Raw genomic sequence first — 130,975 nt, 5'->3', positions numbered from 1 at the left:
TGCCTCCTCCTCCTCCTCCTCTTTTCCTCCTCCTCTTCTTTTCCTCCTCCTCCTCTCCTCCTCCTCCTCCTCTTCTTCTTCTTCTCCTCCTCCTGTTCTTCTTCCTCTTCCTGCTCCTTCTTTTCTTCTTTCTCCTTTTCCTCATCGCCCTCCTCCTCCTCTTCTCTCTCTCTCTCTCTCTCTCTCTCACACACACACACACACACACACACACACTAAAATAAGGCAATCCAAATCTCCATAGATGCAATAGAAGTTGTATTATTAAATTGCCATGAGCTGTTTGCACTTACTGAGAACCGATTCTGAGACTAAGTCCTCTGTCTCAGACTCAAGTATGTTTATCTCAAGCGCCTTCCAAGACTCCCTCCCTGTGGCAGCCTGGACTACTTAACAGGGAGGAAGGAGAAGAGCAAACTGTTAATGTATTTAAAACATTGTGCCCTTGGGGATAGCCACAAAGTAAATCATTTCCAACCGAGGTTACTACTATTTATCCCATGGTATAAATACCTGTAGTGGAAATAGGAAGCCAGAAGCTCCTCTGGGAAAAGAAAGCTCTTTCTTTAGAACTCCCAATTAGAAAGTCCAGCTGGACTGTTAGCAGGGGAAACCCAGTTTCTGCTGGATGTTATAAGAGCCTCATTTCCTGGGTTAGCTAGCTATATGCTGTTTGTCATTGGTTCTTTTCCTTGAGAGCCTCCCCCAGGGGAAATGCTCTGTTTTGCCTGGGGCTGTCAATCAGGAGTTCCAGCTTGTTGATTTACTAGGGCTTCCCCAGTCATTTCTGCCTGATGTGGAAAGTTCATGAGTTGATGTTTATCCATCCGCTACTTTCTATTTGTTATTTTATGTGGCTTGCTAAATGTTCAATAAACTTACTCATTTGAATACCAAAATACGACTCTTATACTTTCTCTGAATCCTTTTCCGGACAGAACACTAGTTGGGCCTAGAGTCTCAAGTCTGTAATCCCAGTTCTTGGACAAAAGGTAGATCATCACAAATTAAAGACCTGCCTGGGTTATAGAGTGAATTTAAGGTTAACTCGAGCAACTTAGTAGGCCCTATCTCAAAAATAAAAAGTAAAAAGAAGGGTTGGGGTATAGCTCAGTGTTAGCACATAGCATGTGCAAGACCCTAGGTCCAACCTGGGGTACAGAGAAGAAAAAGAAGCAAAAAAAAACCAAACAAACAAACCTATAATTTCCCTTTCTGTATCATTTTGTATTATTTATATCATAATTTATATCTTTTATATATCTTGTATCCATCAATAAATTATAGTTTTGGTTTAGTTCTTATTTCTTTTTGAGATAAGATATCACTGTGTAGTCTGAGCTACCTTGGCAATTATGGTCCTTCTCCCTCAACTTCTCCAGAACTGAGATATGCACCGCCATATACACGCTCCTGATAATAGTTATTTTGACTTCTAAAATGTTTATATTTTGATTCCTTTTGAGACAAAGTCTCACTATGATGTCCAGGATGGTCTTGAACTTGTCAGTTCAAATGATCCCTTTGCCTCAGGCTTCAGAATAGCTGGGCTTACAGTAATGAATGCTCATTTTTAGGTTCTGTTCTGGAGTTTAAAATATTCATGCACACAATAATAGTCTTGGTGCCATGAATCTTACTTTTTTAGAAACCAGGACCAGAACTGGTGCCTTATGAATGACAGGCAAGCACTGTAGCACTAAACTAGATCTCCAACATACGCATTGTACACAGCCTTGTTTTTGCGGTAATTTCATCTTTTTAAATGTTTTTGTGTTATTTTTGTCCTTTTGTTTCAACTTGAAGAGCTTCCTCTCTGGTTCACCTAAGGCAGGGCTAGTGGTGAGGAACTTCCTCAGCTTTTGTTGAGGAGAAAGTCCTTATCTCTTCATTTCTGAAAGGCGGCTTTTTGAGGCACTGTATTAATTGGCTGATTTTTTCTTATTTCAGTATTTTGACGACATCATCCACCATTACCCAGCCTGCACCTCTCCTAAGTTATCCACTGGCCAGCTTTTTGGGCTCCATGATACATAACAAATCTTTTTCTTGTTTTAAAAACCATCTAGTTGACTTCTTAGAATTGGACTCCAAGGCATTTTGTTGAGGGCATTTCTGCATTTTACTTAGGGATCTTTGGACTTTATTGACTTGGGTGTTCTTTTACAGACTTGGAGATTTTTTGGTCATTTGTTACTGGCATTCTTCACTCTTTACATTTTGACTTTCCTTTGAGTAATTTCATGTGACTGGCCTTCAACCTCAACGATCACTTGTACTGCTTATCAAGTGTGCTATTGAAGCTATTTATGGATTTTTTGTATGTGTGTTCAGCTACAGGGGGGGGGAAATGGTTTCTATCATTGAACTAATTTTGTTCATGTACTGCTTTTCTGTTTTTAGTTTTCTGTGTTCTCTTTTAGCTCATTGATCTCAAAGAAGGTTTGTTTGTTTTTGTTGTTGTTGTTCTTTTGTTCTGTTCGCTTTTAGAGACAGGGCTTCTCTGTGAAACAGTCCTGGTCCTGGCTGTACCGGAGCTTGCTTTGTAGACCAGGCTGGCCTCAAACTCATAGAGATTCACCCGCCTCTGCCTCCTGAGTGCTGGGATTGGTTTGGATTTTTTTTTTTATCAGCAAGTTTATTGGTATCCATTTTTTTTATATTGTTTGTTACTTATTTCCTTGGTTCTTTTGATGAAGTCATGTTTCCCTGATTATTAAAGTTCTTTGTGACCTTGTGTTAGTATCTACCCCTGTTTAACAGACTGACTCTGGGAAGGCAAATCTCTTAGTTAGACTGTCCAGAGATTCTTATCCTGAAGTCATCTAGAAAAATCTGCTGGCAATTATGGTTTTGGAATCCTCAGGGGGATTGGCCCAAGAGACTAGGTCTACTTGGATGGGTCTGGCATGAAACCATGGGGGCAGGCATCACAGCCTGGTGCAGAAGTCCACTGGCATGGGCTGGTGATAGAGACTACATTAGGATGCCTTGGGATTGTATCTGTAGGGACCAGTTTGAAGCCTCTGTCTACTAAGACAAATCCAGAACGGTGGAAGAACTATTGTTTAGCATTTTAGTTAGGGTTACTATTGCTGTGATGGAACATCATGGCCAAACTTAACTTGGGGAGGAAAGGCTTTATTTCCCTCACAATTCCATGTAACAGTTATCATCAAAAGCAGTGAGGACAGGAACTCAAGCATGGCAGGAGTCTGGAGGCAGGAACTGATACAGAGATCATGCAGGAGTGTTGCTAATTGGCTTGTTCAGACTGTTTTCTTACAGAATCCAGGACCACCAGCCCAGGATGGCATCACCCACAGAGGACTGGGCCCTCCCCCATCAGTACTTAAAAATGCCCTACAGCTGGATCTTAAGGAGGCGTTTTTCTCAATTGGGGCTTCCTCTTTCTCATGCCTTTAGCTTGTGTCAAGCTGACATAAAACTAGCCAGCACATTTAGGTTCATGGGATGAAGATGGTCATAATTCCATGGAAGCAGAGCTGTCTGAAGCCTGAATGTGTGTGAACTGGTTCAGTACTAGATCTACTGGGGCAAGTACGTAGTCTAGGTTGTGGAATTCTAAATTAGCAGGATCCAGTGTGTATTAGGGCAGGCCTGAAACTTGGAAAGGAAAACAGAATGTCTGAGACTGAGTATTTTATAACAAACATTTATTTTCTCACACTTCCTAGTGGTTGACAAGCAGAAGATTATGGCAGAATCGAGCTCAGTTGTCTGGTAATGTTTAGTGCTGTCCTTCACTTCTAAGGTAACATGCATTACTGAACTCTCTGGAAACAAGCAAAGGTATTGATCACATGGAAGAAAGCAGAAAGGCAAACAAGACGAGCATTGATGAAACCTCTAAGAACCTTACTATCAGTCATAAAGAGTGTGTGTGACACAATCACTTCATAAATGCCCCCTTTTTTTGTTTGTTTATATTCTTGTGTATGAATCTGTTTGTGGGTGCACATGCATATGAATGCACGGGAAAAGCTAGAGGATAACATTCAATGCCATTCCTCGGGTACCACTCACCTTTTGTGAGATAGAGTCTCTCACTGGCTTGGAACTCACCAGGCAATTTAGGCTGGCTGGTCAATGATCCCTAGGCTCCTAGCTATGTCTGCCTTCCTAGTGATGGGATTACAAGTGTACACCACCACACTTGGTATTTTTCACACAGATTATGAGACTCAAATTTGGGTCCTCATGCTTGTAAGAAAAGCACTTTGCCAACTAAGCTATCTTCTTATTCCAGACTCTACTTCTTAATACTATTACATAAGCAATTAAATTCCAACACTCAACTTTTGTGTGTACACATCCAAATCATAGACCACGAGTAATGTAAAGTGTCCTTCCAGTCCTTTTCAGTCCATCTCTTGCTCTGTGCTGCATCCATTCTTGAACTCTCATACCTAGATTTTACTTTGCCCTTGTGAAAGCAGTTTGGAATATGAATAGTTGATTAAATTGATATTTCTGCGAGGAGACAAGAGCTGTAAACTCTTATTGTACCAACCTGCTGATGTCATTCTCCCATAATATAAATATTCCAATATCTCTCAACATAATTTTTACTTCATTTGTCAAATATTTGATGATTTTATTTACCAGTAGGTGGCACTCCAAAGTAAAGATGAGAATAATATTACTACCTGCCTCCAACCTCCTCCCACCAGGTTATAGGTTGGTTAGTAAGAAATGGTTCATCTTGCTGTTTTTTTCAGAGAACCTGCATTTGATTCCCAGCACCCACACGATGCTCACAACCATCTGAAACTACTAAAAGTGTGAGAAAATGAATGTTTGATTGTTAAAGAATACTCAGACTCAGATATTTTTGTTACAGGGCGTCCAACGCCTTCTTATGGCCTCATATATACGAGCCTTTATATAAAACATATTCATAGCTTTATTTCCTATTTGATCTTGACACTAACCATGTCAGGCATGTCAAGTATTTTCATCGCTATATTAAGTTGATTCAGAAAGCTTAGGGTAATTTAAATGAAGCTTACAGGCGTGCAGATTTTGAGACAGTAAACTTCAATGCTCATTTTTCTCTATCATATGGATCACTTAAAAACCAGATTTCAGATTTACTCTGTAGTATCTTTAATTACATTATAGATACAATGTTTATAACACACAATTATTGCTTAGGTCTGAATGTTGTGTTTACTCCAAAATTCATGATGAAATTCAATTCCTAATGCCACAGCTTCAAGAGGAGAATAAGAGAGGTGATTCAGTCCTGAGGGATCTGCCCTTATGAATGAATGGGATTAGCACTTGTGAAAGTTCTGTCACTTTGGTTGGATTAAGTAACACCTCAGGTTAGAAAAGCACACCTATGAATGTGTTTGTGACATTTCAAGAGACAATTGGATCATGAGGTCTCTGACCCGAGGAATGGATTAATCCCCTAATGGATGTCTGGTGTGATATAAACAAAAGGCAGGACAGGCAGGGAAATGTAGCTAGTTAGAAGTGTGTCACTGGTGGCATGCAATACACCTTGACCTAGCACAAAGTAAAACTACAGATGAAAAGGGGGATGTGTGGTCAGGTGTGGTGGCGTTCCCTTTAATTCAGCATTGAAGATGGGGGTGGGGACACTGAGTTCAAGGCTAGCTTGGTCTACCGAGGGCGTTCTAGCACAGCAAGGACTACACAGAGTAACGCTGTCTCCAACCCACTCCCCTGAAAAGTGTGTGTGTGTATTCCATTAGATTCCAAAGAAATCCAAAATATCACTAGAAAATACTTTTTATATTAAAAACGGTTGAGAGAATTAAGCTAGTTTGTAGATCAATAAAACAAGAAAAAGGCACAAATAGGAAAGGAAGAAGTTTATTTAAAGCATACTTATTTTCAGATGACATAATCCTGTATTTAAAAGACCTTAAAGTGCTAAAGAGATGGTTCATTTACTGCTCTTCAAGAAGACTTGGGTTCAATTCCTAGTCCCCAGTGGTGATCACAGTTGTCTGTAACTTCAGTTGTAGGCGATTGATACCCTCTTCTGGTCTCCATGAGCCCCAGGTACACACATGGTACACAGACATACATGCAGGCAAAAATGCCTATACAGATGACAAAATATAAATACATAGTGTAGGACCCAGTCATAACAAGCTCAATAGAGGCCCAAGTCTCAGTAGTTTACTGTAAGACAACACCTGGTTCCAAGAAAGACCACAAAATGAGACTACCTAGGCACCACCCAGGAACAGACCATCCAAAGGAAATTCCTAAAGTTCCAACCACTGTAGAAAGAATCACCTACCAGGACACCCCTAGACAAATGTCAGCCGAACAGGGGTACTGAACCTTAGAAATCCCTCACCCCTACCATTGCTAGTATAAAAATCCAACCCCAACTGAGCTCAGGGCTCTCTGATCACACCAATACACTGGACACACAGCAGTCCGAGTTCGCAAACTTGTATAAGAATATAGGCTCTTTGTGTTTACATAAAGGACTCCTAGTTGGTTTTGTGGGGACTCTGTGATCTGAGCATAGCAACAGAAGACCTCAGTTTTCACTAGAAAACTTCTTAGGTCTGACAAACACTTTCAGCAAAGTAGCAAGACTCAAAGCGACATTTAATGTACACAGTGGCCTTTTTATATAACAATAATAAACTTGCTGAGAAGGAAATTAGGAAAAAATCCCACTCTGAATAGCTTTAAAAAATACAGATTACCCAGGAATAACCACACTGGAGAGTGAAATACCTTTACAATGAAAACCTGAAGCCACCGATGAAATCATGACACTAAAAGATGGAAAGACACCTCACACTCATGCATGAGCAGAATTAATAGAATGGTTGGTTACACCATTAGAAAAAAAAAAACTCACTTCATGATAGAGACATACAGAAGGGCTTTCTACAAAGAACTTTAATGGTATATGGACGGTCACTTAGCTAACAGTACATTGTCCTAACGAGCATTGCAGCTCCCACCCGTAGTCCCAGCTCTAGGGAGGCTGAGACAGGAGGATGAGGATTTGGAGACCAGCCTCAACTTTCAAGTGAAAGTGTCTTAAGATGAGAAAAAAAAAAAACATAGGTTCTTGAATCTAAGTTGTCTAAATCTGAATATATGTCACTAGGCATGCGACGCTGCCCAATTTCTTTAATATTTAATATTTACTTCATCTTAAGTTTTGAAAAGGCTTGGAGAAAGAGGAAATATTGTGACTTCAGAACTAGTGTGTTACTTTTCTATCTCTGTGATAAAACACTATGACCAAGGCATCTTACAGAAGAGAAAATTCCTTTTGGCTCACTGTTTCAGAGGGTCAGAGTCTTCAATGGCAGGGTGAAGGCAGCAGGCAAGCGTGTCAACTGGAGCGGATGCTGAGACCTCACCTCTTTTTACATTTATTTATTTATTTATTTATTAATTTTTGAGACTGTATAGCTCTGGATGGCCTGGAACTGACAGAAATTTTGCCTCCTAAGTGCTGAGATCAAAGGCTTGGGCCATAATGTTCACCAACAGTTCACATCTTGAAACAGAGAGCAAATTGAAAGTCGCAGGAAAACTTTACTCTCAAAGCCCACCCCAGTGACATACTTCCTCTAGCAAGACTGCAACTCCTAAACATCCCCAAACAGCACCAACAACCAGGGGACCAAATGTTCAAATGTCCAAGAGTATGGGAGACATTTCTTATTCAAATAACCACAACAATTTGTTAAATATTTGTCTATTCACCAATGAGCTGAAATACCACCAATGAGTTTGCTCTCTGGTGAGATTTGCATCTTAGATAAGTTATTGTTATTATTTATGTCTTGATTTTAAAGTCATCTACTAGGGCCAGTGACGGAGCTCAGTGAGAGTGAGCTTGCTTAGCCCCTAATCAGAGCTCTGGGTTACCTCCCGGCACTATCTAAACAAGTAAGTGAATAGGCGAACAAACGGATAATCAGGGGCTGGATGGAGCTAAATAGGAAGGGTGCCCGTTGAGCATGCGCAATGCTCTGCTTTTGTTCACCAGCACCAACCACACTAACCAGACCGGGAGTGGTGGTACATGCTGGTAATTTCAGCACTAGGGAGGGGGTGGCAGATTAGTCATGGCTGCAGAAAGAATTCATGGGTATCCTGAAATACATGAGGTTCTGCCTCAAACAAACAACCCAAAGCATCACCTTGGAGAGAGAGGCCTTCGTGACAAGTTAACACACCAGTGGTGGTTTAAACCAAATACTCTCTCTCAGGTGTGTAGGCCACAACTCAAACCCAAGGTATTAGCAGAGCCACACTGCCTCCAAAAGCTCTAGGGAAGAATGCTCTCTTGCCTCTTCTGGCTTCGGGTGGCTGCTGGCAATCTTTGCTGATCCATGGCTTAGGGATCATCCTCCTAGTTCTGCCTCCGTTTCCACAGTTTCTCCACTGCGGAACTATGTCTCTCCACTTTCATAATGGTACCAGTTCCCTTATTAGGACTGCCTAGCCAATGACCTTGTTTTGATTTCTTACATCTACAAAGAACTCATTTCCACTATGGCCCCAATGCAAGGTTCTAGAAGACATGATTTAGGAATCGGGAGGCAGAGGCGGGTGGAGCTCTGTGAGTGTGAGGTCAGTTCCAGGAAAGCTGACGCTGTTAAATAGAGAAACCCTGTCTCAAAAAGCGGGGGTGGGGGGCACTTTTGCCAACGTGTTTAGAGTATTCCCTAAACATGTAATCTTATAATCATTCTAATCAAATATTAAGAAAATAAGTTTTCTTGGTAACACATGGATAGTTTTCATTTGCTTGTCTGTCTCTATCAACTAGATTCAAGAGTTCTTGAAGGTACAAAGCTGCAGCATCTGCTATTTACCTAAGATGTAAAATATATGGGAGACCCAATTCATTACTTTCAGATGGAAGAAACATGAATAGATAATTCAATATAAACTGACAAAGGGGCACGGCTCCAAAACTTTTTCCTCCATTTTAGACCAATTTTTATTATGACCAAAGATGAGCAAAACAGATCAATTATAATATTTGATCTAAATATAAGTATCAACCAAGTATTCCAGCTATAATATAGGCTCTTACAATCACGTTTTAGGTCCTCTGATTTGTAAGTATTCCTTCAAAGATTAAACGGACAATTGGGTATGGAATTGGGGCAAGAAGCAAAGGAGGTACCATTCCCTGTCTACCCCACGCCTCTCACACCAAACATCCTCATTTGTTTTATGTAGTTGTCTGGGGAAAAGTAAACCGTAAAACCAAGCAAACTTTTTTTCTTAAAATTTCATACAGGTATGCAACAAAACATGGTCCTGTTTATCCCCACGTCATTTCCTGCTCCGACTCCAGGTCCCTCGTCTGTTTTCTGAGAACCTACTCAGCCCATTTGATGCTGCAGGTAAGTACACGGGTGAGGAGCTGTCCACTGCAGAATGGCAATCTTCTGGCTTTTGAAAATTTAAATTTCTACAAACCATGTCATTCACTATTACAAATCTATCAATTTGCCCTCGTGTTTGGATTCCAGCTTCTTAAGTGGAATGATAGTGTTAAAACAGCATGGACTTCAAGTGATACTGGCTATTGTGTATATGAGGTACTGGGAAGTGATTTTTTTTATTATCTCTTAGAAAAGGATGGTATATATTTTATACTATTGTGAGAATTACATGTACAAATCATGTAAAAGCATTTCATTCTCAGTGGGTGTCAAATACTACTTTCTCCCCCTCAAATAACGTATTATTTTAAAGAATGTTTTATATATAGTACCTTTTCCCTAAATTTAACTGCTTGTTGAACAAATTAAATCTTAGTAAACTTAAGGAGTTTGCTGGCATTTTGCTTTCTATACACACATAACAGAAGTTACTTTAACAAAGGTCTTTCTACAAATATAATTCAAAGAAATTATAAAATATATTTNGAAAACATTTTCTGCCTAACCATACTGAACAATGCAAGCTAGTATCAGAATGGATGTTTCCCCTCACTTGTGGTTCTGAATATTTATATAAATATATAAAAAAGAATATATATTGCCCATTTTGATTTACATATGATCTTTTAGAATTGGCATAGATTAAACAATGGGCAAGATGCCTGATAAACAGATGGGTATGAACACTCAGGTGCCAGAAGCCCATGACCACGGGCAACAAAGAATGTGAAAATAGCAAGATTTTTCTACTGGTCATCTGTTCCTACTAAAAGTCTATTAAAAATAGAAAACAAATTCTGAAATACATGATTATTTCATCTTCACCCAGGGTTTATAGATGATCTATGTTCAGAGAGTCTGGGTCTCCTTTAAAGTCAACCACTACACACTGGGTGCAGAGCATCTCTTTCCATCGGCTCCGCTAAGGGGTGTGGATGGAGCTCAGCGACAGAACACTTGCCCAGCATGCACAAGCCATGAGCTTTATCCCTTTATCCCCAGCACTGAAAAAGAAAAAAAAAAAAAAAAGCTACAGCTGAAAAGTAACTCTAAGATGTTGGACTACAGTGATTGTTTTGTCTTCTAGTTTATTCTCTCTAGTTCAAATTCAGAACTAAAACAGGAAGGGGTTTCCAAATAATGTCCTTGTGCCAGGTCCCATGCATATAGGGCTAGTTCTTGCTTCCTGGAATGTTCTTCAACAGATACGCAACAACTCATATTCTTTTTTCCTTCAGAGTAATCACCCTATCACAGAGGACTTTCCTCTCATTGTCTTTAGTTCGACAACATACCACATTCTCATTTCTACCTAGACTCTGCATATGCTCTCTGTCTTACCATTTTCCTGGTAAGCAGGCACATCTAAAGCATCCAAACTGTACTTACCATTCTGTTTCTGTTGCCTTAGCGTCTCCAGAATCTTTTCTGCTGCGATAGCTGCATGTGTTTGTTACACAGAAGACTGTTAGAATGAGGAGCATGGGATTTCATTCAGTGATCTCATTTCTCAAGGTCAACAGTACATTTCTAAGTACAAGAGAAGAACTTAGGTACATTAAAAACTGTCTTAGTCACTGCTCTGTTGTGGCTTTGAAGAGACATCAATACCAAGGCAACTCGTAGAAAAGCAAAGCGTTTAATGGGAGCTTGTTTACACTTTCATAGATTCAGTTCATTTCATAATGTCGAGAAGCAGTGCAACAGGCATGGCACTGGAGCAGGAGCTGTGCTGCACCAAGAGACAGAGAGAAAGAGAGAGGGAGAAAGAGGGAAGGAGGGAGCGAGAAACTGGGTCTGGCCTGGGCTTTGGAAAATCTCAAAGCCCACCCCCAGTGACACAGTTCCTTCAACAAGGTCACATCTAATCCTTTGTAATCTTTTGGAACAGTTCTCTCATTGATGACTAAGCATTCAAATAGATGAGTCTATGGGGGCCATTTTTATTCAAACCACCAAAAATACAAGTTCTATATTTATAATGTAGAGATATTTGTACTAACTATTTATTGTTATCCGTTAATTAGATAGCTAGACTAAAAATTCAAACCATTAGCTTAGTCTAAAAACTTAAGTCTAAAAGTTAACTCAGCTTTCTTCCTCCCCCAAGTTTTTAAAGTTTATCTGTGCTTCATAATATAAGCCCTACCACTGACTTCTCAGGAATCCACTGTGAGAGACGCTTCTCGAGGCTCAGTACCCACTTCTCCTTTGCCTTCTAACAGACGATATCTGGATCTTGTAACTATGGTCAGCTTTCTGAACTGTTGCAAGGTTTTTTGAAGAGGGAAGGGCTATAATTTGTCACAAGAGATTGGATTGAAAGGTTTCTACTCAAATTGCACTTTTCGTATTATAAAAATATGTTAATTATACAAGCTTGGTTAAGCACATTGCAATTTAACTGCTGAACTTATTAGTTCTAAAGTCATAAGCTTGTATGACAAATGTAAATTGTGTTTTTTTAGTTATCTAATGATTTCTAACGCTAATAAAGCAATTCTTTGATATAACACTAGAATTCCTTCATTAAAACATAATTTCTTGTTAATGAGGCCAAAAGACTGTTCTTTGGAAACCATGACAAGTTCAAGCCCTTAGACCAGCTATTAAAATTTTATTCCTTAAATAGAACTGATTAGTTCACAGAGCTATGAGTTTTAAGGATATCACATCATAACTGTAGCTGAGTTCTACATGATTAGTGTGTAGTTTATGGGTTGGGTAGAACCAGGGAAAATTATGGCATTCAAAATTTTAATCTATCAAATAGTGCAGTCACGGCTGATTTTAAAGTATTATTCTAAAGTTTCTATTGTGTAGATTATAGGCAAAAACTAAAAGGAAGCTCATAAGCTTTTCTTTTGGATCATTAAACTTAGTAGGTGTAAAAGCAAAAATAATTTTGCTGTTAGCGTAAAAACAAAACAATTTGGCCTTGAACCTTATTCCTGTCTGATCAACTTTGTATCTAAAAACAGGTGGCTGCTACTTTGGCTACAGGGTTTTCCAAGTAATCAACTCCTAACCATCACAGGCAAAGAAAGAATAGTAGAAGGACACATATTTTCTTCATCAAGAAGCCCTACTAAATACACTTCAAACACAAAAATACTTCAGTTTAAGGAGAACATACTTTTGTATGCTATACTGTATATACACATACACACACACACACACACCAGATGTGGTTTTGTGAGCAGAGTGCAGCAAATACTTTGTGGAAAAAAATCATTGGGCTAATTGATAAGGCCTGTTTCTTTGTCTTAGAAAATATGTGGTCAAATATGAAGACTAAAACAGACACAAGGTACTTGGAACTCTCAAATAATACAGAAAATACATTTCAGACAGTGTTTGATTGGATTTGAAAGGACTTCAAGGGGAATAACAAGCCATTCTTTTTTTTCATTTTTAAAAAGGAAATCAAACACATTAATTTTGTATTAGCAAAGGAAATACGCAAAAATACTTAAGCAACTAAAACAGTTAGGTCTTTGCAGTAAAGGATGTTGTACCTACAGCTGGTGAGATGGATTAGCGGGTGGAGGCTCTTGCTGCCAGGCCTGAGGAACAGACTTTGATCCCTGGGACCCATATGATGGAGAGAATCAACCTCAGAAAGCTGTTCTCTGACCTTCACAGATAGGCAGAGCCTGTGCTTGCATGGTGCGTGCACACATGCGCGCGTGCACACATACACAGACACACACAGAGATACAGTAAATGTAAAAAAATTATACTTTACTTACAAAAATTTATTTATTATTCAACATGGATTCAAAACTTAGAAAGTTAATTAGAAATGAAAAGGAAATATAGCTGTAATTTCTACATATATAGTTGTAATTTTATGTGTGGCTATTTCAAAAAGTCATTCTTTTCAAAGATTAGTATTTGGGGACTGGGGAGATGGCTCAGTGGTTGAGATCACTGGCTGTTGAACAGTTCCCAGCTCCCAAATGGTTGCTCACAACCATAACTCCAGTTCCTGGGAATCCAGTGCCTTCTTCTGGCCGCCATGGTACCCAAACTGGTGCACATACACACATAAATAAAGATGAACATTTTAAAAAAATTAAAAATTAGAACACTTTTAGCTAACTCTGCAGAACAAATATGATATGCATATTAATAAGGGTTGTGTGCATACAAATTTTGATAAAGTTACCAATATCTGGAAGACATGAAATGAAGCCAAAAAATAAAGAGAGTAAGTCTAATTTTATCAAACTTATAAAAGTTTGTTTGAATTGATAAACCACTTTTGTTAGCCTTACAATTTATAGCATGAAATAATGCGCCCCCAACTAATCTCAATTTACTATTTAACTTTAAGAACAGCTTTACTGTCTTGTATGGTGTCTCATGGCCATAACGGAGCTCTTAGGAAGCTTAGGTGGAAGACTGTTGTTTGAGACAGCAGGGACATGTAGTGGGCTCCAAGCTAGCCTGTGCAAGAGGAGAGATTTTGTCTCAAGCAACAATAACAGTGACAATGACCATCACTTAAAAAACTATTTCTGTGTGCCTGTAGTTTGTGTTCACTGCCTGCACGCAGGAACCTGGAGAGGTTACAAGAGAGTAGTAGATCCCTTGAAACAGGTATTGGACACTTCTGAGCTGCCATGTGGGAGCTGGGAACAGAACTGGGTTCTCTACATAAGCAGCAAGCTCACTTAACCACTGAGGCGTCCCTCCTACTCCCATTTCTTTATTTTTAATAAGCGTACAGTGTATTTGCTGTGCCTTAAACAGTCAAGTATATTGCTAACAATGTTATTTATAAATGTTATAAATATTGCTAACAATGTTAATTCCAGATGCAGTTCTTTATGGTCTCGTGATAAACACAAACATTTTAAAAGCATACGCCACCCACATATCCACGATGCCCGTTTCTTTATGGGAAGCACTGTCTAACTTCCTTACTGTTCATGTAGCTCTTGGTAGTTATAATCTCTTTGTGTCTGTGTGCTGGCTAGTTTTATGTCAACTTACATAAACTAGAAGAGGAAACTCAATAGAGAAAACACCTCCATCACCTTGGACTGCAGGCTAGTCTGTAGGGCATTTCTTAGTTGATGATTGATGTGTGTGGGGTGGTAAGCCCCCTGCGGATGATGCCACCCCTGGGCAGAAGATCCTGGATCACAAGAGATGTAAGAAAAGCAGGTTGAGCAGGCCATGAGGAACAAACCAGTAAAAAAAGCATTTTGTGGTCTCCCCTTCAGTTCCTGCCTCCAGGTTCCTGCCCTGACATTTCTTCATGATGGGCCTCAAATTTTAGTTGAAATAAATCCTCTCTGTCCAAGTAGCCTTTGGCTATGGTATTTATTACAGTAATAGAAACCCAAGTAGGATAGTTTTGTGGTCCACTTTTACCTCTATAAAACAAGTCACCGCATAATACAGTATATACAGGAAAATAAACTCTACTTTCCTGCTAGAGTGTAATCGCATGGTCAAGGATCTGTGTGTTTTATTCAGTGTTATATGGCAAGAGCCTAAAATAAAGCTTGTAATATAGGAATCTGTTGAATGAACGAGACTACAACCAACCAACCTCTATGGAGCTATTAATGTTACACTATAATGTGCTATTTTTTTTTGTAAAGCCAAATTTAACTGTATTAATGTTCTTTAAGAGATACCAAATGACTCACCTGCCATCTAAGCGTCATGCATATCAACATGCACTTGATTCTCTTAGACATTTAGCTCAAATGCTACCTCCTCAAGAGTTCTCATTATCATTGTAAGATCTACAAAATACAAAATCCTGGCCACTCCCTGGCTCATTTCTTGCTTCTTTTGGTGAATACTATGTTAAAAATTTGTTTACTGTTTATATTCTTCACAAAACAGGGCTTTTACTGGCCTTCCTTATTGCCCCACTTTCTGTGCTTGAGTAAGTGCCTGGCACACAGTACAGATGTGTCAGCAGGCATGCACTGGGAATTTGGACACACTCATGTTGTTCATCATACAACAGAATGGTCCAATTGTCTGTGTTCAGATCTGAAGCTGGGAAGCAATCACTTGCTTTATTCATTAACCATAATACAAACAGGGTAGTTCTTTATGCTCCACTTCATGTTAATGTAAGGTTGGTTTGACTTCATATTAGCTAGATATTATTGTACCAAATAAAAAAGATTAAATCTTAAATATTTCTCAAGTTTATTTGTTGTGCCAGCTCTTGCATGTTAGAGGAGGACCTTGGGAAAGTAGATTCTCCTTCCATGTGTTCAGGGGATCATGTTCAGGTCACTGGGCCTGGTGGCAAGCCCCTTTACCAGCTGGGACATCTCACTAGCCCTTACATTATACTCTGGCATACAATTTTGGGCCAACAAGAGGGTAAGGCACTTCCTGCCACTGCCAAGTCTGGGGATTGGACTTTTATCCCTAGGAGCCACATGATAAAAAGAGAGAATCAATTCTTGCACGCACATCATGGCACACACCCTTCTACACACACAATAAATCAGTACAATGTAACAGAACACAAGTTTTATATTTACTCATTATTCTTTTCTGAGTGAAAACGTATTACTTTTATTTAACCAAAGTAAACTGATATAAATTCTGTTAAAACTTTAGCCAATGCTAAAACTACAAATGGAGGATATTTTCAAATTTCACAACTGTGTGTACATGAACCAAAAAAATTAGTTTTGAAAGCATATTCCACATGAAATACATAACTACAGTATACATATATTTAAGTACTTGCCCGTTTTACTCAAAATTTTTGACCTGTTGAGAATTTAAACAAAAACTTTCCTTCCACTTTCCATAATTGAAATTGAGGTCCTGGCAATGCTGAAGCTTGCATGGGAAGGCCATAGATGGCGGTTCTGTTGAACTTGTCCGTATTGGGTTTCATGGTCTAAGTTGATGAGGACTGACCAGGTCTCTTCCTCACTTTCCACAATACTAGGATATTATTATACCAAATATCAATCAAATTGAATATTCACTTTTTTCCTTGATGGCTCTTTAACTGATTTTTATGTTTATGAAAATCCTAAGATTTTCAGTAAGTTAAGTTCTTAGAAAAGACACAAAGCCTCAGTCTTGCTTGCTTTAAAGCTTCACTCTCAGCTGAAATGCAAGCTCCTGACCCTCTACTTCCGCCTGCTCAGTACAGGGAGCATTTGAGTGACTTGGCAGCTGTGTGTGGGAGAAATCTGGCTTTCAGATACCCAATTCTCTAAGCCTAGTGCCCTTGGTGTTTGTGGTAGAAAGGAGAGAAAACAGGTAAACATTTGCCCTTAACTAGGTGAGCATGCTATATCTCCCAACTCTATATACTGCCTGATACTCTGAGTGTCAGCAGCTCTGTCTCTGAGGAGGTTTCGTTGATGGAGGCAGCATGGGCTTTGATTACGTAGTCTCATCCCATCGCTGCGACAATACATTCTGCCGAAAAGCAAACTGGGGAGGAAGTCTTATGTGGCTTACGTTTCCAGATCTTACTCAGTTCACCACTGAAGGAAGTCAGGGCAGGATCTGAAGCAAAAACTATGAGAAAATGCTGCTTACTGGTTCATGCTCTTTTCTTAGGCAGCCCAGGACCACCTGTCTAGGAATGGTACTGCCCAGACTCCTGGAAAATTAGTAAGACAAGACAACTCTCCAGAGATATACCCACAGATAAAACTCACGGGCCAATTGGGTTTAGACAATATTTCAACCAAAGCTTTCCTCTCAGGTGATTCTAGGTGACATCAAGTTGACAAAGTTACGTAGCACAACTTCTTTCCTAATGGTGTGATTCTGGAAGTTTATCTTTTGCATCATCTTGTCGTACCAGCCTTCATACTGACTAAGCTCAGCTTACACACCTTACCTGGAGTTCACACCACCCATGGCATGGTATGACAATCTCCAGATGGAGAGCCTACTTTCCTGTTGTCCTGGCTTCTTTGAAATTACTTTTCTTCTACTCACCTCCAGTTGTTCAACAAGTCCCTTCCCAAGGCAGTATCTAGCAGAGAAATGCGTCTGTCTTCCTCCTTTTAGGAAGGATCCTTACATGCCTTTCAAACACCCTCTCCCACTTCGGCTGCACACTGAGAGAGACTGGCCACCAAACAGCACTGCTTCTCTCTTTTCTCTCTGGTCTGTCACTTTTGACTAGAGGTGGAGAGAGGTACATGCTTGGAGGTGGTGCTGGGGCTGGCTAACGTTATTAGGATGTAACATGTTCGATACACTTTATACTCAGCTTAATGGTGCAATCGCAACTCTAGGGAAATGGGGAAACTTCCAGTCAGTATTACAGCATCCATTATAAACAAATATTCAGCTCTAACTAAACCACGGTGCTAATGCTAGCTTATTATCTTTCTTGAGGTTGAAAACAAAACAAAACAAAAAACTCACCCCCTAAAGGATTAGAGAAATTTATTGTGATACAATTCATATCCCATATTATCATTAATCAGAAAATCCTTAATCTCCATGTACAGGAACCCAGAATTAAACCTTTCAAGTATAGTGTTTTCATCAAATACAGATAGCTTATAGTTTTAAATAAAAATTAATACACTAAGGAATACATATATATTAAAAATAAGAAACAGTTTTGCAACAAGACTAAACTAGTAGCTTACGAACCAGTGTGCTGAGGGAGGGACTGAGGAACAGTTGAAGTCCTTCTTTTCCCTTCTCCATTGTACCCCGTTTCTACAGGGAACCAGACACTCACAAGTTCTTCAGGATAGAGTGGAATACGTACGCTATTTGTTCACTGTAGAACAGAACCAACTCTCCCCTCTGTAGCACACTACAGTTAAGGAAGCACTTCTGTTCTTCAAGTTTTTGCTTTTAGCAGGGAGAAGGGAGATTCCACCATGTGGCTGCCCATTAGCTCCTCCAGTTGGTAGTCCTGTTTTATGATCTCTTCTTGTTTATTGACTATCAGGGCAGCTGCCAAGCTTGTGATTGATTAACCACCACCTCTCCGGGTTTTCCACCCTCCTCTTCCATAGGCTCTTTTGGTAGGTGCGACTGGACATGGTCTGAGTATCCCCCTCAAAGGTTCCTGTGCTGGAAAATCCATTCTCCACATGGTGATGCTGGGAGGCTGAGGTCACTGGAACGCTGCCCTCTATAGTGCGTTATTCTACCACGATGCTATCTGCCATAAAGCTCAGCCTAGAGCCAGGCAAAGGCCTGTGCAATGCTCTTGGACATCCAGAACTGTGAGCTGAATAAACTGAAGTATTACCCCAATTCAGGGACCTCTTGTCACAACAACAGAAAATAGACCAGCACATGGATGCTTACAGAGAACCACTTCCCTGTTTGCTTTATTAAAGAGAAAAGGTTTGAGGATGTTTAAGGATCATCTTTGCTAGTCAACTGTGGTAGCTACAGAAACATTTGTAATACAGACATTAACAGAAACTAATCCTTTACTAATCTAGCGTTTTGTGAAATCCACTGGTTAATTCTATTTTAAGCAGTGCTTTTAAAATCACCTTAATTGTGGCCACAGGCTTTACTTCATATGAGCAGAGCCACCATAGTGAAAATATAGTTATTTGGGTATTACTGCAAATATCCTAACTGTGTTGTCTTGGGGCTGGGAACTGGGTGCAGTGAATAAGCGTGCTTGCTGTGAAGGCTCGAGGACCTGAATTCAGATCCCCACTGCCTACCCTACCCCCACAAAAAGCCGGGTGTGGCCAGACATGAGAGCCTGTTGTCCCAGGGCTGGGCTTACTGACCAGACAACCTAGGTCAAAGACGGTGGGTTCCAGGTTCAGGCAGAGACTGTCTCCAGAGAATAGGGCAGAAGGTGGTAGAACAGGAAATCTGACATCCTTCTCTGGCCTCTGCGCACACACACACACACACACACACACACACACACACACACACACACACAGAAACATGAGCTCACAGATGAAAATGCACACGCACCATTCACCACCAGCCCACTTTCCCCACAGTGACGGGTCTTTTACAACCGTTAGGAGCTGTGGATGAGATGTCAGCTCACAATCTGACACGTATTAGGATATTACAGGAACAAAATCACAAGACCACGAGCTGACACTGGAAGATCTGATCATTCAAGAATACACTTCACTTTCCTACTTGATATCTTATGTGCCAGCAGGAAATATGAAGCTAGCACACTTACATTTCTGTTGCTCACTTCATGACTATTTTTAGGGGTATTAACTTCACTCACTGTACTTACCAAAATTTCCTGATGTCTCATTAGTTACTGTTGTTTCTCGATTTATAGTTAAGATTATATGTGATCTTTTACATAAAAACATTATACTGCCATTTGAACTATTATTTGTTGAATATTAGGTTATTTACAAATCTATATATCCACGGAACATTTTCACAACTCAGATTCAGTCGTATTTTTATGTTCCATTTTCACACAGCACAATGGCATCTATGGAGGTTGACAATTTGCCCAAGAGTTATCACTGTGCATGCTTCAGCTCAGGTTTTTAATATCTGCTTCCTGAATCTCTGGTGATATGCTAATGTATTCTTTAATATCTATAACTTCACAAAACTTTAATTTTTTATATTTATTTAAAGCCATTAAGAGGCCAAAAAAGGATCACAAGGGAACCAATCATGTAAGTTAATAATTTCTCTTGACTTTAATGCTCATGGTTCTATGTTTCAGGTTGGACAAAGCTATATGACAAAGCTGAAGTTGAATGATGGGTAATGGGTAAGCATTGTCACTCCTGTGTCTGGATCACAGGCAAAACTGGTGGGAAATTGAGCAGTCACAGTAATAAGAATATTCCAAATTTAAATGACCCTTGCTGACTTAGGCCCCCTCACTTTTGTTTTTTGAGATGGGGTCTCTACATAGCCCTGGCTGTCCTGGAGATCTCTGGGGAGATCAGGTTGTCCTGGAACTCACAGATCCATGTGACTCTGCCATCTGCATGCTGAGATCAAAGGTGTGCACCACCATGTCTGGCTGCTGTCTTAATTTTAATGATTAGGGTTCAGAAAATCATAAAAATTATTATGAACATAAAACACCCTTCCTCTTACTTTGCCCAATTCTGACTTAACATAAAATTAGCATGCACAGGAAAGGGCTGCATTATGGCATTTTACACCTCTTCATTGCTTTCTTTTCTGTGCAGCTTTTAATTTCCTGCAATTCAATTTCTCAATTCTTGCTGGCTTCTTCCTGTGCCTCTATGTTCAAGTGTTTCCTCTAGGGGTTAAGGTCTGTGATCCACTTCGACTTTTGTATAGGGTGAGAAATAGGACTCTAGTTTCCTTCTTTAACATATGAATATCCAGTTTTCAGCACCATTTTTCGAAGGAGCTACATCTTTTGTAATGTGTATTTTTGTTATCTCTGTTGAAGATCATGTGGCAGTTGCATTAATAGCAGCTCAGAAAACACATCTATCTTATAAACCACACAATGTCGTTTATACATCTATATGCAGCAGATGTAATGTGCACATGTATGTTGTTGGTCTGGGTCTCGTGTCCATGGCACAGAGATCCTCAATTCCTTACAATTTCTGGGAGATAGGGCAATGTTTTGATCTAAGGAGGCAACTCTTGGTGGGTTTGTCAATAGCTTCAGAAGAGATGCTGCTGCTTCTTGGGAGGAGATGGACTAAAAAGGTCGTGTTGGTTAATTATCAATAATGTTATCAATCATGTTTATACTTTGAAACTTCCATAAAAATTCCTAAGGATTGGGTTCAGAGAGCTTCCAGATAGCTGACCATATGCAGGTCCCTAGAGTGTGGCACACCTGGAGAGGGTGTAAATCTCCAGGTCTTTCCCTGCCTCTCACCGTATGTATCTTTCATTTGATTATTTTAGGATCTTCCTTAATAAATTCATGAGTACAGGCAAAGTGCTTCCCTCCAGTCTGTGATCAACAGAGGAAATTAACTGAAGCTGAAGAAGGGGTTATGGAATCTTGTCTTACAGCATATCAGTCAGGAAGGGAGGTGACAACTCCTCATCTGCAACTGGCATCTCAAGTGAAGAGCAGACTGTGGAACAGGTCCTGACCCATGGGATATGATGCCCTCTTCAGGAACGTAATGTCAAAACTGAACTGAGTTCATCAAAATGGAACGTCCTCACCACCCTTTTGGTGCTAACTAAACCATGGGAGAGCAGTGATTATTTAAAGCATTTGTATCGACTCTTGTCTGGCATTTACAGCAGCCCAGACTTTCACGGGCTCAGTCTGATTCTGGTCGCTAAGGGCCATTTCTGCCCTCCTGTGTGTTATGGGCTGAACTGTACTACTCCTGGCCACTCTAATCTCCCGTACCTCAGAATATGGCTGTGTTGGAAATCAGTTTGTCAAGACGCAATTAAGGCCAAGTGAGGTCACATGGGTGAACATAATCCCCAGCAGCTGGAGTCTTTGTAAGCGTTAGTACACAGCTAAGCAGAGGGAAACCCGTGTGCAGACACTGGAAGCATACAGGTACAAACAGCTGAGGACAGGTCCTCAGCAGAAACCAACACTGTCAGCATCATCTTTAACGGCCGACTACTGTTCATTCCTTGGCGGTTGCTCAGTCTACAACGCAATACGTACTCTAGCAGCTGTACTGTTTCCTTATGATGCTCTTTTAGAAGAGGACCTGAGTGAGGGCTCTGGGCTTTAGTAGTCCTCTCTAGAAACGTGCTGCCAGTTTATACTCTCAGCAGGATAAGGAGCTGCTTCTCCGAACTGTCCTCTGCACTACCATAAGGAATCTTGTAACAGCTAGAGTAATGAGCTGTACATGGTCATGGAGCGGGGCTTACTACTCTTCACCTTTTGTAACGTGGCCACTGTGAGCTCATGATACTTTCATGTATTTGAGATGAAGAAACTAAGTTGGGTAAAATATAAAAATCAAGCAGACGGCTCGTTACAATCTCTGCTTTAGACACACTATGCAGTGTTCTGATTTGATGGGCAGTGTGCTGCAGCATACATCCCGCCCCCTTCCTTTCTGTAACGCAGGTTTGCTGGAGATGGAGGGTGGGTGATCTATCTTCATTACCAAGCTCTGGAAATTCTGGCTATCTCATTAGCACTACATTTTCCTAGCTTGGATTTTTACAAATTTTGCAATTATTCCTGTAGAAGGTAGTATTAGAGAATAAACATAGGGGGAACTACTTTAGGGAGGGTTGCCAGGGGAAGTCTGCCAGAGACAGTGTAAAAAGGTTGGTATTTTCTTCCATAGTCTAGGTTACCCTAAAACCTGTGGTAGTCATTCTCACTCAATGTCTAGCTCCATATAGTGCTTTTAATAAGAAAAAAATAAATCGTTCCCCACATAAAAAATGGAAAGGAATGTAGTGCAGATTCCATGTTCCGACCCACAAAGTTCCGAGGGATCTTAGTTTCTACCAGTTTAAAGTTTTGCCAATTCTTAAAATGACGGAACCTATGTATGTCCTACCTTGGCAAGGAGAGTTCCAGGCTATCACCATTTCAGAGCACAAAGCAGACAGGAGTACAGGCATGAAGAGTGTGCTTGTTCGGGGACCGAGCACGTGCGAGGACTACAGAGGGGATGGAGCACACCAACTGGTCAGTGAGTGCAGTCATGTGACTACAAAGCAGGCTAGGAAAGTGCAGTCTCTACACCAGGTGACCACATGTGCACAGTTATTACTCTGAAAGAGAGAAATTTGGGAGTGGCAACTAACAGTCTGTGCTACAAGCTGGAAAGATTGCAGCATTTGACAGAAAGGAGGCAAAACAAGTGAACACAAAATGTAGGAAAGGCAGGAGCTAGAGTGCGCCAGCTTGAAAGGCCTTTTAGCCTTTATTCCAGACACATCCATACATATGAAAGCTATGGGGGGTTTTAAAAACTGAGAAACACACCTGAACAAAAAAATTCAAACGTGGTTCTGCTGGTATCCAAGGACGGCTGACAGAGATGTGGGGAGCAGAGAGAGTAGGTACTACTGCACTCCAGAAAGACCAGGCAGCTGACAGGGGCAGGAGTGAGCTGATGGGGAGTGAATTCAGAATGTATCTGTAGCGAGTTCGCAGCGCATGCCGCTAAGGTGGTTAGAGTGAGGAGAATTTCCCATGCTCGGCCTAAGTAGGTACCAGTGGCAGGAACTTATGAACTTAGGAACCCAAGAGAGGAGCAAGCTGGAGGTGAGAGGGGAGCCAACCATTCTTTCTCAGACGGTTACATCTGAGATGTCCTCTTTATGCCTCGCACTGGCAAACACGCCAGCATCATAGCGACTGCTTTTTTAAAAGGAAGGCCTTTCCCTTCTACAAATATAAACAAACTTACTCTTTCCTTAATAAAGCATTTCCCCCAAATCCAAGGGAAAACTTCTGTGAAAAAAATTTAACATATATTTTAAAAACACACAAACATATGCATTGTGAACTGTTTTTCAAGTAAAAGTAACAATATTATTAAACACCTTCACTACCAAGACTTAAAAAACATCAGTAAATTATCAGCAATTACTACGAACCCTTTTTGTTGTTTTTGAGACAGGTCTTACAAGTATGTTGTCCAGGCTAGCTTCAAAATGAGGTTGACTCTCCTGCCTCAGTCGGCACAGTAACAGGATCACAGAAACATGTCATCAGGTCTGGTTTTGGAGATGAAGCAGTTTGTTTGGCAAGGTCTCATTTTATATAGCCCTGGCTGGCCTGCAACTAGTTATATAGATCAGGTTGGCCTGGAACTCAGAGGTCAGCCATTCTCTGTTTCCAAAGTGCTAGGCATAAAGACCTGTAAAAATTATGCCCAGGGAAGAAGGTTTTGAAGCAACAGGACGATTTAAAGTTTTTAATGCGTGCTTACATCATTATGTTGAGCCACCAACACAAGCCTTTAGTAAAATGTTAGGTCAATACCTATTAAATAGATCTTACCACATAGTATAGAAGTTAAAAACGTGGGCATTAGTCCTAAGCAAGTCGTGCTCTGAGGAGTAATAGGATCACAGAATTTCTTTATAGCATCCTTATTCCGTGTACTTATTAAGAAAATGTTTTTATCTTGTCCAGTGCAAAACTAAGCATAATAAAACTCTCAGACCTTCCCCACTGGGAGCAATTCTTCCAGTTTTGACAAAACTGTGGTTTTAAAGTTAGTAAAGGTAAGAAATGTGATGAATGAAAACGTTTAACATTACTTTATGTGACGATGCTATACTATGTACTATATAGCCAGGTTAAGGTACTCTATATCGTATGCCATCTCACACACTACATATGCCTAGAGGTGCAGCCAGGCAGTCTGAGAACACACTACCTTATGGCAGTAGAAGTTAACTTGAGAGGAAGAGAAAGCAGAAAGGCAGGAAGGAACTGTTGGGGGAGGGGCCATACAGGACTGTGTCCTTCCTTGTTGAATTTTCCTGAAGTAACAAAACAAAACACGAAATGGTGGAGTATTTAGTGAAATGAACAACCCAGCAAAATAACTCCTTTTTCCCTGATTACATCAGTACCTGTTGGCATTAAAAAAATTTACATATCTGCAGGTACATCAAAATACCTTACCTTCAAAACCATGACAAAGTTAAATTTTATTTCACAGTAGGCTTTTATTTCTTCTTGTTCCTTGCCTCTAGCTTTCTAGGATAAATCGAAGCTGTAGTGATTGATTGGGGGCAGGAAGAAGGAAATGTTATAAAACAAACAGCAGATATTTTATTTACTTCAAACAGTAATCCACATTCATAAAATCAATAACTCAAACAATAATAGGAATAACAATACATTATGAAACTAAGAACTTCAAATCCACAGAGGCATTTACCAAATTTTAGTAATTATAAAACACGAAGTTTACGGACGTTCACAGCAATAAAGGAAGAGTACTATACGGCAAAGAAAACGAATTTCAGTTTCAGGGACAGTCCTGTTTTGGAGAGCAAAACGTTCTTTCCCCCGAAGTTTTCACTACAGCCATAGTATTTCCAAGCCAGCTGGTCACTACGGTTGACCAAGGGCGCGCCGGGCGGGAACTAAATTAAGGACCATAAACATTGCTCGGTTAGATTAAGTACACCCGGTAGCGCTTTAAAAACAGGCTCCCCTAACTTCCTCTCACCAGGTTTAGACCGGAACACGTCAAAAACAAAACAAAACAAAAACCAAGCAGCAGAAAAAGGAGGGGGTCGGGGAAGGGGGGGGGGCGAGGAGACGACCGGGTTTCGGCGCCGGGGAACTCACTTCTCAGGAGGTGACGGCGACGTGCGGCGGGGTCACCGCAGGCTGCGGGACGGCGGGGGGAGCCGAGCCCCGCGATCACCGCGCCGGCAAGGTAGTAACGGCCCCGGGGACGGACCGCAGGAGGTGCTCGGGGGCGGGGTGTCCGACAAAAACACAAACACAAACACGCTGCGCGTCCCCGGGTGGGCGGACCCACGCCGCCTCACCATTCCCCGCCCCTGCACCCGAGGCCGCGCTCGGACCCCAGGCCCCGGCTCCCGGCCGGCGTGGCGGCGGTGTGGCTCGGGGAGACGGTCGAGGCCGTAGAGCGCCGCCCTCCTTTCGCTCTCCGGAACCGGCGCCGGAGAGCGCCGCACCTCGGCCGGAGCCGGCGGAACCCCGGGGAAGGCTCCTGGGGAGCGCCGAGCTTCTCACCGTCGCCCGGCGTGCCGAGAAGCACCCGCTCCATCCGGCGAGCATTGCTCGCCACCTTCTGCCGCCGCCTAGAGTGAAGTCGGAGCGACGGGGGTCACGGCAGGGGTCAGAGGGTAAAGGTCTTGCTCCCAGCAGCCTCCGCGGTGGATACGTCGCCATCTTGGATCCGCGGGACAAGAAAATTCATGCGGTGAGTTTTTGGCAAATTTTCGGAAGTCTGGCAGCGGGGCGCGCGGCGGGGGAGGCGGATTGAGGGCCCCCGCAAGGCGGGGGAAGGCCTCGGGGCTAGTCCGGTCTCGCCCGGGGTCCGCGGGTAGCGTCCCGGCTCGCCGCTTCCCGTTGCTTTTGTCTCGGCTCCAATCGAAGGAGGGAGAGCGGAGCGGGCGGGGAGGGGGGTGGCGGCGCTGGAGGAGGGAGGGGGTGTGTGGCGGGGTGGACAGGACGTAAAGCGTCGCCGTGCTCGGGCCGCCGCCGCCGCCGCAGCTCCGGAGCCTCTAGGCCCGGTCCCGGCCGCCCGCCCGCCCGCCTGCCCGGCCGCGGCGGGGCTTTCTCCGCACTCGGCTCCCCCGGCTCCCGCCGGCGCAGAGCGGTCCCTGCCGCCCTGCTGCTTCCTGGGGTGGACGTGAAGGCGGCAGCGCCGGGCAGCATCCGAGGAGCCCCGGCCGCCTTCGACGGCTCTGCCACGTTCCCAGCAGCTGCCGGTCCTTGACTCTTCCCCCCCGTTCTCGCAGTACACGCGCAGCATCCGCCACTTGTGTGTTTTTGTTTGCGAACGATGGGGACATCGGACCGGCTAACGGGCCTCAGGAGCCTCCAGGCCCTGAGACACCGAAGGCCCCAGCAAGGTGGAGGGAGGAGGAGGAGGAGAGCAACTCCGGTGCTGCTTCTGCCACCGTTCGCGGAGAGGGAAGCTTCCCTGGTGGTGTAGAGACTTGAGTTCGGATGGTCCTGGGGTGGCGGAGGAACCCCGAGACACTTCTGTCTGTGAAGTTGCAAGCCCTGGTTTCTACTTCCGCCGGGGCCTCTCCTCTCTACCTTTTGCTGTCTTAGGTCTTAACATCAAAGTTTCATCAAAGAAATAAGTCGGGTTAAAAGAAACCTGGTAGTTCTTAATTGAGGTACTGTTTGTCCAGGAGAGTTCAGAACTCTTGTTATCTGTAGGCCGGTAGAAAAAGTTACTTGTAATTTTCTTTTGTAAAATGATTTCCAAGTTTTTGTCATTTGCATTTACTTTGAGCCCTTGTTAGTACGTTATTACCGCCGAAGAATTTCTCTGTACGGGTACCACTTTCTTGGAAATCCTAGGGGACGTCGCCACTTTTCAACATCTGGAAAACCAAGTGCCTAGAGTGTTTTTGCTTCCTTTTCATAAAATTCTTGATCCAAGAATTCTCTTTAATCATCTGGACAGCTCCTAATAAAATACAGCAATATGATCCTTAGATTCTTGGCAAATGGTAATAAGTATGATACTGACTTAACCAAATCTGTTCACAAGGGAAGGCAGGCATATTTAGTGTTCAAAACTGAATACATTTTCTATTCTCCATAGTGAGAAATTTTAGAGCTAGGGAATTGTGTCCCTAATGATTTCTCTTCCCAAAAATAAGTGGGGGTGATCTATGTGGAGAGAGTGGGATAGACATTTAAAAGTGTATACTTTCATAAGAAGTTTGTATTTGGGAATGCTTGGTATATTTGACAACAATCTCTTTCCAAACATCACTGGATTTATCTTTTGCAATTTTGTAAGATAATTTTACGCCATGTTGGAAGTGTTGTTAAAAATCCAATACACTGAAATGGCTGTCTACACCAAAATATTTGCCTGTGTTCAGGTCTTACGTCGTTGATAGGTATCTTAATGGTTCAAGATCATTGATAAGGATTGTGTGCTGCACTTTCTTACTTAGTTTTTGTTGTTATCTTAAATCCAAAGGAAAACTTTGAAATGCACAGAAGAGACAGTTTCTTCCACTTTTTACTTTGGCTGACTTTGCAAGATCCTTAATTAAAGTGGAACCTTTTCATATTTTTAAAGTGATGTTTTTTGTAAGTAGACCAGAAATAAAAAAAAGTATTTCACAATTTTTTTTGCATTCCTGTTAATGCTTTATTAATACAGACGTTAAGGCGGTGAGTGTGTTGGCAGAGCACTGTGGTTCTAATGATACAGTCTAGAGATATCTGTAACCTTATCAGATCCTAGAGACTGAGAGTCATGTGAACATTAATGTAACAGTAAATACAGCCTTTAAAATCGGTTCTCAAATGCTTGTATGATGAAAAGTGAAGGAAATTGTGCCTGTGAGGGGTTTGTTTCCCATTCATTTGAGAACTGTCCGATCTGGAAAACGAAATAAACTCAAAATGTTATGCTCCCTAAAAGAAATAAGTGCTTCTATTTTCCCTATATAAGGGTGGGTACTTAATTTACTTTTTGGTTTCTCAGATATGCCTCAGGTTCACTTAAAACTTCAGAAGTAAATGTACCCTATTATTGGTAAATTAAGTACACTGGTAGCCCTGCTCTGTATTTCTTAAGCAGGTGCTGATATTAGCAATACTTTAATGGACCATTATAGAAGGTTTTTTCACACTCCATGGGATGGTAGTTATTTCCTTTTTATTGACAAATTTGCTTCATAAGAAAATTTGGCCTTTGTATGTAAGTAAACTTGAGCAGATAGTAATAATCAGTATAAGTAACTATACTTTTGTGCTCTTTTGAAGTGATGTTAAGTAGTAGTATCTTTTGATTAAAATTTTAATTGTGAAATGAATGACGTAGTTCATTGAGTAAAGGCATTTGTCACCAAGCCTGATGACCTGAGTTTGATTCCAGAGATCTCCACAGTGGAACAAGAGAATCAATTCCCCCAAGTTGGCTTCAGTAGGTATCCACACAAATAAATAACTACATATAATAAGAAACTTGAAGTTTTACTGTAGAGAGTTCATTTTGAGAGCACACATTTAAAAGCAGACTGTAGATTCCATGTGCTTGTTTGAGTGGATATTAGAGGAAAACTTACACAAATAGTGACAGTTTTAGGAAAATACTTTTTTTTTTTAAAATTGTATACAGTGTCTGCCTGCATGTATACCTGCAGGCCAGAAGAGGGCACTATATCTCATTACAGATGGTTGTGAGCCACCATTGTGGTTGTTGGGAATTGAACCCAGGACCTCTGGAACAGCAAGCAACCAGTGCTCTTAACCTGAGCCATTGCTCCAGCCCTGGAAATGATACTCTTAAGTATGATTTTCTTACCTGGACGTCAAATAGTTTAAATTTTGTGTAGGTGTGTGAACTTGCCATGTGGGTAGTGTGCGTGTGAGTGCAAGTGTCTGTGGAGGCTGTAGGCTTCAGACCCCTGGAGCCTGAGTTAGCTGTGACCCTTCTGACATGGTGCCTAGGAACTGAACTCAGGTCCTCTGGAAGAACAGCAAGTGCTCTTGCCTGCTGAGCTGTTTCTGCAGCCCCTCTAGTGAATTTTGTAACCACGAAACACAATAAGGCAAAGTCCCAGGTGGGCGGGCAGTTTCAGGGGCAGTTTCAGAATTAATAAGCTGTACTGTAATTTGCGTGGTATTGTATATAGCAGTGGATCAGAAGACCTAGGTTAGGATAGAAGTAGTTCTTGCTGATTCAGGTGACTGGCCTTCCTGACCTCTAAGAATGATTTTTACCTTTGATACTTGGAGGAATTGACTTTATTGTAACATTTTCAGTGTGGGAAAAAACTGTGCTCAAGTTGATATCTAGTATAAAATAATTTACATTTGAAAAGAAACTATAAGGGCTTAAGGTTACAAAAATATTTTATAATTTTTACCTTGGATCAGTTTTTTGAACTTTAAGTGGTAGTATCTTTCTTTCTGTGTGTTCTTAGATTTCTACTTAAAAATTTCAGACTTTAGGACAAATCATGCTGGTATAGCTTATTCATCATTATCAGGGATTTTTCTTTTTTTAAGAAAGGAATTCTTGGCCGGGCGGTGGTGGCGCAGGCCTTTAATCCCAGCACTTGGGAGGCAGAGGCAGGCGGATCTCTGTGAGTTCGAGACCAGCCTGGTCTACAAGAGCTAGTTCCAGGACAGCCTCCAAAACTACAGAGAAACCCTGTCTCGAAAAACCAAAAAAAAAAAAAAAAAAGAAAAAAGAAACGGAATTCTTTATCTTTTGTAGCCCAGGCTATCTCTTTAGACCAGGCTGGCCTTGAACTCACAGAGATTTGCCTGCCTCTGTCTCCCCAGTGAGTGCTTGGCTTAGAAATAGAATTCTTACTCTGTTTTCTGACAGCTCTTTCTCTGAAATGAAGATGCAGATGCCTTGTGTGTAACTCATAAGGGAGGGATGCTGCTCCATTATGAAGTGATAAAATGGTTTACATCATCTGAACCTTGATATGGGTGCATGACTAATACAGTATGCAAATGAGAACCAAACTGTCTAGAAAAGAACAGAACATTTTTTCTTTGCTAGACACTTAAATATTTTGTGCATGATCAAACTCAGGGTCTGGGTCCATTTAGATTGTGTGTTTTTGCCCCAACTCTGATGAAACTTTTTTATAAGCATGTGTTTGTGTGTGGGGGGAGCGGGGGCGGGGGAGGGTTAAGTGTCACTTCTCTGTTGCTTGGTAAACTTACTCGGAACTCGTGTCATTTTCTTCATGAACTTTCTTGACTCCACAGTCCTTGTGTCTTACTGTTATTGAGTATGCCACCATAGATCTTCATTTACCTTTCTTCTCTTTCTCCCACCATAACATCCACAAGTCTGGTCCTAGCAATAAAAGGACTCTTGTCTTGATTACATTTACATATCTGGTACTTTAGTATTTAGCAGATTCTCAAGGAACATGCTTCAGGCAAAACAGTGGCTGGATTAGCAGTTGTCAGTGATTTGTTTCCCAGTCTACAGAGCAAGAGCAACAACACATTTGGAAAGATGGGTAGATATCTTCTGTTTCCTCATTTTTTCTTCTTTCTTTAGAGCCTTCCTTTTTATTCTTAATTTACGGCTTTACCTGTTAGAAAGTAGGTAACTAACTTCTTGAGAACTGTCTGTATGTAGGGTTTATGTGGAATTTTGGAAAAAATGGTAGTACAATATTGATACTGTTGTATTGGTACAGTATTGATACTGAGCCAGTATTTGGTATTTCTAGCTGGACTTTGCATGGCCACAGGCATTTGTGGAAGGTAACATGTAGTATTCGGAAGGTAATTGTATTTATGATACTTAGCCATGACCCTCTAGATTTAAGCTGTTTGATGTTGGATTCTTTTTGTTTGTTTTTCTCCTACTTTTTCCTCTCTAATGCCTGACCCAAAGTTCCTTACAGAGGCAGAATTCTCTAGTCTTTGTTTTGTTTTTGATATGCTGAGAATCACACCCAAACCTTGGCACATACTGGTGAGCTGCATTGATCGTATAATTATCTAGTTTGAATATCATAGTTCTTAGGGAGGTTAGGTGAGATGCTTTAGTATATCTTTAAATATGATTTTTAAAATACATCTAGCAAATTTCAGCTAGAATTGTTCTTGACCAAATTACTGGTCACTCGAATTTTTAATATTTTGATGTAGAAATAAATGTTAATATGCTGTATAGGTTATTTTACTTTTCTAAAATCTGTAAAGGTATTTGTTTTACATTTTTGATACTGGGTCTCACTATGTAACCCTGGTTATTCTGCAACTTACTTTGGGATTACAGATGGGTACCACTATGCATTTCTGAGAGGCTAAAATTTGAGAACTAATTTAGCCTCTTAGGGTTTGAATGAGAGACCCTTAAAGCTTAGAGCCAGTTTTTTTTTTTTTTTTGTCCAATTTACAAATACCGAAAACAAGGAGGATAAATGATAACTGGGCTGTATTTAATGGACATGCTCATGCTTGATTAGAGAAATCTTTTCTTACAGTGCACTTATTTAAGTGTGTGTCTTCCAGAGACTTGAGCTACTAAACATCCAAAGGGTGCATATTTTTAAAAAGAATTTGTTCTAGTACTGAGGATGCTCTCTCTTGTTTTTGCTTGATTGAAGCATATTATTGTGAAAATAGGTTTTCATTTGGCTAGGTGTGGTGTTACACACACCTTTAATCCCAGGAGAGGTAGGCAGATGTTCTGAGGCCAGCCTGGTCTGTGTAGCAAGTTCCAAATCAGCTAGGGTTATACATTGAGACCTTCACTCAAAGAGGAAAAAAAAAGAAAAAGAAAATAAGCCTCTACTCAGTAAATTTCAGTGTGCCAAAGAATGCTCAACAAGCTTAGTTGTGTGTTTGGGTAGCATTGAATAGGCCTGCCTTTTCCTCACCAAACATAATGAGAAGCCATTTTCCATTTATATATCAGATTTAGAAATATAGCTCCATTGTGTATAAGCATCTGGACAAAATGTTATGACTGATTATGTAATAATGTTTTGGGAGAGGAGCATTTGGTTTTGTGTCATAGCTGCCAGGAATGAGCTTTTATGTCTTTTTACTTTGTTAATTATGATTTTCCTGCATACAGATTTTAGTTTTTTCACTTTCATAGATCAGTAAAATTGTATGAAGTTTACCATGTCATTAAAAAGATCTGGCTTGTTTGGCATTACTGCCTTGTACTTAAAATACTTGTACAGTTTGGACGTACATTCCCAGTATTGTAGTTTTGTATGGTTGTCACCTTGATGTTAAAGTTAAAAGTAGTTAAAATTTTAACATTGGCTTTTATAGAGACAGAATAGTCAGCCTGTTTAGATTAGTAGTAGAAATAGGGAATTATGAAGGTCTTTTTCATCAGTCTAGACTCAGTCTCATCTTTTATTTATTTTTAGTATTACGCTAGAAAAAATACGATTTATCCAGTTAAGTAGATATAAGTGGATGGTTTGTTTCGTTTTTTTTCTGGTCACCTTGTAAATGTAGGATATTTTATTCACTTGAGAGAGAAGTTTGAGAGTGGCAGCAAATTTCTGTTTGAAGCTGGATGTCCAGACAATATTCAGCAGCCACTCATGTTTTTAAAAATTAGAAACACTGAAAACCTATAAGTAATAATATTAAAATGAGAATAGGCAGAAATCAGTCTTTGATGACACATTTTATACATTTCCCTAATGCATAGTTCTGAGAGATGATTTGCCTTGAGCTCTGCCTTAATTTTGTATTCACAGAGTAGTGCTTTGAGGGTATAGCTTTTACGATTTTTTTGTGTGAGCATGTCTAGTGAGAAATTAAATAAGCTATAACCATTCTGATTTGTATTGTCTTAGGAGAAGTTCAAGGTGTATTCTTAGGCATGCCAGGCAAAACCTTGAGGTCTACAGTAACCAGCTTATCATACAGTTGAGTTAGCAGCCTCCAAAGTGTTCAAATTCAGTATGAGATGGTTAGTGCGTGCTTGCGTGTGTGTGTGTGTGTGTGTGTGTGTGTGTGTGTGTGTTGGAGGGTAGTCATGTTTTCAAATAGATGCATATGTGTAAAGAATGGTGACCCGTGTTTCAGGGGTTCTGTGAAACGCTTAAAGTGTTTGAGCATAGTTGAGAAGCACTGACCTTCATAATCTCCTGGATTGCTTCCAGTCCTTAGATTTTGTGTTTTGAAGGAGTTAAGACTTCACCTTTGTTTCTGTAGATGTAAAATTATAGATCTTTTTCTTTTTTAAAAGAAGTAATTTAGATAGAAATTGTGAAAATTTAATTTTTTTCTTTTGGATTGGCATTCCAGGTGTTCTCAACCAATTCTTAGAGATTTATTTGAGTGTTTGCTCAATGTTAGACATTATCAGTGCTGGGTGTATGTTAGGGATCAACGTAAGTGTCTGCCTATAAGCTAATGTCCTGGTTAGTATTAGGAGAAATAAAATAAGTCACTTTAGAATGTTGCACTTGTGAAGGGAGCAGCACTTGACTGGCGTTGGCTGAAATGAAATTACATAGCGTTGAGAGAGGGCCTTGGTTTTGTAGGGGTATCATTTGAACAGGAAGTCTAAGAGGAGAAAGCTGTGCAAGAATATGGGTGAAAGATGTACAGGGAGGGACGGGTAGAATGCGTTGAGGTGGATCAAGTTTTGCATGCTTTGAAGAAAGCTCCATATTTCATGATCAATACATGCGTTTTGCATAAGCAATGTGCACGCTAACCAGGAAAGAGTGGTTAAGACATGATCCTGTCTCTTAATGGATGTAAGAGTAGATTCTGTAAGCTTTAGTAAGGCCATGTGGGGATTGGCTTGTTGTTCATTACGAGGCTTTGAAAATGTTTTCTAGATCTGACAGAATTGGTCTGTCCGCACTGTAGAAAGTTATATTGGAGAACAAATATAAATGACCTTATTTGCATCTCCTTAGAATTATGAAAGCATGTATAGGTTTTTTGGTTTTGTGGTAATTGGTCATTGGCATTCCTTAGAGTTTGGTGGTGTTTTCGTGGTTAATAAGGCCCCTCTTGTGTAGTGTAGTTCAGTAACTGTTACAGTGTGCCCCATACTATTATGTTTGCACCGAGTAATTTCTCATGATTTAAGTTTTTGTGGTGCATTCTTTTTTTTTTATTTGAACTTTCGAGACAGGGTTTCTCTGTAGCTTTTGGTTCCTGTCCTGGAACTAGCTCTCGTAGACCAGGCTGGCCTCGAACTCACAGAGATCCGCCTGCCTCTGCCACCCCACCCGAGTGCTGGGATTAAAGGCGTGCACCACCACCACCCGGCTTTGTGGTGCATTCTTTAGGAACATTGTAGGGTAGAGAGAACAGCCTTGTTAATTAAGTTGTTTGAGAGAGATGATGCTTGTCTAGGGTGAGTTGGCCTTCAGAAAATGGAGGAGAAGACAAGGTGATCCTTCATAGGGCTTCATGGTTTCTGGGATCGCATACAGGTTAATTAAGGAGGTGATGTAGCCAGCACATAAGAGGTCTTTTCTTTTTTTAAATCTTAATATTGGAACTATGGAGTCACTAGCCAAATTTTAAATATCTTTCCCCATCCCCTTTAAAATAGCCAGATGTCTGTTTCAGGCAGTCTTAGATTCTACATCTGACAATTAAAATCTCAAAGTCCATGGTGTAATTGTCAGTATTGAAGGATTAGATTATCTCTGTTGGACAAATTAAGCATTTTGTGTTACTGTTAGCAAGGTTTTGTGAAAGATTTTTAAACTTGGTAGTTTTTATTTTTTGGAGAATTTGCTTGTGATACATATAAGCCAAAGCTGTAATTCAAATTTTTTATGTAAATGGAGAGTACATACTAAGTTTGGGGGAACAAAATTTGAATGTTCTTATTTGACAGCATTTTAAGTGGATTTTCAAAAATCTTTAGGACTAATCATCCTGAGTTAAAGTCACTACTCTGACTCAACTATTGTATTGCTCAGCCTCTTCCAATTTCAGTTTTCTAATTTTTTAAGGGAATCACCTCATAGACTGAGGAAAGGACTGGAAGTTTGTGCTGTTTGTCTCTTTTTGAAAGTACTTGTTACATTGAAGATATTTCTGAAGCAGGTAAGAACTAGCTACAATTCAGAATGTAACTCTGTATCAGGTCCTTAATTGTAAACACATAGAATACAGTCTTACTTTTATGGTTTTTGTAGCTTTGCTGTTTATGAACTTTATCTAAATGTCTGGCTTATGGACTTTGGGAGAGGGGAATTTGAAGGTTATTGGAGAGGCACAGCTATTTAGCAGTGATCGTCTTAGTAAGCCACTTAACTGTCTTAGTAAGCCACTTAACTCTGTTGCGTGTTTTTGCACTCTAAAGTACTGGTACTTTGTCTGTAATGTCATTTGACTTAAGCCTTCCTTCATCTTGAGAAGTACACATTCTGAGTATCCTTTGGGTTATTACAATTTTTTTGTAACTGTATTTGTGTACCTTATTATTATTGCCACGGATTTTTTTTCCCTTTAAAAAAGCTTTCAGTGGTTTGAAAGCATTGTATACAGCACTGTATACATTCCTTGTCTGTGTAATCCATCTGAATAACTGATAGTGTGTTTTAGTCTTCAGTCGAGAATTTCTTTTGGGTACTGAGAGCTTTGGAGTATTAAAAATAAATACCATATAAGGAAAACAGAATAGCACCAAATAGTAGAGGGTGAATCACAGAATCTGATGGCTGAGAGTTGAAAAAAAGGGCAATGAATGCTTTTATGTTTTTTGTCCTGATGAAGTCTAGTTATTTCACATGCTTGTTAGGGTTTCTGATTTTCCATATTACATTGTTATAAAAAGAAATATTAAAACTTTAGAAACTGGAATCTCATCAGTTTTTTTTTTTGCCTAAAAAGACGGAATTTAAAATAAAAGACATCTAAAAGTTATTTATAAGCTATATTTGTAAAACATAGAAAGTATACTTTTACCTGTAAATCCTGGTCAAGATGGACCTTTTGATAATTTTGATAGTTTTGCTAAGAATAACTAGGAACTACAGGTGCCTTAGCATCATGTATTTGTTTATCTGCCCAGTTTAGTCTAAGATTACTGAGTGCATATTTTTTTAAAGCTGAAAAGACTTTTTGTTAATTCATGGGCATTAACTAGAGAATTAATTTTTTAGATAACTTTTGTCCCACAGTATATTATTAAGGCATTCATCTTTAATTGTATATGCCAGTCTAGGACAAATAATGTCTATGTTAAAATGTCAGGCATTATAGAAAATGTAGTGACTATACTAGTGTTTTTGCTTCTCTGGCATCGTTACATGCTGTTTTAAAAATTGTATCTTTCCTCATAAATTTTAGATGATTCAGGAAAAGAATAAATCTCTTAATTTCTAGCTTTCAAGTTAATCATTTGAACTGTTTTTATGGCGATTTAAGAGTTCTGTGGTTTACTTTTAAGGATAAATCAGTAAGATAGCTATCGTAAGTTCAGATTTTGTGGGCAAATGTGTGTCATTGCAGCAATGTGACTTGATACTATTATGTATTGTTTATTAAAATTTTTGCATGCTATAAATAAACTGAGGTCAGTGCTAAAGAAGGCACACTTTAAAGATAATCATGACAAAATTAGGAAAAGAGGAAAATTAAAATCACTTCCATGTGTACAGTGTAGATGAGTGTGCTGTGTAGTGGAACAAGCATTGTTTGTTACCATCAAGTGTGAATAGTTACTACAGTCTTATTTTTCCTGCCTGGTTAAGTAACACAGGGTTATATAGACAATTTGGAGGATTAAGGAATATATTTCAGAAGAAGGGAAACACCTTCCAGAGATAGTCAGTGCTCCCCTTTTTTGAAAGATACGTTTTTTTTTTTGAAATGGTGTTGGAAGTTACCAGAAAGGCAAAAATGAAAATGCATCATTTTTGTAGAGAAATTTGGATCTTTGAAACTTAATAAACACAACAAAAACTCTTTAAGATCATGAGCGCTTTCTAATGTTACGTAATACTTCGCCCAATCATGAGTCCTTTTTGTGTGGGGTACCGGGTTTAGAGACAGGGTTTCTCGTGTAACTGCCCTGGCTGGCCTGGAGCTAACTCTGTAGACCAGCTTGGCCTCAAACTCACTGTGATCTGCCTGCCTCTGCCTCCCAAGTGCTGGGATTGAAGACATGCAGAGGCACCATCCACCCAATCATGATTCTTAATGGCCAAAGCAAAACTGACTTGATGCTTTTTTTAATTACCCAACATGTAGTTTTAATTTTCACTTTTATAACTGGTGAAAATTCAGTTTCACTCTTCCTTGGGTATTTGAGCATTTATTTAGAAAGCCTTCCTGTAATGTAATATATGTACATGAACTGGAGAGTCAGAGTAGCTCCAATTCTTAAGTGTAACTGACTTTAGTCTACTTAATTTTCAAATTCTAAAGATCCTTCCTGTAGAATTCAGAGGAATAATGTATGTGTAACATTTAGAAAACATACCCTGTAGTGTGTGAGTGTGTACATTAAACCTTAAGAATAGATTATAACTAGCGAATAGTTCTCTTAAATAAATCTCTTTTCCCCTTAGCTCTCACCTGTTCAGTGCATATACCTTCTTATTTGTGCTGGGGTTTGGAAGTGCTTGCTATTTTATATTTTGGAATATTTATATAGACTTGAGCAGTTGAGCCTCTTGTATTAGAAAAACCTAAAATCAAAACATTCTCTAAAATTTGAAAAAACTTTTTTTTTTTTTTTGAAGCATCATGTAAGCATTCAAAAATTTTCAGATTTTAGAGAATTTCAGGTTTTGGATTTCTTTTCATTTAGAGATGCCTAACATGCAATTAGTCATTGCCTTCACATTTTTTGCCTCTCAGTGTACCTCTGCATCATGGGTTTAGGGACCAAATCTGCTTAGCTTAGTATAGGTGTTTGCACTGCTGGGGTCAAATCAAGGGCTTTCCACATGCTAGCAGGCACTCTGCTGTGGAGCTGTACACCACAGCCCAAATCAGTCTTGTGTGCTAATGTATGTTTGAAACCTCAGAAGGCCCAAAAGGAGCTTGTTAACTGTATGAAAGATGTTTTAACAAAGCTTTTCATATCTTCCTTAAGATTTTTTTCCTTAGATCAGTTTTGCCAATTTATATCATACTATGTGTGAATTGTCTACTGAATATGGTTGTATAAACTTGCTCTAAAATTGTGAATGATAATTTTTAGATTCATATTTTTTAATTTTCTGAAAAATTTTAAAATTTTATGTCCCTTAAGGAAACTGTATTCCTTTTTCTGTTTGTGTTCTTCATTCTCATTGATAAGAATAAAGACAAAGCTATAATACTAGGCTATAGTCCTAGCCCTGGTACCCTGCTGAGCATCATTCAGTGGTTTAAGAGAGGGAGCTAAATAATATTTAATATCACACAAAGTATATGTGAAGTTTTATGCAGAAATACTGTTCAAGATTGGTCAAGTGATTTTAACTGGGTAAACTTAACAGTCAAAGTTTCAAGAGAACTTTTGAAAAATGTGCTGTATCAATTATTAATTCAAAATGTTGGGAAGATAATAGACACCAAAATCACAACCTGTTTGCTTACTAAGCTTAGAGTGTTTGGAAGGCTTAAAAGTAGTTTGATATCTGGTTGTGTTTGAGATGAGTGGCTTGCTTTGTAAGGGTAGGACAGAATAAGTGAGTTTTAATTACTGTTGCGTAGTTTATGCTTTTAGTTCATCAATTCATTTGATAAATATGACTAACTCCTTTTAAGTGTCAGGCACTGTTTGAAGAAAATATACCTGTGATAGCATATATTGTAGCAGTTGGTGATCAGGTGATGGAGACAAAGAAGTCAGAGATGTTAAGGGGGGGAGGGGAACTTAGAAAGACCAGTCAGTATGTCTCTTCTTAGAGTGAGCGAATGGGTAAACAACGCCTGTGTTTGTCCCAGGGTAAGGCCTTTTGGGAAGGGGCAGCAACACAGAACGGATAACCCTGTTACAGGAATATACTAGATGTCTTATTTTTAAAAAAATCGCAAGACTGTTACTGAAATGTAGTGGAAAGGAAGGCAGTGCTAAAATAAAATAGTACTGGGAAAAGAAAGGACCAGTGAGGACGGGCTTGTAAACTGCGCTAAGGACCATCTATCTGTTTTATTGTTGTAGTCTAGGCTAGTATGTTTTGTTTACATGCTACAGGCTTGAAACAGGAAATGAAACTTCCAGCTTTGCTCTTTTTTCCAAATTGTTTTGATCAATATATGTCTCTTGAATTTTCATTTGTCTCTTAGGATTAACTTGTTAGTTTTGCCAAGAAGCCAGCAGGAATTTTTAATAATGATTTTGTTTAATTTGTTGATCATTGAGCTATATTGCCACTTTTCTTCTGATCTTTGAACATGGAGTGACTTTGTTTATATAGTTCTTTTAATTTTTTCCATATTTTTTTGCAGCTTTCAGTTTTGTTCCTTAAACTTAAGTTCTTTAATCTCTTTGCTTGGGAAACGTAGTTGCTTTCTTAACTTCTTTTTTGGGTGTTTCATTATTACTGCATGGAAATGTGATTCTTACATATTGATTTATATACCTTGTACTGTGTCATTGAACTTCCTCATTTAACCATTTGATAAGATACAGTAAAGATTATTAAAATCCAAACTACTGTGAAACTGCTGTAAAATCATTAATCTAGTGACTGCCTTAGGATTTTCCATAGAGCCCATAATGTGGTCTGCAGCTAGAGGCAATATCACCTCCTCTCCGGACTGAACACTTGCTATTTCATTGTTGCCTAGTGGTTCTGTCTAGTGACAAGAGTAGACAACCTTGTTTTGGTCCTGCTCTTAGAAGGAAATATTGACTATTTCACCATTCATTATGCTTCTGAAGTGCCCTTTTGTAAAACCATAACTTGGAAGACATACATTACGTTTGTTTGTTTGTTTGTGTGGGCACACATGTGCCTTGGGGCCCACATGCGGATTCGAGGACAGTTTACAGGAGTCCGTTCTCCTACCATGGAGGTCCTAGGGATCAAATTTTATATGTTGCTGGGTTTCATTTTCTCATTTTGTTGGTTACAGTTGCATTTCTTGTGATGTTTTTGGTGGTCTTAACTTGTTAATACTGACCACAGGAATGATTTAAGAAGTGTTCTGGGTGGTTATTTGTTTTGGATTAGTTTGTGATTCTTTTTCTTCTAAATATTTGAGAATTTCATCACTCAAGTCTTGGTCATGCACCTTTTTTCCCTGTTGAAACTTTTCTATTAATGCAGTCTCTTTGCTTGTTATGGGTCTTGTTTCAGTTGTTTTATTTCTTCTGTCAGTTTTGATTGCCTGATGTCTTAGGAATTTGTTCATTTTCTCTAGTTTCATAGTTCATTACATGAACCTGTTATTTCTTTATCCTTCTCTTAATGTAATTATGTTATTATTATGATCTATCTCTATGCCAGTTTCATTTTTCTTTTTCTTGGTTAGCTTAAAGTTTGCTAGTTTTGGTTACTTCCCCCTATATCCAACCTTAAGATTTCTTTGTTTCTTAGTTATTCTATCACTTTTATTTTTCTCTGTTTGGTATAGTTTGTTCTCCCCCTCACCCCCCAATTTCTTGAGGTAGAAATTTAGGTAGTTAATTAATTGGAAATCGATGCCCCCTCTTTCTCTCACCTTCTTCTTTCCTTCCCTCCTTTTTTCTCCCTCCCTTTGTTTCTTGCCTTTCTTTTTTCTTCCCCACGTTCATGCTAGTCGAGTTCTGCCCTAGCCTTCAGATATCTTTTTAAAAATGTAGGCCTTTACAACCAAAAAATTCCCTTCAAGTGTCACTTCATTTATATCATCTAAATTTCAGAATCTTGTGCTTTTTATTCCTTCAGAATGTTCAGTTTTGTTTTCTGCCCTTGTCCTTTTACAAGTTAGTATTTTGAAGGGTGTTGTTTAACTTGCACAGACTTGTGGAATTTTTGCAAATTTCCTATTTTATGATTTTATTCTTTTTCAATTTAAGACTTAATTATGATCCAGTCTGAAATTGTCCTGAAGAGCGCATGTTTTGCCGTTTGTTGGTTATTTTATAGAAGTTTGTCAGCTCTAGCTGTTTCATGTCATTGTTAGTCTCTTGTTGGCTCTTGTTAGGCTTGTTGCCTAAGTTATTGCATACATTATTTGAAATGGATTATTAAAATTGCCCAGATACTGTTGTGGAGTTGGCTGTTTCCAGTATGGTGTTGTAATATGAGCGGCGGGACTGCGTCCCCAGCACCCCGGCTGCCTGGCTAGCTTATGCCTCGAAATAATTACACGGACACTGTATTCTTTTAAACACTTCTTGGCCTATTTCTATCTAGCCTCTTCTAGGCTAATTCTCACATATTAATTTAGCCCATTTCTAATCATCTGTGTAAGCACCCCAAGGTGCGCTTACCGGGAAGATTCTAGCCTGGGTCCATCCTGGGTCGGAGCTGCCTGGGAGAGAGGAGCCTGGCGTCTCTGCTCCAGAGAGCAGAGCTGTCAAGTCTGAGCTTGTCAAGTCCTCTTCCTCCCAGCATTCTGTTCTGTTTTCTCCTCCCACCTATGTTTTAACCTATCAGGGCCAAGCAGTTTCTTTATTGCTTAACCAATGAAATCAACAGATTGATATGACACTCCCACATCAGTATGGAAACCAATTAGTGTGGTCTTCCTGGAGAAGACTATTTCACTCTCGGCATTCTTAGTTGCCTGCAGTTCTTGGTGCAGGTTTGAGACCTCAAGGGCTTTCCTGCCAACCCCTTTGGCATGTCTGCTATTGTAGCCCTTGTTTAGTCACGCTGGTGAAATTTTATGGATGTAGCTTTAACATTGCTAGAAGACACATTCTCACAGTAAACTCCCTGCTCCTATGGCTCCTATAATCTTTCCTTCCCCGTTCTACAATGTTCCTGAAACCTTAGGCAGAGTATTTTTTAGATGTATCCATTGGATACATCTGGACTCCACAACTTGTCATTTTGACTGGTTGTAGCTTTTTCTGTAGTGGTCTCTAAAGTTTCTTTTCTTTCTCTCTCTCTCTCTTTTTTTTTTTGGTAATAGACTCAAGACTTTCTAGACTAGACAATGAGTTCATGGTCGTCACCCTTGGCAATTGACTGAAACACTGAAACATTGCTTCTCTAGAGACTGAGAGATTGTACTTAGGAAAATAGACATATGTATATATACATACACATATATGCACAAAGTAGCAATGAAAGTAGAGGCCATGGATTTGAAAGAGCAAAGAGAGATGTATGGGAATGTTTGGAGGGATGAAAGTGAAAGGGCAAATGCTGTAATTATAATGTGATAAAAGAAAAGGAAAATGAGGAATCTTTTTCCATCCAAAACCAAACAAAACTGGGATCAGAAGTCTCCCACTAGGCCTGGCTAAGATCTTTTTAAAATGATGGGCTATTGTTATTGTTCCTAATTTTAAGTCTTTAATGCTTCCCTTAAACAACTGGTTATTTGGAAGTCTGTTAATTCTGATGCTGTGGGCTGCGTTTTACCCCGTGTGTTGTAATCTGTGGAGGGCCGACATTTAGTGCACTGCAGTATCTGTACACACTGATCCTCCTCTTTCTGGTTACAGCTGGTGCAGTGGCTTCTCTGTGCTGTTTTAATGAATTTTTATGTGCTTTGCATTGGGAAGTATTTGATGTCATACTCTGGAGGATGAAGCCTTAAAGGTGTAGATGTAGTTATCCTAAGATGACAATGATTTCTTAACAGTGTGTCTTTCACTTGTAGCTCTCTTAGGTTGTCTTGGTATGGCACTCAGGTACCCATCTTCCCTAGTGCTGCTAATGATGCTGTTCCATTTGATAGGCCCAGAGTGTAGATCTTGTCTGTTCCTACTGTCTGATTAAAGATTGGGCCCCCCTTCTTGCCTTTGATGTTCTTTAGAACCCAATAAGGCTCTTCTTAGTTGTCTTCCCCCGTTTTCTTTGGTAAACCAATTGCGTTTTGAGGGGAGTTTCCAGAAACTTTAATGTTCTAGAATCTGAGCCAGTATACAGCCTATATGGCCTCTGTGATGGGAATGGGATGGGTTGAAGGCCGAGAGTATAATAAAGCCAAGCCTCTTTGTATTTATCAGGACCATTGAAAGCTGGTGAAGAGGCAGGTATACGAAATTTTGTTGTCTCTCCTGGGGAAGTACTATACCCAGGACAAGGGAGAGTGAGCCCTTTCTCCTTGATTTCCCTCTACCCAGAGTAGATCTTTCATGGTCAGCTTAGCTTGCAGAGGGAGGGAAGTCAAGGTACATACATACTAAGATTCTTACTGTTGTTATTGAGGCCTAATGGATTATCTGAAGTATGGCTGGTTTTGTTTTGCTATACCTTAGAACAGTCCCGAGATAACCATTTTTTCCTTTGAAGATTTTTTCTAGTAATTTTTTTCATTAACTCAAATTTAAATATAAAGTGAACCTGTTTTCTCAGAATGGCCTCTAGGCATTTTGTTGAATTTTATTTGCAGATATTTTGTTGAATTTTTTTGTGTATATAATCCAGAGGAGCATTGGTTTTTGAATTTTTCATCATCATTTAATGCATTTGGCTTTGGTGTAAGGGTGATGAAAATGAAGTATTGCCTCCTGGTTTCTTTTCTGGACTACGTTGTGTGCAACTAACTATATTACACACTGATGGTGGCTGTTCTTCATATGCAGTTACCTTATTCTAGCTGCTTGGGTTTTTATCAGAGTGGGTTAGGGTGGCCTCAACATCACATTCATCTAAATTTCCATTTGTGAGAGTTGTCCCTCTATTTCTTATCCTTTTCATGCCTAGGGCTCAGTAATTAAGCGTTTTTCTGCATTCCTGAAAGTGATAGCTACGGTTTATTAGTCTGCTTAAAGTGCATTGTTTTAGTCATTTTTTTTTCTACTTAAAGCTCTAGACTGGTACTTTTTCTTCATAGGGCCTGCCTGCCTACCTTCCTTCCTTTTTTTCTTCCATGCACGTTCCCCCCCCCCCTTTTTTTACTTGCTTTGGATTCATTTTACCCTCTTAGTAGTTTTAGAAGGTGTAATCTTTGGTGGTTGGCTCCATCTCTCTTTTAAATACAAACACTTAAAATTATAAATTTCCATTAAATAATAGTTTACCTGTATTTCACAACTTTTGTGTTTTTAATTCTTGATCTGTTTATTCTGTCTTTCGTTGTACTTATCTTTTATGTTCCTAAGTATATTTGTTTGTTTGGTCTTTTAGAGATTGCTCTAGGAGTTACAGTATATACACTTTGCTTTTGTAAAGCTATAGATTAGATATAGATATAGAAGATATCTTTCATGTGAATTCAATTCTTCAATATATATCATTTTTTAAAATGACATATGTAATAGTGTGGCCAGATTTTCTGGTCCCCCCCCCCCCCCCAGCTTCCTGGTCCTTGTGATCACCACGGAGAGAAGATGGCACATACATACAGAGTGAAGGGGAGCAAACGCCAAAGGGTAGGAGTGGACACTGACCAGAGGGGACATTGTCCCATGTACATTTTAGGTAGCCCACATACTGTTTTTCAAGTCTTTAGTACAAACAACTTTCCCCAGGAACTTTGTTCAGCCCTCGTGATTGTCGGGCCTGTTTGGATTTGTTTTTATCAGAAAGCCTCCAGCAGTAAGTAATCTTAAAAGGTTTTGGTAGGTATCTGATGACCTTTAGGGAAGTTCAGAATGTCACTTTTCCTCACGTCAGAGATGTGACTCAGATTGCAGTCTGAGTAGTCCTGAGAGAGAGAGCTCTGCAGTTCAGGCCTTGGTTTTGTCAGCTGCTAACCTCTAACTAGCCACTTGACACCCGATAGACCAGTTTGTTTTTAAAGAACCTGTCATCGTGGCTGTTGGTTTAGTTGGGAGGTAGAACACTTGTTCTGCCGACAGTCTTGATAAAATCCTCAGCACATGCCCAAAAGTAATTTTTTAAATTATAGTGTTCTTTGAATATTAATCTCTCTTGTTTCTGTGGTGATGGGCTTCTCTCTCCTCTGTCTCTCTCCTCTGTTTCTGTTTATGTGACCTGTTATATCTGAGAGGTAGGAGTATTGAAATAATCAAGTGTAAACGTGGTTGTGTTAGTTCCACTTTCAAGGTTACTATTTATGTCAGCTTGAATCTCTGTTAGTTACATGTAAGACTGTATGTCTTGGGCTCAGTTGGTGAGGTGCTTAAAGACCTGAATTTGGTTAAAACCACAGTAAGAACAGCCAGGTGTAGTGATGAGGTTTGTTAATACCAGTGCTGAGAAGGTAGAGACAAGCGCACCAGTCAGCCTAGCCTGTCTCCAGAGTTCTAGGCTACAGACCTAGTCCCTCCTAAAGTGGGAGGTGTATTATCTTTTGTGCTTTCTTTTAGCCAGGTCACATCAAAGATTTTGTCTGAATTTTGAGGCAAAAATCTTTGGTTCTATTATACCTGGCTGCCACTAATTAGCTGTATGTATAAGACTCCCCCAAATTATCATTTCTTTTTTAAATCTTTAAAACAAGATATTTAAATGAAATGTGCTCTGTTGTTTTTTTTTTTTTCCTCCAGATTTCTTATTCTGATCTAGAGACTCGGTTTCATGAATGGCTCTTGCTTGAAATATGTACACTCTTTCTCAAAGTAATACTTCATGTGTGCAAAATCAAATGCTTCTGAAAGTACCAAGTATGTTAGAATATTGGTTTTAAAAATAATGATTGCATATTCAGTTTCATGCTTATTAACACAAAGTATAATGCTACATAGTAATGTTTAGACAGATAATGGTATAAATGATAGTTGAGGCAAATGAAATGAATGTAGAAATATCTAATGATATTTCTACTGAAAAAATTAGTGGTGACAAAAATCACAGGTGCAGACAGAGCTGTGGATGTGTTACTTGTATTTTCAATTAAGTAAATACTACAATTCAGTTAGTGGGTTAGTAAAATGAAGGTGTAATTTTCTTTTCTGTCTTCTTTAGTAACACAGTCACTTTGTTGGATTATATTGATTATTTACTCTTAAATGATATGGGGAAATTAGAAGATAGGAACAACCATAGTATTCCTGAGGTCAGAGGGACATTGGGGAGCCAACCAGGAAGACAACTGTCAGAATCTTGACAAAAGTGGAAAGAGTCTGCTATTTAATAGCTTGAACGTTTCATCCTTAAACTGAATTGATTTGGAAAACTTCAAAGGTGTGATTCATAGAAAGACTAGTCATCCCAAAAGGTCTAGTCCTACAAGAGAATGTCAAGGGGACTAGAGATTTGTATTTTAAAAGGGTGTTTTCATGCAGTTGAAGTTAGTAAAGCAGGGGAAGAGAGACTTGTATTTTAAAAGGGTGTTTTCATGCAGTTAACGTCAGTAAAGCATTCAGTGTATTTTGTGGTTCATAATTCAGTAAAGTATTTATGTTGTGTGTCACTGTTTTAGGCACTAAGATAAGAGTGATAAGCATAATAGACAAAGAGCCTCTTTTTGAGGACTTAGATACTAAGGACTGACAGACAAATGTGAACAAAATTCAGACAGTTGGGTGGTCAATGAAGGTCTTTGTGAAGACAAAAATGTCAGTGTTAAGGTGCTTGGCATTGAAAAACTGAGGTGAAGTCATCGGAAAACAGCAACAAGTGCAGTGAAGCTAAGTTGGAGAAGGTCGGGACAAGGATGGGGCGGCCTCATTCTGCTCCTCTTCCCTCATCTTCCTTTCTTCTCTTTTTTTCATTTTTCTTCCTCCACATGTCATTATCACTTCTACCTGCACTCTTAATCCTCTTTCCTCTCATGCTCATTACACTTCTGGCTTTGGTTCAGTCTACTGCTTGCCCTGTTCCTTCTTCCCTGCAGTTGCCTGTCTTAAGACTAGCTTCCTAAGTGGCTCCTTAGTACAGACTGACACTCCTGCATACTCTATTTCCTCCTAGCTCTTGACTCTCTGCCTTAAACCTCTGACATCTTCTTTTATATCCATGCTTTGAGTTGATGACTTTGCTTTGCATTTAGGTAGACAAACATAATGCCTGGAGATTTGCAGGATAATAATAATAATATCCAATAAATGCCATCTTATTTAAATCTACTCCTACTTAATAACTTTCTTGCATCAATATACCCTGTGCCTAAGTCCAGTCTCTTAGATATTGCACCCACATTTACTAAAAATCACAATGTCCTCTTGGCAGAGTTTTCATTTGATGAGTATGTAGTGTTCTACCCTGTGCCTTTTGATTAGCTTTGGTTTGAAGTCTATTTTGTCAGATAGTAAAGCTTGCTTCTTAGATCTATTTGCTTGGAATATTTTTTCCCAACCTTTTACCCAGAGGCGATGTCTGTCATTGATGATAGTGTGTTTCTTGAATGCAGTAGAGGAATGACTGAAACATGTTTACACATCTGTTTTGTTAGTCTGTGCCCCCCCCCCCCACCCTGTTTGAGGGAGAATTGATGTTGAGAGATTCCAATAAGCAGTGATTGTTGGTTCCTGTTTGTTGTTGTTGAAGTGGTGGTGTGTTCATGAGTGTGTATTTTCCCTCTTGATTTTGATTTGTCTGGGATTGTTTATTCCCTGGTTTTTGGGGCGAGGGTGGTTAAGATCCTTAGGGTGTAATTTTCCTTCTAGCACTGTTTGTAGTGCTGGATTTGTAAACCATCCAAGAAAAAGGGACGGAAATTGTAACCATAAAGAAATTTGTTTGTGCTGACAAACCTTGTTTGATGATCACCTTGACTGCTTCTGGAATCCTAGGAAGTTGGTAAAGTATAGCTTCCTCCTATCTTTAAGAACCACGTGATAATCATTTCCTGAGATGATCAGTTTATGAAGGTTCTTCTGTAACTGTCTAATCCCCTGGTGGATCCAAGGTGAATAGTGAGGGGGAGGAGGAAACTTTGGAGGAGGCAGTAGCCCTCACTGGAGCCAGTCTTCAAGTGTGTGTCTTGCTCTGGCCTTTGTTCTACTTTTTGACAAAGTCTGCTTTACTTACCACTCCTCACCGGTCCTGCTGGACTTTGAAACTGAGTTTCTGTCAGGTATTTGTACTACTGCCAGGCAAACCTTGCATTAACATGTATATTTGAAAGTCTAGAATATACTTAAGGATACCTGCTTTAACATCTTTACCTAGTAATTCCACCATTTATCCACTTGCTGAATTTTCTTTCATTTGCTCTATTTCAACTTACTGTGAGTTCTAGTGTTCCTGCTTTTGGTAAGTGTCACATACTTACTGTTGGATTCTTATTTGCCAGTTGGTATTGGTAGGTTGGTTTATGTTCTGTGGTTGGGATTGTTTGCTGGTGCAGTTCTGCTACTTAGAAATGAAGCTAATCTTTTCTGAGCTTGGTTTGGGGGCTTTCTTACAGTCCTCCACAGTCTTTTTCTAAAGCTTCTTTTATTTGTTAGCTGGGGCTTTCCTCCATTACCTTCTCTGCTCTGGTTGCCTGATCATGAGCTTTTTTTTTTTCTTTCTTTCTTTTTTCTGAAAGAACTGAAAGGCTTTTATTGAAGTTCTTCTAAATAATTTTCCATTTACTCCAGTTCTGTATTCATTTTCCAGATATCTGAAGTGTCATAATTTAAATTGTAAGTCTAATAACATTTTGTAGAAAGGAACTTCATGTATAAAGCAGTTAAAATGCACAGATGAAAACACTAGAAATATACATGTTGGTCATGAATATTCAACAAGAGCTGTTGAGAAGGTAGAGTAATTCAGAGTTCTTGCTGGTCTTGAATAGAGCTGGGCACATTTTCCAGTACTTATATGGGGATCACAACTTTCCATTGTTCTATGATCAGGAATTCTGAGATCTTTAGATCACCTTGATGACCAGGTACCCAGGTAATGAATATCCATGCAGACATATAAAATAGTCATATTGATTTAAAAAAATCAAATCAAGCATAACAAACCAGAAGAAGTTCATGCACCTGCAATTAACTGACTCAGAATGCTCAGGCAGTATTAATGTCATAAATACATGGTATCTTGAGAATCAGAGTGATACCCTCTTTCAAATTTTAAAATTCAAGGTACTACGTGAAGCTCAGCACAGCAGCATATACTTGACATATAAAAAACCTATATTCCAGGGCTATCACCCAGTAATATAAAAATGTATAGAGCCAGAAATGATGCCCCCCTTTACTTTCAGGAATTTGGAGCCACACAGTAAAGGCTACTTAGATAAGCAAACAAAGCAATTAAAATAGCAGGTTGCCAAACTCCTTAATAGCAACTCTTTCTGCTATATCTCATTTTTACCTATACAATATAGGTAAGATATAGAATGTAGAGATCAAACCTATAATGATGGCAAAAAAAATTTCAGTATAAGTAGGAAGTTGGCTGATTAATGTCAAGCACAACACAGTGAATATAAATATCAGGAAATTACTTAAGGGATTGAAACTGATCGCATACAATGAGGAATTTCATCTAGAAAGGCTTCTCCGACTAAAGATTCACTGAAATTAAGAGAAAACCACCAAGGAGAGAAACTTGTTCAAATACGTGATCTTTTCTGGGAGGTTGTTCATTCAATCAAGTTCATTCTGACCCCAGCCACTATTGGTTCATGGTCAACAATGGAAAAATTTTGCATTTAGTCAATTCAAGGATAGACATTTAATGATTCTCATCTGCAGTGGTCCCTACACTGTCCAAATGTGTAAAGTTTCCTCTGGCACTCAAGATAATCTCTTCACAGCAACATCTTGTAAAACCTGAAAACATGTTGACTCTTTCCAACATCAGTGGCACAAAATACCATTAACATTCCAAAAGAGAAAAATAAAGACACAGTAAGGGAAGATTGAACCAAGGCAAGACTGAAGCAGAGCAAGACAATCATCAAATCCTATAGTTCTCTTGTCTGATGTATGGGCTTCAGTTTCAAATGACTTAAATGGCCCTATCCTTGCAAGTTCTCATGCATTTTTCTCTTTGGTAACTTCCCATCACTGTAAGCAGCTAGGTCTCCATGGATGTTGTGTCGTAACTTTGGTATCTTAACATCTTTGGGTTCAAAATGGAACCCACTGTGTTGTGAAATCACATTTTTAAATGTGTTATATTTATTTATGCTGTGGAACATTTGTTTTAATGATGCAAAGAATTGCTGCATTGGTTTAGCCCTGTGAAGCTGTGATAGTTTGCCTATCTAGAATAACTGGTTGGTCTAAAACATATTTGAATGACCTGTCACGTGACAAGAAAGGACAGGCAGGGCTCCTGGGAAAAGAGAATCAATGGGAGGGAAAATCTGGGAGGAAAAAAGAAATAAGAGGCAACAGAAGGAGGAAACAACTGGAGCCTTTAATCCAGCTACACAACAAGCCATGGAGTAATAAATAGAGGAATACAGAATAAAGATAAAGGCCAGGAGCAAACTGTAGAGAGAACAATTAAGTTAAAAACAACCTGTCTTGTAACAAGCCAAAGTCACCTGATCATGAGCTTTGAAGATTGCTTCCACTACTCCTAAGTTTTCAGTATACTTTTCTTCAGACATTTTCATATTCAGATACAAATCATTACTGAGCTTAAACCTTAATAGGAATTCTCTGTTTAGTTCCTTGGAGTTTTTCATTTCTGTAGCCTTCTGTCTGTTTGCTCTGCCAATCTTCGTTACCTTGTTTCTTTCTTCTTTCTGACTTGGAACTTGTTTGGACTGTTAAGAACCTTGAACTCTGATTGGCTTCCACTCTGCCACCCTGTCATTCTCAGAGCCCTTCCTACAATGGTCTGGGAGCACTCACTTCATTTGTTCTTTCTGAATATCCTGAAATGACTGGTGTGTTGAAACAGGAGCGGTGGCAGGGCTGCGTCCCCGGCACCCGGCCGCCCGCATGGCTAGCTTATGCCCAGAAATAATTACACGGAAACTGTATTCTTTCAAACACTGCCTGGCCCGGATAGTTTCAGTTCCTTATGGCTAGCTCTTACATATTGTTCTAACCCATTTCTAATATTCTGTGTAGCCCACGAGCTGGCTTACCAGGGAGGATCTTAACCTGCGTCTGTCTGGAGCGGGAGAACCATGGCGACTCTCCACCAAGACTCCTTTTCCCAGAATTCTCCTGTTTTCTCCACCCACCTAAGGGTGGGCCTTATCAAGGGGCCTAGGCAGTTTCTTTATTAATAAGAAATCACTCCCACATCAATTCCCCTTTTTCTGTTTAAACAAAAAAGAAAGGCTTTAACTTTAACATAGCAAAATTACATATAACAAAACAGTTATCAAGAATTACAGTTACAATATTTATATCTATTTTATATCTTATCATAACTAAGGAAAATTATAACTATTTATTCTTCAATTCCATCAAAGACTCCAGAAGGATATAATAATACTTGAGTAAGAAAACTCTAGAAATGACAGAGACATCTCGCTGCCTGGACAGTCACCCAAAGTTCCTCTGTACCGTTGGGGCATCCATCTTTGGCCTACAGGCCCATAGTATCCAGCAGACATCTCCACGAAGCAGGAAATTCCAAAGACAGTTTAGTTACTCTCCATTGCGTCCTGCAGAATGTCTCACAGACTCTTTTATGAATCAGGAAACCCGAAAGACCATCTCACCGTTAGGCAAGTTTAGCAGTCCTCTCTCTGAGGGTTCTCTGTGTTCAGTTTATGCAACAGTCCAGGCAAGAGCAGTTTCTTGCCCAAATGACTATCCAACTCCATAAGGATCCTCTTCGATGCCCATCTTCCTCTTGAAGTAGCTGGTGCTGCCAGGAGCAGACATGTCTCCTTGTCATGAAAAGTCCTAAGTTATCAAAATATTTTAAATGCCATATTCTGCAGTCTTTGAAAGATATGAAGAATGCCAATCTAATTGAAATATATCTCTATATATCTAGAAAATCTAACTAACATGACTACAAGCTTAACTATTAGCAATGATTATCCATTAACAACCTATATTTCCTAATTATACATTACATTTTTAAATGAACTACACAATCACAATACCTTAATCAAGATCAGAAGTGGATTTAGCCATCACGTCTGGGCGCCATCTGTTGAAACAGGAGCGGTGGCAGGGCTGCGTCCCCGGCACCCGGCCGCCCGCATGGCTAGCTTATGCCCAGAAATAATTACACGAAAACTGTATTCTTTCAAACACTGCCTGGCCCGGATAGTTTCAGTTCCTTATGGCTAGCTCTTACATATTGTTCTAACCCATTTCTAATATTCTGTGTAGCCCACGAGCTGGCTTACCAGGGAGGATCTTAACCTGCGTCTGTCTGGAGCGGGAGAACCATGGCGACTCTCCACCAAGACTCCTTTTCCCAGAATTCTCCTGTTTTCTCCACCCACCTAAGGGTGGGCCTTATCAAGGGGCCTAGGCAGTTTCTTTATTAATAAGAAATCACTCCCACATCACTGGTGCTTATATATCAGAACTGCTGTTTCATACAGTTTGCTTGGATAAATAAACCTAGTTTCTCTCTCTTTTTTTCCTTTCATGGAAGATAGCTCTTCTTCATAGAAAATTTCATTGTATTTTGGCAAATAACATAGTTTTGTAACTTAACTATTTGTAGGATTTTGTGGGAAAACTGTGTATAAACGTGATTTGGGGAAAATGACTTGCTTGTTCCTGGGTGCTCGTTTTCTTCTTTCCACAGACAACCTTAGATACATTATGTAATGTCCCCCTTCATTTATTGAACCTCATTTCCTTCTTCTGATGTGAATTATCACTGCATTGCATTATTCTTTGTTTTATTTAATATAACAGGGTGAAGGTAGTGGTGACAGATGCTTATCTTTCGTACTTGGCTCAAAAGCACATAAAAAATACCTTTACTTTTTTTCTCCTTATGTTTATTAAGAGATAATTGTAGTAATAGGAGCAGCGGGGCTGCGTCCCCAGCACCCCGGCCTCCTGCTAGCTTATGCCCCGAAATAATTACATGGACACTGTATTCTTTTAAACACTGCTTGGCCCACTAGCTCTAGCCTCTTACGGGCTAATTCTCATATTTTGCCTAACCCATTTCTATTAATGTGTGTAGCTCCCCAAGGTGCGCTTACCGGAAAGATTCTAGCCTACATCCATCCTGGGTCTGAGCTTCATCCCATATCTCTGCCCAGGAGAGGAGAACATGGCGTCTCTGAGCTCACTTCCTCTTCCTCCCAGCATTCTGCTCTATTCACTCCTCCCACCTATGTTTTAACCTATGAGGGCCAGCCAAGCAGTTTCTTTATTTTTTTAACCAATGACCTTCCTCCATCAGATAATGCTCCTTTAATAGAAGAATATTAGTTCCTATTCCTGGTTAGAATCTTGAAATAAATATAGAAGAAAGCAAAAAGTAAATAAAATTTCCCTTCATATTAAAATCTGTCATGGTGAAATGTTAATTTTTATTATTAAATTATTAGCACATAAAATTTTACTCCTAATTGTCTTTTTTTGTATAATTAGTATGTGCTGTTAAAGTTGTGTGGCATTAAGATATTAAATGTTACCTTGTTATTTTTAGATGTAAATATATCTCTTGATAAAATTTATGTAATATGAAAGTGTACTAACTGGAATTTTACACAATATATTCAAAGAGGAAAACACTCTTATTCTATAACATAGTCACTTAAACTTTAGACTATTGTCCACTGAATTCAGTTAGCATGAATACATTAAGGTAGATCCTATCAAAGAACTTTATTAATACTATTATACCCTAATATTAAAACAAGATTGCCATTTAGGAGCTATATGATTAATTCATCAATTTATTTGTTTATTTTTGTGGCTGCCAAGCCAAAAGTCATATTATTGTTATGGGACATCTGTTTGCTTGGTAGTTTCTCCTTTAAAATACCCCAATTCCTGACTCAGGCATATAGCACCATGGTAGAGTGCTTACCTGGCATTTGCAAGGCTCTGTTGTTCTCTCTCAAGCGTGATATAAATTAAATGATAAATGCAAAAAGTTTAAATGATAACATTTATAGCAGTAACTATATAATGAGTTTTAAAAACTACTTATTTTTGAGAGACATCTAAAAGCATATACAAAGTTTCTAGTGAACATTTACACTTCTGCATAGAGTTGGGCATCTTGAAGTATTTCAGTCCAGCATATCCTGTGTATGATGGTCAAAACTGAGTAAAACCATAGCTTCTGCAATCTCATGATTTTTTTTATGTAGGCAATAGGAGCTAGTAGATTGATTTTATCAGTTCTTTGTAGAACATTGTTCAATAATGTTAGTTTTTCATTTACAAATTATCCTCTTAACAAATTGTGTTTTAGAGGTTATAGATACATATTTAAAACTTTGTATTTGCCCTTTTTAATAATACTAATTTGGGTTTTGTTGTTTTTAAATTGTGGGGCTTGCGAAATGGCTCATTGGTTACAAATGCATACTGCTCTTTCAGAGGACTTGGGTTTGGTTCTTAGCACTCACATCACATGGCTCAGAACTGCCTGTAACTCCTGCTCCAGAGTACCCAACACCCTCCTCTGGTCTCTTGGGCACTGCTCCCATGAACAGAAATCTATACGCCGACATATGCCTATGCATATCTATAATTTAAAACTATATAAAAATGCAAAGACTGTATGTGTGGTGCTAGTGTATGTGTATAATACAATTGGTGTGTGGATGTGGAAGGTGTCCTTCCTCAGTTGGAGTTGCTCTCTCACTGAACCTGAAGCACTTTGATTAGGATATGCTGGTTGGCAGGCCAGTGAGCTTCAGGGATCTGCCTGTCTGCCCCTCCTCCACCCCACACTGGTACAGGGTTCCCCAGATGGAAACAGTCCTGATGCTGTCAAGGCAGACACTTTGTCCACGGAGCTATCTCCCTAGTCCTCACCTTATTTATGGATTATAGATTAGCTGTTTTTATTATCTCATCCTACTGTACATTTCATATGATAGTAAATATAAGTTGCTTTAAATTTGAATGCAAAATTATAATGGATAGTAACATTATTAGTTCAGTAGCTATATATACTGCTTTCTAAGTAAGTAGTATATGAGTAAATGTTTTATATAACTAAAGCTACTTGTCCTGAAAATGTATCATATGCATATCTTTGCATCTTTGAACTTTGAATTTCATTATATTTTTAAAATAATATTTGTGGTAATTCTTACCTCAGTTTCAATTTCTTTTTTAAATCTGACATGCAGAGTGTATACCCAGGTTAAGAGCTGAGCATCATTAACTCCTCTCCCATGCCAAAGAGTGAATTCTGTTGCAGTGTGTATGGAATAGGGGGGCTGAAAGGCAGGCATTTGTTCTTCATCACTGGAATTGATATTGATAGAACATTGGAATGGATTTTTAATCTAACAGTTGTCTTAAAAATATGATGTGTTTACATCTTACAATGTGAAAATAAGCTTTGTGGGCGATATGAGTCAATGTATAAGTATTTTACATTACTAACATTGAAGTATAGGCATTGGGGTGAGAGCATCTAGTTAAATAACAGAATCCGAAGTAACTGACTATTCGTAGAATAACCAGAGATCATTTAGTACCTAAAAACAATGTTAGGGGTTAATGGTTTTGTTTTTTTCTTTTCCATCAACTTGTTTTCACGTTTAAGTTTTTTTCCTTCTGTGTAATGCCTGAGGACTGACATAATGGTGGGGGTAGGTGTGAGCGGAAATTTTTATATTATACAGTCTCTAGTGCTCAGTCGCCTCCTTTAAATACTCAAGAGCAGAGGTGGGCTAGATGGAAGACAGCTACTTTTGGTTCTCTTTGCATTTTGTATGTTAAGTTGAATATTTTTGTTAATGTTATGTATTTACATGTTAGTAATTTTAATGGCTTTTGGATAATTCCACTCTAGAGGGAGAACTGGTGGGCGGTCCTTCCTGTGACACGACCCTTGAGTGACAGTTCTATTTGATTGCCTCCAGTACTGTGAGGAAAGGACACGACTCTATGGTGAGGACTGATGGACATACATTATCTGAGAAAAGAAACTACCAGGTAAGACTTTTTTCTTTTTTCCTTCCCCTTTCTGTATTTGTCATATGACTATATTGAACTGTGTTCATATAATATTTAACTGGAACTAGCTGATTACAGTGGATTCACCTCCTGAAAAATTTGTTGTAAGTTTGAAAATTATATAATAAAATTGACGGTTGAAATAACTGAACATTTTCCAAAGTAAAGCATGTATATAATGTATATTTAGTACCAGAACAAGTTTTCTGACCTAAATGCCAAAATTTAGTACTATTTGATATATATGATTTTATGGCTGAATTCAAAGACAGTAGTTGATAAAGTATTATTTTTATGCATGATTCTGGAAGAATGAAATGTAAGCCTGGGGTTATATTTTGTATACTATGTGTTATGAAACGTAGACAGCATTGGAAAAGTTATAGAAGAAATACAAATGAAATCTAGGAGTGTATGATGACCCAGATCCTGTTTTATTTGTCACTAACTTGCTGTTCTTACAACATCAGATTCTTGTTTCCTTACTGATTTAACACTTCCATCCTTCCTATAATTATGTCGGGATGCTCAAAAGAGAATGGACTTGTAATATTGCTGTTCTTCCTGTGCTTTCAAAGAAGGTGGATTTTAAAGAATAGTGTTTTAAGTTTTAAATGGAAACTTGTTTTATTTCATCCGATAATGAATTCAGCATGAAATGTGAAATAATGTTAAATACTGAGTAATGTTCATGTAGAGTGAGCTGTTGGGTGTCCTGTACAGATAGTATCCAGCCCTCTGCTCCGTCTCACTCCAGGAGTTTGTGATAAATGGGCTTTGGACAGCCACTCACTCTCGCACTAGTCATATGTTTCTGAGAAACTAATTCTTTGTTTCCCTGCTTTGAGGCAGGTGAACACTGGAGAAGATTGAAAGTGAGTTTTTATTGTATATGTCAGCCAAGAGCCTTTGATTAAAAGCCTTGGCTTCTGATTTGGAGCACTACCTCCAGTAAAAGAACACTTCTGTATCTAACCTAGAGCTTTCACCTAACTTGAGATGAAGACTGTGACCCGATTGTTACTATGTTAATAAGCAGAGTGAGTCAGGTCTTCCATAGTCTCCTTTTCTGATTTGTCCTCCTAGACCCGACTGGCCTTTGCTAATTATTTGTACTTGTATGTAGCCTTGAAATCACCTTCAACAGTGTGTGGAAGATTTTGATTGGTCACACTTCTTGGGCTTTTCATCTTTTGTTAGGTTTTGTTAAATTATGTGAAGAATGGTGTGATTCTTCGTTATGTAGCATTGAGGTGCTTACTTCCTTTTTGCGAAGTGTTAATACAGAAATTTTGTTTGATTTTACACCTTACAGCTAATTTGTGTCATGGAACCATATTCATATAAAATTCCAGAATTTATGCTTATAGAAGGAACAAAGCAGTTATATTTTGCACATGAAAAGCGTTCCTTATTTCTTCCTATACTATTCTAAAAGTACTTTATTCCACATAATTTGCAAATAATACAAGTTTTTAAGCTTGCCTAGAAAATGTATTCTTAGGCTTTTGCCAGCTGGATATATTTTCCTGTTTGCCTTTTATTGCTATACAGTGTTGTCCAGTGTACATTGAAACGACTTTAGAAATAGCTGTTTAAGTATGATTTGTAAAATTCTTTTGTTTTGAAGCCTCCCTGGAAAGAACCTATGCATGGGAGCATGGTTTTGTATCTAGCCTCAGGATGGATTTATTAAGATCGTATTGGGCAATCACAAAACATTGAGTCACCAAAGTAAACGTTGTTTTTAGTTGCTCTTAGGAGTTTGTATAGTCTACAGTGAAACCACATTGGAACTTATACATCTTTACTTTATAGAAATTTTGTTGTTTTCATTGTTAAAGTAGACTTTTTGTGTTTGTATAACTTTTCATTTGCTTGAGAGCTTTTGGAATTTGATTCTTTAAGCGTCCTGATAATAGCCCAGTATTTGAGATTAACAAGATAATTTCTCTAATTCTCATTTCCATATAGTCCTTATGATGACTTTCAGATACATGTGAGTTAAAGTACTGATTTTTGTAGTAGTATCTACTTTGTATGTTTGGTCAATAAGCCCAGTTAGATATTTAAATGTAGAAGATGAAGTTTGTTGCATAAATAAATTAGTCAGGAAAGCAATTTATTTAAATGGTTCATAATTCATTGATTTTAGAAGGGTTATTGAGCTTTCATGAGAAAATGAACATTGTGTCAGTTTTTAAAATCTTTTTTGTACTATTTTACCTTCTGTAGTTTACACTAATCTCCCCATCGCTATGAGCATGCATAAGGAAACCATCTTAGTTACCGCTCTGGCTCTTCAGTGGCTTTCTCTCCTAGGCAAGCTCTAAACATGGCATCTAGTTGACTTCCTCATTCTGATCCTCCACATGATTTTTATTCCCTCAGTGCCCCTTGTCTAATTGCCTTTGCTGGGTTTGTCTGTTTAGTAATTAAAATCTGCTTTAACTCACCCTGTGCCCGGGCTTTAATTATTTGCATCTCTCATGGATTAGGAGCCCTTATTCATGACTCAGTAATTTGATTTTCATTTTTCTAGAAGCTGTCCTGTAATGGGCTCATGTCCTATAATTTTTTTTTTTTTTTTACTATGCTCTCAAATCTTATGTACTTGTAGATTAGCACAGAACAGCCATCTGGTTTCCTTAAGTTACCTGTGTATGTTCACTGTTCAGTTCTGTAGAAAGTAGATATGAATGGCTGCGTAAACTCATTTAAATTAAATGATAGTAACATTTGAGTTTACCAGCCATACAAGCCACATTTTACATACTAAAAATAAACATCTGCTGGTGGCTACTGTAGTGAAGTTTGCATATTAGATGGTTTTTATCATTGTATAAAAGTGCAAGACAGTGCTTCTGTATGTAATATGCTTTTTGAAAACTGGAACCGTATGTGTTTATTTTGGTGCTGCTAGTACCTAAGCTTGGCACCTATTATAGAGATGTTCAGCATGTTGCTTGAGTAAAGTTACAGTGAAAAGACTAAAAGGAAGAAATGGGGAAATATGTTAGATATCAGCTAGTGGTAGTTCCAAGGTTTTTACTATGAATAGAACCTTCTTTCATTTATCTTTTCGCAATAAAAATAATTTGTTCCACATAAAATTGTTGAAGGAACACACAGAGGTCCAATGTGAAAGTTCACCTTCATAACTTTTTCCTTAGTGCTGTGCTGTGTGGTCTTCGTTAGTGAGTAAAAGTGCAGATGTGAAGTTTGCTGCTCTTCAGGGTTTTGTTGCTGTTGTTAACAAGTGTGTATTTTCAGTTTGCTCGTAATACTTACGGAGATATTGCCATATCTCATTTTTCAGCTTTTTATGTTCATAAGTAATCATTAATTTGAGTTTGATGTTTCATTCTTTTTTATACATATTTTTATTATGTATGTAGTTTTCATACATTTTGACATTATGCCTTAAATTCCATTGTTTTGAGTAGGAAAAATGAACTTTCAGCCTACCTAAACCCCAGACACTTTCCCAGTGTAATATAAAGTACAAATTAACTTAATTATTAAATCCATAAGTGGTTAGATAGGTGTATTTCTACTTGGAAAGTTTTAGGTATTGCTATATACAGATTAAGATTTTGTGCTCCAACAAAATGTAAGTATAACTAAGCCATGGAAAGAATTTCTAGACAGGATCTCTCTGTGTAGCCTTATAGCCCTAGCTGTCCTGGAACTTGCCCTTTAGACCAGCTGTCCTCAAACTCATAGAGATCCTCCTGCCTCTGCCTCCCAAGTGCTGGGGATTAAAGGTGTGTGTGCCACCAAGCCTGGTGGAATTAACCCTTTTCATTTTTATAATTAAGCATTTAAAGTTAATTGATGATGTCTTAGAGTCTTAATTGTGCCAGTTAGCTTGCACGGGGTACCTTCTAATGTGTTACTACTAATGTCTGTGCATCTTCAAATATATAAAATATGAAAGAAAAGAAATAGAGAACACTTGGTAGAATAAAATATGTGGGAATTGTTTTTAAATGAGTACTTAATAGTTGAAACTTGTCAGTAGACCTAGTGGGTAGAGTAATGATGGAGGTAGGTTTTATTGGTATACAATAAAGGTAAATAGCAGTAAGCAGATGAAAAAAAATAATTAAATAAAAAGACTAAATCTAGTGAACTGGGTCATAGTTTTCTTTTTGCTCTTGAAAATTTTGACAACAAAGGGCCCTAACTATTGTCCCTAGACAGAGATGCAAAGCAAAAGAGTGGGCTAAAACTCGAAATGATGACTTTCTATATTTGGTTCTTTTGCATATTACAGCTGCTAGCAGAAGTGGTGTAGAATAATAGTAGTAGTAATAGCAGTGTGACACTGCAGTGTGTGCCACAGTCACAGTTCCAGCAGCCCAAGTCACCTGGAGTTTATAACCTAAAATTTTAAAAGTAAAGCTTGGTATTTTATTTGACCTTCTGTCTCCTTTTTTCCATGTTTCTGTGGCCAACTAATACCAGGTTAAATGAGCTCCCAAGTTCCTCAGTGATTGGCTCACTGTTAGATTATCTAGCCTTCCTTTGTGTTACATGCAAACATTTTTCTTCTGAAGTCGTAAAATGACATCAAGGTTTGTTTTCTTTAATTATTCTTAATTATGTTTGTTTCTGTGTTCTGTTTCATGTGTGCACATATACAAAACCACGTGGTGGAGGTCAGAGGATGACTTGTTGGAGTTGGTTTTTGAACTCAGGCCTTGTAGCAAGTATCTCTACCCCCTGAACCATCTCAACTGCCCCATGACATCTGTTTTCTAAAGGACTTGTTTCCTTGAAATAAAACTGATAGTTTATGCATACCCTTAGTGTCTTGGAGTGTAGTATGTGTTTGTTTTATAAACTTGCCCTAAGACCAAAAAATTCTGCTAAGTGAATCTGTTAGGCCTAATGTCTTACAGTGGTAGTTTGAATGGTGTCAGATACTATTGTTTCCAAAGATTTAAAAGTATCTGGTGGCATACCTTGTATTTATTTTGGGACTATATCCTCCTTTTGAGAATTTAGGCCTTAGCCTTTACATGAAAAATACTGTTTTCTTCAGAGAAAGAAAAAAAAAGCTATTTGCCTCAGCTGTGAATATGGAAAGTATTCATTATTAAATTTGAAATTACTCATACAAATATTGGTGTGAGCCGTATAAAATAATAGGAGCAAGCAGAGTTTTCTCTGCTAGTATCAGTGATTACAGCTTCATTTGTGTTTAGAGTTTTCTGAGTTCCATATTAAAACAAAACAGCTATATAGCCAAATCAAAACCCATTGACATGCTTATAATAAAATTGAGAAGATGATATCCTTGGGAGCCCCAGTTTATCTATATTTGTAGTTAAAAAGACAGAACAATTCAATGTTGATCAGTCACTGAATAGAAACACTCAGGACTCAGCAGATGTTTTTTGGTTAGTATTATTGACTAGTTGGAAATCAAAGTAGTTTTTGCCAAATTCTATGGTGACTGTAAGAGATCCCGTTACCTCCTGTGAGAGGAATGTCCAAGTGCTCTCAGCCTCTAGAGAATGCAGTCAGATGCCCGCCAGCCTGGTCTACAAGAGCTAGTTCCCGGACAGAGAAACCCTGACTCAAAAAAAAAAAAAAAAGAAAGAAAAGAAAAGAAAAGAAAGGGGTGCAGTGTGTAAGGCAGACATTGGAAAGAGGGTCCAGGCGGAAATGGGAGGGAGAACAGAGCCGGGGTACCCCCAGAAAACAAGCCATGGATTTCCAGACATTGGATGAAAATAATAAAAGAGGGGACTGTATGAAGCTAGGGAAGTTATTAAATAAACGATTATACTAGATTTCTTGAATTGTCAACTCCCAAGTGGTCTTTGAGAATTATGTTTGAGAGTATAATACCAATTTTGAGTTTCATCCATATGATCAGTATTTGGTCATTCAATAATGTCACAATCCATTGAGATTGTATTTGAGACATGTTTCCCTATTGAGATTAAAGATTTTAAATTCTGCCCTTCCTCTTTAAGTTTAAATCTATCTGAAATGGATCATATAAGGTATGAGTTAGGAGTCCAGTGTTCCTTTTCCATCAGTCCTGCCCTAGCTAACCAGTGCTGGCTTTCTGTCCCCGTTATCTGTTACATGGCTGTACAGTGCTGTTCTGTTTTCAAACTGCCATAGCTTTATCTGTTAACCTTGGTCTTACTGAGTCTTTTGACACATTTTTGATATTTTAAAGACTTGAAACTAAGAAAATCCCCCGAGTTTGAGTGGAATTATTGACTTTGTTTTTGGTTGGAGAGGATGATGATCGTTTTATAGTTTTCATGTATTAGGATATTTTTAGGTCAAATTCTTAACCTTTTAAACAGACCTTTAAATTCACTCATATTTACTCCTAACCACTTTAATCTGTGGTTATAAATGGTACATTAAAGGAGTATATTATATAGGTCTTAGTATTAAAATAGCTAGTTTTTTTCAAGTTGAGTTTTATACCCATCACTGCAGAACTTTTACTCTTACACTCATCAGTAGTTTTTGTATTTTCCTACCAAGAATCATTTAAAAGCTAGTTTTATTTTGTGCCTGGTTTGTCTAAATTGATGAGTATTTCTGATAAGTTTCTGAAAAGAAATTGTTGAGGAGTTGTAATCTTTCTCTTGTTACTCACCGTACAGGGAAAGCTTTACGTTGTCACCATTAAATAGGATGCTGGCGTGGTGATTATTTTATGTGTAACCTGTGGGTGAGGTAAAGAAATGGTTGCAGGGATATTGCGTTCTGTTTCCTGCTCCCTCACTCCTTTCTCCTGTGCTGTCCTTTCATAAATTGTCTTTGCTGTCTTTTATGCAAGTTATCCCTCTGTAGCCCAGCTGGCCTCAAATTTGCATCGAGCTTTTCTTGTTACTTCTGTTGATTTCTCCTGAAATCCCTTTTTGTGACTGGAGAATGTAGTTAGTGTGATATGAATTATTTATTTATGTGCTAAAAATGTTTTGGAGTGCTCTGTTTTCCTGTTTCCATGTTCAGCACTATATTTAATTATGGAAGTGCTTGTGCTTATTAATTTTCACTGTTTGTCTATGTATTAACCACCTGAGAATACTACTGGACTGTGGTTAAAACAGTAAGTAGAGTCTGGTTGGATAGATGGGCATTTCCTAGAGCGCTTTTATGATTCAGTGGTCTGTTGTATTTCCATACATCCATGTTTGTTTTCTAGGTCTGACTGAAATTTCACTTCCTACATCTTACATCTCTGTTACATATTTTTATTAGTGATTGCTGGGGGCGGGATAATCATGGTTTTCTATTGTTCAATATTACCCATACTTTGGCTTTTTTCTTTTTTTCTTCATTTTCTACTCTTTTTCTTTTTTCCTCCTTCCTCCCCCATTTCACCTCTTTGTTTGTTTTCTTCATGTTTTTGTTTGGGGTATCATTTCCTTCATACTAAAAGAAAACCAAAGGGTTTTCTTCTAAATGCCTATCTGGTGGTGATGAATTCTATTAGGATTCCTGTCGGTTTTTTCCTTTTATTTTTAAAATCCACTTTTGCTCAGTAAGAAATTGAAAATTGGTAGTTTCTCTTTTAGAATTTAAAAAATAGTATGCTAGCCAGGCCTGGTGGCACAGACCTGTAATCCCAGTGCATGGGACTGAAGCGGGCAGATGGAGAATGTTAGGTGTACATAGGTACACCTATGCTGGCACAGCCAGTCTGCCAATCAAACAATTTAAAAATGGTATGCTACTATTTTCTGACTTATTTCTTCTGTGATTGTTATCTTTAGTTGTTTATGTGTATCTTTCTCTTTGTCTGCTACTAAGGATTAAGACTTTTTGTCTTATCATGATAAATCTTTTTTGTTTGTTTTTTGTATTTTATCTTTTCAAGACAAGATTTCTCTGCCTAACAGCCCTGGCTGCCCTGGAACTCAGCTCTGTAGACCTTAGTAAGGCCTTGAACTTAACGATGATAATCTTAAATATATGCTTTTGATTATGGCATTTTCTCCATGACTCCAGTGCTTGGAAGTTGTTGTGTTCATTTATAGTTTTTATCAAATTGTCATTTTTTGGGGGGAGGGGGAGGTTGTTGTTGTTGATTTGGTCCTTTTGTTCCATGGGACTCAATTACATATATGTAAATTGCCCTTAGCCTCTCCCTTCATTTATTGATTTACTTCTCTAGCTTTTATTCTTTTTCCCCTCTCATATTTTGTTAAATGGGTTTTTGACTTGCAGTGTCTCCATGTTCTGATGAGCATGCTGATTTCTTTTCTACCTCCCTTTGCACTTAGCATTGACTATGCTGTCACTGTCTTTGTCCACTAGTTCTGCCATCTGTGTCATTTTAATCAATAGGACGTTTCTGGTAGTTATCGGAGTTTGCCCTATATGTTTTATCTACTCTTCATTTTACTGCTCCTTTGCATAATTTTTTGTCCTTGGTAGTTTTATTTTGTTGTCTTATATATTATTTAATATTTGTGTTAAAATTCTTGAGGTTTCTGGGGGTGGAGTTAAATTATTTAGAAATCATTTGCTCCTCATGAAATTTTTCTCTTGTCTCTGCCTCTGTCTGCCCATTTTCCTTTTGAAAAAATTTCATTAAAGAGAAACAGTAGCTTTTAGGTAGGGCTAATTTTCTTCAACTACTAAGCTAGTGTTTTCCTGAGTACTTTACTCATCCCTTGAATTAGAGTGTTTTTCTGCTATGGCTTCTGGGAACAATAATGATGTGTATTTCAGTAGAGTCTTTAGGATCATTTCTTGGTTCTTCTCGGGTGGTTCACTCCCCATACCATTTATGGCACCTTCCCAGTCTTGCTGGTCAGTACTGCACTAAAGCCTTTGGGGTCCTTCTCCAGTACTCCTTAGCTGTTTCCCTGTGCAGCTTCTTCCTGCCTAGCTTTCGGTTGGCTTCCTTTAGGCTCTATAGATGACGCTGACTGAGGTCTAATACTCAGATCTGGGGACTCTGCCCACTAGGCTCCCTGTTCCTCTGTTACACTCGCATTGTTAGTTAGGAAGGGCAGTTATTGGGCTCCGGACCTGAGAGCTATTGTTAATATGTTTCCCTCTTTTTCTTCCTTCCTTCCTTCCTTCCTTCCTTCCTTCCTTCCTTCCTTCCTTCCTTCCTTCCTTCCTTCCTTCCTTCTTTCTTTCTTTCTTTCTTTCTTCCTTTCTTCCTTTCTTCCTTTCTTCCTTTCTTCCTTTCTTTCTTTATTTTTGAGACAGGGCCTTCTGTATGGCTTGAGTAGGCCTTGAACTATCAATCCATTTGCTTCTGTATTTTATCCATTTTTAAAGTGTGAGAAGAGATTCTTACTACTAGTCCATCTTGGTTGGAACAGTTTTAAGGTTTCCTTCTCTGAAATGATAAATGAGTTGAGAAGATAGATGACTCATTCTGAATAGTGAGACTAGATTTACATGCAGCTTAGATGCTTTCTGTTGTAAAAGACTGTATAATGTGCGGCACAAAGCTATCACAGCAGGACTTACAGAAGATCATTTAGAAAGAAATACACAGATCGGTAAATAAATTCTGAGTTGTCATCCATTCCTTTGAATTCACTCCTTCCTCATTCTTTTCCCAGTATATAATAGGACCCTAAACAGTTGTCATTCATTCTCCTACTTGAAGTTACAATTTTTAATGAAAACCTGATTCTTTCTCCAAAAAGTAAAGACCATATGTGGGACACTATGTGGCTTATTAAGTTTTAAAACCTTTCTGCCGGGATAAAAGCACTATGCTAATTCTCTAAAAACGCGATGGGTAGAAGAAGAACCTTCAATTCTGCTGCTGTCGTGTTGGGCTGATTATGTGCCGTCATTGACACGTTCACATTTAATAGTGTGATCTTCTGACGATTCACCTTGTAAAAGTACTCAATTTAACAAATAAAGAAGGAATGAGAGAAAAGCAAGTTACCGTAAAACACCGGAGTAGTAAGTGCTGTAGCACTGTCTGAATGTGTGCTCTCATTAAATGTTGTCATCATTATGATGTCATTTCTGTATACCCTAAATCTATGATGATAAAAGCTAAAATCTATTCCTGACCTCCTGTCTGTCCCAAATAAGATTGCAGTTTGCTTTTTAATCATGCCTCAGGGTTTGTTTGCTTTCAGTACAAAGCAACCATCATATGTAAATAAAGCACTTATTTATTTATCAATGTAATAACTTCCCTGGCTCATCCAACATGAAAACATTATTTTAAAGGGCAGAAGTAGGAAAAACTCAAGGGTGTACCAACTTAACCAAGTTCAAGGCTAGAGCCATGTAGAATAAGTATAGCATCATATTCACTCATATTGGAAATACATGAAGTACATGTAATGGACTAGAGAAAGGCAGAGCACTTTTTTGGTGACACAGCATTGAAATGCATAATTTCAGTCTGGTTATGCAAAACATCTAAACCAAAATTGAGACATTCTCCAGTGTATATGATACGACATTGATGTCACAAAAGACAGAAGGACTGGGTAAAGTCTCCAATTGAAAAAAAAAGAGAAATGTAAGTAGACAGAGAGATCATTGAACAGCTGAAATGGGTGAAGCTGGGTATATCTGGAGGAATACCGTATCTGGAGGACCTAACAAGAACCAAGATCTTTAAACTGGTCACGTACCTGATGTATGTGAAGAACAGCAGGGGGCCAGTGTAGCAGGAGCACAGTAAGAGAGGAGGACAGTGTAGAAAGGAAATAGAACTAGCACAGGATAGGCTATAATGGAATGCATTTATCTCTAAACACTTAGCATTTAAATTATTAAACAATACTCACATCTATGTGTTGTAATTGGGAGCGGCGGGGCTGCGTCCCCAGCACCCCGGCCGCCTGCTAGCTCATGCCCGAAATAACAACACACAAACTGTATTCATTTAAACACTGCTTGGCCCATTTCTAATCTAGCATCTTCTAGGCTAAGGGAGTGTCATATATCATCTATGAATGTGAGTAGGGACTGGGAAGTGAGTATAGGTCAGGTGAAAGCGCTTGTCTATCATCGCAAGACCCTGATCTCAGTCCCTAGCACTGCCTTTTCCCAAGTGACCCTCCTACCTGAAGTGTGTGCCACCTCACTCCCTTTAAACTCTTTTAAAGTTTTATCATTTGATTTGATTGACGTGAATCTCCCATGGACAGGCCCTTATTTGTTGTCTTTGTTTTTTTTTTTTTTTTCAACATAGAACACTTGAATTAATTTCTTCACAAGAAATACTTAAACCTTAAACAGTTCACTGGTCCATTGTAGGAGTTAGAACTGTAAAATCCAGCTTCCCTTCTGTTGATGGATGTTAGCACGATGAGAGCGTAGTGTTTAGAGTGTGTAAGGAGTGGAAAGGTAACATGTTTGAACATAGTTTCCTAGTGTGTGTTCATGAAGCCAGGTAAGCCCTATCCTCACATATTCTGGGACAGTGCAAGATTCTTCAGAGCTTTGCTCTTTTTTTGATTGTTTTAATTAGCATTTGACGCAGTCTGAAAGTGATTCTGGGGTTGGGTAATAATGAAGAGATAAACAGGAGTCATAATGTTGAAACTGGACATTCAGATCTTTATAGCATGATTTCCTTATTTTTCAAAGAGCAGAAGAATCCCACCGTTTATCATGTTCTGGTTGGACTCCTTTCTTATCGTTTGCTGGAGTTTGAACTTCAGAGCTATGGTGTCAACCCTGCTGTAATATCTCAGGGGAGCTCCTAGTGTGGGGCTGGTGCCATGGCTCACCCTCCAACCTTTCCTTCTTCACTTCAGCCTCCAGCTCTGAGCTTTCCAATCCCCAGAGTAGCAAATGTTGAAAGAAGTTGCACAGGTAAGTATATGGTGGGGAAAGCTGGGGTTTAACATGGTATTATCATCTATATTTTGAGGGTGGATGGGGCCATCTTGCCAGTGAGTCATTTTGTTAGTTTAGAAATGTTTTTTTGTGTTTTCTTCATAACGCTATTTTGTAAATTATCAGGTAAAAGTCTAGTGTAAAGAAAACACAAGTTCAGAAAAAAAACCTAAGAAAAAAAGCAAATCCAAAGACCACAATTTTTGCCCTGTGAGTCTGAAGAGGTGGCGGGTTTTAAGCTTTCACTAGCTTTAAGTGTGCTTTCTTCTTCCCTAAGATGGTAAGCAGGTAACAGAAATTCCAGCATGTTTCCTCTACAGTGTGACAGGAGGACTGGGACATTGTGCGCTTCTGGGCTTGCCATTAGCAGAAATAAGTAGGATGCAGTTAAAGCATGTTATCTCCACACAGTTCAGCCAGGGCTTCTGAACTCTTCTGTTCCCTGTAATTCACACAATGAGATGCCTGACTCCTGAGCATACAGCAAGACATCTGAAATTAAACCCAGGAGAAACAAATTCTTGATACCACCTAGTATAGGTGACATTTTTCCGGTATCTGTGAGTCATAGATTACTGGAATACAAAGTATTTTGTTGACGTTACAGACTCCCAAATGTAAATTTTTTTAGTAGTTTGTCTCTCCTGAGTTCTAAAGCTTTAGTTTTCTGAGTGCCATGTAGAAATACGTATCCTTCAGCAACGTGTCAGAACGTTTGCCCCGGTCCTTCTGAGAAACGCCTTCAACTACTTGCAGTGGGACATTTCTTTGTTGTTTAGAGGGATTGTTTTGTATCCTGAACTTAGGAGTTTCTCTGCTGCTAACTTGTCCTTCCATTTAACACGTTTAGCTTTTCTTTGATAATGCAATGCCAATGTAAACTCCATAACTAGGAGAAAAAAAATTGGTGCCCATGAAACAGTGAAACATGCTAAGACCAGTCTAGGGTTTGGGTGGTGGTTGTGGTGCTTTCTGTTTGTCTAGCAGTTTTTGTTATTTTCTGTTTTTTTTGTTTGTTTGTTTTGAGACAAGGCCTCTCTTTGTAGGTTTGGTGTGCTATAAACTCTTGGGCCCAAGCTGTCCTGCCTCAGCCTGTCCTTCCTTGCTGGCGCTGTAGGAACAAGCCATAGTACCCAGCTCAGATACCTTTTAATTACCATTGTGAGCTAATTGATTTTCTGCTGGGTACCAGCATCAGCATGTTGTCAGGGAAACCCCATACTACTACATAAAATCCCCAAGAAAAGAATGCCATAATAGATTTATTCCACTTTCTAGATGTGTATTATATATTTATCATACAACATTTGAATCATTAGCTTCATAACAAAAGTTAGAGTTTGGTTACAGTAAAATTTACTCTAGAAATTTCACATTTGGAATGTGGAAAATTGATATATATTAATTTTTGTGGTTTTTTTTTCTACTTGAAGTTTCCCTTGAGTAATTTTTCTCACTTTTCCTCCCCCCACCCCCCACCCCCAGTCCCACAGTGCTGGGAATTAGTCAGACTCAAGGTCTTGCTGATCATCAGTCCTACAACTGAACGCCAGCCTCAGCCCAGTGGTTGATCTATTTTGCCTTTTCTGTCGGATTCAGGCCTCCTTCCTTTGCTCCTGAAGTTGGGGGTGCACCACTATGTGCAGCAGCAGTCAGTTACTCTGCAGTTAACACAGTGATGTTTGTTCAAACATTTTTACTCTTAAGATTAATCTAAGTTTTTTAAAAATAGGTATGATCAGTGTTGTAGAGACTGTTGTCTTCTACAGTGACCTTTCAGATATAGTAAGCTTTGTTGTAGTATCCCGCATTTTCTCTGTTGTCAATCACAAAATAAGGACTGTCCTTTTTTATTGATGATGATATTGACTCTTACCCCCTTTACATTTTATGAAGAAAACACACAGTAATGTATAAGTTGTATTTATGTTTGACTATGGGCCACCATAGTGTGTAAAAGAGAAACCTTACTAGTTTAGGATCAGAGCCTATCTATGTACTTATCAGATACTTACACCTTATATGTACTTATCGGTGAACAAATAACCTAACTTCTAGGCTTGAGTTTTCCCAGATACAAAATAAGGGATGCTAATTGTTTGTTAGCTTCATAGCCTTATAATGGTGGCACATTGTTTGTTTGAGACGGGACCTTGCTATGTAGCTGCAGCTGTCCAGGAACTTACCATATAGACCAAGCTGGCCCCTCAAACCCAGAGATCTGTCTGACTTTTGTGTCTGCCTCCAGAAAGCTTAGATTAAAGGTGTACAGCACCTGGCTTTGCCTGATACAGGGTGATAAAAGTATCATTTTAAATTACAGTTATGATAAATTGCTTTCTCTCACTGATTAAGAATTGGCATTAAAATTTCAAAGATGACAGTGAGCCATAGCATTGTAGAGACAGCAGCTGTACAAAGGCGCTGAGGTGGAAAGGAATTGGAGCAACTGAAAGTGTTTCCGTAATTAAATAGTGGAAGGATTTTGTGAGGAGAGGTCAGGGGAGATGTATTACATGGAGATTTTAAGCTTATCTATCTGGGCAGGGGGTTGAAGGAGCTTGATCAGCAGATCCATGAGCATAAACGGTCTCTTAAATTGTGTGGATGGAGCAAAGTAGGTTTGAGGAGCGTGAGGAACAGGCTGGTGAATACTTCTCTGGATGCTGTTGGACTGCCTGTGCTCGTAAGTGACTGGAGGTGATGTCGATACTTCAGTTAGCATTCAGAGCTTGATTGGCTTGGGCTAGTTGTTGAGATCACGTAGATTTCAGTAAAGTATAAGAGTGGCTTACTTTACCCAACCTAGAGGTTTGTACTCTGTTCCTTTGTTGTGCTCTGCCCGTTAATTTAGCACTGAAGGGCCTGCTTTTCTCACCTACTATTTCTTCCATAGCCTGTTCTGTTAGCTGTATAGAAAGGGTTTTATTTCATTTGGGTGGGTTGGGGACTTTTTTTGCAGGGTGGGGGAGGTGATGTTGTTTTTGATATAAAACTTTATGTAGTCAAAACTGGCCTTGATGAATTCCAGAGCTTTCTACTTCTACCTCCTGGTATTGGAATTATTGTTTGCCAAAACACCCAGATGTACTGAATGTTCCATTGTTTCTAGGTTTTTCTCACTGTTGAGCCTTTAGTATGTATTTTGTCTTGATCCAAAGTTGTTCTTCTCCCACTTTTGTTTGTATGGTCAAAATTTTGTCTGCACTCACTTTTCCTTAGACAGATTAAATTTATTCACAAATTTGTCTTTAGTCAGATTGTCAGCTTGTTCAAGACTAGAGCTTTTATTCAAGCTTTGTCATGATTCAGCACAACTTTTCTTGGGGTTCATGTAGTGAGCCTCTAGAACATAAACTAAGACACATGTCAGGAGGAATAAGAGCCGAGGGAAAGCAGCGTTTGCTGGTTGTGTGGAGCAAGTATAAGAGAACATGAGTTAGCACATCAGTTTAAGTCTGTTCTTGTTGATGAAGTTACACTTCGGGAGTAGAAGTGCTTGGCAGTGCTTAAATGTGCTGCTAGAACCTTCAGTTGCGATGTGAGAAAGGTTTTGAAATCATTGTGTATTTGTTAGTAGTTAAGGGTTCCTTACATGGAAAGGATGTTTCAGGGCTAAGCTCTGTGCCCATTTGCTAGCATGCTAGTTCTCAAGGAAGATTGGCCTGTGGGGATCTCAGTGAAAGGTGTGCTGTTTGTTAAATATTACTAGCCTTTGGGTATATACATAGGTAATGTGTCCTACTTTTTCTCTTTTCCTGTCTTTGCTTACTGTTCTGTAAAAAACCATGTGCATGTTTCCTAATTAAATTTATAAAGTACTCTAGTTTATTTCCCTTATTTAGAAACCTTAAAGCCTTGCCCAGTTTCTCCATCACAGCCATCCTTAGACATCTTCTCTGAAATTGTTGGTTAGATCATCTAAACTGGAGAGTTTTGAAATATGTTTTGTAATTATTCAGATTTACTGAACTTGGCTTTGAATTGGTGTACTTAAATGCCAAGAATATCGCAGGAATTTGTTGTTGGTATTATGCCTTCATAAGTCATAAAATAATACAATTAGAAATCCAAGCCAGCTTAATATACTTCATTCTGCCCAGCATAGTTCTCTGTACTACTTTGTGAGATAAAATTCTTTTTTGAAAAATGAGATTGGTAGAGAATATTAGTATAAGCTAACCTTTCTGTGTGCTTTAAAAAGTATATAACTTCTTATGGAGTCAAAAGAATGATGAAAATGTTTGAATTAAATGTTCCCCCATGAGAAATATTAATTTTGATATGTAACATTATTCCTAGGGTAATGTTTATGCTTCTGTTCTCATGATCTGGTAGAAGAATCAAGAGTCAGTCAATTTACAATGCAAGCCCCTAATCAAAGAATGTAACAATACTTATTTTTGATTGAAAGAGGGAATGTTACTTAATTTTACATTTAATTTAAAAAAAAAAAACAAAACTATTTTTGCCGGATGGTGGTGGCGCATACCTTTAATCCCAGCACTCGGGAGGCAGAGGCAGGCAGATCTCCGCGAGTTCGAGGCCAGCCTGGTCTACAAGAGCTAGTTCCATGACAGGCACCAAAAACTACAGAGAAACCCTGTCTTGAAAATCAAAATAAAACAAACAAACAAAAAAAACTTTAAAAAAAATTATTTACAAAATTGACTTTCATTTATATGTGATAACTAGGGATTTTATTATAATACTGAATACTCTCTTGTTGATAGAATGTGATTTCTAGCTCTTTATTTTTTGCAGGAAGAGAATGTAAATAACTTTCTTTTTAATGCCACACTCACCTACTTACCCATCCTTATCTGCTCTTGTTCAGAGTTTGTCCTTTATCCTGCCACTTTACTCAGCAGATCTGCTACCTTTGTAGTCTTAAACCATCACCCTTCCTCGCCACCTTCCTAACTTCCTGCTTCCATCCCACATAGACCATTCTTTCACAGCATAACCTAGAATCATTTAGAAACATACATGGTAAATTAATGTCACTCTTTGAACTTGCCCCAAATACCACTAACTCTCAATTTTTCCATCTCACATGGGCAAAACCCAAAGGCCTCCAGGCCTACAAAGTTGTACTTGATGTATATAGCTCCTTTGGGCACCTTGGGCTTCAGTTCTCACACTCACCATTGAATGCAGTCTATGATAAATCCCTCATACCCCTGAGGGATTGGTCTCTTAATTAAGGGTTTTTTTCTACAGCTATTCTCCTGCTGCTACTTTTATTTTCATTTCTTGTTTTCTTTTCATTTTTACTATTTCTACTCATTCCAAAACATCTTTCTATCCTGGTCCTTCATTATGTACAGAACAAAAGCCCATTCTTTAACAATAATCTAGCTGTAAGGAAAAGTAATAACATCTTTCTCCTCTTTCTATCTTGCCATGGATCAGAAGTATATTATCCCTGTACCTAACCCTGTCAGGATTCACCTTTGGGAAACAGTGACTGCTATTTTGTTGTTATTGAAGTCATGTCAGAATGATTAGTATTCTCATTAATATGTAATTTCTCCACCTCTTCCCTCTTGTCCCACTTCCCTCCCTCTATGCACAACCCCCACACTCAGAAAATACAGTAGAGGATGCATTTCATTTGCATGGTATTAAACATGGTGACTTATTCTATATAATTCATTTCAGTTTTGGGATTTTAGAAATCTAGAATTGGTTTTAATGATAATGTTATATAAATATTTTCAAAGAAAAGTTTACTTTATCATTTTGAGTTCATTCATGTATGTAAATTTAATGGGAGATGCCTAGATATTTAACTACGTATGATATACATGCTTTTGTCCATGTTTATTCTTTCTTAAAATTAGGGCTCATCAGCAAAGATCCTATAAATAAAATTAGCTGTATTCTTAATGTCTGCAAAACAAGTAAAAATTCTAATGTAGTGGATCTACATTTTTTGTAACTCTTCATTTTCTGAAATTAAACCCAGGAAAGGATGTTTTTTGTCCTTATATTAGAGAATGCTTAGAAAGTATTTAGAAGCTTGGTGGGTAGGCATGTGTGGTTCTTCTCTAAGATTATTTAGTTTTTGTTTGAAGGAATAGCTGTAGCCATGAGTAAGTAAGACATTAAAGTTGACTTGAGTATACTTAGAACAATGTAGTTATGTTATTCAAGTCTCTCTAAATCTCTCATGTTGGCATTTCGGTTTACTCTAAGCTTCAGAATATTGGCAGAAGCAAGAAGACATAATGGCCTTAAATGACTCATTGGCCAGACTAAGTGACACCTTCTCTTAATCCCAGATCTCTGAGGTAGAAAGATTAGGAATTCAAGGCCACTCTGGACTACATAGTAAGAACCTATTTAAAAACAAAATAGAAACAAAAAACTTCATGTTGGCAAGCTGATAGTTTTATAAACTTAAAAATTAGCACAGGTTTTTACTAGTTTTGTTGTAAAGTTATAATTGTTAATGTTTTTATAAAAATTTTAAAACCAAAGAATAAGCAGTAAATAAAATATTGTAAATGTATACCATCATGTTAAGTTTATCCTGTTATATACGAGATAGTTGTGACTTAGCATAAAATTTTAGAATGCCTTTCCCGTGATGAATAAAAAATGCTCTTAAACAATATTAAAAGTGGATATGTATTGACAGACACTGATGTTTGTAATATATGTGAAGATTTAAAACTTAACTGTTTTTGGAAAATTTATATTTTGAGCTGTGAGGTTTTTTTCCCAAGAATAAGTGATTTAGTTTGATAAAAGTTAACAGAATTGTTTTCTTCTTGCTCTCAGGGCCTGGGTGGGAGCTAATACCATGTAGTCAGATTTGCATCTTTCTCAGGAGTCCCATCACCCTTAGTGACTCTGTCTCAGGATCATAGTAGTACTCATTTTGTTTCCATATGGGGAAAATAAAGCCGGACTTTTCCAAAATACTATTCTTGATGAAAGTAATATTTTTGTTTAGGTGACAAACAGCATGTTTGGTGCTTCAAGAAAGAAGTTTGTAGAGGGGGTGGACAGCGACTACCATGATGAGAACATGTACTACAGCCAGTCTTCTATGTTCCCACATCGGTCAGAGAAAGATGTAAGTTATCAGTTACACTGTGTTTCCTCAGCAGCCTGTGCCTCTTTCTAGATCCCTGAAGAGGAGCATGTGAATTCCAGGGATTGTCTGTGCTTTAGTGACTGTGCTGAGCATAGTTGTAAGCCCCTCGGGACACAAAGATAAAAACCCTGCCTTGTAATGGGAGACATTAGTGTCTGGTGATGGTTAAGCTGAGATTAGATAATGTTGTTAGAGGAAATTCTCAGAGACCTGGCCTAAATAATGTTACTTTGAGGAAATCTGGGGTTTTTGTTTCATAGGAAGTATTTTTATAATAAAGCAAGTGCCCATAAAAAGTTAAGTGAACACATTCATACAGATTTCAAGGTACATAAAATAGCAAGTTTCAGTAGACTCTGTCCTAACTGTGTAATCTTATGACTGTAATTCTAGCCCGCAAGTAAAAAGAAGTCTCTCCTCAGCTACAGATAGTACAGTTAAAAGTCTTTGCCATTGTGTAGGTTATATACTAGAGAGATCTGTGCTTTGGAAGGCCAGTAGCTCAGTAAGCCATTCCACATGAAAGGTAACAGATTTGTAGGATATATTAAAATAAGTTTATTTGTTCAGATTGTTTTAATCTAGTTTGTATATTATACCTTTTAGTCAAGCCAGTTAATATTCTGATCCTCTGTATCTGTTCAGCTTCTTTCTTTTTCACACTTTATGGATTTGCTACTCCCTAATTTACTTAACAGTGCTCTCAGTTCTGAGTATGTAACTGTAACGTGTCCTTGTTTTTATTTAAAGCCTAGGTTCACATTAGGACTTGGTTATCCCATATCCCCATTTTTATTTGAAAATTTTGTTGTTTTAGAAACAAATCATCAGTTTTCCTTCCAAGTTACATGTGCTCTGGCTTTATTGTTAGTGTGCCGTTTAAAACCTTAGGAAGTAATGTCACCTAGTTTTTTAATGTTTCTTAACTGCAAAGATATTTGCTATTTGATGTGAATTATTACTTACACTTGAATGATTTAAGTGTTAATTTTATAGGTTAAAAAATGAGGAGTGGAGTTCAACAGTAAAGCAGTTGCCTAGTGTGAGCGAAGCCCTGGATTCCGTCACTAGTGTTGCAGACAGTTTGGGTGTGATATTGATTGACTGTGGATACAGTGAAAGCCGAGTGTGCTAGGGAAATGGGATAAATCTGCTGTTTAGTTGAGAACGTGTGAAGATTTAAACAGAAATCCAAAATTGAGCTTATATAGACAATGAATAACAGAAATGTCTGCCCGGGTTAGAGAGATGCTCACAGTTAGGAGCATTGAGAGGCCCCGCTTCTACTCCTAGCACTCACATAGCAGTTCACAACAGTCTTAACTCCCGTTCCAGGAAGTCTAGTGCCCTCTTTTGCCTGTGATGTACAGACATACATGCAGGCAAAACCATAAAATACATATAAAAATAACTTTATACAAGAAATGTGTGTCCTCTAAGATCACTACTATGATTTTAAATCAGGATTAGCATATCCACGTCAGCCAGGAGCTCACAATATAGAAGTGACAGAATATTTTCCTTCACGACACTTTTGGCACTAAATTAAGAAGTAATAAAATAGGCAGGCGAAGAATTTGAACTCAAAAGCAGCACAAATAGGTTTGTGTCCTGCTAGCAGGACTGCCTGCTAGCAGGAATGTCTCAAAGCCTTTATTTCCTTAGCTGTAAAATGGTGATAACAATATAACAGGTACCAAAGATTGCTGCTGTTTCTGATACTGCAAACAGTACAGGCAGACTATGTAAATTTTAAAAGTATAGATATATAGACCAGAAAAACTCAAAGCATGTTAGGACTAATTTACTGCTAGGACTTTAATTTTATACTTCAGATATTTTCTTCAAAATTCTTAGAATGATTTAAGTTTCTGAAACATGGTGACATATTCCATCGGAATGTATATTAAAAACTTTTATTGTCATTAGCGTTCCTTGTGCCTTTAAGAATACCAGCTCATAAGTCTTGGCAAATAGACCAAAGAAGTTTATTGTTTTGATGTATGTTACCTTGTTCATTGCTGTGACAGAATGCCTAAGGAAAGGTAATGTAAGGAAGGGGGTTTATGCTGACTCAGAGTTCAAGGGGATGCATTCTTCCTGGCAGGGAGGGTGTAGCAGTAGGAGCCAGTGGGTGAAGGTAGGGGTTGGCAGCTAATCACAGCAATCCACAACCAGGAAGTAGGCAAAGTGAACAGGAAGTGGGACCTGGTTACAAGACTTGAAGGCCTGCTCCTAGTGCCTCACTTCCTCTAGCAAGGCTCCTCACAGTGCCTTCATTTGGCTCAAACACATGAGGCTTTGACAGACAGTTCACTTCAGACCAAAACAGTGTACATATATTAAAGCATTTCTGAATGTGAGTGCATACATTTACAGAGTGATGTGTCTTTTCCATATGACTATTGACCTTCTGTAGTTTCTGTAATATTTGTGTTTGTCATCTTCCATATTTCAACATTGATGTGCTCTTGAGTCTGTTTTTACAAGTATCTTCTCAAAATTTTCTCTTTGTGGTTTTTATATTACAAAGGTATTTATCATTTTTCTTAAAATGATTCCTCAAATTTTCTCTTTAAAAATAAATACTACACAAAACAAAAATTTTACATATTAAAGGATTACCATGTAATCTTTTAATATATGTTTACATTGTATAATGTTTAAATTAGGTTAAATTGTGTCTGCAAACAGTTTCCAATATTTTGGGGATTTTTGTTTGTTTCATGTGTGTTGAGGATTGAACACAGGGCCTTGTACATGCTAGACAAGTGCTCTACCACTGAGCCATATCCCTAGCCCAAGGGATTTTTTTTTAATGTTTTCTGGTTTAGGTATATTTAGAACATTCCCTAAGACTTTCCTATTCTGCCTCATAACTTGATTTATAACTTATGCCCATTAGAAACATATTCTGGTTTAAGGTGGCAGATACCATTTTGGCTCTGTGGTGTTACCCACTTATATTTATGCTATAGATCATGGGTCAGAGAACCTTTTTCTTAAAAAGCAGGTAGTAACTTGGCTGTGTAGACTGAGAGGCAGAATGAGGGATGCTCCATAACCATAATGTAAAAATGGCCGTCAGTCGTGCATTCTACAAAATTTAGCAGTGGGCTGGATTTTGCTCATAGACGGTAATTTGCTTTATCTCCAAGTTTTGAGTTTTAGGATATTTACTAATGACCAGGTGAGACGATCCCCTTAATATCTAAAAGTTTGCAGTGCTCCCGAGCATGTTTTTAAAATCCTACTGAGTCTCTATTAAGACCACAACAGTTTGAGTTGCTTTGACTTCATAGAGTGTTTTAACATCTTGGGTAAAGTCTTCTGTATCCCTTTTTATGAAAGCGTATTCATTAGTGTGCAGCAGTACTAATTCCAGTACCAATATTCACCTCCTTCCAAAAGGATGACTGGGAATGTAGCTAAGTAGCGGAATATTGCTCTTTTGGGGTTTTAGGTGGGGGGCAGGTGGTGGCAGGGGGTCGTTTTTGGTGGGAGTGTATTTATGTGTTTACTTGTGGAGGCCAGCAGTCAACCCCAGTCATTCTTCCTCAGGAGCCATCACCTTGTTTTTTGAGAGTCTCTCACAGACACCTGGATTTAAAGATTAGGCAGGGCTGGCCAGCCAGCAAACCTCAGGGTTCCTTCACCACAACACTGGGCTTGTATACATGGGGGTGTCTGCTTTTCACATGCATGCTGGCACCTTTACCGACTGACTGTGTCTGCTACTAAAGAGGGCTTTATCATTGACATTTTCCATAAAGTGTTTTTAATCACTTTGGTGACTGAATGTGAGCTGTAGAAAATCTAATATGAGCTTAAACTTCAGCTACGTGATTTATGCCTTGTGTCCTAGGGCAAAATAAGCCATCTCTGTGCACCTCAGTTTCTCATCTGGAACACGGTGCAGTAGTATGTAACTAGCCCATTGTCTTTTAAATTCTCTGCATTTCAAAAATCTGTAGTATCAGGGCCATGGAAATGATTGAGCTGGTAAAGTGCCTGTTGCCCATGGGCTGATGACTTGAGTTTGGACACACATGGTGGACAGAGAGAACTGACCTCCCACAAATGGTAGACCTCCATTTGAGAGCTCTGGGGTGTATGCAGCCACACATGTATACATGTGCAGACAAAATAAACAATAAAGATGAAAATTTAAAACTTTATTAGAAAAACTTATAGCATTTATCAGTGCCTGCAAGTGCCTGGTTATTGTTTAAGCCACTGGAGTTTAAACTTAGCAGGGGCAAGAATTTTATCTCTCTCATTAGAGCCATCTTCTTAGAATCTGTAGTAGTTAGAAAATATATGCTCTGGGGGCTGGAGAGATGGCTCAGTGGTTAAGAGCACTGGCTGCTCTTCCAGAGGTCCTGAGTTCAATCCCCAGCAACCACATGGTGGCTCACAACCATCTGTAATGAGATCTGGCGCCCTCCTCTGGCATGCAGGCATACATGGAGGCAGAATGTTGTATACATAATAAATAAATAAATAAATCTTTAAAAAAAAGAAAATATATGCTCTGTATTCATTTAAGAGAAGGGGAGTAGATACTGTTGAAAATTACATTTATCGACACATAGAATGTTAAAAATCTTTAAAAGTATCTTATACATTTTAATAGAATATGGTCTGAGTGCGTATGTCAGGGTTTTTTTTTTTTTTTTAAAGATAAGGTCATTGTTTGCCTCTGGCTGGTTTGGAACTTACTGAGTAAGTACAAATAAAGCAGAGTATATTCCAAAGTAGTTGGAATTAGATGTCAGGTAATTTCTAGAATTTTAAAAAATAGAATAACAATTGCTTTATCTTCAAACAATATTTTAATGTTAAAATGTAAAATGATGGGAAAATGACGTATCTATGAAGCACCCAGTTTCACTATCTACAACATAATTATAAAATGTTTAATCATCAGATTAGCATATGGATTAAGTATTTCTTAATCCAGGAATATTCCAGACTAAAAAGTACCTAAAATCCCAAATACCCCAGCCAGTTCTAAAACTTTTTATACATCCAAGACTGTGGTAATTTTTTTTCAGATTTTTCAGCTTTTTAGGTGGTTTTGTGGGGAGGGAGCTTGGATTTAGAATTTCGAACTACTGAAGGATAGTTAATCTGTTGGTGTGTGTGTGTTTATATACAAGCATGCACATGTATGTGGTTTTAAAAGTAAGTTTGAGGATTAAAAATGCTGTTTTGAGAGATCATTTGGGTGACTATGTGGAAGTGCCTTTGCTATACAGACTTGGTATTAGTGCATATAGAGCCCCTCGAGTGTGAAATTGCTAGAACCAGTTCAGTCCTGTGTCTTTCTGTAACTTTGCACTTTAGAACTGTTCAGGGATATATTTTCATATTCTCCTCTCACTCCCCCTCTCTCCAGGGATATATTCTCATATTCTCTCTGTCTCTCTCTCTGTCTCTCTGTCTCTCTGTCTCTCTCTCTCTCTCTCTCTCTCTCTCTCTCTCTCTCTCTCTCTCACACACACACACACACACCACAAACACAGTATCCTTTTTTCTTTTTAGTAAAAGCATTTTCATCCTAGGTGTGTAGTATTGAAAATTCACTATTTTACCATTTTTAAGATTATATATGTAAATTAGTTTTACTGTATCTGATTCATAAGCTGTCAAGTTTTGTGATTTTTTTTTAAACAGTTTTATTTTTGTCTTGTTTCTTTTATTCCTTTTAGTAGTATTGCCTCTTCTCAGTCTTTGTGTCCTTTGTTTCTGTTTGATTTCATTGGTATAATTTCTTTTAAACCATTGATTATTAATTTTAAATTTTTCTTTAAGTCTATGTGTATACATGCATGAATATACTTTCTTTCCTTTGTGTAGATAAGATACAGTCAAAAGCTAATAGTTTTTTACTAAAAGGAAGTAGAGAAATTATCACCATTCTTTTAAGTAAATTGGACCAAACTTTAAAGTATAATTTTAAACTTATTTCTTTTTAATACTTGTTAGAGAAATTTTATTTTAAAATTTTAATTCCACCACCAAACTTTGTTTAATGTTTTGTAAGTTAGGTTTAATGATAGCAGATCTATTTATTGGCGAGAGTAAGCACAAGAAGTCATCACCATTAGGAAGCATAAAGGAGATGGAGGACTTAATGCTGGAGATAGCTACTGGTCACAGATGTCACTTGTACCTACATTTTATTTAATGAAAATAACTTTTAAGATGTGGTTCTGGAGCTTTCCACCTTGGGAGATGGATGAAAGAGGGGCTGGACTCTGAGGTCAGCCTGGCTTGCATAGTGGCATCCCAGTTAAAGCCAACAACCAAAGTACTAATGTGTTGATCCCATTAGGAACAGGTAAAGGGGCCATTTGAACTTAGAATAAATAACTAAGGCTATTATTATTCTTTGGGTTGCTTCTACAAGTTTTTATTGTGTTGTTTGGCTTCAGTGTAGAGTCCTTGAGAAATGAATGTTGCATAGTGTATTTTTAAACTGGGAACATGGTAAACCAGAATGACGATGGTTTCATCATTCTACAGATAACATAACATTTTATCTTTTTCCACCTTTTACCATCTTTGAGTCTGTGAAACTGGGGTATTTCTACTTACACTGCATTCTGCAGCGTAATCTGTTTCTTGGTCTAAGGTTTTATGCTTTTTCTGAGAAATTCATTTTTTATGATTAGCTTTTAGCACTTAAAATACATAGTTTTTTGTGGTCTTTTAATGGTAGTTGGTGCTTTGCCAGGGTACATTTCTAATTTTCATGAAGCTGCTATGTTCTTGAAATGCACTGTTTAATAACTTGAGTATTTTCAGTGTAGGAAGTGATGTTTAACGTCACACACCATGGCGAGCCGTTTGCCTCCCAGCTATGGCTTTGAGAGTCTCACGGCATCTCTACATTTATTTTCAGCCCTTCTCACTTACTCCTCCTTCAGTGCTCAACCCAGCGTGCATGTAATTTAATTGCATATTTCTGGGCTTTATGAGAAAGCCCACTAAAATGCCTGTTCTTTGGCATTAAGTATTCAGTAAGCATTCATTTTTAGAAGAATATCATTTTAAGGTGTGCATTAGAAGATATTTATGTTCATTGTAAGTCGTATAGTTATATTGGCCAATGTCTCATATAATCTTCAAAAACAATTATTTTCTCAGTTTTATAGCTAATAATGGTGACAAGTCATGATTCTTAACTATTTTATATAAACCTTTTGTCGCCAACTACAGGTTTACTAAAAATTATACGTCTCATTCAATTTTTCATGCAGCTTGGAAGTAACTTTTAATATGTCTATAAAATATTTATAGTTAATATGGTATCAATAGTGACTAAAGGTCCCTAACAAAAGAATTTGACCATGTTTCGACCTATTTGATTGATAAAGGTTATATAATTTTAATGTTAATGGTCTAGAATACACAGCCTGGATGTAAGAAAGAATATGTGTGTTGCACATGCGCACACACACACATACACACACAGAGTTGCTGCCTCTTTAGGAAATTAATTCTGTTGTAGCGGTTGCTATTTTAGAGTGGTGTATAATCACCCCTCTCTGCGGGGTCTGCTGTGCCTTGGCTGATAACACCCATCACGTGTAGTTTGTAAACTTTAGAGTCAGTGCAGCATGTCTCCACCTACATGTTTAGTTTTCCTCCTCTGGAACTCCAGGACTTCCTTGTTCTCTGCGGCTCTCCCCTCGGCAGCCCCTCTTCTCTATGCTCCCTCCAGCTGCACAAAGATAAAACAGTGACTCCTGAAGCTGTAATACATTGTTTACAGTTCTGCCTTTATTCTGCTTTGCCATCTCACCAGTTCCATCCAGTTCTTTATTAATTTCCTTCCTAAAGCACATATTTTGTTCTTGCCATTTCCTTGCTTAACATTCTTTTTTTCTTATTTTATAGTTGGCCGCCATCTTGTTTGACATTAAAGAAGGCCCTTTGGGCTCTTGCCCCCAACATTCTATTTCCCATTTTGATATTCTTCAGTAGGACTAAGTGTCATCTCCTTTCCTGATCACTATTACATAGTCACCACTATTTCTTACCATGCTATCTGATTATGACATTAGTCTTGCATTAACTGCATGTTGCTGGCCTAAGAGATGCCTCTTCATCCAGTGTTAACACCCCACAGGAATCTTTGGGCAGAGTGGTCTTTTTTCAGTGATATTCTACTTTTGTGTTAGCCTTTGCTGCACTACCTTGGAATATAATTGCATAATTTTTTCTCTTTTCCCACTAGATTATACATTTGTTGATGTCATGGCGTATGTTTTGTTTAATTAAAATGTTTCAAACATGGTTGTATAAGATGGAATATTGAGACATTGGCTTACATGTCCTCAATTATTCTACCTGAATATCTATTTTATAAATGGCACTCCTACGTTTCTGTCTGTAAAGAAATAAAAAAAGAAACAGCATGATTTATGAATGTAACATGCCTTTAAATTTATATTCTTCCGGGCAGTGGTAGAACACACCTTTAATCCAGCACTCAAGAGGCAAAGACAGGCAGATTTCCGTGAGTTCGAGGCCAGCGTGGTCTACAAAGCAGATATCAGAACAGCCAAGACTGTTACACAGAGAAACCCTGCCTCAAAAAACCATCTCCCCTCCAAAAAAAATTTATATTCTTCTAGGAAAGTACAACGTTGGTCTAGTAAATTCAGGTGCATTCATTGTCCAGCAAATACAAAGAAGTCCACATCATCCAATGAGGGACCATATAAATCAGATACCACATTTGTGGTTTTGTTTGTATTTTTTACTTGTCTTTTGCTGGTGTTTTCTCTCTACTTATATAGCTGTGTGAATATAAAAATGAGCATGTATTTTTATAAAGTACAAAATTTTCTATTTTGGTAATAGTTTGAATTTAGAATTTGTTTTAATGTATACTCTAAACTCAGTGTCACATAAATTTATAAAGTTGACTGAGATTTTAGCTTTATGGTTTCATTAGTAGGCCAGCTTTTTTTTTTTTAAGTGAAGTAATGGTGTTGCTATACATTAATATAACTTTAAAAAAACTCGTAGCTCTAATTATTTCTATTTGCACAGTTTGGTTTCATCTGGTTATGGTAGTCAAATGTAAAGGTTTTTGGTATGAAGTATAGACTTGTAACTACAATGCTCTGTCTTCCTTTATGCTCTAATCTAATTAATTTGTTTCTAGATGCTGGCATCACCATCTACATCAGGTCAGCTGTCTCAATTTGGGGCAAGTTTATACGGGCAACAAAGTAAGAATTTTGTACTTATTCTGGGATACTTTATACTTAAGGAAAAAATTAAAGAACAGATAATTCTACTGTTGTGGGTTTACTACAGGGCTTAGCAGAAGATAGTTGATTTTCAAAATTTTATTTTACTTGTGTAGGAAACCTCATTATGTTGGGCCTTACTAATTCTAAATTGTTATTTCTTGGATATGTTGCAATTTATTTTGACATCATGTATATCTGTATGTTCTCTTGCATTTTCTTGAAAATTTTCTAAACAGTTTAAAGCAGTCATTTTTATGTTTCAGTTAGAGAAAGTTAAAGGTTTTTGCCTTTGGTTGGTTTTGTTTATTTAATTTGTTTAGATTTGGGCCTATCTATTGCAGTAAGCCCATTTAGCAACAGTTTGAGAAATAGTTTTCATTTAATAGAAAGTACTAATTTATTTATTTTTGTTTTGTTTTTTCTTGATTATAACACCTAAATTTTTACTTATAGTAGAGGGTCTTTTCATTCTGTAAGGTTTTATTTTACAAAGTGCTATAATACTTTTAAAGCGCTTAGCACAGTGCCTGGCGCATAGTAAGCGCTCAATAAATGTTAGTTATTACCATCACATAAAATTTTATAAAACTCAGAATCATAAAACTTTTTTCAAATTAAGTTTCCAACATGTTACATACTAATAAGATTTTATCATCTTTGTTAGAGTTTAAAAAAATCGTCTTATTTCTTATTGCTGCTGTCAGTGGGAGCTGGGATAGTGTTCTAAGTCACGAGCAAACTGTAGAGGGGAGTATCTGATCACTGTCGTAATCAGTTTCAAGTCAAAATTAGTTTGATTTGAAACTCGCCCTGTAGAAGGAGAACCTCAGTTTTGACAAGTGTCAAAACAGTTTGTTAAACCACTTTTTCACCCTGTTGACCAATGTCAAAGTTGGGGGGATGTGGCGTATTTTGTATAGATGAGCATTATTTCCAACCTTTTTTTTTTTTTTTTTTTNTCTCTCTCTCTCTCTCTCTCTCTCTCTCTCTCTCTCTCTCTCTCTCTCTCTCTCTCTCTCTCTCTCTCTCTCTCTCACACACACACACACACACCACAAACACAGTATCCTTTTTTCTTTTTAGTAAAAGCATTTTCATCCTAGGTGTGTAGTATTGAAAATTCACTATTTTACCATTTTTAAGATTATATATGTAAATTAGTTTTACTGTATCTGATTCATAAGCTGTCAAGTTTTGTGATTTTTTTTTAAACAGTTTTATTTTTGTCTTGTTTCTTTTATTCCTTTTAGTAGTATTGCCTCTTCTCAGTCTTTGTGTCCTTTGTTTCTGTTTGATTTCATTGGTATAATTTCTTTTAAACCATTGATTATTAATTTTAAATTTTTCTTTAAGTCTATGTGTATACATGCATGAATATACTTTCTTTCCTTTGTGTAGATAAGATACAGTCAAAAGCTAATAGTTTTTTACTAAAAGGAAGTAGAGAAATTATCACCATTCTTTTAAGTAAATTGGACCAAACTTTAAAGTATAATTTTAAACTTATTTCTTTTTAATACTTGTTAGAGAAATTTTATTTTAAAATTTTAATTCCACCACCAAACTTTGTTTAATGTTTTGTAAGTTAGGTTTAATGATAGCAGATCTATTTATTGGCGAGAGTAAGCACAAGAAGTCATCACCATTAGGAAGCATAAAGGAGATGGAGGACTTAATGCTGGAGATAGCTACTGGTCACAGATGTCACTTGTACCTACATTTTATTTAATGAAAATAACTTTTAAGATGTGGTTCTGGAGCTTTCCACCTTGGGAGATGGATGAAAGAGGGGCTGGACTCTGAGGTCAGCCTGGCTTGCATAGTGGCATCCCAGTTAAAGCCAACAACCAAAGTACTAATGTGTTGATCCCATTAGGAACAGGTAAAGGGGCCATTTGAACTTAGAATAAATAACTAAGGCTATTATTATTCTTTGGGTTGCTTCTACAAGTTTTTATTGTGTTGTTTGGCTTCAGTGTAGAGTCCTTGAGAAATGAATGTTGCATAGTGTATTTTTAAACTGGGAACATGGTAAACCAGAATGACGATGGTTTCATCATTCTACAGATAACATAACATTTTATCTTTTTCCACCTTTTACCATCTTTGAGTCTGTGAAACTGGGGTATTTCTACTTACACTGCATTCTGCAGCGTAATCTGTTTCTTGGTCTAAGGTTTTATGCTTTTTCTGAGAAATTCATTTTTTATGATTAGCTTTTAGCACTTAAAATACATAGTTTTTTGTGGTCTTTTAATGGTAGTTGGTGCTTTGCCAGGGTACATTTCTAATTTTCATGAAGCTGCTATGTTCTTGAAATGCACTGTTTAATAACTTGAGTATTTTCAGTGTAGGAAGTGATGTTTAACGTCACACACCATGGCGAGCCGTTTGCCTCCCAGCTATGGCTTTGAGAGTCTCACGGCATCTCTACATTTATTTTCAGCCCTTCTCACTTACTCCTCCTTCAGTGCTCAACCCAGCGTGCATGTAATTTAATTGCATATTTCTGGGCTTTATGAGAAAGCCCACTAAAATGCCTGTTCTTTGGCATTAAGTATTCAGTAAGCATTCATTTTTAGAAGAATATCATTTTAAGGTGTGCATTAGAAGATATTTATGTTCATTGTAAGTCGTATAGTTATATTGGCCAATGTCTCATATAATCTTCAAAAACAATTATTTTCTCAGTTTTATAGCTAATAATGGTGACAAGTCATGATTCTTAACTATTTTATATAAACCTTTTGTCGCCAACTACAGGTTTACTAAAAATTATACGTCTCATTCAATTTTTCATGCAGCTTGGAAGTAACTTTTAATATGTCTATAAAATATTTATAGTTAATATGGTATCAATAGTGACTAAAGGTCCCTAACAAAAGAATTTGACCATGTTTCGACCTATTTGATTGATAAAGGTTATATAATTTTAATGTTAATGGTCTAGAATACACAGCCTGGATGTAAGAAAGAATATGTGTGTTGCACATGCGCACACACACACATACACACACAGAGTTGCTGCCTCTTTAGGAAATTAATTCTGTTGTAGCGGTTGCTATTTTAGAGTGGTGTATAATCACCCCTCTCTGCGGGGTCTGCTGTGCCTTGGCTGATAACACCCATCACGTGTAGTTTGTAAACTTTAGAGTCAGTGCAGCATGTCTCCACCTACATGTTTAGTTTTCCTCCTCTGGAACTCCAGGACTTCCTTGTTCTCTGCGGCTCTCCCCTCGGCAGCCCCTCTTCTCTATGCTCCCTCCAGCTGCACAAAGATAAAACAGTGACTCCTGAAGCTGTAATACATTGTTTACAGTTCTGCCTTTATTCTGCTTTGCCATCTCACCAGTTCCATCCAGTTCTTTATTAATTTCCTTCCTAAAGCACATATTTTGTTCTTGCCATTTCCTTGCTTAACATTCTTTTTTTCTTATTTTATAGTTGGCCGCCATCTTGTTTGACATTAAAGAAGGCCCTTTGGGCTCTTGCCCCCAACATTCTATTTCCCATTTTGATATTCTTCAGTAGGACTAAGTGTCATCTCCTTTCCTGATCACTATTACATAGTCACCACTATTTCTTACCATGCTATCTGATTATGACATTAGTCTTGCATTAACTGCATGTTGCTGGCCTAAGAGATGCCTCTTCATCCAGTGTTAACACCCCACAGGAATCTTTGGGCAGAGTGGTCTTTTTTCAGTGATATTCTACTTTTGTGTTAGCCTTTGCTGCACTACCTTGGAATATAATTGCATAATTTTTTCTCTTTTCCCACTAGATTATACATTTGTTGATGTCATGGCGTATGTTTTGTTTAATTAAAATGTTTCAAACATGGTTGTATAAGATGGAATATTGAGACATTGGCTTACATGTCCTCAATTATTCTACCTGAATATCTATTTTATAAATGGCACTCCTACGTTTCTGTCTGTAAAGAAATAAAAAAAGAAACAGCATGATTTATGAATGTAACATGCCTTTAAATTTATATTCTTCCGGGCAGTGGTAGAACACACCTTTAATCCAGCACTCAAGAGGCAAAGACAGGCAGATTTCCGTGAGTTCGAGGCCAGCGTGGTCTACAAAGCAGATATCAGAACAGCCAAGACTGTTACACAGAGAAACCCTGCCTCAAAAAACCATCTCCCCTCCAAAAAAAATTTATATTCTTCTAGGAAAGTACAACGTTGGTCTAGTAAATTCAGGTGCATTCATTGTCCAGCAAATACAAAGAAGTCCACATCATCCAATGAGGGACCATATAAATCAGATACCACATTTGTGGTTTTGTTTGTATTTTTTACTTGTCTTTTGCTGGTGTTTTCTCTCTACTTATATAGCTGTGTGAATATAAAAATGAGCATGTATTTTTATAAAGTACAAAATTTTCTATTTTGGTAATAGTTTGAATTTAGAATTTGTTTTAATGTATACTCTAAACTCAGTGTCACATAAATTTATAAAGTTGACTGAGATTTTAGCTTTATGGTTTCATTAGTAGGCCAGCTTTTTTTTTTTTAAGTGAAGTAATGGTGTTGCTATACATTAATATAACTTTAAAAAAACTCGTAGCTCTAATTATTTCTATTTGCACAGTTTGGTTTCATCTGGTTATGGTAGTCAAATGTAAAGGTTTTTGGTATGAAGTATAGACTTGTAACTACAATGCTCTGTCTTCCTTTATGCTCTAATCTAATTAATTTGTTTCTAGATGCTGGCATCACCATCTACATCAGGTCAGCTGTCTCAATTTGGGGCAAGTTTATACGGGCAACAAAGTAAGAATTTTGTACTTATTCTGGGATACTTTATACTTAAGGAAAAAATTAAAGAACAGATAATTCTACTGTTGTGGGTTTACTACAGGGCTTAGCAGAAGATAGTTGATTTTCAAAATTTTATTTTACTTGTGTAGGAAACCTCATTATGTTGGGCCTTACTAATTCTAAATTGTTATTTCTTGGATATGTTGCAATTTATTTTGACATCATGTATATCTGTATGTTCTCTTGCATTTTCTTGAAAATTTTCTAAACAGTTTAAAGCAGTCATTTTTATGTTTCAGTTAGAGAAAGTTAAAGGTTTTTGCCTTTGGTTGGTTTTGTTTATTTAATTTGTTTAGATTTGGGCCTATCTATTGCAGTAAGCCCATTTAGCAACAGTTTGAGAAATAGTTTTCATTTAATAGAAAGTACTAATTTATTTATTTTTGTTTTGTTTTTTCTTGATTATAACACCTAAATTTTTACTTATAGTAGAGGGTCTTTTCATTCTGTAAGGTTTTATTTTACAAAGTGCTATAATACTTTTAAAGCGCTTAGCACAGTGCCTGGCGCATAGTAAGCGCTCAATAAATGTTAGTTATTACCATCACATAAAATTTTATAAAACTCAGAATCATAAAACTTTTTTCAAATTAAGTTTCCAACATGTTACATACTAATAAGATTTTATCATCTTTGTTAGAGTTTAAAAAAATCGTCTTATTTCTTATTGCTGCTGTCAGTGGGAGCTGGGATAGTGTTCTAAGTCACGAGCAAACTGTAGAGGGGAGTATCTGATCACTGTCGTAATCAGTTTCAAGTCAAAATTAGTTTGATTTGAAACTCGCCCTGTAGAAGGAGAACCTCAGTTTTGACAAGTGTCAAAACAGTTTGTTAAACCACTTTTTCACCCTGTTGACCAATGTCAAAGTTGGGGGGATGTGGCGTATTTTGTATAGATGAGCATTATTTCCAACCTTTTTTTTTTTTTTTTTTTGTCTTTCGTGGTTTTCTTCTTTTGCTCTGCAACAATTTGCTAATGCAGAATTAGTAAATACAATTTCGTATTTAAGCAAGAACATATTTTAAAACCTTCTATGAAAAGGGGGAGTTTTTCTTAATCTACAAATGTTTATCCTACCTCTTGAGGCAATATTATAGCTCATAGTAAACATAGTAAACATGTTCTTGTTAGCTTATTTGTGGTGTGACTTTTACCCTGTTGGGAAGCCTGCCTGGAGAAATGCCTAGCTGTTTAAAGCTTTCTTCTGTTTCAGTGCAGCAACTGCATGGGCCTGTTTGCTTTTTAAAGCCCATAGTTTATCATAGTAGAAAGAAGATAGAAAATGGATAAAAGATATGTTTGGGAAAGTGAGGTTATTTCAAAGTAGTGATTGCAACCAGCTGTCTAGACCTCAGAGCTTTTTTTAACCCGCAGATGTGACATTGCTTTGGGGTGGACTGTTTGGAAGGTGGTGGTGTCCTTGGCATGGCAGATATTTACTGACTCCAACTTTCTTTAATTTGCTTTGTTTGGTGTGAAGGACATACAAAGATTGCTGATCAAGCACATCTATTTTTCTTAGAAAAAATATCTTTCTAATTTTTAAAAAAGCTATGTATGATGAACATTTTTGTTGAACTTTGATTTATAAAATGGTTATATTTAATAAAGTTGGTGAAGCAGCATTTTGAATATTTTAAACTGACGTTTTAGAAAAAAGCCTACTGAAAAATGAATACTAGGATAACTGTTTTAGCTCAGCGTGCAGCTGTTTTCCAGGGTTCACATTTGGAATTTACAGTTAGTGACAAAAGGCAGCCTAGTTGCCAGTTCCTTTTATAAGAGACCCCAGGGGACCAGATACATCATTTAAGTAGTAGGTAGTCTGAAAACACACTGAAACAAGAGAACACAAGCTACATTGTGAGATTTAAGGGGTCAAAGTTTCCTTGTATTTGTTAAAATGTGAGGAGCTGACTAGTGAAGGTTAGAGAAATAAAGAATTAATAGGGGACTGGATTAGAAATATCCTTGTGACATTTATTGTAATTATACACTGAGAGTGATAGAACCTAAGAATTCTTTTCTCACCTCAGTCTATTAAGTACTGCCATTAACCCTCTATTTGTAGTTTACAAGGTTTATTAGTGATTTGTGCTGTTCAAATGTGAGCTCTCCCTGGGGTTTTGTTGTTGTTTGTATATGTGACTGAGGTTTTGAGACAGTCTTACTATGCAGCCATTCTAGTCAGGAGCTTAGATCCTCCTGCCTGTGCCTTACACGGACTGGGATTTCTGAGGCTTATGTTTAGGTTTTGGTGCTGGACATAGAGTCTTGGCCTTGCACATGCTAGGCAAAGACTGAACTGTATACTCCCAACTTTTTGCTTAGTCTTGATTTTTTTTTTAAAGTTAGAGATAGTGGAAGTGAGGAAGGAAATTTTTCTGTTCCATTGCTAAAACTTAGTGAAATTAAACATCAGGATTAGGACCCTCTAGGGATGGAAACAAGAGTACTTGGATGTATGCTTTGTCAGATTGGGGTGGAAACAACTCTGTGATAAGCTTATGAGGTGTCCAGAGAATACTGGACTAGAGGATTTTATGATTTCAGGCTCTAGAATAATATGATCATATTTAACTATACAACTTCACCTGAGGGTTCGTGTAGATTTTGCTCAGCAGTTGGTAACTTTAGCAGCAGAAAGCATATAATGTTCAAGTTGCGTGATGTTCTCCACTTGTCTTCTAATTGTGTGCATAAGATTTGAGCCATTTTTCAGCCTTCCTGTCTCTGGGCTCTGTAAAACTGTGTACTGATTGAAATGGGCTAGATCTTCATTGCATTGAAATGAAGTAGTTGCATAGTTGGAGCGTAAGTATTTACAATCTTGGGAGTGAAGAAAAAGGAGACATTATCTAAACTGTGTATTATGTATAGCAGTTAGATAACTAACTGTCCTGATGCTGTATTATAGACATAGTTGTCTGGATTCTGAAAGGTCTCAGGCCATTATTTGAGAAAGAAATAAATCTTTCTAGGATTTCGATTGCTGGTTTGTGAGTGGTGGCATAGTATATCTAATTCTTGTGACTGAAACTCATGTATAAACATAGTATACTTTGTAGAGCAAGAGAGGACAATTGACACGGTTTAAAACTGATGATATTGACATTGTTAAATACAGAATAGTAACTTGCAGTTGCTTTAGGAATTGAGTTTAACATGCTTGTTGAGTGACTAATACACATAGCATATCATTCTAGATACCAGAGATGTATATAGATGATACCACTCTCCCTGACTGTGTCGGCACACTGCTGTGCTGTAGTTCCTTATTGTGTATTAATTGTCTTTGTGTTATTAGTACTTTGTTTTATGGAAAGCACAGTAAATATTTGCTGAATTTATAACAAGGAAGATAAGTAGATGAACTAATAGTATAAGGCCTTACATAGGTCTAGTATGAAACAGTGTAGGGAATAGCAAACTTTCTGGTTGTTAATTGGTTTCATATAATATTAAGTATAATCTTCCCTTTTGTGTAGAATATACCTCAAAATTTTTCATAACTTTCCAAATTATAGATCAAAGTTGTATCATAACTTTTCCCCCTTATGTCTGTTTTCTGGTGAAAGCTGTCACTTTATTAGATTGTCTCATTTTTCTTCACCATTAAGATTGTTGACTCCTTCAGCGGTCATGGGCACAAAAAATATGGGGGAACACTAATACTTCAGTATTTACTGTGCATGACTTTTCCCAACTCCATGAAGTGTTAAGGAACTTGCATGGTCATATAGATGACAAGTAATGGAGCCAGAATTAGGCTTCTTTATAAGAGTGGTGCTCTGAACATGAGCTAAGAAGAGAGTCTTTGAAACCTCTGAAACGACCCAGTGAATCATTTCTGCAGATACCAAGAATCTACTGAACTGCCTACTGAAGACATTGTGATAGGATTTACTCATTCATTATGCATTTACTGAGTACAACTCTGAATGTGGTTGTATTCCAAGATCTAATCAAGACTATAACAAATAATAAAGTTCCTACCTTTCACGATACTTTAATGGGAAGAAACAGAATAGACACATAGGCAAAGGAACTACCAGAGTCCTAGTAATGAGTAGTACAAAACTTGGGCAAGCTAATGAGATGAGTGAGGGGTTCATGCTTTACCTGAATCGAGCAAAAGGACGGCTCTGTCTCTCAGGGATTAAAATGCAATGTGGACACCTGACTGAGGATGATAGTCCCTGAAATGAGTGATATTCAGGGGTCTTTTTGGGTACAGGAAGCATGGAAAATCTAATAAGTCATTTAATGACAGGAGAGCGAGAAAATCAGTTTACTGGATGAGAAGAGAGCAGTGAGAGAGTGGGTATCTTGGATTATAGGAAGCCTGGTAAAAATCACTAAAGAATTCAGAGAGGGCTGGAGAGATGGCTCAGAGATGACAAGCGCTGGCTACTCTTAGAGGACCCATCGCCCATGTGACACATTAAAACTATCTGTAACTGTGATTCCAGAGGATCTAACGCCCTCTTCTGGCCTTTTTGGGAACCAGGCACACAAGTGGCTAAACATCCATATACATGAAAAAAATAAAATTTAAGAACTAAAGAATCCAGCCCACGTGATGGCTCAATGTGATAGCTCAATGTGTAACGGCAACTGCTACCAAGCCTGTTGACATGAGAACTTACCTGATGGAAATAAAAACAGATTACAAGTTGCCCTTTGACCTCTACACACATGTGCTTACATTCGCACACAAAATAAATAAATGTAAAATAAAAAATAGTAATTTAAATATGTTCTAACTGTAGTAGCACAGTTTTTATGGTGTCGTTTCATTTTGAACCATCACTTTGCTGTGTAGAAGGTGGACTGAATGGGGAAGGAATAAGAGACAAGACTCTAGAAACTAGGAATTTGGCTAGTGGCTGAGAAGTAGGCAGATTTGGGATATTTGGAAATAAAGTTTATACAACTTACTATATACAGTTTGAGAAGAGAAAATTAGCATTTTTATAAGGTTTGAGACCTGTATCATTTTGTGAATGGGTGTCCACAATCTACACTGGAAACTTAGGTTGAAGAAGAATACCAAGTTTACCTTGGGAAATGTGTGTCACTGCTCCATGGGAAATGGTCCTGAGGAGCTCTGCTGGCTAGTATTCTCTGTGGTTCGCAGCAGCTTCTTGTAGCTAGTTTTGAAACCAGTGTGTTCCATCCATATTTCTCATCTGGTATCTCCTTAGTTTGGGTAAGGCAGGTTCTCCTTCAGATCTGTAATTTTTCTTCTTTCTTTTTCCTCCCCCTTGTTTCGTAGAAATCCTGAATATCAGGGATTGTAGACAGCACATTTACATTGCTCACCTGTCTTCATTTTCATACAGCTTGTCTTCTCTCAGACTTAATTGGCATGCTATCTGTAGCCATCTGATTTTGCAACACTCCTCCCACCATCTTGTCTACCTATTTAAATCGTGATCATTATTACATGCATATAGTCTCCAGGAGAACTTTTCTAATCCCATGCCTACTGAGTTACTGTATATGTATTCAAACACAGGGACTGACTTAATCCTTCGATCTGTATATGTGTTATGTATCCCTCTCTGTAGTATGCAAGAGAAGGGAAGGCATTCGTAGAGTGAACAGTGTGAATAGTGAAGTTACAGGGACAGATTGGAAGAGAAGAGGGGGATTCAAGAATGATTGTTAATCATACACAGAGTAGCTAAGCAGAGAAATGTTAGAAAACCTTTCTTCTTTGGGGTCATGGCAGAATTCTAAAGACTAAATTATGGTTGTACTTAATACTATAGAATAGTGGTTCCAGAAACACTGTCCCTTCTAAAAAGACTGGGATAGTTTAGGGTAGAGATTATAATGGTGACCCCTGAATTCCCCAAAGTTAAAGTAAGCTACAGTTTCTAAAGAAGAAACAACGGTTCAGCAACAACTATAAGAACATACAAGTAATGTCAATTGTGAGAGGAATCACAAACTGCATTGATGCCTTTCTGTTTTGTTGGCTTGTGATTTTTTTTAAGCTTTAGTTTTATTTCTGAATATATTTGTGTGCCTATAAGTTTATGTGCACCCACATGTGTGAGCCTATGGAGACCAGAGAGCATCGGATCTATTGGAATTAGAATTCCTGGTGGTGGTAAGGCTTCTAATTGTGGGTGCCCAGAACCCAACTTAGGTCCTTTCCAAGATCAGTATGTCATCCTAGCCCTGAGCCATTGCTCCAGCTCAGCTGCTGTGATGCTAAGAAAGCAATTTAATGGCTCGTTTTAGCTCTTCATGTAAAACTTGGCTGATCTAAGAAGTTTTTTTTTTTTTCTGTGTGTAAATTCTTTGGACTTTATGAAGGAAATAGCAGAATGAAATCATTATCTTCAGTATAGGCCGTGGGTAAAGAGTCATGGAGGTCAAGCTCTGCTTTGCACTGTGTCTAGTGTTAGTTTGGGCATGGCACAGAACTTTTCCAGAAGTCTAGACACCTGGGTATAATGAAAGGAGACTGATTGCTCAGGGCTTCACTCAGGTGCCAGGATTTGGTACTATAACTGAACTTTCCCCTAGATTGTTAATATCTCTAGCAAAGGGACTTCTGTGGATGGAACAATTTGCTATAAGTACCTAAGGTAATGGTTGTGAAGCTGCTCTTTTAATAGAAATCAGTTGTGGAATACTTACATTTTTTTCTACCGCTTGGGGACATCTCTACTGACTGGGCCTGTCACCAATGCTTGGGATGCTTAAATCACTTTTTCTTAGGGTTTTATGAAAAAGAATCCTTGAAGACTTTAATTCATTATTTGTTAAGCATATCTTGCCAGATAAGAAGTAGGACTCTATTTAAAATATGTACCCAGAATCTTCCTGAAAGAAGTTGATTCAGCACCATAACCTTTTCAATTGACGTTTGTCTTTTCATTCTTTATGTGTAAAAATAGGGGTAGAAGAATATCTTCCTTATAAATTTTTTTTTTAAAAAAAAAAAGAAGAAGTGGTAAAGTTTGTTGGGTCATTGACTTCATTCTCACCTCCCAGACACTCATGTGCAAGCTCGAACACACTTGCTTGTATTCTCACCTTTTGAAGTTCTTTTATGCCATCAGCAACAGTCACTTGAGTTTTCCTTTTACATGCTCTATTCTTGCCCTGATATTGTGGAGATGACTCTGTGTTATTATTTATAATTAGAAGATTAAATTTTCTCCCCTCTGTTTGTACCTATCCAGTTAGTCTTAGTTTGACTCAAGTATCTCCAATGTAATAATAATGTATTTTGTCTCCTAAAAATAAATGCCTGTATGCTTTCATTGAGTGTTTTTATTGTTTTAAAGAACTTCCGTTTTTAAGTTAAACTTCAGATAACTATCAAATATTTAAGAATTGGTAATAATAGTTCGTAGTAGTATATATTCTTTTCTTTTCATCTTTTGTAGATATTTCAACAAAATGAATGTGTTGGATTTATTAGCTGTGTTTAACCAAGATGAATTTGGAGGCTAACATTGAAGTATATTTTCTTCAGATTGTCTTCCTTCACCACTAATTATAAATTAACTGGAATTGGCCAGTGTTTAATTAAAATAAAAAGCATTACTTATTCTTGTTTTCTTGGCCAGAATTTTCTGCCAGTATTCAAATTATGTACAATATTTAAAATAGTTCTAAAATTAGAAATTTTTCTTATACAGAACAGACAGAAAAATACATATACGGAAAGTTACTGTAAAGCAAAGAAGTCTTTGTAGGACCTATTGATTTCTTTAAAGAGGCGAAAAGGATAGTAAATTTTGGAGGATGTATGAATTCCAGTGTAAGAATAATGAAAAGGAAAGGAGAATGGACAAGTATTAAAAAGGAGGAGACTAGAATGGTAGAAGAGAGATGAGATAAACCATTTAAGATTGGCAGATGAAAGATGATTGGTAGACATCCCACAGCTAGAAACACATCCAAAAGGAGGCTGGAAGAGAAAAAATAAGATGAAATGTGTTATTGGACACTCACATTGTGAACACCATTGTTTCTGCCTAGCATGGTACTGCCGTTCAAGAACACCTGGAGTTAAAGAGAGAGATCCGACCTAATTCTAGTCCTAGTTCTCTTGTGTTGTTGCCTTGGAGAAGTCAGTTAACTTATCCAAGAATCAGATTTCTTATCTGTAAAATGTAGACAGAGTAGGTGAGAATGGGTGATCTTTAAGATCTATAACTTTGGTAATGAATAACTGGCAGATACACTCTTGTTGGACATTTTCATCTAGAGCTGACTTTAAGACACTGTTTAGGCGTAGAGAGCACCTGAGTTCAGGAGCCTTTTCTGTCTTACCCACTGCTGTTTCCCTAACAGATTGTGTAGTATTTGCCACAGGAAATGTGTGAGAGGAAAATTACCATTTTGATGGTTTATTATGGAGCCAGTCACAGGACCTATAGGAAAATTGCACGGTTGAGGGAGGGAAAACACAGTTTCTTCTGGAGGAATCTTGAGTAGGCTGATTTTTAATCTCTTTTCTTCCTTATTTTGTTCCAGATTTAGAGAAAATGATAGTAGGCTGTAGCATTATTAAGGTGACCACAACAGTGTCTAGACACAAATAAAATAGAGTGGCAAGCCAGTAGGTCTGTTCCCTTCCAAGGGGCTTGGAGAGATTCTGAGAGTTTCAAGTAGCTGTTAGTGGAGTCCCTGTGAGAACAGTGTTGTGCCAAAAGACACATTTTACAGAGGTGTTTAAGAAAGAGTATGGTATATGTAGTATACTATGTGAAAGGCATAGACCCAGACTCTTCAGAGCTTTGAAATGCTTAGACCCAAAACTGAAACAGTAAGGAAAAATATCATCTTAAATCCCCAACACTAAAGTCATTATTTTCTGGTCAGCCTTTTTTCTTTATTTAGCTTCAGTTTGAAATAAGTTTGATTGACCAGTGTGTCAGTACTCAACAAGCTGAAAAGAAAGCCCTGAAAGCACGCGGGTGAGAAAGATGAAGGAAAGAGGAGGCCTTCATAGATAGGATGGCAACACAAATGACCCTGTATGCCTTTGAGGAAGATGAACATGCATAGAATATATTAACTCTCCATTCTGAATCTCAAAATAATTTATATTTTTACCATCTGAAAATAATAATGTGTCAAGCATGTAAAAAGTAAGTTTGCCCAATTTGATTAATATTTTTGAATTTTATATCTGAACTGCAGATCTCAGTAGTCTTAAAAAGTACACCCAGGCAACATGTCAGTTCCTGCATCTGACCCTAGATGTGCTAGAGAAATATAGGAGCCTTATAGGTTGAATAAATCTTTTTGAATCACTTCAATTTTTTATCATACCTATATCAAATTGATTTTTTAGAAATTACAAAATATGTATTGGGTTTGTAAAAATTGCAATGTTAAGAAGTATGTATTAAATAGATTTCTCAAGTGGATTTGCAAAAAAAATGTAAGATTTAAGATACTATGACAAAATGGGAATAATTGTCTTTTCCCTCTTTTTTTGGGGGGTGGTGGTTTTTTGAGACAGGGTTTCTCTATAGCTTTGGGGCCTCCTGTCTTGGAACTAGCTCTTATAGACCAGGCTGGCCTCGAACTCAAAGAGATCCCCCTGTTTCTGTCTCCCAAGTGCTGGGATTGAAGGTGTGCGCTACCACCGCCCGGCTATGAATGCCTTTTCTGTGTACATTAATTGTAAATTAAAACAAAACACACAAGATAGCAGAATTTCTTAAAGGCATATTTGTATGTGCCAGTTTCACAAATATGCCCTTAATGAATCTGAGAACAGTTTGTATTATGTAACATCTTATTTGTTATAATTATTAACATAGCTTATCATAAGATAGTAATATGGAAAGAATACAAAAAGATAATCAAAATACTAAATTTTAGAGTAGAATTTTTGTTGAAAATCAGAGTCCATTTGCAGTGAGATGAATATTAGATCATTTTAAAGTGTTCTAGATTGCCAACTCCAGAAGATGGATACCAATTTCATTCCTGATGGCAATGAATTTCCTTCTTCTGAATTTTCTTATTAGGTGCATTAGGCCTTCCAATGAGGGGGATGAGCAACAATACCCCTCAGTTAAATCGCAGCTTATCACAAGGCACTCAGTTACCGAGCCACGTCACGCCAACAACAGGGGTACCAACAATGTCACTTCACACGCCTCCATCTCCAAGCAGGTATTTATTAATGGACCAGAATACTTTCAGAATGTATTTTGTAGAGTAAGCAAGCTTTTATTTTTTTAATACGGTAATTAATTACTTGATTTTCTGGTTCAGTGCCTTTCACTAAGAAAACAGTTCTTACGCTCATTTGATGTCATTGCAAAGTGATAAATGTAGTGTAGCGCTTTGATCTTGAAGCTGTGTGCTAGTTGTCACCTGAATGGATCAGGTTTAATCACCTCCTGGGGAGCTTTTGCAAAAGCTATCTACCTCTTCCTCAAGTATGTTCAATTTAAGATGACTCCTCAGATAGCTGTGTTCTTTGCTTGCCCCCTTACCACACCTCTACTGCTTACTTAGAGTGAAATAAAACAGATAACATAGATTATATGTATTATTAACATCAAGAGAATAAGATGACAGGAATTTTGAATGAAATTATTTTAAATATATATGAAAAGCATTTATAATTTTTATCATAGTTGTCCCAATAGTTCTCATCTATGATGGCACCTTTTTTAGTTCCACTATAAGAGCAGGAATATAACTGGAATGTGTAATTGAATTCTAGGGGTTAAAGCAATTGATTATTTATAGAGAATTTTAATGAGTGATTGTAGAGAGCTTATTTAGTGTATGGACTTCTTTTTCAGGGGTATTTTGCCTATGAATCCTAGGAATATGATGAACCACTCCCAGGTTGGTCAGGGCATTGGAATTGCTAGCAGGACAAATAGCATGAGCAGTTCAGGGTTAGGTAGCCCCAACAGAAGCTCGCCCAGCATAATATGTATGCCAAAGCAGCAGCCTTCTCGACAGCCTTTTACTGTGAACAGGTAAGATGTTTATTGATACTGCATATAATTGTCTTTGGGGGGTATCTTCAGGTTTTTGCCTTTTCATATCCAGCCCTTTGTTTCTAAGTTGTGGCTCCTGTCTCACAGGTGTGTTTATCGTCTATTTGTGAGCTAAGATGTGTTTCCCATCACAATCCTTAACCCTTTCTAAACTCAGAACATGTTCTTAGAAAGACGTTACTCTTTTACAAAGCACATTAATTCTTTCTGTTGATGGTAGTATTAGAAAGGGAATGTTCATGGGTTGTCACTAGGCAAATCTTGATTGTTTATTCCATTCATTATTAAGTAAAGTTTATGTGCTTGGGTGCTAAGAGTTCTGGGTTTACGAACATGACTGGAGGAAAATGTGCTTGATTTTTACTGCCGTGCGTTAGTTATGCATCGCTTAGATACCTTCTGGGCTAAAGTACTTTGGGTGCTCATAATAAAGACTATTTCCAAACAGTGCTTTTTTAAATTTTGTGTCTAGAATTTGAAAGCAAAACAAAACAAAAAAAAACCCTGGGATTTTTCCTTCTATTTCTTGCTATCCATTGCATGTTTTGTACAAATAAGAATAGTGATTCATTTTGCTGGTATGTTTACGGGGTTTGGGTAGCGCTAGAGTTGCATCTTAAATGTAAGACTTTCTTGCAAAAGAACATGTAAGTTTGAATCACATGTCATACTATGTTTATACTTAATTTTTATGAAAAACTATAAAGTGAAAGAAAGAACCTTCACTTAGTTGTTGCTCCCACATCCATCTTAATCAGTTTCTTCTATGTGTTGTCAAATCTACACTAAAATGGGTGCTGGCACACTTCCTCTTCCACTTTAGCCCATAATCTCCAGTTGGTCTATGTAGGTTCTACATACCTTAAGTTTTTAATAAATTATCGCAGCGTGGTTTTACAGCTTTTACCTTTTGATAGATTCTTAACCATATTGCTTGAACTTTATTACATCTTTCTGTATTCTTGTTCAGTGAATATATTTTTAGATTTAAAGTTTACTTTTATTTTTCACATTTTAATTATTCAGAAAATACTTTGCGTGTAAAGTGTCACTGTAGTAAAGCTTTCCATCCCTGCCTATATGTGCTACTGATACTCAGATGAGATGGCTTCGCTTGGATTCGGAATCCATGTCTGAGGTTCCTATACAACCAGCAGCTCTAGCGCAATCGGGGGAAAAACATGTTTATTTTGACTCACCTACTCTGCCCTGGAATAGTGGCCCACTAACTGCATAGCTCATCAAAAGGTGGCTAGCTTTTCAGATTTAGGCAGAGCCTTTAGAGCTGTCACCTTCACATGCTTAGAGGTGCTTTCACTGGCATAGGGACCTCTCAGAAGATCATTGAATGATAGAGATAGCAGTTTCTGTGTGCAGCTGTCATTAGTAATTCTTATTGACACTCTTAATTATCTGGCCTTTCTCTAAATACAGTTCCTTCCTCCCTCCCTCCCTCCCTCCCTCCCTCCCTCCCTCCCTCCCTCCCTTCCTTCCTTCCTTCCTTCCTTCCGTTTGTTTCTTTGTTTTGTCCTGCTTATGTTTACACAAAAAGAAAGAGGGGGTTATTTATAATTATTTTCAGAAATTGTGTTGTACATTAAAATTGGGAGTGCTATAGAAAATTATTTTCTGTTAGGTACATGAAAACTAAGCTATATAGGGTCAGTAAGACATGAACTCGTGGAAATGAGTAGTTGGGAAATACAGAGGTTGTGAAGAGAAGACTTAACACTGAAAAGGAAGCTTTACCAATCAGAGAAGAGAAAGCAAGTGTTCAGGCGGGGTGAGGGAGGGATCCTAAACCTACCTGCATTTTGAGAAAGGTGAATTTGTTTAGCAAGATAGTGCACTAAGGCCATAAAATGGTACCCTTAATTTTCGTTTTTCAACATTCATAAGTAAGTTTCTTTTTTGTTTTTAAAATTAATTTATTTAAACTGTTTGGTTCTTTCTTGTTCATTGAAGAGTTTCAGAAAATTTTTAAATAAAAATGAAGATTATGCTCTCAAATTAGCATTGGTTTTGAAACATTGTTATTTTATATGAGGAGACCAAAAGTATATACTTTTGTTTTTCTTCATTTCTAAGTTAGTGTTCTTACTGCATATCTAAAATTATTTTCTATGTACCCAGTATGTCTGGATTTGGAATGAACAGGAATCAGGCATTTGGAATGAATAACTCCTTATCAAGTAACATTTTTAATGGAACAGGTAAGCTTATTCTGGAGCTAGTACCCTACTAAAAGTACAGTAGAGTTCTGAAATACAAGCAGTTTAACATACTGTTCTCTAAACATTAACAGGATTTGACTATTTTAAATAGTAGAATTGAATTTAGTGAAAAACTGCCAGGGATAGATAGGAATCAGCTAAACGGTAGCGAGCAATGTCAGTGTTTTCCCCGACCTGGTCTTGTAATGTAGTATTTTGTGTCATAACATCATTTTTTTTAATATGTAAAGAGTCAATACTAATTTAGTCTATATTTGTGCCTCAGAATCTTGGTTTGTTTGGTTTTTTCTTCTTCAGAACTCTTCTTATTCTTGGCCCTGTCCCTGAGAACAAGAGTGTGGCCTGAGTTGGGTGGCAGGACATTCTGATCATGGAGGCTCAGGTTGAAAGGAGTCTGCTGTAGGGGCCATTTTACACTTTCGCATGGAACCCTTACATTTTGATCCAGTATTATTTAAGATGGAGCTACCTGCAAACTAATTTGATTTTTGGCAAAAACTAAAGTCTGTTGGATCCTTTTCCCAACTGCTCAGACAGAAGAAGGTAGCTCTGGAGTGGTGGTGCTGGTTTCTTTGCCCCTGTCCCCTGTGAGTGAGAAAGTAAAGGGGTGTTGCCATGACTGGAGGGGCAGATAACAGGTTATTGGGTGGAACATAAGTGAAAGACTAGCCTGTGAGGTAGAACATGCATTGACATGAGAAGAGACTTGACAGGAAGCCTCCATTTGTGGGAGCTCTAAGCTTTTGACTTCTGAGTGTTGAGGTGGTTTGTTGAACAGCTGAGGTGGATCAGCCAAGGTTAAAACCATTGAAAGGAATGGAAGATCATAAGCATTTAAATTTTAGAGTTTTCTGGGGTGATTTTAGGGTATACTAACTTTGTTGTATACCTCAATAAAGTGTATTAAAGTATACACTTTCATAGTTAATGTGAAATCATTATGAAAGGTTATTTCTTACATTTCAACGGAATGATGTTTTATTTTGCTGCTATAACGTTTCAGAAATTTTAAATTCTTAGGTTTTGTACTGGAAAAATTGCTTTCAAGACTTTTTCTAAGTTTACATTTGGGAAACTATAAATTGCTGGTTAAATTATATTCTCACCTAATACATAACAATTTTTAATTGGACATTGGAAGACTTAAGAATGTGTATTAAAAGTTAATTTTTTACTTGGAGAAAAATTATAATTAATCATAATTTGAGAGATATTACTTTATAAATTAAAATAGTAAAGATTTTCATTTCTTTTGCTTTATCCATATTGTGCTTTTAATGGAAAATTCACAATTTTTTTTAAAATAATTTGTGTGAGGTAGTTTAACTTTCCCTTTGTAGTTTTAAATTTATCACCTTGGTGTGTTAATAAAAAGTCTTTTTTTTTAAAAATCAGTTAATCTTAGGATAGATGATAGTTGATTCTATCTCAAAATAATTGTAATATTTTGAGAAAGATCAAAATTAATTGGAAAATGGCCCCGGGCCCCAAAACTATACATGCTTATAAAACAAGGAGAAACCTAGATTAAAGAAAAATTATAGTACAGGATAAATTGTAGATAGAAGATTAAGTGATTTAAAATTCAAATGCAAGGTTAAGAACACTGAAAGTTGAGAGAAAAACGGTTAAAATAGGGAAGTTCAGTTAAATGTTTGTTTCTAATGGTAGCAATCTAATGCAAAAGGAATAAATTCTTTATCCAGTATATTTATTGAGCGCCTACTGTGTATCAACAGGTAATATAAATTAGGTTTTCTTCATTCCTATATTCCCCACCTGCTCCTGAGACAGGATAGTCCATCCTTGCCTGTAGCTAACATATACATATATGTGTACACATTTTTATCTCAAACTAATAGTGTACAAGACAGAAGTATCAGGGGTTCTCTGTCTACTGTTTGCCTCAGAGTCTGTCTGGACATTTGTCCGGAAAGGTAATGTCATCATCACACCTTGCTGTTGAATCTCCAAGTAACCCAGATATAGCCCCATCCATCCAGTTTTAATGAAAAAAGCAGTTATATCTAAAAAGTTTAATTTTTGTTCCCTAATAAGCTGTAAGTTTTTATTGCCCCTTCTATTGGGAGATGTAATGTATAACCCTACTCTTTAACTCTTAAATCTCTGGAATTGGGTATGTTAAGGTGCTGGCTGCATACTGCTTTCCTCAGTTATTAGAAAATTAGTGACACAAGTCAGTCCACAGTATCTTACCTGTTTATCTATCACACCACTCTGCATTATTAAGGAAGAAGACACCTGTTGTTTTCAATTATATTTTGGTTTTTATAATCTCATTTTAAATGTTTTTAGAATCATTAATGACTATTCTTTCTTACCATTTAGATGGCAGTGAAAATGTGACAGGATTGGACCTTTCAGATTTCCCAGCATTAGCAGACCGAAATAGAAGGGAAGGAAGTGGTAACCCCACCCCATTAATAAACCCCTTGGCCGGAAGAGCACCTTACGGTAATCAAGATTTTTAGCGATGGCCAATTGAAGGTTATAGTCATGTGTATGCACACATACGTGTCTCAGTGTTGGTCATATGTGTTTATGTTGTCAAATCAGGCTAGTGTTATTTTGTCAGAATTCATATTTGAAAACTTTTCCCATATATATCCACAATAACATGATTCATTGCTAAAAGTTTGTACTGTAACCTAAATGTTTGACTTCATTGGTACTCAGAAGTTATTTTTTCTGTTCTCCATGTTTTAATTTGCTATATATAAGTGATTATTTTTGTGGTTGGGCTTTTGTTAGTTGACCCCACAGTTTTCAAGAGACTATATTCCTGGTGATTAACAGTGACTGTGCATTGAGGTGTTTCTCTGAGTCACACTGTTGACACTGGGGCTGGATAATTCTCTTCAGAAAACAGGTGGTGTGAGGGCATAGACTATTTAGTACAGTTCTAGCTTTAGCCTAGCACATGCCAGCAACATCCATTGTGACACACCCTCCCAGACATTATTAGCAAATGTCCTCTTGAAAAGATTGTAGTCCCTTTCGAGAACCGGTGCTTAAGATTTTTAGTTTTATAGATTCTTGACCATCATTAATATCCCTAATTATTCTTTTTTACAGTCTCTAGTAAGATAAGAATTTGGCTAGTAGAGCTGAAAGACATGCTAGGGGAGTATCATCTGCATTAACAGTCTAGACATAACAGTTTAGACATTTCTATGACATTGTTTCTAGGGCATGAGACCTGATAAAGAACAGTAAGACAGTAATTAGATGAGTTAATTTGTCAGTTATTTTAAAAATAAACATATTTTCTCCATTATCAGTCAAGGATTTCAATTTCTGTACTTCCTGAATATGAATAAAAATAATGTGTAGAGGGAAAGCTTTATCTTTTAAAGCTTCCAATTCTGTTTTCCCAAAATAACGAAATGTGACCTGCCCTGGGAGTTGAGTACCTGGCTACTTGAGTCTCAGTTCAGATGCTAATGTTCTTAACCTTTCCTCATAGGTCCTTTTTCCATCCCTTTAAACATTCCCGTTGCTCTCCTTGGACCATCTCTAGTTTCTCCATTTCCTTCTTGAATTGTGGAGTCCCAAACTGGATTTTGTTCTCCAATAAGGGCCTGACTAATGACAAGCATAGTGGGAAGATTATTTCCCAGTTCTTGCATGTTTTACATCTGTAACATGGAGTCCAAGAAAATGAGAAATAAAGTGGAATTGTTTTATAATTGATTGCAATATACTCACTCTGTAAGTCACTTTTAAGTAGAATACTGACATTTTTAAATTTTTATTGTGTTCATTTTTATTTTGACAGCTAACGTGTTTATGACATCTAGTCAGATATTTAAAGCTAGCCTGTAAGCCAGCATTTTGGCTAATATTACCTACCAATATCAGATCCTATCTTAAGCACATACAGAATATTAGATTAGAATTGCAGGATAACCACTTATTTTCCTTATATTGCTTTATATGTTGAGTATTTTCAGCAGTAAATCAAAATTTCATTCTTTATTATTATCCTGAATACTAATTTTTGGATTATCGTTTTACTTGCTTTAAGAAAAAACGTGGTACATTATGAACAAAGTTAACTTTTTATGTAATTTGTATGACAATATTATGGATCCAATTATAATTTTCTGGATTATTTTCATTACATAGTTGGAATGGTAACAAAACCTGCAAATGAGCAATCCCAGGACTTCTCAATACACAATGAAGACTTTCCAGCATTACCTGGTTCCAGCTATAAAGATCCAACATCAAGTAATGACGACAGCAAATCTGTAAGTACCGGAGATTCATGTATGTGATTGTAGTGTTCTCCTTGTAGACTGGTCTTCCATTAACAGTTACTTACTAGATACTGCTTCGGAACTATTGATTTTGAACACTGTAATAATCTAACTTCTGAAGAATGTGGAAAGCTTTGTAACTAGAAGATAGCCTATTTTTTTCCTATTTCATATAGGTTTGCAAATTTCTGTTGAACTTGTCAGTTAATTTAGACTTTTATTGTAGTCCCTGTCAGCTGGATCCCATGAAGTTTGATAATATAGACTTCTAAGGAGCTGTGTTTTTCTTGAGTAAGTTTTCTCCTTGAAGAATCTTTATACACATTTTTATACCTGTGTTGATTCAGCCGACTCAGCTTCTTCCTGATTTAACAAGGGTGTTGATTTCTTCTACCATTCACTGCAAGTAGCTTTTTTTTTTTTTTTGTATGTGTGATGGGGTATTGCTAAGCGAAGCTGTACAGAGGATTGTTGGGTAAGAATGGACATCTGTGACTTAAGAAGTGCGCACATTCCTAGTTTTCCTCAGAGGTTGTCTGCTAATGGCTCAAGTGCTGTAGTTTGTGTAATTCTTCTCTTGTATCTAAGTGTTGACTGTAACTAAAGTGTGTGTCCCCAAAGTATAAAAACCCCGAGAAAGAAAGGTTTCCCCCATCCCCTGTGATCTATGATCTGAGATTAAAAAAAAAATAAAAAACCCATTTTCTCTAGCTTTCTTGTCTTTTATAGTCATGTGTAGACACAGTATTTATTTGGTTACCATGAGGCAGTTAGGGGAACAGAATATTTGAGTAGAACACAGGTAATTACTACCTTTTTGAATATAATAGTGAATAGCTAGCATGATGTTGATAAATTTAAACTTGCATAATTAGCACATTTTAATGTCACACTTTTTTTCTATACTAGAATTTGAATACATCGGGGAAGACGACTTCAAGTACAGATGGACCCAAATTCCCTGGAGATAAAAGTTCAACAACACAAAACAATAATCAGCAGAAAAAGGGGATCCAGGTGTTACCTGATGGTGGGACTCCATAAATATGTCAGATATTTTAAAGTACATTTTCACTATTTTCCCTAATAGAAAATAAAAATAACTGTTTTTCTTAACCAGGTCGAGTTACTAACATTCCTCAAGGGATGGTGACGGACCAATTTGGAATGATTGGCCTGTTAACATTTATCAGGGCAGCAGAGACAGACCCAGGAATGGTACATCTTGCTTTAGGAAGTGACTTAACAACATTAGGCCTCAATCTGAACTCTCCTGAGTAAGTGTTTTTTTTCTTCCATATTTGTAAATAAACTTCTAGCATTTAGTAGGTCGCCATAAAGTTACCTCTTTCTTTTTTAAGACAGAATAATCGAGGCAGCATTGTAGGCATTTTACTATATCCTTTGCTGCCCTGGACAGCCTCAAACTTGTAGTTAATTTTATCATCACATTCTATTACTTGCTATTGCCTGCTTGACTCTTGGGGTCATTCCTTCTATTATTAGCCCATAGTCACTGAGAAATACTGTTCTATAAGATCTGTCTACAAGGAATTTGGGCCCACCCCCAAGCCAAATCCTTATCTGTTGCATCGATCTTGGCATTATTAGGGAGCTATAGCCTCTTCATAAGGTTAACTTTTGCCCTGCTTTCTAACCATCACCATTTCCCTTTTCTCTCGTGCTGTGACTTCTTTAGTCATTTGATTCTATTGGGATTTTTCATCCATTTATTCTTCTACCTTCCTTGATGTTCTTACCTCTTCCACTTCCTTCTCACCATTAAATTTTATGGTCAGTTGTAATATCTGATTTATGTGACTCTCGATTGTTTTGACCTTCTCTCAGTTGTTTTCCTCTTCCCATTATCTTTGTTCTTTCTGCTTGTTTCATTCTTGATCCATCTACTGGATGGACTATGGCAGAGCGACAGTTTCATCGTCTGCTCTTGCTTTACACTCGTGCTCTGGAACTTCAAAGCGAGTTCTTAACTTTTCAGGCATACTCATACCTGATATGCATAGTCCATTTAGAACTTTTTCTTTGCTTATGACTGTTTGTTTGTTCGTTCTGTTTTTTGCTGCTGTTACATCCCATGTGACTGTTTTGTGTTTCCGCAAGCTATTAGTATCTTTTCTCCAGTCCATAACTCTCAAATAATGTCCTGGCTAAATTTCTACTTAACAGAGAAAAGTGGAAGCAAATGGAAGAGGGCATCCACCTGGTCCTACCCCAGTCTTAATCTGACACACCTATGCCAGAATATTTGGTCCCTGCTTCCTACTTAAAACTTTCTGAAAACTCATGAGTGTGAATCGTAACGTTTTCTGCTCTCTCTGGTGCTAGTATCTCAAGCTAGGTTATAGAAATGTAGGGCAAGCACTCTTCCCCAAAGCGGTCTTGCTGGTGTAACTTAAGGTGGCTCTTTAAGCCCTCCTGCTTCTGACTAATATTGCAGGCACTTGTATTTCCATCTAACTCACAAAACTTCTGTTTTGCCATCTCTAGTCACATAGAGAAACTTATTTATCCATTAGTATCAAAATACTTTTATCTTGATTCAACCTCCTGAGTTACTGTCACATTTTTAATTTATTTTTTGAAGCAAAACATCTCAAATGAATCATCTTAACTTTTCTAATTTGTCTTCTCGCATTCTATTAGACCCATTAGGATTCTGCTTCCACCACTCCGCTAAACTATGTTCCGCAAGTAAATCAAGTGCACCATGAAATGCTCTTGAAGATGTTCTTCTCATCTGGTCACCTTAGCTCATCCCTCTCAATTTCCCATGCTGATGACACCGCCTGTCCTTGACCTTTGAATTAGTCCTCGTTGTTTATTCCGTGATGATCTTGTCTAGTCTAATCTTGTGCTTTGAAGGGCCACGTAAATTGAACATTCCAGACTTCTCTCCTGAACTTGAGACTGTAGGTACCATTACCAGTTAAATACCTCTTAACTGATCTGGTTCCAGCCCACACTGTCAATGCTTTTCAGTCTCGGTTATACTTGGAGAAACCTAGCATTTTCTTAGTTCTCTCCTTCCTTCTCCCTTAGATGCAGTCCTCAGATAGATATGGAATCAAATCACATTTTCACTATATTGCTGCCCTTCTGGCTTGTTGCCTGGAAGTTTGTCAGTGGATCACCAAGCAGGGAGTCTTGGTTTTCCTTCTCCCTTTTCTATACAGCTTTACTTTGCACTCCTTTGTAATCCTTCTGAATAGGCTTTTCCTATGCGCAACACCACCTGCAGGTTTGTTGTTCTATTTAAAAACTCCCTGTAGAGCAGCCCTCCCCTGTTCACCTTCTTCTTTCTTTCTCCCTACTTTACCTCGCAGCTCTTTCCTTTGCTCATCATTGTGGTTTCACTAGTCTTCTTATTCTGCCTCTCATGTCCAGATGTGTCTTAGTTTTTCTCATATTTCCCTTGACTGGCACAATGTTTACCAGATAATTACCTGAGATTATCTTTATCATATTCTTTTTTATTTGTTTAAATCTAAATTTGTCAAATCTTATTTAAATTGACCACCTCACTTAGTTATACAGCCATTTCCCTACTTTCAAGCCCTCCCTGAAAAAATTATTTATTATGTTAATTCTTGCCCGCGTCCAATCCACCATATACTTAAATCGAAAGTAAGTTTTATGGTGTCAGCAGTCTTTGTTCACTTACTGTATTCAGAGGACCTAGGAAAGTTCCAGGGGTCTGTAATAGGCATGCACATAAACAAATACCTGGTGAGTATGAAATCTTGCTCCTAATGCTTACACATTTGAATAAGGTATAAATGGAAAGTAATTATAATGGAGAATGGTGTATAAATGAATTAAAAGCATTGTTAATTATAGCTAATTGAAATTTAAATTATGTACCTAAGTATATTGTAATTTTCTGTGCTATGTACCCTGTTGGTAGAGTGTTGAAGGAAGCAGCCCTTTTTCATTTTTCTGCTATAAAGTTGCAGGAAACTCCAGAAAGGGAACCAGGAACGATGTTTTTATTTGAAGTCTTTTTTAAAACTTATTTTACCAAAATTAAGTTATAAATATAAAGTGGCTTCTTTTTTTTTTTTTTTTACCTCTTGTTCAGAAATCTCTACCCCAAATTTGCATCACCCTGGGCATCTTCGCCTTGTCGGCCTCAGGACATAGGTAGGAGGATCTATTTATGTTTAGAATCTTTTAAAAAACATTTTCTAAGAATCGGTTAATAAGAATGTTTTTTCATTATACAGACTTCCACGTTCCATCTGAATATTTAACGAACATTCACATTAGGGATAAGGTGAGTGTAGCATACTGTTCTTAGTGTGGATTTATCTCTTTTCCTGATACCATTTTCAGGCCAGACAGCATGATAGTCTAGTAGCAGTCTTTGGGATATGCTTTTGTATGCTCATTCAGTTATGTATAACAATTCTGGTTTTTGTTAACAATGCTAATGTTTTGGGATTTGCTTTTAAAACCAAACAGTGTTAGGACTGATATTTTCTGCAGTTATTAATTGTAACCATAGTAACCATAGTTGATGACAATAAATTGACTTAGGAAGTTTGGTCCTTATTCTTCTGACTCTCTCGTTTTATGATTAAGGAAGCTTTTACTTCTTTACAAACTTATCCAGATAAACCACAAACCCTTTTGAAGTTAGCCTCTTCACACTGTCAGTGCCCCACCAGAACTGCAGCCCTGAGGCTACAGTTGCCTAAGTGTTCCAGAATCTTAGTGCAGTGTGAGAAGTGCTGGAGAATGTTCTACATCCACAACTGCCACCGGAACATAATAGGGGAGACTGCATTGCGATGATGCACAGAAGCCAAGCGACTAGGTGGATACTTTGTTCATGTGAGGCTTTGAGCTGTGGCAATTACGTAGTTTATAGTTTTGTAGGCTGTTTTCTACCTTGTAGGGAAATGCGGAAAGGTTATCCTTTAGCCATCCCTTTACACAAAATAGAGCACTGTCTTTATGGTTTTTGTACTTACCATCTGTGATTGCTGGAAATCTCAGAATGGTGTGTGAATCACTGCATATAGATTCAGCATTTACAGGTCTGTAGCTGGCACTCCATGGGATACTTACATATACACTCATTCTTTTGAGTTAGGATTAGGGTTCACTAAGTAACTTTATTCATTGAGACGAAGAAATGCTGGAAAACTGACTCCCTGGCAGCATAATTGTGAAATGACAGTTGTCTGCGCTAAGTAAAGATTTTTGTTTATCCTTCCAATTTCTATTTTAGTAGCAACAATTAAATTTTACATTTGGTTTACAGTTTATAACAATCTTTTTGTCTTTCATAGCTGGCTGCAATCAAGCTTGGCCGATACGGAGAAGACCTCCTCTTCTATCTCTATTACATGAATGGAGGAGATGTGTTACAACTCTTAGCTGCAGTAGAGCTGTATGTTCAGAATACCTTACCACTTTCTCTCCTAGCATATCTCGGATGTTCTGAAGCTGTTTAAAATGATGATGGTTACAACTTTTTGTTTTCTCTGAAAATTCTCCTCCCTGCCCAGTTGAAGTTGTTGGCAGGGATGTTGTTCAGTGGTGAAGTGCTTGCCTAGCACCTCCAGGCTTTAGTCATTCCCTGGACCATCAGGGGAACAACAAAAGTATAAAGGAGAGATTGGAGATTATTTTTATATTTAGTAAAATGAATTTTGTTTACATTGAAAGCATATTGCAGCTGTATAATCACTGTAACCTAAAAAGAATTTCAGACTTAATTCCAACTACATGAAGTGACACGCCTAGTGAATTGAAGTTTTTGAATGAGTTTGGTTGTGATTCTTGAAGAACCACAGATGTTTATGATGAATAGACACAGAATCTTGTTATTTAATGTGTGTCATTTGATTATTAAATAGACAAGACCCTGCATGCCTGTGCCTCTATGTTGATACTGAATTGTCAGGTTTAAAATTTCTCAGTTGAGAGAATTCACTTTTTGCTTTTTCCACTATTTCCCTCTCATTTTTGTGAAATGAGGATTAATACCTATTCCTTTTAATCTAGTCATAAATAAATGTATCAAATCACTCATATATCTGTATTTGGCTTTGTGTCATGTCATTTGTGTTTTTGAGCTACCAAACTGTAGGAAAGCATGTATTTACATGGAAGTCCATCATCAGGGGACATCTGTTCCTTTGGATGTTGCTATCCAGTTTCTAAGTGCTATAGATCATCACTTGGGTTCTGATGATATCCTCTTAGAGATTTTGACAGTTTATGATTTAAAGTTAAAAATTAAACTTTATAAAATGGCTATTCTGTTGTCATCATGACTGTAAAGTTGTGAGAATTTAAGTAATCTATTCAAATTGGCTTCTTACTTAATAACTTAAGGTAGTTCACCAGGCTGTTATTTTAGTGTGCCTCAATTTCAATTTCTGTCATTTATTCAGTATATTTTATCTTTCTTTGGTCTGCCCAAGTTTTATTAAATCACTCATAACTTTTAAATTATTTTGTCTACATAAAGTTTATTCAACTTAATTAAATTATTTGTACTAAAAAATGCTTTTGGAACAAAAGAAATTATCTTACTGTATTTGAATAGCTATACTTAATAGTAGAGCCAGATAAAGACGCTTCCATATGTATATACTTTAGATATAACTTTTCTGAGAAAGGTTTACCACATGTATAAATGTTTAACATGGGTCGTAGGAAAAATTAACTATCTTTCTCTTTTAAAAATTGAAGTTTTAACCGTGATTGGAGATACCACAAAGAAGAACGAGTGTGGATTACCAGAGCACCAGGCATGGAGCCCACAATGAAAACCAATACATACGAGAGGGGAACATATTACTTCTTTGACTGTCTGAACTGGAGGAAAGTAGCTAAGGTATATTTTTTTCCATGTGCAAAATGTATGAATATTTGTAGTCATTAAAAACTTCCTTTGCTTGTTAATATGTAACAGTATGTCTATTCCAATAATGTGTCAGATATTTGCCATGCCTCATAGAAGTCTCCAGAAACAACTCATTTCACTAATAGAAAATTTATTAAATTTGGTAAGAGATTTTTATGGTAAATATAACCCATACTTAGTTTCAGAGAACTCCCAACTCTATGTTTTTGAATATACTTTCCGTCGGTGACTCTTAGTGCTACAAAAGCTAAACAGAAGAATAGTATTCCTGACAAATTAGTCTTTGGGCAATATTTTAGTTGTTGCTTTGGGATCATTTTTTTTTTTCAATATAATAAGTTGATAGAATGTTTTACATTTTAAGATAGTTTGAAGTGTTATCAGATATAAACCATAGAAAAGTTTGGACTTTTATAATTTTTATAAAACTTGAAAGAAATTTAAAAATATGAATCCGATAGAAAATACAGAAGAGATTAAAAATTATTTTGGTTTTTGTTTTTCGGTGTCTCAGTAGTCAATATGGTTAGTGCTTAGTCCTTAGATTATGTTGGTCATTTCAACAGTTATAGTTAATGAAAATATTGTCTTAGTTTCAAAGACTATATTCTTACCATTTTAGTTAAATAGAGGTATTTAAATTAGTATATTTTAAAATAGGGTTTTTTTCTCTTTGAACAGTATAACAGAAATATAGAATTTAGCTTCCATTTCTGCTTTGATCTTGTACAAGTTTTCTTTCTGTAACTCTGTTCTTTTTTTCGAAATGGATATCATGAAGATTGAATGAAATTCTATGCGTACACATCCATACCCTTCATACAGGGTTTCCTTTTGGCACATGGTGGATGTGTGTGTTAGTAGTTCTGAAACTTTTATCATTGTTAGAGGTTACTGCTATTCTTCCAAACATGAAAATTTTCCAATTAATTGTTTCTTGGTTAAATTGGGATTCTCCAATTTTAGCTTGTATGAGAATTACCTGGGGAACTAGTTAAACATTTTGCAGAGCCTTCCCTTCTACTGTGTGATCTAGTCAGGTCTGTGGGTGGCGTCTAAGAATGAATACTTACTCCCAAGTTATTCTAGAGAGCATGCTGTTTCTGGTCCAAGGCCATGCTATCAGAGAGACAAGGTCTTTGGAGGAGAACCGAAGCTTTTTACATTCATTTTGAAGCTTTATGCTCAATAATTTGAATTCTAAATCCACATGCAAAAATGAATGCACGTAAGCAATACATAACTATATAATTATAGCTAAAATTTGGATTGTGTGTTTGTTAGGAAATCAAGTGAGAAAGAAGAGTTTTTGAGAACTATCTTCTCTTCATAATGTAAGATATTCATAAACATTAATATTAGAGCTTTTTATTTCCTCAGAAACAATTCCCAGTTTAGGTCAATGTTATTTTAAGGAAAATGTTTCCTATATAAAATAAAAGATTATTTATGGCATATGCTTGTTAAATAATTTTGCTAAGTCTTACCTGTCTCCTAATATAGTTGAACAACTGTTTTCACTTCTTAAGAATATTAGTGAAGTAGGAAAATAAACTCTGAGTGGTAGTTAGTATCTAAGTTATTCCCTAAGAAAGCTCTCTAAATAATATGTTAGCTGCCTGCATTGATATTCTTCAAAATTCTTCCATTGTGATGGGAAACAATGAGAATTGTTGGTTCCTATCAGGTATTAATTAGCATTTGTGAAAATTGGTTATGGTGAAGTATAGTTTACAGTGACTATTCACAGATGTGTTCAGACCTTTCCATAAGATTGCTTAGTATTAAGACATTTTAGTGATTCTGTTAAGAGACTTCATAAAATTATAAAATGTTCATAAATGTGACATTGTCACATCAGCCACGGGGCTTGCACAGTGATGGAGTTTGCGGAATAGTGAGGTAAATACCACATAACTGCATCTTACTTGTGAGGATGTGTACATAGTGTGGTAGTGGTGCGGCGCTGTGTCTCTGTAAGTACTAAACAAATGGAGGCTGTAGGCACAGGGTGCTCTCAGAGCCACTCCCAGTGACACTCTTCCTCCAATAAGGCCACATCATCGATATGTAAATGAAACGCTATAGATATTGAAGTTAGATGTAGTTAAAGAGCAAAGAGGTAAGAGTGATGCAAGGTTCAGCTACTTCAAGAAGAATAAAAATATGTGGAAAACAGATAAAAGATTATTGATGAAAGACAAGATTTGACCCATAATATTTCTAGTTAGTGTGTAAATATTTTTTAAATATTAAAGTATTTATGCTTCCTATGTTCAAACTGGTCTCTTTTTTATAATATTAATAGGATATAATATTCATGAGGTTAAACTCTTTAAATACTAATAAATCAGTGTATCTTGCCAGTATGGATGGGTAAAATGTAACTTAGAGCTTGTCGTTGTCAAAATTGCAGGTAAGCGTTTTATACTGAGTATATTTTAGACGCAGATGCATTTTCATTTCAAAGAATAACTGGGAAAATTGTGCTAATGTGAATGTGGATGCTCAGCTTCAGCCATGGGCAGGAGTTTAAGGATGGCGACTGCCGTTTGCTCCTTCTTGCTAGTGGGTGAATAGCCCTGTGCCTTTCTCAGTCATATGGAAAGTATCTGTTTAAAAGATAAAGTCACACAGTGTACCTTCGTTATAAACATTTGTGAAGACGCTTAATGTTTTCAAAGTTATTTTAAGCGTATAATAAGTTTGTTTTGAATCTTGGATTAAAAACACACAAACCCTTCATGTGTTACACTAGGAAAGACAGATCCTGCCAAGTTTGGATCCTAGTCTTCAGTATAATAAAATACCAATTTACCCAAGATACATACAAAGATTACAAAAAAATGAGCTCTGTCTTTAGTTTTGGTTCATAGTAGGTTGTCAGTTATATGTGTGCTGATGTGTTTGGTGTTGAAAAGCTTGATCACTGTTGCCTAAGGTCTTGTTTTAACTAAATAATGCAAATTTCATTTAATTAACAATGGAAACATTCATCATGGGGTCAGTTTGATACCAGACACAATAGGATAAGTTAACCAATGGTTGCTAAGGGTGCTTGTTTAATCCTCAGTAGATAATGTGGGTTGAGGTTTAATAACTTGAGAGAGATTTTAAAATAATTTGTGGCAGTTAGATTCAGGCTATAGAATGAGTAATTTTAATTTTAGAGCCTCCCCCTTTTTTGTGGTTACAGAAGTATTTGGATTTGTATGCAGTTATATTTGCATCTCCGGTGAATTCTTAAATTTTAAAACTTTTGAAGCCAGGTTTTGTAACCCCAGTATTCAGGAGGCTGGGGTGGGCGTGATTGTGACTTCGTAGCCTCCTTGGGCTATGTGGGGAGTTTCAAAGCAGCCTAAACTGGCAAGACCTTGTCTCAAAAACAAAAAATGAGAGGGGGGGGGCAGGAAGATGACTCTGGATATAGGTACTTGCCAATGGGCTGGAAGACCTGAGTTGACCTACACAGTGGAAGTAGAAAGCCAACGTGTCATCTATATGCACTGTGATGTGTTTGCCCCCTTATCCACAAATAAATATTAAAAATAAAATATTTATTTAATGGACACTTCGATTAAAATCAGTAATCAGTTAGGTTTCCGATAATCATACACCAAAACTATCATCTAGTTTTAAATGGCCATTAAATTATCTTTTATGACATTTATGAAATGGCAGTTCTAGAGGTATGTGTGTTTTCAGCTCATTGTTTTCCTGAGATTTTAATGAGGTTAAAGAATAACTGCTTAAAAAATTGTCATCAAGGTAAATTGAAAAGTCTCTCATTTCTCTCATTTTAAACATGAACAAACTGTTAGGGTTTTTGTTTTGTTTTGTACTTCATTAAAATAGGCTTTATTTAAACATCCTATAATTTTCAGTCTTTTGAAAGAGAGCAATAATAATTTCCTTTTTAAGTTTTAATTACAAACTTGCACAGAATTTTGATGAGTCTACATTCCTAAGTAACTGATGTTATATTCAGCAGGTCGATACTCACATACAGTAGACAGTAGGCACAGGGCACTACTGTTCTACAGACTGCTTTACTTACGAGGGCAAAGATCTAGTGTCTGTGTTCACTCTCATGTGGAATTGTTTTTTTATTCTTTTTTTAAAAATATTTATTATGTATACAATATTCTGTCTGCATGTATGCCTGCAGGCCAGAAGAGGGCACCAGATCTCATTACAGATGGTTGTGAGCCACCATGTGTTTGCTGGGAATTGAACTCAGGACCTTTGGAAGAGCAGACAATGCTCTTAACCGCTGAGCCATCTTTCCAGCCCCTTATTTTTTATTCTTATAGTAAATAGATCTTGACCAAAAAAAAAAAAATTATAAGAGAGTCACTTGGCTCAGCAAGTAAAAGTTCTTGCCAAGGAGACCGATGGCCTACCCGAGTTTGGTCCTCATGTAGGTGGGAGACCTAGACCTACATCTCACAGGTTGTCCTCTGACCTTCACTCATGCGTGTTCTCGTTCTCTCTCTCTCTCTCTCTCTCTCTCTCTCTCTCTCTCTCTCTCTCTCATACACAAACACACACTAAATAATGCTTTTTAAAAGAGGTTTATGAAATGATTTAAATTCTCAAGTTTTGATGTTCTTTTTCTAGGAGTTCCATCTGGAATATGACAAATTAGAAGAGCGGCCTCACCTGCCATCCACCTTCAACTACAACCCTGCTCAGCAAGCCTTCTAAAAGACTTCCCTTTCCTGGGGTATGGCTGTCTCAGCACAGTACTCGACAGATCCGCAGAACTGATGTGGCTCAGGCAACCTGGTTTTAATTCATTGAGGATCTGGCGATTGGCTTACGTAAAGGGTCACCATTTGAGGTCCTGCCTTACCAATTATGTGCTGCCCAACAACTAAATTTGTAATTTGTTTTCTCTAGTTTGAGCAGGGTCTGAATTTTTTCGTTTATTTTCTTTTTGCCAGCAGACAGACTTGGGTCTATAAAGACAAGCAAGTACACTGACAGAAGTTACCATTTAGTTTCTTAAATGTAAAAAAGAAAACCCACAAAAGACTCAACAAAATTAGACCACAAAATTTGCATTGTTCATTGTAGCACTATTGGTAATAAAATAACAAATGTTTGTGCATTTTTATGTGAAGATCCTTCTCGTATTTCATTTGGAAAGATGAGCAAGGGCTGCTTCTTTCATTTTACTTCCCCTTCTGTTTCTGAAAGGCAGTTTCGCCAGGCTTAATGCAAGAATATGACTGTAGAAGAAAGAGATTGCCACGGTCTCTGGATGGTTTCCAGGGCTGTGTTGTTACTGAGCTTCATCTTTCCAGAATGAGCAAAACACTGTCCAGTCTTTGTTACGATTTTGTAATAAATGTGTACATTTTTTTTAAATTTTGGACATCACATGAATAAAGGTATGTATGTACGAATGTGTATATATTATATATATGACATCTATTTTGGAAAATGTTTGCCCTGCTGTACCTCATTTTTAGGAGGTGTGCATGGTTGCAATATATGAAAATGGGACATTCTGGAACTGCTGGTCAGGGGACTTTGTCGCCCTGTGCACTAAAGGGCCAGATTTTCAGCAGCCAAGGACATCCATACCCATGTGAATGTGATGGGACTTCAAGACGTGAACTGAGACAATTCACTCTGGCTGTTTGAACAGCAGCGTTTCATAGGAAGAGAAAAAGATTAATCTTGTATTTTCTGACCACATAAAGGCTTCTTCTCTTTGTAATAAAGTAGAAAAGCTCTCCTCACTGCAGTGTTGACTTTGATTTGAAATTGTCAGACTTCTTCAACACGAAAAACATCGATAAAAGCCTGAAGTTTCACAAATACACTGAATGGTGTGACTAAATTTAGATTTTTTTCCAGCTATCAGTAAATAATAGGTTAATGGATCCACAGTGGGCCCTTTTCTTGCTGGTTTTAAATGCATCCTCAGCATTAACCAGAGGGGAAAAGTGGAATGGGTGGTAGCGGCACTACAAGGAATATCCCGAGCACTCTCGGGACCCAACAGAAAGTTTGTTCTCTGGGAAATTGGTGAGGGATCCCATAACAGAACTTTTAGACTTATTTTGGCCTTATGAAATTTACTTTCAGCTGCTGGCCTGTATAGTTCATATTTGAAGGTTACTGGTTTTATTTTATTTTATTGACATCTAAGTGAAAATACCGTGTTTAAAGTGTTTGGATGCTGAAACTACCAGTAGAGCAAGAGAACAGGAAGAAAGCTATGGGATTTAATTTTTTAGTTTTTATTTTTTAACCTATTTCTTTATATGAATGAAATCTTATTGACATTGCCTAGATCATCTCTGAAAAGTAAATGTTTATGAAAATGCTAAGTGTGCGTATCAGGAATATACAAGAACATGAAATTCACCTTTCTCTAAGTATTTTTTAGATAGCCAAAATGGATAAAATCATCAGGATTTTTAAAAAATTACAGAATTCAAATTCACTTCATATTACAACTTTTACAGTGTCCAAAACTTAACAGACGCTGCACTGTTTGATCTATACCAGATTCAAATCCTTGATATCACAAGGAAGAATTCATCTTTCCATAATAATTTATAAAATTGATTTTTTTCTACATAACCATCAGCAACTGGTAGACTAGAAAACACAGTGGAAAAGGATCTTCAGTGACTAAAATATCAGCCAAAGCACAATTACACATGCCTCATTAACAAATCGGGATAGGCCATATTGGGCTGGAGAGATGACTGAGAGGTTAGGGGCACTGACTGCTCTTTGAGAGGTCCTGAATTCAGTTCTCAGCGACCACATAGTGGCTCACAAACATCTGTAATGGGGTCTAATGTCCTCTACTGGCATGCAGGCATACATGCAGATACATAAAAAATAATACATATGTACAGACATACATACAATATTTGGGGACTGGAGAGATGGCTCAGCAGCTAAGAACTTTGGCCGCTCTTCCAAGGGACCTGGTTTCAATTCTCAGCACCTACAGGGCAATTCACAACTGTCTGTAACCCTAGTTCCAGGGGATGTGGCAACCTCAGACAGACATGCAGGCAAACACCAATGTATATTTTTTTAGAAAAGGTTCTCTTTGCTGGATCCAATTACTAAGAGCCAGAGGCAAGAATTTTAAGCAGATACCAGTTTTATGGTTCCTTTTATCCAGAAGCATCAAAATTAAGGAAAGTTGCCTATTAAAGACTTTTGTTTTGTTTTTACGATTGGTGATGTCAGCTGTCCACCCAAATGCAAGGGAAAGGATTCATTTAAACTTCCATCCTACATACAGAAAAGATGACCTACACTGTACATTTCCTGTTTCCCCATTTTGTTTCTGTTCCTGTCGCCCTGTGTAGTTCGCTATGTAGTTTGTCCCCTCCATAGGGGACACCCTATGGCTACACACCCTAGCCCACAAACAGCGCTGAACTGTGACTGGCTTTGCGGAACAGAAGCTAGTAACTTGCAAAAGGGAGTCCTTTAACTTTTTGAATACAAGGATCTGAGCTTGAGGTGCACTGTGACATGCATGATAAAACTCTGTTTTCTGGAGGTTTTTTGCTGACGTTTTTCTTCAGTGTAATCTTCCTTAAGAGCTGAAAGTTTACTTAACTTCTTGCACTACCTTCAAAGCCAACCATTTATCCACAGGTACTTTATTAAACACTTGTTGATGAATTGGTATATTTTATCATTTCAGTTTGGAAATGTACAAATTGACTCATTTGGGCTTTGAAATGATTATCCTTTGCTGTAACTTCATGAAAATCTTAAGCATTTTTACTTAGCTTTCAGATGTCAGGGTTTTTTTTTTTTTTTCCTGTGAACCATCAAATTGATACCCTTGAATCCTATCATTTACAAACGTAGATCTTCCGATACATGATGCCAATTGCCTATAAATCATGAAGTGTCTAAGCATGACCTGGAAGACTCGCTTCACATAGATATGCATTTGTGGTATACGTTTTGCAGAAAGTTGTTGAAAACATACATACGTGGACACGGGAATGCCGATATATTCTCAGCTATAGTTTTATAGTCTATAAAGACTTGGAAGTATCTACTAACTAGATAATCTTTAGGATCTGGGACCCTAAAACACATTAATAGAGTACTTGTTCTGCCATATGTGAGGCTCTGAGTTAAAATCTCTGATACCTTACAGACTAAAATAAAAAATCTGTAGAGACTAAGATAAGACATGAGATGTCTTTACTTTGGAAATGTTAGATTTTAATGGCATGTCACCAGGTTCCTCTTGCCAATGGCATTTGACAGTGACTTGGATCATACCATGAGCAGATTTGGAAGAGGAAGCACATAAATGCATTGAGAGATAATCCAGTAGTTTTCATTGTTGGTTTGAATCAAGTGGTCTACAGTACATCAGAGTTATGAATTTGCAGTTTAGATGGGAATTTTTTTTTAAAAAAATTGGATATAACATGCCTTGAGAGTGGTTTATATGTAGAACAATATAAATGAAGAGTCTATTTCTGTTGCCCACAATGCTAATGTATTCTACTGCTGCAGGAAAAAATGTGTGTGTTCAGGACATGGTAAGAATCACTATCTTTGAAAGTCATACATCTGAAATGTTAGTACGGTTAAATGATTTTTTTGATATTGCACAGCCCTTCCTGCCCTCTGGCTACCAAATGTCTTGCTGATTTTGCAAAAATGATTGTTTTCTGTTTAAAGACTAGTATCATGGATTAGGTTTTAGCGTCTCCCATTTTACAGAAATCTTCAGATGTCATCACTGCAAAAGGCAGTAAGAACACAGCATGAGAAAAGGCTTAGAAACATTCCCTTCAAGATCAAACTCCAGGGCTGCCCATGAGCAGTGATTTCATGTGCGTGACAAAAGAGCTAAAAAAAATAAAGGTATCGTCAGTCTAATACTAAGGAGCCGGCGCCACTGCATTTTGTTTCGTGGAGGTTGGTCTTAAGCATGGGACATCAGTAAGGCTAGATGAGCATCTTTTGCCCCTGAGCAATAATTCTGAGCTTAAGACTGCTTGCTCCTTAAGACATAGGTTTGTCTTCATAGTACACAGTGGAAGAGGGACTGGTTGGACAGTGTTCTGTGTATAAGGTAGGGAACTGAACAGAGTGTTGTTCTCCTGTGGCTAGCTGAGAAGGTGTTAGAAGGAACTGGGATAACTAGTGTATTTCTGAAAATCTGCCAGAAACCACTGCCACATCAAAAGTCTCAGATGAAGACAGCCAACTAGAAAGTGCATCCCATTTTCTAAAAATACTACAAACGGGGCTGGAGAGATGGCTCAGCAGTTAAGAGCATTGCCTGCTCTTCCAAAGGTCCTGAGTTCAATTCCCAGCAACCACATGGTGGCTCACAACCATCTGTAAAGAGGTCTGGTGCCCTCTTCTGGCCTGAAGGCATACACACAGACAGAATATTGTATACATAATAAATATATATTTTTTAAAAAATTACAAACATACAGAAAGGATATGTTTTAGATCTGTTAAAACATGGACCTTGACTAAAGCCACAGAATAAGGGGAGTTGTGGCAGCTCTCTTCAATACAGGAACTTCAAAAGAAGGTTAAGTCTCAGACTCAAAGTTGAATGAGGGGCTATCCTTACACTGTCCCACAGTGCTCACTTGCTGATGAAGATATAAAATATTCAGAGTGATCAAGAAGAAACTGGATGGTTAGCAGAATCGCCGTTGACAGGACTGCCGGTTTTTGTACTGAAAGGGTGCTCTTAACAACTTCAGGCCTTATCGCAGCAATGGAGGTGTCAGTACCCTTGATAAAAAGTTAGGGACTGAAGTCATGTCAGCTGAAAAGTACTACCTTAAGGAATTTGCTGTTCTCTAAAAATTTCAGTATGGGGTATTTAAACTACTGGGGATGGGGGTTAAGTCTGATTGTAAGATGCAAATTTAATTAAATTTGCTATTTTTCTTTTCCTCCCTTTAGTTGACGGGAGCAGGCATGTGAAAAACAGTGAAGGGTAACAAATATTAGCAGTGTTCACCAGGCTGTATTAATTCCTTTTAGTATCCGAGGGAAAGAGGAGCCAGTGTTTGCTGTTTTGGAGTAAATGCTTAGGAGAAAACTGGGAATACATGGCATTCATGTTCACATTCTTGTCTCCTAGCATAGTAGAGTCATGGGAGTTAGACTGAGTGATATTTCTATTATTTAAAAATAATTATTCAGGCCGGGCGATGGTGGCGCACGCCTTTAATCCCAGCACTCGGGAGGCAGAGGCAGGCGGATCTCTGTGAGTTCGAGACCAGCCTGGTCTACAGAGCTAGTTCCAGGACAGGCTCCAAAGCTACAGAGAAACCCTGTCTCGAAAAACAAAACAAAAAAAAATCATTCAGTTTGATTTATAGCTGTCTTTGAATTGAGGTTACAATAGGAATATACCAGTCTAGCAATGGGATTCCCAGCTAATAGACCTGAGGAGCACCTGGACATGTTAGTGTCCATGAGAAGAATCGGGAAGCAGCTGCCATTTGTACACTTCATGCTTCGTATAATGTATTAATACTAACTGGACTAAGGTGGCAGTGAGCTGTCACCAAGTGTACATTAGAATAAGTTTTTTTTTTTAAGATTTATTTATTACAACATTCTGCCTCGATGTACGCCCACAGGCCAGAGGAGGGCGCCAGATCTCAGTACAGGTGGTTGCTGGGAATTGAACTCAGGACCTCTGGAAGAACAGCCAGTGCTCTTAACCTCTGAGCCATCTCTCCAGTCCCCTAGAATAAGTCTTATGTGCCAGAGCTGTGGGTTATTTTTCCCCTGTGACACGCAGCGTCCTCTCTGAGAGATCACATCTTTACAATACTATTCATCAGCAGAACAGGAAACAAGCCAGCTAGTTTCCAAGTGTACAAGGGCAAATCTACTTACCTCCACTGTGTCCGGAGAATATTTTTGCTTAACTTTAGTTTTATGCACAGAAACTGCTAGAAGTAATTGTGTACAGTATCAATATATTCATTAATTGAAAGTTGAAAATCCAGTCATCCAGATTTGGTGCTTTATGTTGTATGATTTTAAGAACTTGGTATCCGTGGGCCATGAAATAACTTCTATGTATAGATTGTAAAACTTTCTGCCAATCATGTAAGTTGTAACTTCAAATTTTCACAACTTCTTCTTTATTGCAAATTCAAATTCCTGCTTAAACAGTATACAAGAACTAGCTGGAAACATCTCAGATATCTATACTGCAAATCAATTTTGCGTTCGTTCTTCATTTCAATGGCCTGATAGGCACCTAACATACTACAGCTGCATTCTGCTAGCTTGCTAGTAACCAAGAATCTGCGTTAACTCCTTCAAGCAGCATAAGGCACCAGCTGAGGAAGACAGTTCTTAATTTTCAGGTTTCTGTGTATGAGTGTCTCATCCACATGGATGTATGTGCAGTGACCTTAGAATCCAGAAGAGAGGGTTGGATTTTGAGCGATTGTGAGCCATCATGGGTGTTGGGAACCAAACCTAGGTCCTGAGCAAATATTCTTGACCACTTAGCCAACCCTCCAGCCCTAGGAGGTGGTCTCTTAATTTGCATAAACATCCCATGAAATGTTTTGGTCATTTACATTGCCTTTGACCTACGGGATATCTTGACCACATAATATTGTCCTTAATTTATCATAAAGGGGCCAGGCGGTGGTGGCGCACGCCTTTAATCCCAGCACTCGGGAGGCGGAGGCAGGCAGATCTCTGGGAGTTCGAGGCCAGCCTGGTCTACAAGAGCTAGTGCCAGGACAGGCTCCAAAGCTACAGAGAAACCCTGTCTCGAAAAACTTAAAAAAAAAAAAATTATCATAAAGGACATTTTCTTCTAGGGAAATTGGTTTCTACTCCATACTAGAGGTAATTTTGACAGTACTTGAGGTCTTCAAACATCTGGGAAGAAATGCCACAGATTTCAAGAGTGATATAATTTCTACAAGTAGATTGATATTTTAAGACCTTGGCCTCTTGGTACTCATTTATAATAGAAAAACTTAGATAAAGCCTTCAAAATTATACACTTCAATAAGAAAGCATTATAGAAGGGAATGACATAAATAGTTCCATCTTTTTGTGTATAAAAATAAAGATTTAGGGCAGCCACAATGTTTCAAAGCTACCTTTAAATCTGTTACATACTGAACATTTATTTTAAGATGTAGTCTTAATTACCATATGTAACAGTGCATTCATTTGGTATGCCTTTGAGTTGTTAAATATTTCCTCCTCTTAAGAGAAACATCATTTGAATGTTTAATGGATTTGAATAATTAATATTCTTTAAGTATACTATTACATAAAACATACCTTTATGCAAATGTCATTTATGTTACTGTGCTCAACAATTATTTCTACATTTACATTATCTAAAGCTTTGGGTTATTCTTGGTTCATTCTAAATGTAGGTCTAAAATTTGAATATTGAATTAGTTGACTTGCAAAATACTATTCAGAATATGAATTGTCTAATGAAGATGAGCCGCCAGTCATTTTTCTGGCTTTTCTACATTTGCAGTGACATTCCTAAACAAGACCATTATCCTTGGAATGTTTGTAAATTACATGGCGTGGAATTTGAAGATGCAGGCTCTTGTTTTGTAGAACATTAAAGTGGGATTTCCTTTCCAATTTTGAATTATTCTTTTTCTTAGCATTTAAGGTAAGGGTATAAAATGTTAAGTGTTCTAAACCCCATCAAAAGAAAACGAAGTAACCAGAAAATGTGTACCAGAAGAAAAGACCGTGGAGGGAAAATTGGCTACACGTCTAAACAGGAGTCATTGTTTTTAAGATTTTATTCTTATAATTATCTTTACCCTAAGTAATATCAGATGATATACTGTTGTTGTGGCAAGGCTCAAGAATTAATATATGATAAGAAAGTTATACTTCTTTAAATGATCCAAAACAGTAGTGGGTAGATGATAGGGGTCAACGTGTTTTCCGTCATTGCATGTGTCCAGGCAAAGCCATGAAAAAATTGCTAGAATTACTAATTTCCTGCATAAATGAGATAGGATTTCCTTCCAGTCTAGAGTAAGCGACTTATCAGCACCTGTTTATCTCGTGTGTGTGTGTGTGTGTGTGTGTGTGTGTGTGTGTGTGTGTGTATTTTGTGGCTCGAATCTAACCTGAATACTAATCTCTCACAACAGTACTTTGATCTGGAATGTGTTTCAACAGCATTGTTAAACACGAATGTGACTCAGAATCAGAACAAATGGGAGGTCATCAGCTACAGCATTCCTCTACAGGGTGTCCCCTTCATAGGCTTCATAGTGGGGATGCTGAGCAGCCCTTGGGTATAACATTTGAAATCTGTTTTTAATGTATCCTCTTGAAAATAGTAATCTCAGTATATGTTCCTCCTTATGAGAAAATGCTGTGGGATATGCTCTTGTACACTGTAAAGATTTGTCACTCATTGGTTTAATAAAATGCTGATTGGCCAGTAGCCAGGCAGGAAGTATGGGGGGGGGGCAACCAGACTAGGAGAAATCTGGGAAGAGAAAAAGCAGAGATACAGTTGCCAACAGAGGAAGCAAGATGAGAATGCCTTACTGAGAAAAGGTACCAAGTCATGTGGCTAAACATAGATAAAAATTATAGGTTAAGTTGAAAGAGCTAATTAGTAAATCTGAGCAATAGGCCAAACAGTTTATAATTAACATAAGCTTCTGTGTGTTTATTTGGGACTGAATGGCTGCAGGACCAGGCAGGACAGAGAATTCCATCTAAAAGAAGATGAGTTTAGGACATCTGTGAATAACCCAGTCCATGCAGTTGTTCAGCAAATGTACACCCATGCTCCCAAAGGATATTCCTCCACTCCCTGTTAGTGACTGGTGGAAGATGTTCTCTGTGTCTGATGACTGTTTGAAATACTTTTGCTAAATATTCCAAATAATAAGCTTATTACATAGCTATACAACTTTTTCTTGAAACAACAAAATCAACTTATAATTTAATCCTACAATGTTAAAACAGTTGTAGCTCAACTCCTTCATTTGAAGAGAAATAGTGTTGACTGCATCAGATGTATTACTGCTAGAGCTGGGGCCAGAGTCCCATGGTTCCTAACTTCCCATTCCACAGCAGGTTCTCCCTTTTCTACATAAGTTAAGTGTCTCCCATAAATGGTCAATGAATGTGAAAAGTGATAAGAATTTAGGAACTCTACCACTACTTAGTTAGAACATTTCATAAAACTTAAAATCTTAATATCTACGCAAGGATGAGCGAAAGGCTTATGAAGTCCCGCCCTAGCTGAAGAGCTCTGGCCAATTGATGACTGTCAGGTAAGGGAGCTTTCCAGTTGGCTTCCAGACTGCATTGGCTGTACACACAGAGCAGCATTAGGTGAACTCAGTGCTATTAAAAAGAGTACATGAAGGTGGGAGGGAGGGGTTGGGGGTATGGGAGAAGTTGGAGGGAGGGATGGGTTTCATATAATATGCATATATAAAATTCTCTTTGATTTTGAAATTAATACATTTTTTACTTTGTAAAATGATTACATTTTTTGCTTTTGGCATTTTTCTTATCTGTGCTTTATGTAAACACAAGCCTTGTACAAACAAATTTGAACTTTTAAAAATAAACTACTTTTAAAGTATTTGCTATTTCAATGAAATGCAAAGTCTTATGGAGCTTCTTGGTTAATTTTAAACTAATATGTTCTAAGTATCTAGATGTAGTAGTGTTCTCAGTAATAGTATGTTTAGTAAAATAGGTAGCATTTATGGCTGGAAATTTAGAGTCTAAGAAGATAAGCATTGAAGAGTCATAGATCATGACAGTTTATTTCTTGGCCATAGCAAGCTAGAAATTATTTAGTAAACCTGAAAACATCTTTTTAATTGCTCTGTATTTGTATTTTAAGTGTATGGGTGTTTGCATGCATGTCTGTGCAGTACAATCAGACAGTGGCTGCAGAGACCAGAGAAGGACACTGGATCCCCTGGAACTCGAGTTACAGACAGTTGTGAGCTTCTGTTGTGTGCTGGGAACCAAACCCTGGTCCTCTGGAAGAGCAGCCGGTGCTCTTAACCACTGAACCGTTTCTCTGGTCGCCTGCAAACCTTTATTTTAAAAATGTATTATTTTAATAATCTGTCTGTGCAGGTCTGTTTATAAGCATGTGAGAGCTGGTACCTGCAGAGGACAGAGGAGTCCGATCCCCTGGAGTTGGAGGTGATTGGGCAGTGATTGGGTGCTGGGAATAGAACTCAAGTCCCTGCTCTTAACTACGGAGTCATCTCTCCAGCTCCCAAACTAAAGATTTTAAGATTAAATAAAAGATGACTCAGTTTTCTAGTTATGTCTGAATCAAGAAAATAAGATTTCTATAAGCTTTCCTTTATTGGATCACTGTTCTCGTATCTAATTATGGTTAGTTGCTAAGTTTTAAAACTTATCCAGTACGTGAATTTTAATGAGAACAGTGATAAATCATGACTTTTTTCATCCGTGAAGTTTAGCTATACAAGGTTTGTTATAGAAAGACCACAGTGTGCTGATTCTGGACATAACAAACGTTTCCCAGCATGCTCCATTCCTGTGATATTCAAGTCCTCCTTGCATGCACACCAGATTGGATCTTGTGATTTGAACATAAGCCACAGAACTTTTTGTAGACTGTTGATCCCAAAACAAACTGATCATAGCAAAGCTTTAAAGTTCGTCTTTTGGAACGTCTTGCTTTTCTTCTAAATGAAAGTTCATTGCAACTTGCCCTGGCTACCGTTGAGAGCTGTGGAGACAACAGTATTCTATGAGCAAGTCTGGTTCTGAACATGGTACCTTTCAGAGTCTGTTCATAGGAGGGACCAGCCCCTTTTCTGATGCCCCTCACTTTCCCTGGGAGCAGAAAGATACAGATTTACCCTTCTGAGGTTCCTGAGGGTCTTGCTGCCCTTCTGACTTGAAGTCAGTGATGACCTGTTTTCTGAAACAAGTCTCTCCGGCCTTTCTTGGGAATGCTACAAGGCTGCCCTACCACGAGTAAAAGAAACAACCACGTATTTCCAGCATCCTTCAGGATAGAAGAGTTAATTTAATTTGCGAAGTCTTTCGATATGTATCTTTACTTAAGACAGAAGACAAGCCAACTTAGAAATAGGAAAGAAGAGAAACTAAATGTTTGATTAACACAAAGGCAGAGAGAAACAGCTTCTTCCATCACCTTGAGAATAATAACCATAAAGAAACTAAACGAACATTTCTGTCAAGACAGAACTTCCTGACCTGGTTTCCTGGGTCTTACACAGTCGTGAGGGAGAGGTTTTATTCACAACACTTGAGCTATAGAGGTATTGAAATGTGTTCATTAAGCCCTGTCCAGGGCTTTCTGAACCATGTATGACTTATTTTGCCTTGAGATTCAGTCCCTCAGACTAAGTGGTCTTGTTACCTGTTCATTCATCCCCATCTCCGATCCTTCTTGAAATAGGGATAGGAACCAGTCGTAGGAAAACACTCAGCGAAGATTTGCGATTTACGGTTAAGACACTTCAACTATTGAGCTCACTTATTTGTTTGTTTTTTCAACTTTTTATTAATTGTTTTTATTTTACATACTAACCACAGGGTCCCCCCCACTTCCCATCTACCTTCCTTTCTTTTCCATCCCCCCCCCCCCCTTGCATCTCCTTCTCAGTTTCCTTTCCAGAAAGGGCAGGCCTCCCATTGGAGTCAACAAAGCAAGGTACCTCAAGTTGAGACAGGACCAAGCTCCTCCGCCTGTATCAAGGCCCCCTAGTTCATTATAGTTCTCTATAGGCAATGTGTCTCTAACAAATATCTTTACACCAACAGAAAAAAAAAATCCCAGGCAGAAACATAAGATAAAATGGTCTGGCCCAGGTCTGGCGATAGAAGTTATCGCGTCATATCTTTGTAGCTTCTAAAGTTTTCCAAATCCAGCAGCCTTTTTAATTCATTGAGGAAAACAGATATTAAAGGTCTCTCTTCCCATTGTCTGGAAATACATGTCGCCATAGCCTGTCAGAACC

At 37.7% G+C, this 130,975-nt stretch overlaps 1 protein-coding gene across 13 annotated transcripts; it reads left to right on the top strand.

Moving 5' to 3' along the window:
• The first annotated feature begins 26,114 nt into the window (after positions 1-26,114).
• Cnot2 (CCR4-NOT transcription complex subunit 2) lies at positions 26,115-119,703 on the top strand. 13 transcript variants are annotated; one of them, XM_050135621.1, is made up of 16 exons: positions 26,116-26,263; positions 56,310-56,452; positions 75,267-75,389; positions 84,595-84,661; positions 99,538-99,685; positions 100,327-100,509; positions 102,664-102,743; positions 105,114-105,239; positions 106,914-107,038; positions 107,957-108,077; positions 108,168-108,324; positions 111,147-111,208; positions 111,292-111,341; positions 112,363-112,463; positions 113,774-113,918; positions 118,569-119,703. In XM_050135621.1, exons 2-16 carry the CDS (start codon positions 56,405-56,407, stop codon positions 118,653-118,655), a joined length of 1,623 nt encoding a protein of 540 aa, XP_049991578.1. In that variant the 5' UTR covers positions 26,116-26,263; positions 56,310-56,404; the 3' UTR covers positions 118,656-119,703. The 13 variants fall into 13 exon arrangements, with proteins under 13 accessions (XP_049991585.1, XP_049991586.1, XP_049991578.1 ...); XM_050135620.1 differs by lacking the exon at positions 84,595-84,661 and adding an exon at positions 89,406-89,472 and having other exon boundaries at positions 26,118-26,263; positions 56,380-56,452; XM_050135619.1 differs by having other exon boundaries at positions 26,118-26,263; positions 56,380-56,452.
• The last annotated feature ends 11,272 nt before the right edge of the window (positions 119,704-130,975 follow it).

Source organism: Alexandromys fortis, unplaced genomic scaffold (assembly GCF_014885135.2).
Source record: "Alexandromys fortis isolate MF-2015 unplaced genomic scaffold, M_Fortis_MF-2015_v1.1 scaffold_24, whole genome shotgun sequence".
Classification (NCBI taxonomy): Eukaryota; Metazoa; Chordata; class Mammalia; order Rodentia; family Cricetidae; genus Alexandromys; species Alexandromys fortis.
The sequence above is the reverse complement of the archived record's forward strand: the minus strand, read 5'-3'. Positions and strand labels throughout refer to the sequence as shown.

Excerpts from the sequence above, each read along its gene's own strand:
- Cnot2 (XM_050135620.1), top strand. Across the intron at positions 100,510-102,663 it reads CAGCCTTTTACTGTGAACAG|TATGTCTGGATTTGGAATGA; the intron begins GTAAGATGTTTA and ends CTATGTACCCAG. Across the intron at positions 112,464-113,773 it reads CTCTTAGCTGCAGTAGAGCT|TTTTAACCGTGATTGGAGAT; the intron begins GTATGTTCAGAA and ends TAAAAATTGAAG.